Genomic DNA, 109,443 nt, shown 5'->3' with positions numbered 1-109,443 from the left:
AACTCCCACAAGAGGGTAACAGTGGCACAACAAACAGCATCCCACCAACACCACAATGTCCCTTCTGGCACAAACTGAAAGCGACATCACCACAGCCGTGAGGCCGTAGAGTCTCAGGTGAATGGTTGTTTTGCACTGATGCAGTGATATCGCTTCTGGGTTCATGTCAGAAGTGACATCACAGCATCTGGGGGACATCAGTTCTCCCCCGTTTGCTCCCATTTCTCCCCAGAGCAGCACTAGGAGCAGCAGAGCCCAGGAAGTGGGAGACCAGGCAAGCCAATCGACACTGCTGCAGTCACACATGCTTCCCAAAGCACTTCTCCTGGGACAGGGGACTGTCATGAACCCAGCTACAGACATCTCACCAGAAAAAGAGGCTGAAGAATCAGATGAGGAGATTCAGTGCCTTTATTGTTATAAGTTGCAAAGTCGTGTCCGACCCATCGCAACCCCATGGACAATGATCCTCCAGGCCTTCCTGTCCTCTACCATTCCCCGGAGTCCATTTAAGTTTGCACCAACTGCTTCAGTGACTCCATCCAGCCACCTCATTCTCTGTCGTCCCCTTCTTCTTTTGCCCTCGATCGCTCCCAGCATTAGGCTCTTCTCCAGGGAGGTGGCCAAAATATTTGAGTTTCATCTTCAGGATCTGGCCTTCTAAGGAGCAATCCGGGATCTCCTCTAGGACTGACCGGTTTGTTCGCCTTGCAGTCCAAGGGACTCGCAAGAGTCTTCTCTAGCACCAGAATTCAAAAGCCTCAATTCTTTGACGCTTGGCCTTCCTTATGGTCAGTACCTTATAGTGCCACAAATGAAAACTATTGAGATACCTCCAAAGGTCCCTTTTGATGTGCAGGAAGAGCCACCGGAGTCTGTGTCAGTCTTCTCACCCTAGAATACAGCCCCACCTTCTAACAAGGACTTGGATCCTGAATTCTAGACACTAGTGCCTACTGCTGCACAAATCGTCTCTTTCCAGGAATCCCTTCCTGTTTTGGGAGAACTCACCATCATAGCCAAGCACATCATCTTTAAGCACTAGTAGCCTGTTCTTGGATGGGCAGGTCATACAGATCATCTTCTGCCTTTGCTGGAACAATATCTATAATGCAACCCTGATGGCTCCAGTGTCAGTCACCTGGCACCTGGTGCTCAACCTCGAGGAGGGAAGGACCCTCAGGAACAGCATGAGGAGCAAGTTGGGGCTTTGCAGGGAATGGGGGGAAATATGGAAAATCTTCCCTCTTTTGGAAACCTGCTGCTGGATCGAACTTATCATATGCAGTATTACTTTGACAGAACAAGCCTACATCGTCAGGGAAAACATCTACAACAACAAGCAGACCTGTCCTTTGAGGGATCACATTCAAAGCAGCTTAGAATCATAGAATCATAGAGTTGGAAGAGACCTCATGGGTCATCTAGTCCAACCCCTCACACCATGCAGGACATCCACAACCCCATCACTCATCCACTGTAACCTGCCACCCCCTTGAGCCTTCACAGAATCAGCCTCTCTGTCAGATGGCTATCCAGCCTCTGTTTAAAAATTTCCAAAGATGGTGAGCCCACCACCTCCCGAGGAAGCCTGTTCCACTGGGAAACTGCTCTAACTGTCAGGAACTTCTTCTGGATGTTGAGACGGAATTTCTTTTGAATTTCATCCCATTCGTTCTGGTCTGTCCCTCTGGGGCAAGAGAGAACAATTCTGCTCCATCCTCCATATGACACCCTTTTAAATACTTGAAGATGGTTATCAGATCCCCTCTCAGGCGTCTCCTCTCTAGGCTAAACAGAACAAGCTCCCCCAACCTTTCTTCATACGTCTTGGTCTCCAAAGCCCTCACCATCTTTGTTGCCCTCCTCTGGACACCCTCCAGTTTACTACATCCCTCTTCAACTGGGGTGCCCAAAACTGAACACAGTACTCCACGTGAGGCCAAACCAGAGCAGAGTAAAGCAGTACCATCACCTCCCTGTTCTGGACACGATACTCCATTTGATACAGCCCCAAATCCCATTTGCCTTTTTAGCTACTGAGTCACACTGTTGACTCATGTTCAATGTGTGGTCCACTAAGACTCCTAGATCCTTTTCACACTTGCTACTGCCAAGTCAAGTCTCCCTCATCTTATATTGGCGTATTTGGTTTTTCCTACCTAAATGCAGAACTTTACATTTGTCCCTATTGAACTTCATTTTATTCAGTTTAGCCCACTTCTCGAGCCTTGTCCATTACGCAGTCCAAAAGAATGTTACTTCACAAATAAGATGACTGAGATAGAAGCCATAAAAAGAATGACTTATAAATTCCTAACTAGTAGCACATGCATGAATAAAAGCCATTCTCTGGGCATGAGGTTTCAGTGCCTTCATTTTTGCCCTCAACTATCATTGCCAAACTTTGATCTTATGGACCTTTGGCAGGTAGAACTAGTTCAGGACGTGCCTAATTTCCACAACTCATTGCTGGTTGAATGAGTCCTCTAGGAAGCGCAACTGGTGATCCTTCCATGTGCCATTCTCTGTCAGAACAGGTCATGTGAATACACAGACTATGTGTGACTGGCCAATTATTTGTTTGCATAAGCCTGACTACCAAGGAATGTTAATGATGTGGTGGATTTGATCATCTCATCAGTTTCTTTTCTACACATTGAGGTTGGCTGTAAAGGTTTTCTTACCTGAGACCAGACTGTACTGGAGCTCTCGTGATCTTTGGCAACAGCAACAGAAAGATATGTCGCCCAGAGGATAAGACGGGCACAGAGCTGAGCACTGGAGGCTCTCCTTTGACAGGTCCATTGCTTCAGTCGCTCCAACAACCCACTCTGTGAAGTGAAGGCTTAGCAATTCCACTTGTACCGTTTGACCTACCTGCCTGTTTCATCAGGAACAATCACTCACTCCTTTAAATAATACATTACGTCACATTGTCCAATGGACAGCTATGCATCTAATAAAGCACAAACAATGATGTAAACTGCCCCAGATCATCCCTTCCTCTCTCTCTCTTAAGAAATATGCAGTAAATAAGCACCTGACTCATTCTTCTGTCAGGGAGACTCTGCAGCATGCTAACATGCTCATGCTATAACCTGAAGTCACTTCCGAGAGTTAGGCAAAGACAGTGAGCATTTGCACACAGCATGCAAGGTTTTACACAAAGTAGCATGCATTTTTTGCAAGCAGAATTTGTCTTGCTAATTCGTGGGCTTTGCTGCATGTATCCCAGCTGTAGCAGTTAGCATGCCAGAATAATGTCTGGGGGACCCGAGTTCAGCTCTCTTTCTACCATAAAGCTTTCCAATCCATGCTGCGAATGCTGGCAGGGGCTCCTTGGAATTGTAGTCCATGGACATCTGGAGGGCTGCAGTTTGACTACCCCTGAGTCAGCCTATCGCAGGAGTCCCTGGAACCTGAGAAGAGCTCCTAAAAGGGTCGTGGCCAAAAAAGGGCTGAGAATGGTGGTACTAGACTACCAAGAAATGTATTTTAAAGAAAGACTTTGTCTATTAAATTCTTGGTGGGTGTTCAATCTGCCCGTTTTTCAGACGAGAAGCGGATGCATCATGTCAGCAAAAGCTGACACAATGCCTGTCACCTAAACATCAGTTGCAGCTTCTAAAGTGAATGGGGATGAATGGAGTAGGAAATACAAGACATTATTTCAAAGCATTTCTCAACCATAAGAGAAGTTCCAATGGTCTGACGCAAACAGTAAGGTCTAGGCTACAAGTGAACATTTTGCATTGCAAAAAGATCTGAGCCACTGCCCAGTGATTTTCCTTCCTCGATAATAAGGGAAATTGTAGTATTTCAGTGCTGGGGGGTTGTTTCTTGGGGTCATTTGTGTTTACTGCTTGCTGGGGGGGGGTTATTGGGGAGGGAGTTTTACAAATTCAGTAGCAAACCCCATGGGCCAGTCAATGACTCCCTGCTGTTCATTCATCCTCTCAATAAACTGGACCTCATAGTGAAAGCCAAAGTTTTCCACCTGGATCTAATGTTATTTTCAATGCAAGCCCTCTAGAAGGAAATAAACCCATCCCAGGTGTACCAGCTGCACCTGTCAATCCGGCACACAACGCAATATCCGCTGGAGACTTTTCAGCTGTCATTGTGACTCTGCCTTATCTCGCCCCATCCCCCAGTATGCCCAACACCCGGTGAAATGTCATTTCTCTCTCTTTCTCTTTCTTACCAGATGGAAGTGAACTTGTGAGCCTGCCATGGGGGCTGACAGACATACGCTGAAGGGCTGTCAAGGACCCTCTGAAAAATCACTAGGCAGCCCTGTGTCAGATTTCGGGGTGTAACACTGCAGCTTTCTGTCTGCTCAGCAGCCAGCTCTAAATGGAGCCTTTGATGGGAAGCCAGAGAGCTGTCGTCAAGGGGTTGGCCTCCAAGGCTAGACTCTGTAGGTATAAACACCTGGAAAGCATGAGCCAAGCAACAGAGAATAGCAGCAGTATTGTAAAGCTGAATCTTCAGCCTGAGGCCAAGTCAGCTTTCCCCAAGTCAGCTTTCCCCATCTACCCCAGAATGAAAGGGGGAAAGCTACGGAGACAACACATAGACAATCCCTGAAGAAGGCAGTTAGAACACTGAGGTAATCAGTCAATGGCAAACCAGTGTTCACAAAAGGAGGGTAAATATGCATAGCTATGGTATCCTAGGTCTGAAGCTAGTCAGATTACTGAGCCCAGTCTCTGTCTTAAATCAAGTCTCTCCCCACATTTAGCCACATTCAGATGACAGGTTAAAAATAGAACAGAATAAAATGTATATATCCCAGGGCCTCTTTTTTAATTGTTCAATTGTGGCATGCCATTGAATATTCTACATGGATGGCAGCTGCCTGATCTGCATTCTGTAATGGCTTTTATGTGTGCTTGTTTTACTTACTTACTTACTTATTTGTTTCACTTCTAGTTCACCTTCTTCCCTGAGACTCAGAGCAGATTACAAAACTGAGAAGAAATTATTATTAATAATATTTGGATTTATTTCCTGCCACTCCCAGGAAGCCAACCCGTGGCGGGTTACAAACAGTTACTATACATAAATTCCCAATTTAAAAAACCATTAAAATGCATAAAAATACAACCCTACATACAATTCAAACAATATTATAGATACAACAAGCAATGCAATGAAATTATGTTTCTAAGATCTAGCATTTCAGTAGTTCTTCAGTTCTCTGAAGTACTACATAAGTGCTAAATGTTTTGATAAAGTACTATATGTATGCATTACATTATGACAATGGTCCCAAGGTCTGGTTGAAGTCACAAGGTAACTGCAACCATCTAGTTGGTGCTAAAGCAGACTGGGCTTGGAAAGTGTATTGATGGGAGACAACATAGGAACCCCCTTTAGGGTTGCCAACTCCAGGTGGGGAAATTCCTGGGGATTTGGGGGTGGAGTTTCCCATCACTACTGTATGAGTCGCTTCCGGTTTCAAAGAAGATATTTTGTGTATGCAAAACATGTCCGCTTCCACCACTAAACAAACAAACAATTGTTCTTTCTTTGCCACTCACCTAAAACATTTCAGCTCTTATTCCAATTACTTCTCCTGGGCATGGTCTTGTGGGCTGCAATTGGATGAGCTTCTCAGCCTGTGAATGTTGGACCTGCTTTGTTCACCAAGCAGCTAATGGATAGTTTCAAAGGATGATGTAAAAGACCACCTAGCTGGTTCATTGAAGAGATAACTCTCTTCTCTATCTGTTATTCATTCCGAGTGACTCATTTGACCACCAGTACCCTGACATAGATCCAGTATTAGAAGAGGACACATACAAGCACCAATAATAATTCAAACATTCCAGTTCTGTTGACCAATTAGTCTGCTTCCCTGGATTTTCCCTTGAAAAGCCATGGTTTCAGAATCCTGATGGCTAGAGCTGCTACCATGGGCCACTAAACCGGGTCTTGCAACTGTGTACCACAACACTTGGCAAGCAGCATGCAGATTGAGGATATGCAGAAAAACCCATGACTTCTATTTTGTTCAGTTGATTGTTCAATTGTTTCTTTCCACATGTTTTTAGAGCTGAAAAATCATGGAGGTTTAGCAAATTGTGCAAACATCTGCATCCATATTATTTTCCACATGTAAATAGATATCCATATATTGGACACCACCACAGCTGTATACATCTACACTGGCTCTAAGAAGCACATCCTTGTAGCTGCATTAAAAATGTGAACAAATGCCACATGAAGGCCAGAAGTGCCCAGATAAGGCTTTTATTCACAGAGAGGAGGGTGTCAATATGCAGCAGAGATTTCTATGGCTTCTCCTAAAACCAGGATTCTTGCTACCTGATTTTACCAACATTTTATCTTATGATCTAAACCAAAATTATGACGAATTTAAACATGGAAATGGTACCAAATGGTGTATGCGTGAATACTTCATGGCTATTTGAGCACAAAGCATTTCTCTCACTACTTGTCTTGTGAACACAGTGCTTACTCGTTCATTCTTTCCAAAGATCTTATTTTTATTATTTCTTTTATTTCTTCCCAGTGCCAACTCAAATCAGCTCACATCACTCTCCTTGCCTCCATTTTGTTTACTCGCTCTCAGAGCACTTTTTCCATAGCCTGAACACCAGTTTTCTATTATTTGCATCTCGCAGTCTCAATCCGTCTATAATTCTTTCCCTCGGTTCTTTGCTGTATTAAATGTGTGGGCTTTCACAATGATTTTTCTCAACGTGAGTGGTTGTTGACCAGGATGAGTGCAGTTTCATGTCTCTCTCATTTTTAATCTCTTCAAGGCCCTCTGCATTACTGCTGTTTCTTCACTTGTGTTTGGAACACTCCCAATTAAGTATCGTCTGCAGATTTAATTAATGAACTGTTTACCTCCTCTTCTGGCGCACTAATGAAGAGGATTAATCACACCAGACCTAACACGGATGTTTCCCACTCCACTGGACCACCCGCCCTCCCTCTCAGCAAGTTCTTATTACAATCTTATAGCAGAGCAGAGAGCAGGAGAAAAAATACCCAAAGGTTTCTTCTCTTCTCATCCATATGCTTTTTTGTGGCCTTCCTATGACAAGTTCTCTGTCTTCATGACTGGGATTCACCTTAAACTTTTTTTTTAATGGGCGAATTAGGAAATGATATCAAATACATCACAGAAATGCATTTATACAAGGCAATTTCCAGCTAATTAACACTTTACAAAGTAATTGATACAAGTTGATTTGCTTGTTATCAAACTCGGATAATGGATAATCCACTTCTTCTTTTGTGTTCTTAGTTCCATTCCACACAATCCTTTTCAGAAATGCAAAAATAGAATTCAGCTACCTTGCCAAAATATACATCCATTTCAAGGAAGGGAAAGCTGCACATGGTTCTGTTCCAGATTTACACACACACACAGGGCACACTAAAACTGGAGATGTGTTGTTGAGAATATTCGAGTTTCAAACTATGCATATTTATATAAAGTTTCAGAATATTTAGCTGATAATTCATGAACCAGCATACCAAAAATATGGACATGCTCATATCATTTTAATAAGCAATATTTGAAATACTTGAACAGCCTGAAGGGCTGCATAAATGCTATGAATTACCAAGCATGCAAATTGATTAGATCTATTTCAATCGGTGTGAATGCAAGTTTTCACAATTCACAGATACCTGTCAGTTTGGGGATGGAACATATTTTTGAGGAGGAACTTCCAGAAAAGTGGTCTTCAAGCCCTTCCAGATGCAAGACCCACATGGGATACCATGGGACCCACTGACCTGCAAGTACATGCAGGAAGTTGGTTGACATCACAGGAAGATGACAAGAAGATGAGAAGCTAGAATAGAGGCCCCTAAAATAGCGTCCATGGATGCCACCACATCCACCAACACTGGCTGGTGCCAGTCAAAAGTTTTTAGAAAGTGGGTAGGGCCCTCAGTGGGGCATTTGCCTAGCAAGCCTTCTGACTGGCCATTGGAAATTTGAGTGACTCTACAGATTTTTTAAATGTTGCTTTGGCAAAAGCTGCCACCACAGCACAAGGCTTCTCCCTATATGATTCTACGCAAGCTACAGTGTAGAGAGCCAGTTTGATATAGTGATTAAGAGTGGCGGCTTTTCGTCTGGTGAGCTGGGTTTGATTCTGCACTTCTCCACATGCAGCCAGCTGGGTGACCCTGAGTTAGTCACAGTTCCCTCTCAGAATTCTCTCTCAGTTTCCTCTGAGCTCTCTCAGCCTCACCTACCTCAATGTCTGTTGTGGGAGAGGAAGGGAAGGTGATTGTAAACTACTTTGACACTCCTTCTTGTGGTGAAAAACCAACTCTTCTTGTTCTATGGTTGCCATTTTTTGTGTCTGGCTCCACCCCTTGGTGTGGTGATTAAAAGTGTTGGCAAGGCAGTTTTGATTCCCCACTCCTCCACATGCAGCCAGCTGGGTGACCTTGGGCTAATCATAGTCCTGATAAGAGCTGTCACAATTCCAAAGGCGCCCTCACACTGAAGAAGGCTAGGGATCCCTGACCTTCTGTGATCTCATCTCATCTTTCCATTGCTCCTGTCATCATGCATACATGCAAGACAAACAGGTGGCTCCCATGTTCTGTACTATTAGAGGGTACTCCCAAAAGAGATAGGTAGAGGATGGCAACTTGATAGGTGTTCATAAACCCAGCCGGTGGGTCTCCACAACCTTCCAGAAGCTCCCGATTGGTGTTGTAGAGTATTGCAGTGGTGGAGTGGAATTGCTATGGTACCAGGACAATATATGCAAGCTTGGTTTTTCTCTGCCCAACATATATTTTACTAATACTCAAAAATTTAAAAACTCCGCCCCCCCCCCAATGTTCTTTTCTCATATGGAACTAATTCACAAGGAAGCTAAATCTGCCCCCATAATCTTCTTCTCGATGAACAGAAACCAATAAAATATGTGAAGACTACAGAAGTAATATATTACAGAGATATACCCTTAAAATCTTGTTGGTCTCTAAGGAGCTACAGGACCTCGCATCTAAGCGTTCTACAGAGGCATGACACTTTTGAATACCAATTTTAATACATACACTTTTGTTCCATCTACTTAGTGCTTCTACTCTGAATAACACCCAAGTTATGATTCAGGGGCATAGGCAAGACATAACTGCCCTTTCCCCATTTGTAGACGAAAACCGAAAAAAGACGCAAGAATGTAACTTCCAGGCACGACAGGGCAGCAGGACTTGCTGGAGGCCATGGCACTTGGGGTGCTGACAAGTGAACTGACAAAACAAAGCAACATCCGACACCCACATGAAACCTGCCTCGCTTGCCCTCGGGCCAGCCGCAGAACAAAAGTCTGTCTCCCATTGGCCTCCCCCTTCCCTCTCTTTCTCTGTCTCATCCTTATCAGGGTTGACGATAGAATTATCTCTCCAGGCTTCTTACAAGGAGGAAGTGCCTGCAGAGAGCTCTCAACATCCAGAGGAACTCAGCAGCTTTGGTTACAATTGTTCCGCTTAAGCACCCTGTTGGTCATTAATCACACTGTTGACAGATACAGCTCCAAAGGAATGGGGCTGACGTTTCAAGATTGTCTGTCCAAGGGACAGTAGGACCAGCACATGATGCAAAAAAAAAAGAGGAGGAAGATCCAGATGTTCAAGTCCAAGTTAATCTCAAGTTTGTGGGAAGAATAAATAAAGCCACTTGAGAAGCAGAAAACTGCAGGGAATGGAGTAAACTACAACCTTGCAAAAGAAGGAAATGGAGATGATGCTAAAGGACAGATTCCTAGGACTGAGATCAAGACAACCAAAGCTGTAAGAGCCCAGGGTGCAATCAATCACATTAGGCTACAGGAATCAATATCGAAGTATCCAGGTTCCTGTTCGGGTATAGAAAAGCAGTATTAGGTTGACTCTATTGTGTACCACCATTCAGCTGATATTGAGTTATGGGATAGGAAGGAAGGAAGGAAGGAAGGAAGGAAGGAAGGAAGGAAGGAAGGAAGGAAGGAAGGAAGGAAGGAAGGAAGGAAGGAAGGAAGGAAGGAAGGAAGGAAGGACATTTTAAATACTGAATGACGATCATACAACAAAGGGGATGGATCACTTCCATACATGCACACACAAAGAAGAAAGATGCTCAATTAAGTCAGAACCACTAATGAAATTATGATGGGGGGGGGAGATAGAGAATTAATCAAATGTAATTATAACTGAACCCAGTATTACTTTATGTTTGCATTTCCCTCCAACTCAGTATAAGCTGGATGCCATCATACAAAAGTCGTCACCCCAGTATTTCCTCTCAGCTGATGTTGGAAGCTCCATGCTTCAATGGTAGCCTGCAGATTGATTGCTTTTATCAACGAGTTAGGCAAAGATGCAAAAAGATTTGTGCAAGTTGAGGAATGCAGGTTTTCTGGGTGCAGTATCTGAATTGCCTTCAGACAAGACACAACAAGATTATGAAATAGGGATCTTAGGGGGAGGGGAGAAGATAAAAACTAGAAGAGAGAAACTTTGAAGCATACAAACTTTGTAATGCAAAAAGGCAGAGTGTAGCTGGAAGTGAGCTATGAAAACATGACAATAACTCAGGAGCTGCCGAATGATTTGCAGCTCCTACCTGTCTCTGCAGCTGCAGCCCCTGTTCCTTTTCCTGCAGTACCACCTGCAGGGAAGGGCTGCAAATGGACAAGAGGTCTCTTCTTTCCACAAGTGTCTGGCCCCAGGCAGTCTATGCATAGAGGCAGCACCTTGCTTCGTGCAACAGCAGTAAGCGCTGAAGCCGTATCCAAACTGTCTGCTTCTACTTTCTGGTTGCAATTTCATTTCACTCTCTTTCCAGCGCTCCATGACCCAGGGGTCAAAGGTGTCTCCCTGATCCACTGAGTCACCCAGTCCCCCAGATCGCAATGTTAACAAATCACCATTTATCTTTGTTACTGTAGCAAGTGTCCAAGGGAAAAGAGGCCCCAAAGATCACATCTGTTGGGATAACCTATTGATTTGTGTCTCATTCCACCCAATCTCTATTTTATTCTTGTTCAAGCAGGGGTCAAGATGGGTTAAAAATAACTCTCTCCAGCTGAGGTGTGGTGGGGGTATAGCCATTTTAAAACCGGCCTTTTTCCCAGGACAGAAGATTCAGAATAGTGCCAAGGACGGGGCTTGTATAAGTTAACAACATGAATACATCACCTGTTAAGAAGTATTGTAATAAAAGATGATATGCATCTAAGGTGCTTATTAGAATTGTTTCCCTATTTCATAATGTTTTGAGATTGCAGCATAATTGGGGAGGATCTGAAAATCAGTGGAATATCCTCTGCAGAAGGTCCCAGGCTCTGTCCCCACCACCCCCAGTTACAAGGATCAGGCGACAGGTGATGGATGCAAAAGAGCCTTGAGAACCACTGCTCACCTGAGTAGAGCGTAGGCAATACTGAACTAGGTAGAGTGATGGCCTGATTCAGTATATGCGAATATAGACAAGTGGGGCAGTTTGCAGTGAATACAATAAGAGAAATAAATCTATCTCAAGGCTACTATTGATGCTGCTATTGGATCCTACACGATATTAAATAAACAAGAATGAAGAACCCTGTACTTTATTTTATTCTTTAATAATTTTAGTAGCATCAGTAGTAGCCTTGGGACAGGTTTATTCTTTCTCTTACTGATTCAGTATACCGCAGCTTCAGGTGTGTTCATGTTTTTAAGCAGAAACGGACCGTGTGGGTGTTCATGCAAGTCTCAAGAAAAGTATCAGTGTCCATTTAAAGCTATCTGAATAACATTCCCATTTTCTGAATTTTGCGCATTTGAATTAAGGAAGTTGTCACATGCTCCTTTACAACCAGAAATCAGTTGTTTCTCCTCCCAAAAGGAGGTCTAGCAAAACTATTCGGCCGCAGAATATTTCAAGAGGATATCCAGAAAGTCCCCCTGATTATGAGTCCGTGCACTGGAGCTGTTATTCATTTCAGTACAGCATGTACAAAAGAATTTCCTCATGAATTGTGCCCAAGATCTTTATAGCTGAGAAATATTAATTATTAAGAAGTGTACTCAAAGCTATAGTTTTTCTCGCAGGTTTGGATTCTTCCCAAATAGAAAGGGAGGCACACGAATACTAAATAGTGCTCTCACAAACTGCATTGTATTTATTTTCAAATTTTTAAATAGGACTCAATTATAACAAAAATAAAGGGCGAATAAAGCAGAAAGCCTGTTAAATAAAGGAGAAAGGCCAACAACAGAACACTCAAATATTCATGTAGTTTGCGTTACATACCACGTCAGCTCTGAAAATATTATTGATCAAGATATTATCAAGATATTGATAATTTTTCTTTAATTGGAAAAAAACACTACATTCTACTTCTAATATTATCACAATAAATGTAACATAGAATAGTACTGGAAGAGTCATAAAGCACATTGAATAAAATCATGAAATTTCTGAAGACTAAGTTTACTAAATATGGTCCAAAAATTTCAATAGCAAAGTGGAGTTTTCCTTCTCAAAGGGACAAAGAAAAAGACTGTAGAGGCCAAGTATAAAAACAATTGTCTCAACCCACTAGGGGCATACATGTGCAGAAAGTCTGCATGTGTGCTATATAATCAGCTTACACAGAAAGTATATTTAAAGCCCAACATATAATTGGAACCCTTGAGCAGACTTAATGGGGCAGTTTGCATTTAGCATGTGATGGTTCATATTTTAGTGTTATTTTCCTTGGCATTTGAAGTATGTTTTTTTAAAAGCACAGTATGCTTCCTGAGGGAGATGACTCCTAGTATCTGCCCAGCTTGGTCCTTCTAGTAATCAAGACAAATTAAACATAAGAACATACAAAGAACACTGCTGGATTAGATAAGTGGTTCATTTTTTAGAAGTACAGGTCAACTATCACTTGCAGTGATAAGAGAAACACTAAGCAATTATGCTCTCAAGCACCTAAAGAAACTTTGATGGGAGTCAGCGACACGGAACTTTTGTTCTTGTGGTGGACTGAGAAAGTGTTGCCACCTCTGTAGCTGGTAATGGCTGCAGCATGTTGTGTAAACAGCTGATTCATGTCAATGTTACTTTACGTAGTCCTATGTAGGAAACTTTGGCCACCTCATGAGAAGGAAGGACTCCCTGGAGAAGAGCCTAATGCTGGGAGCGATCGAGGGCAAAAGAAGAAGGGGATGGCAGAGAATGAGGTGGCTGGATGGAGTCACTGAAGCAGTGGGTGCGAACTTAAATGGACTCCGGGGAATGGTAGAGGACAGGAAGGCCTGGAGGATCATTGTCCATGGGGTCGCGATGGGTCGGTCACGACTTTGCACCTAACAACAACAACAACAAATGTAGGAAACAGAACACAGGAGGCAAACGCCCAGATGATCGTGTGAACAGGGATTCTTCTCCCACTTAGGGACAAAATAAATTCAAGAAGCGAAATTATATTCAGGAAATCAATTTAAGTGTTTATCATATCACTGCATGCAGTTTGAAGAAGCAGATACAGAAAGAGCTAACAGCACACTTTCCCAGACTGGCTTACATATGGTTCCCAGCACAAGTCATTTGCTGGGTCGGACTCTTTTACTGGTGCAGCACTGTGGCCAGACAGCACCTCCCAAATCCATTCTTTTATCTCCAAATCAGATAGATGGTATCAGTACCCCTAAAAGAGCCAGTCAAACACCCACTGAGGAGCAAGGAAACTTTTTGATCATTCCTAAAACCTCTGGACCTGACCTCAGAGAACTGACTAACAAAAGAATTAGGGCAGCTCAGAAACAAGCTTCTGGCTCTGGGAAACCAGGCACTGCAAGAGTTAAAAAGTAACAACCCTGGATGCTTATTTACAGGTTAGAGAGAAAACCCTGAGAACAGGAAGGAAGAAGCGCAGAGAGAATGCAGGACGCAAAGGAAGCCAATCCCAGCACAGCTTTCCCTCTGCACTCTCCCCCCCCCCCCCCCGCCCACCTCCCCTCCAGTGCTTCTGCGGGCGATTACTCTGAAGCACCCAGCCATACCAAAATCAATAAACAATTTCAACGCAGCCCAGGGAACTTTGCCACACTTAATAAAAGTCTCCAGTCACAGTTATGGCTTCATTTCACCTTAACGTCTTCTTTAACTGTCCCTTCTTTTCAAGATCAATTAGAGACATGTGCAAAGAGAATCAAACAAAAACAAAGCACAAGGTCAAATCAGCTGCCGAGATGTTCTGCCTTCAACAACATTGCACATCGGAGGGAAACGCTGGAATCCGGCTCCAAGGAAAGGTTGCCAGCTCTGGCTGGGGAATTCCTGGAGATCAGTAGGGGCGATGCCTAGGGAGGTCAAAGTCTGGGGAGAGGGGAGCTCAGTGGGGATGTGAAGCCATTGAGTCCACCCTAGTGAACCCCAGGTCCCACCTAGAGGCCAGCAACCCTGTACCAAAGCCCAGCTCACTCTTGGCACACAATGTGTATTGGGGGAGGGCATCTGGAGCAGAAGTACAGTGACTCGACGCAAGCAAGGATGTGCTCCAGTGCTTTTAAGGTTGTACTGAAAAGAAAATGCAGGAAAGTGCAGCCTTTGTCTCCTCTGCAGCACTTAGGCAGGGCCAGATGCACCGACCTGAATTCTACTCATTCTCCTGAGTTTGAAATTCAGTGCTAAGCATCAGTCAGAAAACTGAAGAGGCAGAGTCCAGCTAATCTGACTATAGACACCATCACACCTCAACTAGAAGAAAAGAAGAAGAGTTGGTTTACACCATCCTTTTCACTACCTGAAGGAGTCTCAAGCGGTTTACAATCTTCCTCTTCCCACAACAGACACCCTGTGATGTTGAGAGAGTTCTGACAGAACTGCTCTGTGAGAACAGCTCTAACAGGTCTGTGTCACCCAGCTGGCTGCATGTGGAGGAGCAGGGAATCAAATCTCGCTGGCCAGAGAAGAGGCTGCTGCTCTTAGCCATTACACCAAGCTGTGGCTATAGCTCCACAAATCCAGACTAAATTTGTGTCCGGGAGCAAATCAAATTTGTGATCGCTTCTTAAATCTATACCAGTTCCCTTTGAGGATGATTTGGCCAATTTCAGAGGTCAGTGTGAATCCAAATGTCTTCTCAGTAACTTTTTTTTCCCCATCTTGGTTCTGTGTGTCTTTCAAAGGAAGCAGGCACATCTGTTGCATTGTCCAGAACAGGGATTACCAACCAGGGGTCTGTGGACCCCTGGGGGTCCAGAGGAGTTCTGATGGGGGTCCACAGGTGCTCTGAAGTGGTGTGGCGTGGGGGTGTCCAGGCTGGCTTCTCAGCTCCCACTCTTCTTTTTGGCCTACATGAGGCAGAGCTGCCATACTTGTAATTAAAGACGGCGGTGGGTGGAAGCAAAAGGAGGGCTAAGGGTGCAGCTAGAGATGTCACTGCCAGGGGCACGGCAGAGGGGAGCGTACTCCTCAAAGTCAAGAGGCTGAAAAAGGTTTCAGGGGCTCCACCACAGTCAAAAGGTTGAAAAAGGCTAATCCAGAAGCTAAACATTCAAACCAGTAATGGGGGAGTGCAAAGGAGTCCAAAATCTGGTGGTTCAGATCTAGTCAGACCAAATAGGGCAGGATACAATATCTTAAACTTCTCAAAGGCTGTTAAAAAGCACAGCTAAAACTGAGTCTGCAGAGCAACTGACGGATAATGTCTGCCCATCACCATCTTACACACCCTCTCCAAATTGGTATGAGTATATACATATATAAGGGTGGGGGATAGGTCTACAGTTTTTTTTTAATCGCCTTATGTTACAGTATATAAATCAAGGTTTTGGGTGGTTTGAAACAGGATCTGAAAGGTTTTTAACACACTGACTTCTGCCATAAAAAGCATATTTCCTAAAGTAGGATATTTTCTATCCCAAGATAGATTGGAGATTTGCTTGGGGCAGTGAATAAACCCCAACCATTATGTGTGTGTTTGCATGTGGCTGTTGTAAATATATTACAAACTGACCTAGATACAGATGCTACTTGGCATTTTGGTAGCATCCTCTAAGTATTTTGCATACAGTATCTCACGGATTTGTTCAGCACCCTTACAGTGGTTTGGTAACAGGGGAGCTTTTACCAGGACAGGATCCAGTCACTGGCATCTCCATTGATAGGGTCTCAGTTAATGGGTGCTGGGAAAGGTGCTGTGAGAGATCTTTCTCTGCCTGACATTCTGGATAGTCACCGCTGGTCGAATAATAATTATAGTAATAGTAACACAATACTAAGCTAGATGGACCACTGGTCTAACTTGGCATAAGGTAATCCTGCAAGATAACTTAGTGTTACCGTTATAGTGAAAATGAAAGAATCTGGCTTACCAAATCCCACCTGCTTAATGCCTGGCTGTTTTTAGTTGATCCCGGTTTACTTCTGTTAGTGCTCTAGGGGTAGTCAAACTGCGGCCCTCCAGATGTCCATGGACTACAATTTCCAGGAGTAATTGTAGTCCATGGACATGGGAATTGTAGTCCATGGACATCTGGAGGGCCACAGTTTGACTACCCCTAAGAGATTACCCATTTCTAAGGGCCAGCCTGGCTCACTTATCTGACTCAAAAGGCTCCAAGAAGTGATCAGAATCCCCCCCCCCCCCACTTTCTACTTCCTTCACAGATACTAGATAGGGAACATGAGCAAATGTGGAGGGCAGAGCAATTCCCTGTTAGTTTTAGGCAGGGTGGCCCAATCTGAATTGGGAACTTCTTGGACTGGGTTCAGGGAGAAGCCTCCGAGAGTATGTGATCCCACAGAGTTCACCCTCCAAACCAGCCATGTCTTTCTCTGTAGCCATTTCCTCTTCATCTGTGTAGTCAGTTATAATTCTGAAAGATCTCCAGATTCCACCTGAAAGCGAGCAACCTTAACTCTAGGGATTCTGTTCCATTGAAGTCTTCAATATTCAGTGGGATATTCATACCAAACTTGAAAAGGAATCCATGTGGGAAGCCATTCATTCATCCTTGAAACTCTGGTCCTTACCCCTTGGTTCACAATTTGGTTTCTGTATATATACATAGCACCTTTCTGTGGTTCCGGAAACAGCATGGTAAATCTTCAGGCAAGTTCACACCTTGGCCGTTCTCAGTCCACACATGCATAAGGTATTTCGTAATAGGTTATGCAAACCTACACTGGCAAAGTTCTCATACTTTGATGTTCCTCTGGGAACACTGCAAATACCAATATATTCAAGAAGAAATCAGAAATGATTAGGGTGTTGAAAGACTGTCTGATTTAGTACAAGTCTTCATTAAGAGCAATAATTTCTAAATCTGCAGTATTTTAAATAATGCTGAAGGTGGATAAGAATCAGGTTTTGGCTTTACTCTTGAAATAGGAAGTATTTTAGGGATTAAGGCTGTAGGAAATTGCCTCCTCTGATATTCACTCTTGTTAGGGAGCTTGCTTAAAACAGAAGTAAAAACATGATGGAACCCAGATTATCCTGTTATTCTAGGTCAGGCCTGGTCTATTTAGTGTGAGGCTTCAGCCGATTGCTTTTAAAAAGAAAACTCCAGGTACAAAACAGTTTATTTATAGGAAACTACGATGATGCTTGCTAGCTAAGAGCTTTGCTAAGACTAATGTTTGCTGTCATGCTTTAACCTCCAAGTCCCCCCTGCTTCCCCTGCCAGTTCATTTAGGCAGAAAGATCCTGGGACAGCAACCTTCAGTTAGCTGGAGAGACACAACCACCCTTCAAGGCTGCCATCAGAGATAATGGCATCATAGCAACCAGACAGAACAGAGATTTTACCCCTCCCCCAAACTAGCTAATCCTCTGTTGTGATAATTCATATCTAAGGCATCTAAGGTAATCAACTGCACGAACAGAAAACAGAGAAAGGCAATAAATGACCAAATGGCAAAATCAGGCATGGTTTTTACAGATGCATTGGGAAAGACCTGAATATTTTGGGGATGGAGCTTGAGGAAGGTGGAGCTTGGTGAGGGGAGGGACTTCAGTGGGGTATAACAGCATACAGCCCACCTTGTAAAACAACCATTTTCTTCAGGTGAATTGATCTCTGTCACCTGGAGATAAGTTTTAAACCCAAGAGATTTACAGCTGCAACCCTAAGTATAAGTAAATGGAATCCCGAGGAAGTAATGATGAATTGTACTAGAAGAAGAAGAGCTGGTTCTTATAGGCCGATTTTCTCTACCCGAAGGATTCTCAAAGCAGCTTACAGTCACCTTCCCTTTCCTCTCCCCACAACAGAGACCCTGTGAGGTGGGTGAGGCTAAGACCGTTTATGCACTGGAGGTTTCATGCCAGGCTGCAGGCTGGAGTTTCAGTCATAGCAGGTTGCCCCACCTCTTCCTGCACCCACATGGGGGAACACTTGGCCTGGGGCACCTCATCCGCCTCCAATTTGTGCTCCTGCATGGGAGCTGGGGTCTAAGAGAGCCCTGATATTACTGCTCGGTCAGAACAGCTTTATCAGTGCCATGGTGAGCACAAAGTCACCCAGCTGGTTGCATGTGGAGAAGGAGTGGGGAATCAAACCGGGCTTTCCAGATTAGAAGTCCGCACTCCAAACCACTACACCACCAAACTAATACCTCCAAAATAAATAGTAGAAACCTAAGCCTTCTCTCTACAATACTAGTTTTGTTTGCATGGCATGTTTATTGCAGAGGAACAGTAAACACGTGATTGATATTCTCATGCAGCTGAAGGGTCACTCTGAGCCCCTCAGGATTCTTATCATTTGGCTTCATGGGTAGGCCAGGCCTTATTCAATAACTCTTTTGCCAGTAAGCCTATAAGTGCTTCACTTCTCTAATGACAGAGAATACTCCTGTGGAGAAAATGGTGGAATTAGCTTATTACCTGTGTCCAAAATAGAGAAAGCTTGTGTATATCTCCTGTCTGCTCCAGCTATGCTCTTGTTCTGACAGTTATGGGTTCTCAGGATGCCAATTTCCAGACTCCCTAAATTTTCCCCTTATGAAAGGCCCAGAAGCTCAACCTCCCACTACAATCAGGGGGAAATGAGGAGGTAGAATGGACTAGACCAGGGGTAGTCAAACTACGGCCCTCCAGATGTCCATGGACTACAATTCCCATGAGCCCATGCCAGCATTTGCCAGCACAGTTTGACTACCCCTGGACTAGACCATGTTTTGAAATGTCATTACATGCATAATTCTCTGTAAGTAGTAAACTAGCACCGCATGTGAATGTTAAAATAGCAGTTTTCTCCGTGAGGTGCTAGTTTTGTTGTCTTGTTTCTGTTGCAGGGCATTTTAACATAAGGGAATATTAGTGTGACATCCCTATATGCAGAGTGATGTGGTACAACCCAGCCTGTTGCCTGAGAAGACAACTCCTACTATATTCTGCTGTGCATAGGACCAATTTAAATATGATGCCGGTGAGGCCCACATCTTCTCTGTGCAGCTTCCCATTAGCCCAGGGTCTCATTTTAATTATGCTGCTATGGATGCTTAGTTTTCAGGGCAAGCAGATTGGGAGGAGCACTGGTGCCAGCTGTAACATCTGAGCTCAGCTTTTGTTTTCTGATCCTGTTACCAGGTATAAAGCGTGAGTGTGATATCCCAGGTGCTTGCCATTTACCCCCTGCAGACTCTTGCCCCTAGCTCAGGCTTTCTCAACATTTTTACACATTTTCAAGATTCAAGAAACCCCAGAAGTGGCGCGATCGTGCAGAATATGATTGGGAAGAATAGCTGTGTACACACCCACCTTCGGCCCTCCCCTTCCCACCCCCTCCAGGCCCACCATTGACTATTTTGGGCGGGGGGAAGGAGATCATATATGGTCATATCACCCAATAAATGTTTAACAAATTTGGAAAATATATAGAAAATTAATTAACTCCCACCCATTCGGGAAACCCTTCCAGGGCTGCCAAGAAACCCTGCCCTAGCTCCTCTTGCCTCCCGGCACTGTGGAAATGGAAGAAGAAGAGTTGGTTTTTATACCCTGCTTTTCCCTACCCAAAGGAGTCTCAAAGCAGCTTACAATCGTCTTCCCTTCCTCTCCCCACAACAGACACCCTGTGAGGTACCCTGCTGAGAGAGCTCTGAAAGAACTGGCTGGCCGAGGGTCACCCAGCTGGCTGCATGTGAAGGAGCAGGGATTCACACTGAGCTGTCCAGATTGGAGGTCGCCACCCTTAATTGCAACATCAAGCTGGTTCTCTTGGGGGACGGGAGGGAGTTGTCACTGACATGTTATGATGTTGCTTCCAGGAAAAGCCCTGAATTGACACCACTCCTCTCTAGATATCATATTATGTCTTTGGTAATTCCTAGAGTGGTGTGATGTCACTACCAGGTATTTCTCTGAGGTGATGTAACACAGGTCAGAGAGTGCCCACCACACACTTCCTGTCTTCTGCATATTTCCCCCACCACCACCCCCAACCTTCTACAAGTGGCCAGAAGGGAAAGTCAAAGGGCTTTTTTGGCATTATGACCTTGAGTAACAAGAACACTAGATGGTAGGTGAATTTCCTCCAGGCCAGGCTAGATTCTGGAGATTTTTACAGGGGGGGATCACTTGGGCATGAAGTTGGGGTCACTGTTGTTGTGTGTCCTGCATAGTACAGGGGGTTGGACTAGATGACCCCAGAGATCCCTTCCAACTAAGATTCTATGATCCAGGATCATCCAAACACGTAGCTGTTTTTTGCTTTGTTTTTTTGCTCTAGAGCTCTGACCTGCTAACGAAACATGACTAGTCACTTTGCATGACCTGCAGCTCAGTTTAAATGGGATGCTGAGCCTGTTCACGGAGAAGTGTTTTGCCTCCCCAGATCTGTATATGTACGCAGGAAGCTGCCTTATACAAAGTCAGACCATTGATGTATCAAGTTGGTATCGTCCACTTTGACTGGTAATGGGTCTCCGGAGTCTTCAGTTACATCACCTACTACTTGATCCTCATGTACAGACAGCTCTAAAGGATAGGTCTATCAGAGTCTACTAGCCCTGTGAATAAAGGAAACCTCCAAGTTCAGAGGCATCATCATCAGAAGACTACAGTCTCTATGCCCTGTTGCTGGCCCTCCAGAAGAACTTGTTGGGGACCTTGTGAATCAGAATGCTGGACTAGATGGACCACTGGGCTGATCCTTCTTATGCCGGGGATTGAAACAAGGACTTTCTACATGCAAAGCAGATCCTCTACCATCATGTCATAACCCCGCTTCAGCTGAAATTGGCCACACAGGCCAAGTCACAAAGCCTTAAGAAGTTCAAATAATATGTGGTTAGATTATAGGAGTCTTCTTGTAGTCGCTATCTGAAAAGTCTGCATCTGATTTAATAAAATGCAGACTGCTAGACATGGACTTACAAGAACTTAGCAGTAAAGCTAGAAATAGCTGCTCCCCAATGAGCTTGGGGATCTCACCAAGTTCTCAGTCCCTAGCTGCATATTTTTATCATTTAATCATCCCACAACAACATAGAGCTTTTACGCCAGTTAGAACTAATGCTCTAATTTCTGCCATGTTACATAGGAGATTTCAACAAATCCCATCTTCAGTTAGGTTTTTCCTTTGTGGACAATGCTGTGCAGAATCAATTGCATATGCTTTTTTTCATTGTCCATTTTATTTTACCATCTGAGCCAAACTTCTTAACCTGCTGCTTTGTAAAAGAGGGCAGCATTCTGATGAATTTAAGATTCGGTTTCTTTGAGATCTCAGAATCCTGTTTTAATTTCATCAAGCTTTTACAACTTGCAAGGAGGTGTCGTGAATGTACTCTATCACTCTCTATGACAGTGGTTCTCAACCTTTCTAATGCCGCAACCCTTTAATACAGTTCCTCATACTATGGGGACCCCCAGCCATAAAATTATGCAAGTGTTCTTTCACAGAAATGGTGTGAAGATCCATTGTTCATGATTATATATCAATTGGTTTTTCCCCGGGGTTTCTCAGTTCAGTTCTGCCTCTTGTCCCACCATGCCAATCTTGCTCTTTCCACTGCTCCAGAAAGACAAACACTATCTTGATCTACCCCGCAAGGCTGTTGTGTGGGTAGCGCCCCCCTGGCCAAGCTGCTTGCCCTGCCGTGACCCCTGTGAAAGGGTCATTCGACCCCCAAAGGGGTCCCGACCCCCAGGTTGAGAACCACTGCTCTATGATATCTGCTTTTGTCTACCTTGTTGGTACTGCAGGGGGACCTTCTGCATATTGCTCCCTCATAATGTACCTCGTCTATGTATGCCAGTAAAGGCTTTATTGTTATTGTTATTGGTGGTTAGATTAATTTAGAAGAATCTACCCAGGAGGAGGCAGAAAACCCAGACATTCCATCAAGAGGCAGCTTGTGGGTCAAAGCGTGCCTAGGTTTAGAAGAAACAACAGTACCCTTTAAGACAGACAGCCATTTCTACAGAACCCCCTAAATTCCCAGATTCTAATCAAGCCGGTTTTTATGCGCTTGAAGTCAAATACAGGTTATGTGAATCAAAGGGCATGTCAGCAAGACAGCAGTTTTTATGGCAAACAATAAAATGTGGCAGAGTGGCTCTTAGATTCATACACAGCCTGTTTTAGTGTTAGTTTAGCATCTCTGGCTAGATGCAAATAAATGGCAGACTGGTGGTAGCATTCTTTGGATTAAGCACCACTATGAAACTTGGAGTTGGCTTCCATGTTTACCTCTTTAAAAAGCATCACAAACATAGAAGTCTCTAATTGTCTGTAAGAAAATCTTGATGTTCAAGTCCCACCCCTCCTGACCTCAAACCTCAACTTTCCCAGGGTAGGGAAGGGACTTCAGTGGGGTAACGCGCCATAGAGTCTATTAAATCCATGGGTTCAGAGGTGGACATGAACACTGGAAGCAATTGGAGCTCTCTGTTGTGACCCCAGCATGGTACAAGAAGAACTGAACTGAACAGACCGACCTCCCAAAATATCCCAACTTATATACACAAGCAGACAGTGGATCTTTTCACCAGTGCACACGATTGGTCAGCTTCAGTTTAACTGACTGGATCAAGCAGAGGGGAGCTAGCGGCATGTTGGTCAACTACATAGTAAGCTGTGATCCTGCCTCAGACCTCAAGCTCAGACCTCTGTGGGTTTACAGGCACAACAGAGCTCACCCTCCAAAGCAGCCAGGAGAACAGTCGTAACAACGGCAGATCTTCAGGCCCCACCTGGAGGTTGGCAAACCTAGCTGCCTGTCTGCTTCTGGGCACTATTTGCTGGTTCTTTTTACACCCAAAGTACTTGATGGACCTCCCTCTCCCCTACTCTCTACCCTGCCAGCCAAGATGCTTCTCGCAAGGCCTCCTGTGTGTGGCCCGTTTTCAGAAGTGAGGTGGCAATCAACAAGAGACAGGGAGCTTTTTTTTTCAGCTGTGGCAGCTTGCCCGTAGAACACCCTTCTCCTTGACACCTGCCAGTTATCCTACTCTAGACAGAAGGCCAAAATATTTATTTTTATGTAGGCTTTTATTAGTTGCTTCATTAATTAAAGTGTTGATCTTTCAACATCATATTTATGGACTGCTTCTAGCCTGGACTTGCTTTAGGATGCTTTGGGCTGATCCTGCGTTGAGCAGGGGGTTGGACTAGATGGCCTGTATGGCCCCTTCCAACTCTATGATTCTATGACTGTTTTTTAAGATTCCTTTTAAGTTGTCCTGTGTTTGGTGCTGTTTTTCTGGATGGGTTTTTAATTTTTTAATCTTTTGTATGGCTTTATATTAAGAGCCTCTTGTGGCGCAGAGTGGTAAGGCAGCAGACGTGCAGTCTGAAAGCTTTACCCATGAGGCTGGGTGTTCAATCCCAGCAGCCGGCTCAAAGTTGACTTAGCCTTCCATCCTTCCGAGGTCAGTAAAATGAGTACCCAGCTTGCTGGGGGGTAAACGGTAATGACTGGGGAAGGCACTGGCAAGGCCACCCTGTATTGAGTCTGCCATGAAAATGCTAGAGGGCGTCACCCCAAGGGTCCGACATGACCCGGTGCTTGCACAAATTATACCTTAATCTTTACCTTTACCTTTACTTTTATGGCTTTATATACTAATCATGTTTTATTTTGTAAGCTGCCTCCCCATCCCCACTGCCCCTGCACTCCCCTGGAAAGGCACCACTGAGAACTGGGGGGGGGGCATCAAGAATGACATGGGGTATGGTGCACCTGGGGAGGGAGCAGATGAAACTGGAGAGAGGATGGAAACACATGTACACACATCCTTGGGTAAACACCAGTGTCTTTGACTCCTGCAAGGGACTTCCTGGAGCCAGCCTACGTGACGAAGACCAGCTGATCAGCCCCACCGGAGAAACGACTGAAATTTGTCCTGCCTGTTTCTTTCTATATTATTATTATTATTATTATTATTATTATTATTATTATTATTATTATTATTATTATTATTATTATTATATGGTTACTGGGAAATTGACTTTATCAGGCTCAAGACATGATTGTTCATAAGCAAGACTCATTTGGGTAGCGTACCGTGGCTCATTTCCTTGGTGGCCGTGATGAAGGCAGAAAGGCAGGGTATAAATTTTGTGAATAAATAAAACGCTATGGCGTTTTTGTCATTCTTCTTCTCCGAGTCATGTTCAGTCTTGCTCCTCTACCCAATTTCCAAGAAGAGGTTTACCTTGGCCGGGACTGCTCTCTGCAAATAAGCCGGAACGTTTTCTTGGAGAAAAGGAGAGCCGTTTTGCCAAACAACACTGTGGCGTGCATACAGAATCCCATTTCCATAAGCACCTTTGTCGTGAGTGAGGCAGCAACCTTGACCAGTCACTTTGGAGCCCAGTTATATCCATAATGATACTGTCTCCACCTTTCCCTTCCCCTTCAGCATGAAAGATGAGTGGCTGCATGGAACGAGTCCCCGAGCTGTGATGGGAATCCGTCTCGCTTGGCTGCAAAAAATATATATATCCTGGTATAGCTGTGATGAATCCTTTCATTATTCATCTGCAATTGCCCCGCTGTTACCATTGCTTTCTGCTTTCTCTGCCATTCTCTCCTTTTTTATATAAATAAAAATGGGGGGAAAGCTTAATGACAAATGCTGACAATGATTGCCTTTTAAACAGCCAGACCAGAATGGGAGGAAGAAGAGCGATTATGGAAGGGGCTGGAAACAAGGACTGGAAGGATGAGAAAAAAATAAAAACAGGGCTGGCAAAAGCCAGCCCCTAATTTCTTCCCCAAGCTACAGGAACTGGAAACAGAAAAGGGCGTTTTTCCTGGGAGCAGGATTTAGCTCAGTAACCAGTGGTGGATTTCCTCTCCACATCAGAGGCACTTGAACAAATTTACCTGCTCCATCCTGGTATTTAAACAGCAGTGACTCACACAAAAAGGGGCACCATTTCCCTAATCCTGAGAAATGTCCCACGTAGTACGAGATGGGTATCAAGCGGTGGTGGAAATTCACATGGCCCTTTACATGATGGCAGCCTTAACAATACAGCAAGAATATAAAGATCTTCCTGTTGAATTGGTCCAAGCATCTGAGATCACAAAGGAGAGAGGGCACAGATGTAAACGTACTTAACCTGCCACCACCAGGGAGGAGTCATCGCTCAGTGGCAGAGAAATCGCTTTGCATGCAGAAGGTTCCCGTTTCAATTTCTGCTTCAGAAAAGGGATCCTTTGTAGCATATATTTCTCTATTGAAAACATTTCTTCCCCATCTTCTCTCCTTGGACCCAATGAAGCAATATTGTGGAAGACGTTTCTCTGCATAACACCCTGGAGAGCTACAACCAATCTGACTAGACAACAGTGAAGCAGATGTTCCAATAGTTCAGTATAAGACAGATTCATATATATAATTGTATTTTTGTGCACTTCCTTCTTCATTCTTTACATCTCATTTGTTCATAAAGAATGAAAGCAGCAGTTCTCAGTCGGTGGTACATATACCACCTGTGTGATTATGAATCTGCTCTAGTAAGATTCATAAAGAAACCATTGACCCACTGCTGGAAGGTTACCCTGGTCAATTAAATAAAATCAAACTTGAATATCTTCTGTCTGATAAGACCATCAAACTAGGTGGCTAAATTTTGTGCCCAGGTCTGCAGATTCAAGAAAAATGTGGAATTTTGTAAGTCAAAGAAGTCACCTTACACCAGGATCAGTAGACATTTTAAAGGTTTTATATGTTTTATCTTTGTTATTTTGATTTAATTACTCAAACAGCTGATTGTCCATCAATGTTTTTTGTCCATATTTACTTTTGACTGAGACTGTCCTTTACTATACAAGATACTCTTTCTCTATAGTGTATTGTGTTTGGTCAAAGACCGCAATAAATATTTGACTTGAATTTGCTCACCTCCCTTCTCCATGTGTCCACCTGCAAGTCTTCTACCAATCTATGGCTACTAGTCATGATGCACATCTACTTCCTCCAGGATTAGAGGCACTACGCCATACCTTCTCTCTCTTGCCCGAGGTGTAGTCATCCTGCTTGTGCACTTCCTAGAGGTAGCTGGTTGGCCACTGCGTGAACAGAATGCTGAATGAGATGAGCCTTTGGTCTGATCCAGCAGGACTCATCTTATGTTCTTAACCCTACTTGCCATGGATTACCCATCTGTGACCTTTTGGCGTGCTAGTAACAACTCTGGACATTTGGTATTTTTCCTAATCCCCTATTCCCCCTGCCCATCAGCTAGTATCTCCCATGTGCCATCCCCTACTGACCTTACCTGCCAAGGATTATCCACTATGCTTCTGAAACTGGTAAGCCCACAACATTTACTGTAAATGATAAATGTACCAACAGAATGTCTGTTAACGTGGAAAAGTGGAGTTTTTGTTTCCATCAAGGTAGCATGCAGGCTTTTTAACCAGAGTGATTCACCAATGCAGGTACGCAATACATGTAAGGGTGTAATACATGAAAGGTTGAGAACCACTGATCTAGAACATCCATAGGGACAGTGGTAGAGAATCTAAACATGCTGGGGGAAGACAGGAGCAAGGCCAGTTCACCTAATCAGCCGCTTAGGAGACCAAACTGGCTGAGGCCAGTGATAGCCAAAGCCAGACGCAAAGGCACTAGTGCACTGGAGATTTCCATTCAGTCCAACTAGCCTCAGCATAAAAGGACAGTACTTGGGTTGGCAGCCTTCTTGGACTCACTACTTTATTCTAATGACCACGTTCAGGTAGAACTACTCCATAACATAACGACTGCTTTTATGTGGCTTGATCAGTTTTGGAGGCTAATTTCTTCCAAGAAGAATTGGTTCTGCCCTGGCTTTGTTTAAACCAGGGTTCTCCACTGATTTGAGTTGGATTTTTTAAATAATGGAATTAAGAAGTACACGCAGAGTGGTAATGATTTCGTAAGAGCCTTATCTGGTCTTGCCCCTCTAGGATTATGCATTTGCAAAACTTAACTACAGCTACTGCAGATGATTCTTCCATGATGCCCTCCCCCTCTCCATGAGATCTCCACCGGGCCATCCATCGCTGTGGTGGTTTGCTGGCACTCAAAGCTCCCCTTGGTACACTGGTAGATTGTGGGAGTCGGTGATTGTTTGCCACTGGGGGTATTTTTTGATGGGGTTGTATTTTATGTTTTTATTATTTGTGGCCTGCAGCAAGACAGCTGGGAGCGGTGGGGAATCAATCGAATAATAAATCAAATAAATAAATGACTATTTCTGATTGCAATGTGGATTCTCCTAGTACTACACGCACCACACTGTGTCTTGCTGTGGCTCACTTATGGGCCTTAGTGTACGTAGATCATGGTTTATCAACTTTCATTCCGTGAGCACTGCTCTCCAATGGAGGGGCACTGCACAAAGGGATTCCAAGATACAGAGCAACCTTGTTCTAGTGTTTTAGAAAGTCATTTCAACTTTGTAAAGTTACATACTAATAAGCCCTTGGTATCAAAGAAAACTCTCAGCCGGGGACTGTACACTAGAAGAAGCTGTCGTGGCAGCCAGCACTAACAGCTCTCAAATACTTGACTCCTGAGCCCCAGAACTTTCCACAAAAGGGGAAATTTGCTAGCAGGCAGTTTGTGACCAATTAACTTGTGGAACACACTTTGTAAGTTGGAATATCTATCTGCAGGAGGAATAGCCCCGGCCTCCAGACAGTAAGCCCCCATCTGTTCCACTAAATGAAGAAACATGACAAGCCTTTTACACAGCAGGCTCTCCAGGAAGTTACATTGATTATTCCAAGTTAATGCTTCCACCTTCTATCACAGGGAAATGGGGAAAGGGAATGGCAAGAGGCGGTATCCGGTGCCAAGGGGGGGAAATCCATTTGCTTAATTTGTATATCTTCACTCACAGCAAGTCCTTCCCGGAGCTGCAGTGCAAACAAAACAGGCATCAGCTAACTCGTGTCAACTTTCATCCTCAAGTCTGGCTTAGCAGGTGGCAACCACCTCTGAGCCCAAGCCCAGATTCAGTAAGCAACCTAAATTAGTTCCTATACATTTACGCCAGTGATTCGCAAACTTCAGCCCACAAAGGACCCCCTATTTTGATAAAATGTTGTTATAGATCCACAACATTCCCCTATTTTTAACATTTTCATTTATAGTTTGCCTTCCTCACTGGGAGCCAAAGTGGATTATAAATAGATTTAAAAATTCAGTCAATCAGTAAGCAAATTACTAAATTTGCTAACATCCAAATCTAACAGCAAAGATTCCTAGGAAGAAAACAACAAAAAATGCAATTCTGCTGGGGGGGGGGGGGACAGGGGACCAAAACTACACATAAACATATCTGTTTAAGGCAAGATGACAATCTAAGTAGTATGTCACATCCTGGTCTGCCAGTTTTGAAAGTGCTCACAGCAAGCTGTGTGTGCGCCATGGATGCTTCTGTCCTCAAAACCGTACAGCGAGTTACTTATCAGCTTTAAAAATAAGTTTCAACAAACTTTTTTTTTTATCTGCACAGGTCAGGACTCAGATCGTAGGTGATTCTATAGAGTTATAACTCAAGATCTTGATCCATCTCACTTTTTGACTGGAAAGGACTTTGCACTGGAAATAGCAAAGTCCTTATGTGTTAATCAGTGTCTCTGTTTCTGAACACAGCTCCAGAACGTGGATCAAAAGATCCACATAATAGGGACCATGTACAGAGAAGGCGGATTTTTGTATCAAACTTGTGGAAACCCCTAAAAAAAGTGAGGGGAACATGAACATTAAAGTGGAAAGAGATGATCTGACAATATATTGTTGCCATTATCAGGGTTGACTAGCAATCTCTGTAAGCAACATGGCTGTGTGCAGCAGGAGGACAGGAGGTTGCAATGGGGGGGGGAGCAGGGAGACTGCAGCAGCAACAGAAAAATGAGGTGGGTTAAGAAGGAGGGAATAAAAAGGAAGACACACTGACAACAAGGCAAAAGGGGTGGGAGGGAATGCCTTCTCCAAGCCTTTTGCTATACCACCTAGCCAGTGGAGTCTGGGTCTAAGATACTTTCCCCCAAAACCAACCTCCTATCTGCTAGCCTGTAGTAGCAGCTGTGGGAATGGCTCAGAGCATGGCATGCAGACAACTTTTCATTCTGTATCCTGCATGTTTGCTATCCAAGGCATTACTTTGGAAAGCTCATTCTTCAATTTCCAAATTGTTCTCTGCCACTGCTGAAAACTACTATAGCCAAAGGGTAATTAGATAAGGTGCAAATACAAAACCCCAGCAGCAGACCTGTACATAACAAACCAGAAAGGCACACAGAAAACTATTTCCCACAAAATGCTTATCAAAAAAAAATTGTGAGCTTACCCATCACTAATCTACTCACACTGACATAACCTGCTATTACACTAATGCAGCCATTCTCAAGGGGGTCATATGACTCCCTGGGAGGCCCTGGACGAGATCTAGGGAGAATATGGACCCAAGGATCCTGGAAGCTCATTAACAAAACCTCAGGCAGATTCACACACTGCAAATATCGTATATGTAGTATCCTCATTTGTTGTAGCGTAAGAACTGACTCTTACATAATCCATAGCTATACTTTCCAATATCAGTTTCAATGGGGAAAGGGTTGCTGAGGTTTTATTTGTACATCAAAAATACAAAACATCTGTTAACCTTCAACAATTTATGAAAATGGCAAAGCCATATCCCCCCCTGCCCCCCCCCCCGATTCGGAAGAGCACTGATTGATTCTTAGCATATAAAACTGTACCACTGAGCATATTTAGGGAGCTTCCTTCGAGTAAAATAGCAAATATGCCCAATGCTTCAGAAATGAGCTGTGAACTGCTATGCCATGTGCCACTTTTGCATATTATTTTTACCATCTGAAGTGGGAGGGGGGTGAAAATAGGAACAAATATTGTAGTAAACAAGAGCATATTCGTTGGATGGCAGTAAACCCAGATTTTGTTGTTATGTGCGAAGTCGTGTCCGACCCATCGCAACCCCATGGACAATGATCCTCCAGGCCTTCCTGTCCTCTACCATTCCCCGGAGTCCATTTAAGTTTGCACCTACTGCTTCAGTGACTCCATCCATCCACCTCATTCTCTGTCGTCCCCTTCTTCTTTTGCCCTCGATCGCTCCCAGCATTAGGCAATCGCTCCAGGGAGTCCTTCCTTCTCATGAGGTGGCCGAAATATTTGAGTTTCATCTTCAGGATCTGGCCTTCTAAAGAGCAGTCAGGGCTGATCTCCTCTAGGACTGACCGGTTTGTTCGCCTTGCAGTCCAAGGGACTCGCAAGAGTCTTCTCCAGCACCAGAGTTCAAAAGCCTCAATTCTTTGACGCTCGGCCTTCCTTATGGTCCAACTTTCGCAGCCATACATTGCAACTGGGAAGACCATAGCCTTGACTAAACGCACTTTTGTTGGCAGGGTGATGTCTCTGCTTTTTAGGATGCTGTCTAGATTTGCCATAGCTTTCCTCCCCAGGAGCAAGCGTCTTATAATTTCTTTGCTGCAGTCCCCATCTGCAGTGATCTTGGAGCCCAGGAAAATAAAATCTGTCACTATCTCCATTTCTTCCCCTTCTATTTGCCAGGAATTGAGAGGGCCGGATGCCATGATCTTTGTTTTCTTGATGTTGAGTTTCAAGCCAACTTTTACACTCTCCTCCTTCACCCGCATCAACAGGCTCTTTAGTTCCTCTTCACTTTCTGCCATTAGAGTGGTATCATCTGCATATCTGAGGTTGTTGATATTTCTCCCTGCAATCTTGATCCCAATTTGTGACTCCTCTAATCCCGCATTTCTCATGATGTGCTCTGCATACAAGTTAAATAGGCAAGGCGACAGTATACAGCCTTGCCGAACTCCTTTCTCAATTTTGAACCAGTCAGTGATTCCATGTTCAGTTCTCACTGTTGCTTCTTGACCTGCATATAAATTTCTCAAGAGACAAATAAGATGCTCTGGTACTCCCATCTCTTTAAGAACTTGCCACAATTTGTTGTGCTCCACACAATCAAAGGCTTTAGCATAGTCAATGAAGCAGAAGTAGATGTTCTTCTGGTACTCCCTAGCTTTCTCCATGATCCAGCGTATGTTGGCAATTTGATCTCTAGTTCCTCTGCCTCTTCGAAATCCTGCCTGTACTTCTGGAAGTTCTCGGTCCACATATTGCTGGAGCCTAGCTTGTAGGATTTTGAGCATAACTTTGCTAGCATGAGAAATTAGTGCAATGGTGCGGTAGTTTGAACATTCTTTGGCATTGCCCTTCTTTGGGATTGGAATGTAAACTGACCTTTTCCAATCCTGTGGCCATTGTTGAGTTTTCCAAATTTGCTGGCATATTGAGTGTAGCACTTTTACTGCATCGTCCTTTAAGATTTTGAATAGTTCAACTGGAATGCTGTCACCACCACTAGCTTTATTGTTGCTCAGACTTCCTAAGGCCCATTTGACTTCACATTCCAGGATGTCTGGCTCCAGGTCAGTAACTACCCCATTGTGGTCATCAGGGATGTTAAGCTCGCTCTTGTATAGTTCTTCTGTATAATTTTGCCACCTTTGTTTAATCTCTTCTGCTTCTGTGAGGTCCCTACCATTTTGGTCCCTTATCATACCTACCTTTGCATGAAACGTTCTCTTCATATCTCCAATTTTCTTGAAAAGATCTCTGGTCCTCCCCATTCTATTGTTTTCTTCTATTTGTTTGCACTGTTCATTTAAGAAGGCATTCTTATCTCTTCTAGCTTTTCTCTGGAATTCTGCATTCAATTTGGTGTATCTTTCTCTTTCTCCCTTGCCTTTCACTTCCCTTCTCTCCTTAGCTATTTGTAAAGCTTCCTCAGACAGCCATTTTGATTTCTTGCATTTCTTTTTCTTTGGGATGGTTTTAGTTGCTACCTCTTGTACAATGTTGCGAACCTCCGTCCATAGTTCTTCAGGCACTCTGTCTATCAGATCTAATTCCTTAAATCTATTTGTCACCTCCACTGTGTATTCGTCGGGGATATGATTTAGTTCATACCTGAGTGGCCTAGTGCTTTTCCCTACTTTCTTCAATTTAAGCCTAAATTTTGCAACAAGAAGCTCATGATCTGAACCACAATCAGCTCCTGGTCTTGTTTTTATTGACTGGATAGAACTTTTCCATCTTTGGCTGCAGAGCACATAGTCAATCTGATTTCTGTGTTGACCGTCTGGTGATGTCCATGTATAGAGTCGTCTCTTGGGTTGCTGGAAAAGAGTGTTTGCTATGACCATTGTATTCTCTTGACAAAATTCTACCAGCCTGTGCCCTGCTTCATTTTGTACTCCAAGGCCAAACTTGCCTGTTATCCCAGTTATCTTTTGGCTTCCTACTTTAGCATTCCAATCCCCCATGATGATAAGCACATCGTTTTTGGGCGTTGCTTCTAGAAGGTGTTGTAGGGCTTCATAGAACTGATCAACTTCATCCTCTTCAGCAGCAGTGGTTGGGGCATAGACCTGGATCACTGTGATGTTGAATGGTTTGCCTTGGATTCGAACTGAGATCATTCTGTCATTTTGGAGATTGTATCCCAAGACTGCTTTTCTTACTCTCTTATTGATTATGAAGGCTACTCCATTTCTTCTGCGAGATTCTTGTCCACAGTAGTATACCTGATGGTTATCTGAATTAAATTCACCCATTCCTGTCCATTTTAGTTCACTGATTCCTAAAATGTCGATGTTCAGTCTTGTCATTTCTTGTTTAACCACGTTCAGCTTGCCTTGATTCATGGATCTGACGTTCCAGGTTCCTATGGAATAAAAATCTTTACAGCATCGGACTGTCTTTTCGCCACCAGTTACTTCCACAACTGAGCGTCCTTTCGGCTTTGGCCCAGCCGCTTCATTCATTCTGGCACTACTCGTACTAGCCGTCTGCTCATCCCCAGTAGCATATTGGACACCTTCCGACCTGAGGGGCTCATCTTCCAGCGTCATATCGTTATGCCTATTGGAACTGTCCATAGAGTTTTCATGGCAAAGATACTGGAGTGGTTTGCCATTTCCTTCTCCAGTGGATCACCTTTTGTCAGAGCTCTCAGCTATGACCTGTCCGTCTTGGGTGGCCCTGCACGGCATAGCTCATAGCTTCACTGAACTACGCAAGCCCCCTTGCCACAACAAGGCAGCGATCCTTGAAGGGGGAAACCCAGATTAGCCCAAGTTTATCAGAGTTTAGAACCTAACAGAGTCAGCCATGATAAGTATCTGCATGAGAGACCACTGAGAAACAGTAAGCAGCACAGGAAGGCAATGGCAAACTACCTCTGCTCATCTCTTGCCTTGAACACCCCATGGGGAAGCTTCATGGGGTCACCATAAATCTTGAGGGGAAATAAATCAATTGCAATGTGCTGGCCCTTCATTGGACAGAAGCAGTCTCCTAAAGTCCATAGTACCTACATATATCATAGTACCTACATTTAACACTCGCAACAGTGCATTATAATGAAAATTATAGTGTACTAATTGTGAACAAAATGTGTTACATTTAAACACTGAATATATCTCTGGAAATGCGTTGGCTATTTCGCAGCATAAACAGAAATTATGTAATTCCATAAGATTTTTCTTACATAAAAATCTTACATTTTGAGTGAAGAGAGCCTTAGTCTTACAAACTATTTTGCTCATTCCAAAAGTGAAAATATAGCAAAGGTAAGCTGTTGTTTTTTCCCCCAGTGCTCCCCAAAACTTCCAATTATTCTGTTGGGAAAGAAAATGGAAAAAAATCCTCAGGAAAAAAAACCTTTTCCCAAAACTTTTCCAATCTTTTCTTGTATCTTCAAGATTTATAACTAGGAAGCTCTTTTTTCAATTCCATGATATTTGGGATTTAGATAAATCTTTATTTGCTTAATCTCCACCCCAACTCCTCAAATATGGTGATAACAACTGGCTATTTTGCAAATGGACTTGCAAATATATACTTGGAAGCTGGAACATATACTAAGAATACTCTAGTCTAGTCCCTGTGTGTAACTTGAAAACACACCTGAGTTTACAGCCATGGCATAGATTACTATTTCATAGGCAGATGAAGGTGTGTTAGGCATGGTGTGAGGAGAGCTAGGTAGAGCTGAGAAGTTCTAGGGAAATTCTACAAGATGAAGAGGAGTAGGTTTTTATACCTTACTTTTCTCTACCCTAAGAAATCTCAAAGCAACTTACAAGCACATTCCTCCAGACCCAGAGGTGGTGCTTGGGCAGAAAAGAATTTGGAGAGGGAGGTCAGAGGGACTGTGATGCCATAGAGTTCAAAGCTGATACTTCCTCCAGTGAGATTGATTTCTGTAACCTGAATTGTAGTTGTCAAAGTTCTAGGAAAGTGTCAGGCTCCACCTTGAGGTTGGTAACCCTTACAAGAAGTTGAATGTCTTCTTCCCCAGTCAACAGAGGCTATGCCAGTCCATGTTCTGCATACTTCTTAAGCCCCAAAGGTATATTTTCCCATACATTGATGTCACAGTACAACTCCTTCCAGAAGATAGCATGTGAGCACAGAAATAAATAAAACAAATCCACTCCACAGTTAGCAGAAAACTTTTATTTAACATATGAAGCACGCTGCTTTCTAAACAATATTTAAAAAATAAAATTCCAGAGTCACAACACAGCATATAACACTTGCCTCAGAAGGAGACTGCAATGCTCTCAAGAGTCCACGGTCAACACTTGACTGACTTGCAAGAGGCTTGCATGTGGAGACAGGAAAAGCCTTGCAAAGATTATGAGGAGTTAAACTCTTGTGGAAGTGTTCGTTACAATTACTGGTGTGGCACAGGGTTCCTCAAACATCAGAGTTGCCCATGCGCAGAATAGCTGCCACTTTTGAGTAAAGTTCCACAACATTTACAGATAGGATCAGCTGTATGGATTTCAGAGAAGATGAGCTTAGAAATAGTTCACAAACAGGCCTAAGATCCGCAGGAGTGGCCGACTTGTACCATACTACTTCAGACTGTAAGCAGTACCTCACATAACAAGCATCCTTCCATACAGAAAGCTCCTGCATCACATAATATTAGCATGTCCAGAAGAACAATTGTGCAGCTTCTATCTGCAAGGCAAGTGTAGCAGTCTAACACAGTAATTAAACAAGAGCCTGGGAGCCTGTCAGGGACTATCACAAAAAATGCTGACAAGACAGATCTTTAACACTGTGAATTAGAAAATCTGCTTTTCTCCATGCCTTCATTAAAAAAAAAATTGTTTGTAACATCTAGTCTGAAGAAGAGGTCCAATGAGTTCAAAAGCTTGAACAATGTTTTGTGTCATTTGGGTTGGCCCTAATGAAAGGTATTAGCGTGGCTTTTGTTTCTTGTTCAGGAAGAACACCAGCCTAGTCTCTTTCTTCCTGACATGCTAGTTTTTGATGCTAAAAGAATTCTTTGTATGGAAGAGCATTCAGTCATTAGAGCTACATTCCTCCTCCTCCCCCCTTGAAGCAGCTCAATCCAGACTCAGGAATGCCCCCTCAGTGAAGGCAGAACTACATGCCTTATGATGTCATTCTGGGCGTATTTCCCCAGACAATGTAGCTTTAGCAAGAAGCAGCAGGGGCTGCACTTAAAACACCAGGGGAGGTAAAGGGGCTATTTCATTTTCTCCCTGCACCATTCTTCTTTCAAACCCCAACACCCTGAATGATGATTTTATACCTGCTGGGGAAAATATTTGGGCACCTGAATCCGCCCCCTTCCCCAGCATAAGGAAGAGCAGCGGGGGGGGGGGGGAGATTTTTGGCAGAAAAGAGTGCAAGGAGGAAACATTAAATAGCCCCTCGCCAACCTGCACCAGTCTCGATACTAAATGTCAACCACTGCAACTACGTGGTTTTATAAAAGGAAAAAACGACACATTAGACATAGTTCCAGACTGAGATCTTAACACAAGCTGCTGCCTAAATCTAAGACATAGCCCAGCCATCTGCAATCATGATATGACTATTGCAATATTACATACATATTGAAATAAACACAGTGAGGAAAAGATTGCAAATGCAAAACCCCACATTGATACCTGCAAAAAACAAAATCCTTTGAGATTACTGAGCAAGAGCACCTTGGCACCTTGACCCTTCATCTATGTGGAAATGCTTGATTTCTGCGTAAAAAAACACTTGTAGTATTTTCTTGATTTTTCTACTTGAAAGGATGAACGTCAATGAATCTTTGGAGAAAAATATATACTCAAACACTGCTAACTGGGTTTGTCCCCCAGGTAGCATGCTACGGTTTATAAAATAAATGTTTGGCAGCAGTACACATAGAAAGGGCCGGGGGGGGGGGGGCCCACAGCTAAGGTCATCTGTAGGAGGTTTGAAGGGCGCCAAGCACTGTATTCACATTACACAATCCTCATGGCTCTACGTGTAATGGGTTTCAGGTACCCCACATGTGTGCAATCCACATAGTAGTGCACTGCCTTTGGCAAACTGTTTCACAGGTAGTAGTTCACCAAGTGGATAGCTCTCACATGAAGGGTTGTCTATGTTACTGGAAAACACTGTATGCAACAACTGAAAAATGTATGCCATGGACACCAGCCCCCAGACCAGAACAACAAGAACTGAGCACCACATGGGAGCAGCCACCACATGCAGACAGATTCAAATAACCAGATTATGAGAGGAATAGTATTGTCTTGATGATTTCCTCAGATTTCTATTTCAACTTGTTGATCAGGTGGGAGGATAAAGAGAAGGTCACAGCAACAAACTGTGGGCATAGAAGAGATGTCACAAAACTGCCACAAATGAGCCACCACAAATCTGGATGTCAGCACATGCCCCCAAAATTCATTCAACTGGGCTCATATTGACTGTATGCAGATGTTACCATGCCAGATAAGTAGACAAGACGGGCAGTATTTTGGTACACAAGCTATTGGGCATCTGAAAATCCTCCATCCCGCCAACATGGCATTTAAATCAAGGCAAAAAAAAAAAACCCTCCACATTTGTGCAGAAATTTTTCACTCTGCTCCAGGAAGCTCTGCACATATAGCAACCTTCTACATCAATGATCAATGCAGATACATAACTGTATGTGCACTTTCATGCGCTTCTCAGTATTTATCCAGGATCCACTGAAATGGCTGTGCATTTTGCTTTGATGTTGACAAAGATCTGCACCTGCATTTCAGGCTACTCGTTGCTAGTGACTGGTGTGGGATTTCAGCCCGGGAATAGGAGTTAAAGCCAGTTTACATTCTCAGTCTGAAATGATGCCTTTGAAAATACTTTTAGCAATATATGTGATTACGTTCAGGTAATTACAGGATTTCTTCCAGTCAAAACACATGGTATAAAAGTAATAAGCAAAAGGAATATTGAAGTGCATATAATGTAGCTGAGAAAAATCTATACTACTCACAAGGGCACCATTTCTCAGCCGCTATATACAGGGTCCCAGGATCTCCACATTTCTGCCAATACAGACACGGTTTTACAAAACTGGCTATTGCCATCCGCGTCCTCTTAATGACTTTCCTGACTCAACCACATTATCCCTACCCTACTGCTGTCTTGGAAAATAAAAAGGAGTTTTAAAGAAATTGCTTTCAAAACTTCAGTCAAAACAAAATAAGTCTGGACAACCTGTGTTACTTATATCCCAGTCACAAAACTGTGGTCTTCTGTTAAAGACATGTTCTTTTGTGGCAGAATCTGAATTTTAATGTGCGCAAAGTTCACAGGATCTTGCTAAGAAGATTCAGACGCCAAACAAACCTTCATTCGATTTGAAAACTGGACTTGCTGTAGGCCTAGTGATATCAACAGAAATATTGGACATGCTTATGAACAAATCTTTGAAAAGGAAGGGAAACTTTCAAAGAGAAGCTGTAGAGTTATACATTTGTGCCTTTTCCCAGATTCCTTAAAGCAATGTGAAAAGGTTTGTTTCGTATTTTATAGACACCATAAAGAGAAATGCGACTGTTCATCAAAATAAACAACTAGCAAAGCTGCAACTCAGTACCACTTATTAAGCTGATTGACGGGGAGTTTGTCATATGCATCCCTTTGTGCCTACAGCGGATTTCGTACCTACAAAGTAAATTAAAGGAAGAATAATGAACACGTCTCTGGTTACTACCCATTATGCGGCACAGGAGTGCTCAGTGCCATCCACAGCACAGGAAAGGTTGCTCTCGTTCATTCCATGAGGCCTTGCACAGGAGGTTGTCCAGGCAGGAAAGAGGGGACTGTAACCAAAGTGACTAACCTGGGAGCAACCCAAGGGTAGCTCTTCAAGTTCCCTTATAAATCTTCACACAGAACCTAAATAAGTCCTGGACATGCACCCCCAGCAGAGATTTAAGGGACTTTCCACATCAATTTTAAAGCCATTGAAAGCACGGAAAATGTTTACATAATAAAGAATTTATGTCAGGATAGAAGACTGGTGTTAATGGCTCAGGCACAGGCAAGGCATCACTAATGTAACAATACTATTAAGGCATAAGTGAGCTACAATATTTGATAACATGAGTATATCACATGTGATAAAATCCATCATTATAATTGATTGTGGCTTATAGGTTGCCACTGTGACATTTTTTTTACAGTCAATACATTTTCTTATGCCCGTATCATGTTGTCTATTTGTGGGTGTCGTGTTACGGGCCAAAGAAATCAAAACAGCTTTGAAGCAACTCAAACACATTAAGCTGTCATCCACATCTAAGCGGCTTCAATTCGTTTCCCATAATGGGGGCTTCATACAAGGAGCAGTTCAGGTCTGTGGTTCCATTTGCTCCAGCTTTACGCCCTTAAGGTACAAAGGCCGGCCACAGCGGCTAACTGGATGCGGGAATAGATGGACCTTTGGTCTGATCAGCAGGGCTCTCTTCTTCCCTTCTCAGCTGCATACAGCTAATGGGATCCAATCAAAGATCTAATGGTTAACGGCCTACCATTCATCCAGGCACATTTTATGGAACGAAAACCCGAGGGAGGGTTCAAACAGGCCATTCGAGAAGGAAGAGCACTCTGTCATTACTAAGATACAAAGATAGCACATTGCAACAAGATTGGGGGGGGGGGAGGTTCTGGGTATGTAGCTGTCAAGGTTCCTAAAACTCTTTTGAAACTTTGTCCACATGTACTGAAGAATGGGTAGCAATAAAAAGGAAGGCTGCTCATGAAACAGAATAGGCACCACTTCCTAAACCTGTCGATGCAATGCTACTAGAAATGCAGAAGAAAACACAGCAGATCCTTCCCCACGTAGTACTGTCCAGGGAAGACATTATACTGCAGGAAACATCTTAGTTTGAAGAGGATCAATTAAGTGATCCTGCCTGTACAAACGCTGCTTTGAAGCAAGATATTTAAAAGGCTATTTATTAGAACTACAACATGTGGACTTCAGATTAATACCTCAGCAGAGCCTTTGCAGTTCATCTCATTGTCATTCGCTTTAAGGAGTATATATTGCAGAGCTTCCCACATCACGCGACGACCCCGTTTGTGCATTTATGGTTCCTCTGACTTGTGCATCATGAAACACGGGAAAACAAGGCCAACGGGAAAGGAATCCTAGTTAAAATCCATGATTAGGATGGTCCAGTCACACCAGAGGAAAAATCTAGACAGGTAATTGTATATACAGAAAGCCAACAGTCACTCCGGTGGTGGGGGCGGGGGGGGGGCAAAGCCTTGAAATGTGGACCAACAAGTAGCCTTTGAGAATGTTCCCAATGCAAGATTTTGAGCCACCTTGTTCAGATAACGTGCTTTCTCCTCTCCGAACCTCTGTTCTAATCAAAGGTCTCTGCTGGCCTATTTTCAGCTCTTATGCTTGTCAATGACACAGGCTCTACCCCACCCCACCCACCCCCACAAAGCACCACAATTAGAATCTCCCCAGCAGAACACAGAACTCTCTAGAACAGATAATTCAAGAGATTAAGAATTTTGCAGCAAACATCTGAAATATCCAGTAATATTTTATGCACACCTCCAGCTGCTGCTGACAGGTGTTGGGGTTGGAGATTAGTGTGCACTACAGTTAGAAGTCAATTGAAACTGTAGTAGTCTAGCACAAACTGTCACGGGCATAATGGGGGCTGGGTGGTGGCTCTGTAGCACGGTTGGTCCCGCTGGGGGTGATGTGGCACTGCCACGGACAGGTCAACCATCTCCCAACTGCACTCCCAATGCACAGCTTGAAGATCCATGCCTCAGTAGGAGCTGCAGGGCTGACAGAGAAAGTGGATGCAGTACTCCTGGAGGAACTTGGGAGGCAACCTGGGGAAGTTCTAGTGCATGTGGCTAACAGAGGCAATCAGCTGGCATTTGCCACTTCCTCCAATTGTGATCTCATGCCATCCATTCATAAGAAATGATGATACTGTGAACACATCAGATCCGGTGTTACCAATACTTCTTACAGAGCTCTGTCACTTCACACTGTCATGTAGGCAAATAATCATAGTGTTAAAGGAGGCGTTACGATAAATGCTGACTCAGAAACAGGAGGAACACTGAAAATGGGGAAACCCCAGTCATCACTTAAGAGTCTTAGACGTTTTTAAAACATGATTTGAACAACATGTGAGGGCAAACAAATCATTTTCACAGGGGGGAACATTACATTCTAGCATCAAAGAGATGGCTACTGCCAATCAAGGCAGCTGACAAAGATACTGACATACTCTGAAGTCCAACAAGCAGAGACCCAGCTGGTTCTTCAAAGGAAGAGCTGCCTTCATCTCGCTGCAATCAAGACCTTTCTCCTATGGCATTACAAAACAGCTGTCTGCGGTAGTCATGGTACTTTCCTCCAATGAAAGGACTCTGGTCTGTCCAGTCAGTTCTGGTGTCTCTGGAAGTGTGTCACTGGTGGACCAGGGTCCGATGTGTCTATGTGGATGGATAATGCTGCTGGAACATCACAACAAGGAGAGAAGACAGAAGTATCATGAACAGCAATATCACAGGGGGAAAAAATAACTAAAATTCTGCATGCTTGGATTTCATTTCCCAAGCCCGTCCCTGCCATTTTTGCTTATCCCATTTATTTACATGCAGTCAGGGTTACTGTCTTCCAGACAGCTAGAATAGCAACAATAATTGAACAGAGCAGAACTTGTTTTATTTTTATTTTTAAAGGGCCATCCTGAAAGCTGGTCTCTGCTGACAGATGATCTGCTTCCTAGCCTGTGTTTTTGGTGGGAGGAATAACATGAGTGAAAGGGCTCTGCTCAGTATCTTACAAGCATGCTGAATGCACTGTCTTTTTTCTTCAGACCACGGGATGCAGAGGGAAAACATATGCACACATACAATGCCAGATTATTGCAGGATATAAGTGGAACACCAAAAGCCAGATTTAGAAAGATTCCTGGTCCCTTGTCAACATATCCAGGGTTGTGCTTATACAACCCTCAATGAAAAATCAAAATTCTGAGCCAAAGGAACCAAAATTCTGACTAGGCATGTCAAAATCAGCATCTATTTGCTTCTCTGATTCACTTCATTCTGCTCCAAAGATTGTGAAGAGGATGCAATTCCCACCTCCACCGGCAAATAATGAAAGAGAAGTAGAGAAGACAATGAAGTCTGGGGGAAGACATGAGATGCAAGCATGGAGGAGGAGCAAGGTGCGAAGTAGAGCACCCACATTTCAACTCCCATCTACAGTTTGCACAGGAAGTAAGAAGAAATAGCTCCTGTTTCTTGTCAAAAAGTGAAGTGACTATAGCAGAAAGGTGGTGTCCAATCTCAGCAACAGACTATCCTGTGCAAAAATAGAGGAATGCAGCAAGCACTGGGCAAAGGGAGCTGCAAGCAGCCCACTAAACACACATATACCTTTTGCACCTGCCTACGGCATAGGAAAAGGATGAGAGGAGAATTAGTAACACATTTTCCTTGAGTCACTGAGACAGTGTCAGAAAGAACCAGGCAAAAAGACCAGGCCAGAACATGCTGCCTAGCAGTCCAGCTGTGAGGCCCCCAAATCTCTCTCACACACAGCATGGGCCAATATGAACGCCATGCCAATAGGGTCTGAATGCCACCCAGCTTCATAAAAGATGAGAGGTGACAATATGAAACTGAATTCTCAGTAAAACAGCTAGATTCAAGTCCAGTAGCCCCTTACAGACCAACCAGATTTTCAGTGTATAAGCTTTTGAGTCAGTGCTCCTTTCACTGACTAATGCTTATATCTCCCCCCACTGCCAAAAATTTTTTTGTTGGTCTCTGAGTTGCAAAAGGATTTCAGGTCTCACAAAACACTTTCATGCAAGCCATAACTCAGCACCACCACATGGGAATCTGCCCCAGAGAAAATGCAAGTAAAAAAAAAACCAAGGAGGAAAGGCAGTAGCCCCAAGGAGGAAAGGCAGAAGACACGATTTGGAAGTGAGTTCTCAAGCAACCAAAAGGGCCGCAGGGTCGCTCCTTCGCTTCCGGCATTAAATGCAAGCCTGCCTCTTCAGGAGCCTGACCACCACCATCTGAATTCAGTCAAATTCAACAAAACTTTCTGCAGGTGGGAAGGGGGAGGGGCCTATGACAGAGGAAGATTTGTGGCTGCATGTTTAAGGAAGAAGCTAAATTCATCACAATGACAGGGGAGAGTGTTGGCAGAGATTTGAGCTATTTATTCTTTTAGGAGAATCCTATAAAGAATGACACGAGGAAGCCTCTATCTGCAGTCTTGTTCATCACGTTGGTGAGGAGTCCGATAACAGATGTATGCAGTAGCGTGATTTAGTGCTGGGAGCTGGCCCCTGATGTGTATTAATACAGCGGCAAAGCGGAACGAGCCTCTCTTCATCACTCATCTCTATAAAAGAGGTGGAATCCGAGACGGCCCGATGTTAGGCAGAGCAAGCCCATTTGTTCTGCTGACTGATGGAGCCAGCTCAGGCTGTGTCCTTCACCTCCGTGGGGCACCCGGGTTGCATAAAAAGAGTTCACTGAAGCAGGACCTTGGTCAACTCGCAAGAGGCAAGCCGTTGGGCTCAGCCACGGATGTATTTGGGAAGAAAAGTCTTGCCTGAAAGGGATAGGGCTTGAGGCCACAGACTCCCTAATCTCCAGCCTGGGCCTGAGTGACGATTTGCTCCTCTCTTTCATTAAATCCCCCAGAGGGAGCTGTGCCCACAGGGAAGGAAAACAGAGGCCCACAAGCTATCCCAAGATAGGAAACATCCAAGTTTGTAAGGATGGAAAAGTGTGTATGTGTGTGTGTGTGTGTGGGGGGGAGAATCCAGTGACAAGGGCTGTGAGTGTCCCATTCATCACAAAAAAATCAGACTTATTACATCTACCGTGCGATCTCCCCATGGGGACTTGCAGCAGGATGCTAGCTGCAAAGTCCCGCAGAAGAACTCAACAGCATGCAAATATTTGGACCAGTCAAAAGCAGTTTGTGGTGCTTCTGCTAAGCCCAATGTAAGATATCACGGACTACCAGCTCCCTTCCTGGGGAAGGGAAGGGCCAGCAGCTATCAGATATTAAGACTGCATCTTAAGCCAGTTACGAATTTGGAAGAATATGGGGTGATTTATCTGCATCAGCTGAAATTTACTGGGAGCGCTGATAGAAAACACTGCAAGACATTGGGCAAGCCACATGTAACCCCATGTCATTTCTCAAAGCATTTTATTTCCAGGTTTCTTAGCACAAAAGAAATCTCCCTATGATAATTCTTATGTTAATTTAGACAAACATATCCCGATATTCTTCTAGTTCCTCTCATTGTCTTCTAAGGCTAACCCCCACTCCCTCACCTGGGGCTGGGCTGGAAAGGGAGGGCGTGGCCATTACTGGTTTTCGCTTCCTCTTGATATCCCTTGAGCATGGAGGTCCCAGATGGATATTAGTCTGCCTGAAAAGGAGGAAATAAACCTTATTGATTAAAATATTAAGGCAATAAACACCAGGCTGATGGTCCCTTTACAAAGAAAACGAGCAGCCTTTAATGATCTTTTACCAAATTCATTTAACGCACTAATTTCTCTAATGAAAAGGCCACAAGAGAGGATCAACACTTAGCAGTTCAAATATTACTCAGCAGTCACCCACCCAACTTATCTGAAAACAAAACAATATTAAGAATCAGCTGGAAATAGCTTATGGAACATTTTTTAATGTTCAGACAACTGTGAAGAAACAGAAAAATCGTGTGCCATCACCAAAAGAAAACAGAGGCTGGTACCAAGCGAAGAATATTTAAGTCCATCAATTTCAGTTCCTTTAACCCTGTGCTGGATGATGCCCTTGTCTTCAAATATTGAGCTAAATGTCCTTGCAAGTGCACAAACACAGCCAAACAGTAGTCAATTGGTTTCACAACTGCCTCCTTCTACTCTATGCAGATTTAAATTCCATAGTGCAAATACATAGGGGCTCTATGACTAAAGGTTTTGGATTAGAGCATCAAGGTGCAATTTAGTCCCGAGACAACATTTTAACTGTTATAGCAACTAATTAACATGCATTCAGAGAAGTTACTATTAGTCAATCTACATATTCTTGGTCCTTTTTGGTCCTGATGGCATCACATTCAGTCTGAAATGCTTATTTCATTTACTTCATTTGTATGGGGTTCACATCTTTCTTCACTCCTCTGATTTATTCTTTGAAACAACCCTGAGAAGTGGGTTAAGCTGAAAGAGTGTTGACTGGCCTGAAGAGGCTGAAAGAGGCAGTGGTGCGCCCATTGCTGAAAAAACCATCTCTGGATCTGTGAAAACCCATCAACTACCGACCCATCTCACACCTAGCATTTCTGGGGGGAAAGGTGGAAAGTGACGAGGTCAAAGTACACACAAACACAAACAAATTGTTGCTATGTATACAAAATTTTAGCAACCATTAACATAACCTGAATGGACTGAACTGTGAACTATCCTCCTCATCCCCAAATCCAATACTGTTAAAATCCCACATAAAGCAAAGGCAATGAAACCAGAGTTGTTGTGCCAGACACCTATTTTCCAAATTCCTACTGTAAATATGGTTTACTGGTGGCAAGGATGGGGCATTATCCTGCCCACAATACTTCTGTAAAATATAAACATCTGGCTCCCACACTTAACAAACAATACTGTTTTACAACAAAATGCAGGAGAACCTGGGAGAGCCCCATACCATTCTCAACAAGATAAAGGATATCTGAGCTAAAGAAATAAGTGCCAGAATGTTTTTTCCAGAAGTAAGATCTAGTAAGGCATCAGCTGATGCTAATACAGGCACAGTGGGTCATTAATCCCTATAACATACCTTTCATTCAAGTTTATCTTTTATTGATTATCTTCCCTCTTGTTAATAAATCAGGAGCTAATTGATCTCTCATTGGTTTTGTCCAGCCTGGTGGTAAAAGTGTCCATTTCATGCTCAGCCTGTGACGCTTGCCTAACTGCTCCTCTACCTCTCATCCTGAGAAAGCGATGCAGCGAGGAAGCCTACCTATAGAGCCATCAAAACATGTGCTTTAGTCCTTATGTAACGGCTCTAGATGAGCCTCTCCCCTACGAAGTGGGTAAATACAGAGCAGAGTTTTTGAAATGGGACTCCAGCTTCCACAATTATTCGTTTGTTTGTTTATATTTGGATCTGTTGTCTGCCTTCTCTCTGTGGACTCAGGGCAGATTACATCAAGATAAAATTCCATCAATAAAAGTTTAAGTTCTTGACAAATTCAGATTCAGAAGACCTTTATTTGCATACAAAAAGAAAACAGAGAAAGGGCATCACAAAGCGTTGACTGTACAATTATGAGACCTCATAGCCAGCTGCAGAAAATTTGGCAACCAATTCAATTACTAGAGAGTTTTTGTTTCCTAGTAAGAAAATGATCTCAGCCTCCTCATCAGATCCATGTTGCTTAGCAAGGAGTGAGTTGATCAGCTGCCCACGAATAACGGTGTAAAGTTGGGCAATAGAAAACAACATTGTAATATGGTTTCAACACAGCCAAAATCACAGGGACATCTTTCAGTATAAAATCAATTATTAAAACATTTAAAAAGATTAAATCCTCAGCATGCCCATTTTCTCTTTCATGGGAAAAGGTAGAGGAGGGTCATATAAAGCCCTTTAGTTAGAGTAGTGTTTTGGTGGATTTCCAGCAGAGAGGTCAGCAATTTCAGATGTTATTTCAGGCCTCGGCCATAGGCCTGGCGGAAGAGCCCAATCTTGCCAGTCCTGTGGAAAAGATTAAGGTCCCACAGGGCTCTGATCTCATTCGAAAGAGTGTTCTACCACCAGTAACCATAGTAACCATCCGACTCCAAAGAACTTCAGCTCCAGTTGCCCAGGTCTTTTAAAGTTCTTCTAAGAATGTGTAAAAAGGTAATAATGCTAAAGTGTCTCTGTCTCTACTTACTCTCTACCAAGTTACAACAGAATCCTGTAAGAGTTTTTACCAGCACAAAATGCCAGAACTGTACAACAAGATACAGTTTCTGCAAGCCAGTGCCAAGAAACCCCTGAAACATTTTTCAGACTTTGAGAAACCTCAGAAGTGGCACAATGGTTGGGAAGCATAGCTGTGTACACACCAACCCAGGGCCCCTCCACTTCCCACCCCCTCAGGCCCATCACTGGTCATTTGGGGAGGAGTGGGTGGGTTGACATCACCATATATGGTCATATCACCTGATAAGAAGTTTTAAAAAATATATTAAATATCAATTAACTCCCACTCAATCTGGAAACCCCTCCAGGGCTGTCTAGAATCAAAAGGGTTTTTAAAGAAAGCCTGAGCTATCATCACCATTTTGGGAGGCTCACATCCTTCTGCACACCTTGCTGAAGAAAAACTAGCATGCTTCTCACCTAGCAGATGCTCTTCAATGGCTAGTTGCAGGACCACTCTCCAAGTGACTTCCTTGAAAGCAGTGATTTTGCTTTCATTAACAGAATATGAAAAAGACTTACGCAATGCCCCCAACCTGAATGATATCCTTTCCCCATCATTGCTCAAAATACTAGGAATATCTCAAAGGTGTCTGGGCATGCTCGCAAGATGTGTGCCCTGCTCCCATATTGTGAACCAGCTACTCAAGCCAGGGTTTTGAGGAATACGCAAAACCAACTCCCATGCTCTATTAACCCTACCTCAAGGGTAGAGAATTTTTTCAGTCTATAAAAATTTCTTTCTATGTTCTAGGAAAGAGCAAAATTGTTCTGCTTATGAACTTCCAGCTTCATCCCATTTAGGTCTGCAGAACAGTTAGCCGGTTGTAAAAGATTACTTCCCCAAATGCATACAATGAAAAATTGGAATTAGACAGTACAGTCAAACAAGTGTTCTAAAAAAGCTAGCAATGAATGAGTGTCATATGAAGCTTTAATTTCAGGACCAAAAGGGGACGCAGCTGAGAAAGACACTGGAGTATCAAACTTAGAAATATCATGAGCAACATTTTCTACATCCTTAACACGCCCGCGGCGCCACGGGCGCCGCGGACTAAATAATTCGCTAAGCCCTCAGGCGGAGGGCTTTGTCCGTGATGAGGAAGGGGCCGGATTGGCCCCTTCCTCCTGACAGACCATCGGCTGGGCCAATTCCTAACCTGCTGAAGGAAGCAACTGCAGTTGCTTCCTTGAGGGCGGCCTGATGCGTCGGGAGGCGCAAAGCGCCTCTGACGCGTCAGGCCGCCGGCAAGGGAGCCCCTGGCAGCCGCGTGCCTCTCGCCGCTTCAGCCCGCCCGCAAAGGGAACCCCTGGCAGCCGCGCGGAGCGCGGCTGCCGGGAGCTCCCTGCCCAACGGCCTGATGCTGCGAGAGGCGCGAAGCGCCTCTCGCAGCATCAGCCCACTGACAAACGGAGTCCCGGCAGCCGCACTCCGCGCGAACGCCGGGGGCTCCGTGGTCTAGCGCCCGCTGCATTTAGCTGCAGCGGGCTTGATTGCTAGTACTTGAATATTAGCCCCCTGCAGCAAGCCCATATTCTACCAAAGCAGGACAATTTATCTTAGAATACCTCTCCACCCAGGTTTTCAAAGTGAAGTATGTGGACTATGCTAATATAAGTTACTACAAGTGTTTCTTACTCTACTTCCTACCAAATACAGAATTTTGCCTCATGTAGTTATGTAGTTCTCAAGTTAGCTGCTGCTGTTGTTAAGTATAACAGCAACAGCAAATACAGACTACATAAAAGGTACTTTTTCTAAGCCTTGACGTTATTTCTGATGGCTTCAAAGGTCAAAATTAATACCAAGAATAGAGATCCTCCTCCCCTTTGAAACAACCCCAGCCAGCTGGGCACCCAAATCTGATCTACACATCACAAGTAGAAATCTCTGCAAGGTGTACATACAATCGCCTAATTGAACACAGTGTCTGTGCATGCAAGAATTAACTCATGGTGTAATGAATGGCTAAAACTGCCTAAGTACTAAAATACAAACAAGTAATTTTTTTTCAATTTTTAAATTACACCAGCTTGGTGTAGCGATTAGGAGTGCGGACGTCTAATCTGGCAAGCCAGGTTTGATTCTGCACCCCCCCCCCCCCACATACACACACACAACCAGCTGGGTGACCTTGGGCTGGCCACAGCACTGATAAAGCTATTCTGACCAAGCAGTAATATCAGGGCTCTCTCAGCCTCACCAACCTCACAGGGTGTCTGTTGTGGGGAAAGGAAAGGGAAGGCGACTGTAAGGAGCTTTGAGACTCCTTCGGGTACAGAAAAGTGGCATATAAGAACCCACTCTTCTTCTTAAAATCCTGCCTCATTTTATAACAGACTAGCAGTTGGATTGACCTATCCAGAGCTTAGCCTGAGAGTGACAGTTCTCATGAATTTACCACAATCAGTGACATGTTTCTTATAATCCAATAGCACACAGAACCACTGCCATGCACATCTGTATAGGCAACTATACAGATGGGCCAGATGAACTGCATCCAATGGTACTAAAAGAACTTGCAGATGTAATTTCTCAGCCTCTGCCATTATTTTTGACAATTCTTGGAGAACAGGTGAGGTGCCAGAAGACTGGATGTGGGCAAATATTGTTCCCATCTTCAAGGGGAAAAAGGAGGTTCTGGGTAACCACTAACCCATCAGCTTGGCACCTACAGCTGGCATCATTTTAGAGCAATCTTTGAGCAGCTAGAGTGCCTGACTGTTATTACTAAGAGTCAGCATGACTTTCTCAAGAACAAGTCATGTCAGACTAATTTTATCTCTTTTTTTGAGAAAGTTACTACCTTGCTAGATCAGGGGAATTCTACAGGCATAGTTTACCTTGATTTCAGTAAGGCTTTTGATAAGGTTCCACATGAAACTCTTATTGACAAGTTGGTAAGATGTGGTATGGATCTTATTACTGTTAGATAGATCGAGAACTGGTTGACAGTTCTGCAGACCTTAATGACACCCAAAGGGTACTTGTAAATGGTTTGTCATCTTCTTGGAGAGGAGTGACAAGTGGACGGCCTCAGGGATCTGTTCTGGGCCCTGTGTTGTTCAACATATTTATAAATTATTTGGATGGAGAAATAGAAGGGGTGCTTATTAAATTTGCAAATGACACTAAACTGGGAGGAGTGGCAAACACACCAAAAGACAGAATCAGAATACAAGATTATCTTTGACAGGCTAGAGAACTGGGTTAAAATGAATAAAATGAATTTCAATAGTGATAATTATAAAGTTCTTCATTTAGGTAGGAAAAATCAAATACATCACTATAGGATGGGTGAGACTTGTCTAGGCAGCAGTATGTGTGAAAAGGATCTGGGGGTCTTAGTAGACCATACACTGAACATGAGTCAGTAGTATGACTCAGTGGCTAAACAGGCAAATGGGAATTGGGGCTGTATTAAAAGAAGTATAGTATCCCGATCACTTGAGGTGTTACCACTTTACTCTGCTGTGGTAAGACCTCACTTGGAGTACTGTTTTCAGTTTTGGGCACCACAACTGAAGAAAGATGTAGAGAAACTGAAGCGTGTCCAGAGAAGGGCTACCAAGATGGTTGAAGGAACGTGGTATGTTTAACCTGGAGAGGAGAAGACTAAGAGGGGATATAATAACCATCTTCAAATACTTGAAGGGCTGTCATATAGAAGAGGGAGCAGAGTTGTTTTCTGTTGCCCCATTGGTTTGGACCAGAACCAGTGGGTTGAAATTAATTCAAAAGAATTTTCAGCCAAACAGCTGGAAGAAGTTCCTAACAGACAGGTTCCTCAGTGAAACAGGCTTCCTTGGGAGATGGTGAGGTCTCCTTCTTTGAAAGTTTCAAAGCAAAGGTTAGACAGTCATCTGACAGTTTTTAAGCAAAGGCTAGACAGACATCGAAAATGCTGATTTTATGAACTTAGGCAGATTGTGAGGGGGGGGGCAGGAAAGGATGTGCCAGTGTTTGTCTCTTGTGGACCTTCCTTGCATATCCAGGGAATTGCCAGACACCACTGTGGGATGGGTGAATTTCCTCCAGGCCAGGCTGGATTCTGGAGATTTTTGGTGGAAGGATCGCATGGGCAAGGAGTTGGGGTCACTGTGGGTGGGGAGGTAATTGTGACTTCCTGAACTGTGCAGGGGGTTGGACTAGATGATCCTGGAGGTCCCATCCAATTCTATGATTTCTGTAATGCTGAGCCTTAACTACACCACTGTCTGCACCAGTGATAAGTATCTCTTCTCAACAATCCTTGGCTATGTTCTAAGAAGCAGCACACTACCAACCGATACACAGAAGAGTTCAGAACTGATTTCTTGTTTTCTTCTTTTTTTTAAAAAAAAGTTGCATTGTCAAACAGAAGCCATAACAGACAAGGCATGATTATTAGCTGCTTTGTGTTCTTAAAGAGCAGCAATTACAGGCATGTGAAAAGAAGGGAAGCAATCCCTGAGAAGCTCTTCCTTGCATGCCTCCCGAGAGGCAGCAGGCCATTAAAATTCCATGATGAAGAATCAAAACAGCCTGGGAACAGCCAGGAGGCAATACAGCAAATTAATACACCAACCATCCCCGGGGAGGACAGCAAAAAAAGAGGATTCTTCACTTTGCAAAATAAAATTATACTACTAATGATAACAGAGTCACCAAACCACCCACCCACACAGACACACCACTTCTAATGATGGGGTGTGGAAATCCCAGAGCTGCCTAATGCTTTCAGAGAAGTCCCCCCACTTCACAGACAGAATTGCTAGAAAGGGAGTCTTGGAATATTACAATTTATGCAGCCTTTCAACTGTGCCTTCCAAGGAACACTCCTCACAGAGCCTTCTCCTTGACACCGCAAAGCCCACCTTGCACACCCACGGCTCTGCAACTCAGCAATCTGGCTGGCGGCTCTGTTTAAATGAAGCACTGGCTTACAAGCCAGTAACTACGCTGTCAAGTGAATGGCACCAGAAATCACTGGGGAGGCAAAGAAAACATGAGTTAAGGCAGAAAGGTGGAAAAAAACAGAATTTGCCTAATAATAGTCTTCCCAATTGCTTAATGCATTCACGAGTGCTTTCCAAAGACATATGGCCCTTATACAAATTGTTAGTTTGAGCAGTATAGAAATAAAGAGAAGCTCTTTCCTATCTACTGGGTCCCAAAAACCTTGTGTCCCACAAAAACCCAGTAGACCTAGGCTTGTTCATAATTTACATGCTGTACTCTAGAGATTCCAAAAAGCTCTTGACTAATATCTCAAGACAGCCTTGCAGACAAAGAGTTACTAACTCAACTCAACCACCCACACATGTCAGTCAACCATATGTGGCTTAATAAAGGAACCAAATAAAAGGCCCTGCTTTAAATCTCCTGGAAGCAATTTAATCACAGTTAGGCAAGCAGGCAAGTGGCTAACTGCAAGCCTACTTGAAGTCCTATCTGGACCCCATCTAATCACGTATATGACATTATCAGCAACCTTTACTTCAGACAGTCAAAATATGCCATTTACACCTGGATCATAAAAGCAAAGCATACCCAATTCCTACTCAATGCAAGTGCAAATCTTCTTGACCCTTAAGCACAAATTCCCCCAATTAACATCCCCATTCTGGCAACTGTAGAAGAGTGAACAAACCCAGAAGGCCTCAAAGGAATCCCTTCTGGTCTCACACAGCCTTAAGATGCCATGTTGTTGTTAGTTGCACAGTCATGTCCGACCCATCGCGACCCCATGGACAATGATCCTCCAGGCCTTCCTGTCCTCTGCCATTCCCATTTAAGTTTGCACAGACTGCTTCAGTGACTCCATCCAGCCACCTCATTCTCTGTCATCCCCTTCTTCTTCTGCCCTCAATCGCTCCCAGCATTAGGCTCTTCTCCAGGTGCCATGTTTAAGATGCCATATTTAAGTAATAAAAGGATCACCCGTTATGTTTTGAAATAAAGGTCTCCCCTTTTAAGTAGTTATTTTGGCATTTTGATTAGTGCAATTTTTTCTATTCTTGAAACTAAACAGAGTGAATTATTTATATATTTGTCTCAAATGCAGCCTCTCTCAACCCTTTTACCATAGAAGAAACTCCTGAAACATTCTTCAGGCTTCAAGAAACCCCAGAAGTTATGGTAGCAGGCCACACCACCTGCCATGTCCCCGGGAGTCATATGTCATCAGAAGTGCCATCATCCAGACACACCCACTGGATGTGACATCACGGTCCATCGCCCCTGACCCTCCAAACACCAGAAACAGCCCAGCGCTCTACTCTGCTGGACTTTGAAGAGGGCTAGGGCAGGCAGCCGCTGCCCTACTGCCCCTGCCATCCACCCCCAGGGCAATTAAGTTAAAATGTCAGTACTTATCTCTGGACTCCAGTCACTACCACATGCAACCAGCCTTAGCCAGGAAGGATTTTTATGACCTGGGCCCCTCCTCTTTCCACCCCCTCCAGGCCCATTATTGGCTATTTTGGGAAGGGGTAGGTGGGTCGACATAACTATCATATCACCCAATACATTTTAAAGATTTTTTTTTAATATACAAAAAATTAACAGCCACCCAATCAGCAAAACCCTTGTGGGGCTGCCAAGGAAACCCAGGGTTTCACAAAACCCGTCGAGAAAGCCTGCTCTAATGTATAGATATGCAGTGAAAACCTTTTGTGTGCTTGTGTTATGTTACATCAAGCCACTTCCTACTTATGGTGACCTTATGAATTAATGACCTCCAAAATATTCTATCATTAACAGCTTTCCTCAGCTCTAGCAAACTGAAAGTTATGGCTTTCTTTACTGAGTCAATCCACCTCATGTTGGGTCTTAGTCTTGTCCTACTACCTTCAACTTTCCCTAGCATTACTGTCTTTTCCAGTTGAGTCTTGTCTTCTCATAACATGACCAAAGTATAACAGATTAATCATTTTACCTTCTAGGAAGAATTCAGGCTGGATTTGATCTAGAACCCACTTATTTGTCTTTTTGGCGATCCATGATATCCAACAGCTTTCTTACTGTCAGACTTTCACATCCATACATAGTAGTGGGGAATACTATATTATGAATTTTTTCTAAATTTAATTTACACACCACCCTCCCATGCTGTACAATTATCTTGTTCTTGGTCACAAGTGACATACCCTTATAGGATCTTTGCTAGTTCCTTCATGACTGCCCTTCTGAATGTCAAGTTCATTCCGATTTCTAGGTTGCAGTCTCCTTTTTGGATGATGACTGAAGCAAGGAATGGAAAATCTTTAACCATTTCAATGTCTTTATGATCAACCTTAAAATTATGTAATTCCTCATTAGTCTTCTTGTTGCTTACCTATAATCCTGCTGTGATACTTTCTCCTTTAAACTTCATCAGCAGTCATGTGAATTTTTTTTCTATTTTCTGTCAATAAATATCTCTAATTATCTCTAATTAATATTCCTTCCATCAGTTTTCACTCCACCTTCATTGAAATCAAATCCAGCTTTCCTTATGATATGTTCTGTACACAGACTGAATGGATAGCGAAATAAAATACATCCCTTTCCGAAACCTTTGTCAAATGGAAAGCATTCTATTTCTCTATAATCTGTAGAATCTTGTCTAGAGAAGATTGCACCTCAAAACAAGCAGAAGTTATAGCACACCCATTTCTTCTAAAACCATCCATAGCATTTCATGATCCATACACTCAAAAGCTTTGCTGTAATCTATAACGCTGATTCTCTTCTGAAATCCTCTAATATACTCCAGTAACCATTGTAAATTTGCAGCATGATCTCTTGCATTTCTTCCTACTCCAAATCCCGCTTGAACAGCTGGCATTTCTCTTGCCATATAAGGTGACGTCTTCATTGTAAAATTGAGCATCACATGGCTTGCATGGGCAATTAATGCAATGGTCAGATTCTATTTTTGACATCTTTTTCTCAAAATGGGAATGCAGATTGAGCATTTGCACTCTGTGGACTATTGATTTGTTTTCCATATTTGTCAGCATATTCCTGTTAAAATTTTAATGTATTCAGTTTCTTTTACCTTATATTTAATTTACACAATTTAACTGTGTTTCACCCATCATTATAAAGGTTATGGTTTTTATTTCATCCATTTATGTTGTAAATATCTGGTTGTTCTACTAATAATGTAGGTTTGCTTAGCTTGGGAAAACACATTGATCCCAAAGAAACCTCTTCAGTTACAGCGGTCATATTGAGTCAAATCAGTCTTCTGTGTTCCTAAATGCACGAAATGTCAGAAAAGGATTAAAGGGTGTATTGTATATCTGGTTGTATATCTGCCATCATTAAATATCAGAATTCAAGATACAGAAATTAAAATTAAGGGGCAACTTGGGAGAATGGAGAAAAGTGTAAAATTAATACAAATTTGTCTCATGTTAGAATCACAGAATCATAGAGTTGGAAGGGACTTCCTGGGTCATCTAGTCCACCCCCCTGCACAATGTAGGAACTCACAACTACCTGCCTACCCACAGTGACCCCAATTTCATCCCCAAGTTAACCCTCCCACAAAAATTTCCAGAATCCAGACTGGCCTGGAAGAAATTTACCTACCACCCCACAGCAGCAATTAGCAATTCCCTGGGTATGCAAGGAAGTATGTTGAATTATAGTATATTAAACTGTGTATGTTAAACTGCAGTTGCAATTTTACACAAAGACACTTGCTTACAAGGATGTTTTTCATGCTGGTAAATAAGAAATCTGTTGCATTGTTCCGCAGACCTCTGCAGCACTAGGCTTGCAACTGATATCTTTAATTTTCATATGAGGCTTCCTATGCCTCAAACAAAGAGCCTCTTGGGGCGCAGAGTAGTAAGGCAGCAGAAATGTTGTCTGAAAGCTCTGCCCATGAGGCTGGGAGTTCAATCCCAGCAGCCGGCTCAAGGTTGACTCAGCCTTCCATCCTTCTGAGGTCGGTAAAATGAGTACCCACCTTGCTGGGGGATAAACGGTAATGACTGGGGAAGGCACTGGCAAACCACCCCGTATTGAGTCTGCCATGAAAACGCTAGAGGGCATCACCCCAAGGGTCAGACATGACCCAGTGCTTGCACAGGGGATACCTTTACCTTTATGCCTCAAGAATGTACTGAAAGGATACGTATGTTCCTTGACACAACCAAAAAAATTAACTTTCTTTCAAAAATACACCTAATATGTATTTGGTGCACATTTCCCCTGCTTTTATTATATCATATTATTTATTATTACATTTTTCTACTGCCTTCTCTTGCAGCTCAGGGCAGTTTACAGCACAGATGCCAATGTACAGAAAGAAAAGATTGTTGCCACAAAAGCCGAAAGAAATGGAGACACGTTCCAGCCCAACACAGCCCCGGATTCCTCCTCCAGTCAGTTCCCCATGCCTCCAAATTCCACAAGCTTAAACAGTTCTTAGAAACACACACTTTCCCCCATAACAATTTCTCTTACCATGTAGTGTACTGAGGGACTGCATAATGCTGAGGAGGCTTGCAGTAAAACTCAGAATACATCCATTAACTTAAACAGTACAATGAAAATCAATGCCCAGTCTTATTCACTCACAGTGTGCACTGTGAGTGCACAACCACATTCACCTCAAATGCTGACATCTACTCAGGAGAGTTTACTGCTGACAATTAAATGTAGTCACCTCAGATCCCTATTCATCATATCCAGCTTCTATCTATAGGGACACTATAAAAACTTGCTGGTTGTGAGCAATAAACAGGAATAAATGTTCTTGGTATCTTGGGCAGCTGATGTGCACAACCCAGGAGGCATCCAAACTGGCATGCACCCTAACCAAGCAAAGACCAGCTGCTCTAGCCTCCATTATCCAAATATTATCTCTGTTCACATGGAGATGCTAATACAATGCACAACATATATGTTATCTGTCCTGTGACTGTTTTTCACACTAAAGAGCTGTGTCAACTTTTTGTCAACATACATGCATTCAAACAAAACAGATTACATCATGTCCTTCCCACAAATAGCAGAGTACAATGGTTACCTGGCTGTGCAGTGTGCTGGTGAGCACCGTCGGTGAGAGGCGTCAGAAAGAACATCCAAAGAGTACAGAGGAGATAGTGGATTGAACTGAAATGGCAAGAAAGTGGATCTGGTTAACAGCTAATCAAGAAACAGAATAAACAGAATTCATAGAATCATAGAATTGGAAGGGACCTCCAGGGTCATCTAGTCAACACCCCTGCAGAATGCAGGAAATTCACAACTACCTGCCCACCCATAGTGACCCTAATTCCATGCCCAGATGAGACATCATCCTGAAGTTCATGAGACTACAATATCTAACAACAGAACATTCTGCTCCCATCTCTGATCGGAAGATTTTGGATGCAACTAACTGGACTAAGGAGTAGTGCATGCATTCCGAGTAAACAGGCACAAATCTCTTTTTCAAGAAAGAATATCGCTAGAGATTTAAAGGACAGTCTGTTCTCACACACATTGTGCCGCCTAACACAGACATTATCTACCTTCTCCAGAGATCTGGCCTAACGCTCTCCACTTGAGAATCACCTACATAAATGTCACTTTGGTTCTACAGGAAAATCATTTGCAAAATATACATCCAGAGGTAATTCCTAGAAGATACGTACATAATTATAGTCTTCAGATTAAATGATATCCCAAATTTAACTTATACACATACAAACATACACACACACACATATGGGATGTGCACAAACCGGCTCATGAGCCAAAATTCACCAAGAACTTGGGTCAGTTTGAAAACCCCAAATCAATGTTCAGGGATGGTGCCTTCCCCAAACATTTAAACCTAACAGCTGAGTGTTGCAGCTAGCTGCTAGGTTTAAAGGGCAGCAAACCATTTCAATGGTCGGTTTCATTTCCCCCTGCTTTGAAGTGGGAGAAGTGAAACAGACTGGTGAAATAGTTGCCAGAAACGTAAACCTAACAGGAGGCAGATTCACCCATCAAGCTGAAATGGCTACAAGCCATTAAACTCACCATGGCTAGCCGCAGTCAGGGGAAAGGGGGAACAGGACTCATCAAACCGGCTCAGTTCAGGTAGGATCCTTTTGAGTCAGTTCAGTTCAGGAGCTGCCCAAAACTCCGAACCAAACTGGATTTTTAAAGTTCATGCCCACCCCTGATATAAAACACATACATAGATACATTCACTTCGGTGAGAGGTATTTACACACACACACATATTTGGAATATTATTTTATTTATACAAACACACACAAGATGTGTCTAGCTGTGATTACATTTTTACAGACTTGTCATTTTTTGTCTTGAGCAATCTAAACAGAAAACTATAATGTCTATAAAACCATTATCACAGCTAGACAAATAGGCAAAGGAAAATCGAAGAATTGGACAAATGTTCAAGCAGAAGAGTCCCAAAGACTTTGCACTGGAACATGTGGAATTTATTAATATTATATTTATACTTTTTTTCTGCCCGCACTTGAAGGACTCCGGATGATGGACTTCCACATGTTAAGGTCTCCGTGTATCTGCAAAGCTACCATGTCAATAAATTGAGTGATCTTAAATACTTCTCTTTGATGTGCAAGTTATGGTTGCACATTATGCAAATACAGAAATTTCTAAAAGGGGAAGGATTCATACAGTTCTTCTTGTATGGCAGCACAATGTGCCTTGCAAAATTCTGGGCTCAATTCAGTCTCTAGTCGTTCAGTTTGAGGGTTTTTGGGGTTTTTTTAAATCGAAGTGCTAGTAAAAAACACTGGGTTAAGTCTAGTCCAATATGAAGAAGACGATTTCATGGTTTATCTATTTACACTACGTTCATGGATAGCAACAAATTCTAACCTTGTTAAATCATTATGGTGAATCTCCATTTTCTTGCAGCCTTAAGGGTTATAGTAAAATCATAAGCAATTTTTATTTATTTATTTACTAGCAAGAAAGCCCATTGCAACCAGGAATGCAATGGGCCCTAGGACCCAGGGGACACCAGCAGGCACAGATCTCTCTCGCAGCAGGAGCCATAGGAGGTAATTTCGCAGGGATCTCTGTGTCTGTCTCTCAGGCATCTGAGAGCAAAGTGGCTAGCATCCAGGAAAGTTAGCCGGGAGCTGTAGGTGCAGGGCTAATCAGGATGCAGCCAGCTTTGCTGGCCGCACCCTGATTGGCCCTATTCCAGCTTGGCTACACCGGACTCGTTCCACCCCCTAAGCTGTTTCACAACTATTACGAGGAACAATGGATAAGGATATTCAGACAGGTCGTCTCGGGGAGGTTTACACCTAAAATCAATTAAATACAATATGAAAGCTCATAAAACCCTTAATTATACAAAACTAAAAATAACACCAAGAGAAAGATGATGGCAGAATTTCTACATAATTTCATGGGGGGGGGGGGGTAAAACTGAGTTATGTATATTGTAACAAAGCAGGATATAGACATAGAGTACTATTTAAAAAAAAACAGAACAATCCTTGTAGTATGTTTTTTTATATAAAGAACTACACACAGAAAGCTCTTCTAATGCAGCACTACAAGAATTAAGAGCCAACAGGTAGTCAGGAACACAAAATTAAAAAGTGTTTGTAATGAAATTCACTTTCAGCTGGACGGTTAAGCCTAACACCCTTCACTGTGATAAACCATAACATTATGTACAATAACATTATGTATGCCTGTGATAAATCATAACATTATGTACAAATAGTGAGGAAAAAATTCTTAGAAATCAAGGAATTATTTTGAGTTATTCATGGAGCTATTTTGAGCTATTCATGGAGCTATTCTTTCTCTCTATCATAGCATCTATAATAGACCCTCATGCCCACCATCTAAAACAGAACTAATGTCTGAGTTTTCTGTTAGAGGAATATCAACAGCTGTTGAGCAACAATTGCAGCATTAGTACCCACTACATGCTGTCATACAAATATCAGCCTTAAATTCTCAGACCATTGTGTAGCTTAGCACTAGTGCCAGTAAACCAAAAAGAGGCGGGACTACCAAAGAGGAATGAGCACCATTTTTAAATGAAAGAGAGATGGTTTCTCTACCCAAAGAGGGATGCACAGATAATGGTTACTGTATACTTTTGGAGCAGGCTCCTTGCAACCACAACTGGTTATCCTGGTATAGTAAGTAGAAGTCAATGAAGCATGCTTAGTGGCTCGCTCACTTGCTCTCTTAGCAGCAGTAGCCAAGCAACTTTTAGACACAGCATGACTACCACCTTCCTTTCTTCCCTGCTAAGATGCCAATATGGCTGAACTCCAGTTTACACAGCTATAAAAAGATAAAATATAAGATGGCACATACTGTGAAAAGTTACACATAATAAAACTTAATTGCTCTAATTACACAAATACTTCCACCAGAAAGCTGCCATGAAGAAGTGACCAAAGAGAACAAAATTGCAGGAGAAGACAGAGGCCTTTGTGTACTAGCTGGCACCAAAAGCTGAGGTCTACTAGAGCATGGCATCACATGGGTCTGCCTTACCTCTTGCACACAGGCTGTAACGTGGAGATTGGAGGGCAGTGTTTCATTCCTTCTAGAGAGAAAAATCAAGTGAGGAAAATATAAGGAAGCAAAGTAGAGCCATCTTACCTGGTTGCGATCCCTCATTCCCATAGACGGCAACCAGAAACTGGAGAGAGATGGCAGAAAAGATGAAATTGCAAGAAGCACAAGAAAACCAAGAATCAGAAGAGAAGGATAAACAAGACGGAAAAAGCAGATACACAGGGAAGAAAGGAAGGTTAAGCCTCTATGTCAGATAGGTGTGCTAAACACAGCTGTCAGACAAGCAGAATTAACCAAAGTACTAGTAGATGAAAAACTCAATCCAAAGGAGCATAACTATAGGAAGCCACACTGTCAACAGCCGGCTGACTGGGAAGACACTGCCATTATATTAAAGGGCAATGTCACCCATTTCTTATCCCATTTACATCTAAAGCAATACATTCAACATCCAAGAGGAGAAAGTAGTTGAGAAATGCAGAGCAATATCAAACTGGCCACTGCCTTGAATTGGCAGCATTACTACTGGCCAGCCATTTTTCTGGTTCTGATGTTTCTCTTTAACGTTTGCCCCACACTCTCTGTAATTCATAAATGTGTATGAGAATGAAGAAGATGGTTCAATTAACAGAGAGCAAGTGCAGCTGCCATTTGTTTCAGGCAACTGAACGGCAGAACAATAAAAACAACATGACCCCCACCCTGTCCCATAGAAGGTGGTTTTAATAAACCGGAAGAATTCCATTCCCAAAGAACAAAACATGGGGCAAGTCTCATTCTGGGCTATAAGCCTCCCTCCCAGCCTCTGACTTCTAGACCTTGGCAATGCTCCAATGCTTACTCTTTTTGGCATGGATCACCAATGATGTGGTTAATCCTCTCAGTGCCAATAGCACTCATGATGGTCTCCTGAAACACAAAGTGACAGGGGAAGCAAGGGAGACTGAAACTACACATAATAGGAACAGACTCTTTAAGAAAAACCCCTGCATTTGTCTTAATATAAAAAGAGGGCCTTTATGATACCTATCTATGTACACACACACGCACATCTCTCTATATCCAGTCACTTCAAGTCCCTTTTCTCCCAATCAGAGTTTGATACCCCCAAAACTTCAGGAAACCGTGGCTCCCTTCACCAGCATCCCCCTTCTGATCTTAAATTTGGGTCTCCTGCCCCTACATTATACCATATTGAAGAATAAAGGTAAAGGTATCCCCTGTACAAGCATCAAGTCATGTCTGACCCTTGGGGTAACGCTCTCTAGTATTTTCTTGGCAGACTCAATACGGGGTGGTTTGCCATTCCCTTCCCCAGTCATTACCGTTTTACCCCCCAGCAAGCTGGGTACTCATTTTACCGACCTCGGAAGATGGAAGGCTGAGTCAACCTTGAGCCGGCTGCTGGGATTGAACTCCCAGCCTCATGGTCAGAGCTTCAGACAGCATGTCGGCTGCCTTACCACCCTGTGCCACAAGAGGCTCCTTATTGAAGAATACCTGGATTTAAACAAACATACCCTCTGAGCTTCAGGCAACCCCCCCCCCTTCTAAAAACACAGACCCAAATGACATACTAATAAGATCCCGCTTTCACATTCACATTTACATGGTTCAGAATGACTTCTGAGGAGTTAACCAAAAAGGTGCATCCAGCAGCCTAGTATGAACTTAATTTCTCCCCATGCAAGGAAGAAACCAATTTAGTGGGCATGCATGCCCTGACATTACACTGAACTTTCAAATCTTTTGTCCCTGAAGCACACAATTATTTAGAAAGAGTCAAAATATTTGAAAATTATCTACTTTGCTTGCAGCCAGTGGTCCCAGTTTGATCACAAGGGACAGAATCGTGTCAGAGTCCCTTGCAATACAATTTGAAGGATCTAGATACAGACAATATGTCATGCATTCATATACATTTTAGAAGTCTTCTTAATAAATAACTGACTTAGAGAGTTAGTACTATAATGACCAAAAGCCAGCACTGTGTGTAACTTATTTCCTTTTATGGAACTCTGGAATCAGCACTTACAGGCACTAGAAAGAAGAATGGTGATCTAGCATGTGACCATGTGCACCTAATTAGCTAATTATTTCTGAAAGTGTTCACATAAACAAACCATGGAGAAAATGGACCTATGCTTATTTTGTATAATGGGAATGACACACCTCTCAACCCAGGTACAACCAAGCTTTGTGAGCCCAACCACCATTTTTCATGAGTCAGAGCAAGTGATCATTACTCTGTAATGTGTAAGGGGAGGGGAGGGTTCCACAGCTAGACATTTCATCATCATGCTACTAATAATTCAGTGCTGCCTGTCAGGGAGACTCCTATGGGAAACTGTTGATCCAGCCTGCTCCCCCCTTTCCTTGTTCATAACAACTGCAGTACATGTTACAGAGCAAAATGCTTCCAACTGGCTAGTTAAGTAGCATGGGTTGTTCACAATCTACCTTGGTGCTTCAGTCCTGCACGCCTGTTGGGATTCAGACAGGGTGGTTGAAAGTCTGCTTTAAGACAAAACAGCAATTTTGTCAAACCAAAAGCCGAGTGCCACCACAGAGAAGGCTCTCCCCCCTTATGACCACTCCAACCTTACTTCAGCAGGTGAAGGTACATGGAGAAGGGTCTGTGGCAGGTCTTAACCATTAGGCACAAACATGTGCAACCATATGTACTATTTTAAGTATCCCGGCCCCAGACCACTTAGAGCTTTAACATTACTGACCATTATCTTTGACTGTGCCTGAAGGCAAACAGCAGGTCCAGAAAATATTTTCAGGATTAGCATCATGTGTTCACTACAGCCAGATGCAGACTGAAATCCGGCTGCAGAGTTTTGTACCAAACATCTGCAAGGAAAGCTCTTCACAGACTGCACTGCAATAATCGAGTTTGGATGTGGTCACAGCATGGATATCTGTGGCCACACTGAGGGAAGCCTAAAGCCTGAGCTGGACAAAGGAGTTCTGCCCCTCCATTGCTAACTTGGGATCAAGAAGCACACCCAACCTGCAAACCTGTTTTTTTAGAGGAAAGGAAACCTCATCCAGAACAGGCAATGTCTTCACGCCTACATCAGTTTTATTACCAAATGACAGCACTTCAGCCTTGCCTGCACTGAATTTCAATCTATTTGTCCTCATCCTTGGCATCCTCATTACCACCTACAAACACCAATCCAGGACATTTTCTGCTTCACCCAGTTCAGGTGAAAAGGAGAAACAGAGTTACCAGTTATGACTTTAACCTGTAAAATGAGAGTACCTGACTCCAAACCCACAGACATTCTCTCCTAGTAGCTTCAGTTAAACATTAAATAGCATGGGGGATCAGACAGAGCACTGTGAAACACCACAGCACAAGGTCAAGCAGCTGATCCCCCAGCACCACCATCAGGTAACACTTGACAGACAGGAGCAGATCCACTCTACTGCAGTGCTTCCAATCTCTAACTCAGTCAAACCAGAAGGAATCCACGGCTGGTGGTTTCAGAGCGCACTGAGAGGTTCAGGAGAATCAACAAGGTCATGCACCATTGCCTTAGGCAAAGGTCACACGTTTCCCTACTTAGCTTCTGACATCTGATGAGATTGGGCTAGCATGAGCTAACATGAACATGTGCAACAAGATACTATTCATTAAGAGGATGTGGTGACTTTGGTGAGATTTAAAAAGGTATACAAATATACACACAGTTTACCCCATGCCTGAATTAACCAGAAATATTTATCTCCCTGGCACTGAACCGATAGAGGACTAAAACAGCTACTATCCATGCTAATCTACTATCACACAGGTTACCATGTAAAACCTGGATAGCCCAGCCTTATCTGAGTGTATCAATGGGGCTCAGCCTCATCGGATCCTAGATCTGTCACATAATCCCTAAACAATGATGGGTTGGATGTTGCAATCTACAAATGCAGAAGTCACAGATCTTTCTTCGCATTTCCCTTCTTATTGCAGCCCATTCTGACCTGACAAAGTTTATCTTCCCAGGTTTCATGGTCTAATAGCTCTGATGGTTGAGAAAGAAGAGCTAATTTCCTCCTTCCCACTTTAGACTCCTGAGACACCAGGAATATTTTTTTTTCAGGATCAGAAAGAAGGGGGTGGGGGTCGGGGGAGACCAGGAGGAATTCTCAACCACCAGTGCCAACTAATCAGGAGTTCTAACCCATAAACCCCAAACAACACACTCTCATTCCTAACCATAATTCTCCGACCTTGGGCAATACCTGTAAACCCAACAGTTTAAAAGTGAAAATTCCTAAAATGCAAGGGGAGGCTGCATACTCCTAAAACTAAATCATTTATTTTAGAAATTCAACCTCAGTGTGCTACTGTGTATGTTGTACACTCACATTTTAGGTTCTACAAATTCAGCTGTGTGCCATCGCACAGCAATGTGCTATAAATATGCTACACAAGCATCATTTAAGGTAGCTCGTGCCCAGGATCCCTGAACACCAACACTTGCATGGTTTGTAGGAGAGCACCAGCAGGGGTAAAAGATAGGCTATTTGTTACAGCAGAGAAATTATTAACTTAAAGTGCCATAATGTTTAAATTTACAGTTTATTACTGTGTAAATTACAAGCCGTACTTTGGGTAATTAGCAGCTCGCTGGCGGGGAGCTTTGAATGAAACTCATTATTTATTATTACAATTTAGAGGGAAATGGGGGAGGGGGAGTAGTGACCTCCAATGCAAATGACAAAGATCCCTTTAAGGTGATGAAGATGAATTAAACAAGTAAATATTATTCTTCCCATTTTGGTTCATTAGGAGTGCCTGAACAAAACCTAACACTCTGGGCCAATGGCCTGACAGCTCTTGCTACAAGCCCTACACTCCCCATAATTGAAGCCCTATTTCAATAGCCAAGTGAGCATGAGAGAAAGAAAAGACACAAATAATCTGTCAAAGATGGAAAGAAAAGGACAAATGTTTCACTACAAACAAGGAGAGGCATGCAGCCTAAGCCTACCTCATATGGTTGTTGTGAGCATAAACTGAAGGAGGGGGAGAACCATATGTGCAACTCTGAGCTCTTAGGAGTAGAGGCAGGGTAAAAATGCATTAAATAAAGTATAGCACTTTATTTAGAAAGCATGTTGGAGTACGTTTGATCAAATACAAACCCAAAACATACACAGCTATGAAATTTGGAGAGGGACTCAACCTTCCACATTAGCAGAGCAGCTTTAGAAATCCAAATACACACAGCACACTTATCCCCAAACCCTGCTTAGTATTTCAGAAGCAAACTTCTCAGTACTTTTGTTTTACCCTCCTACCCAAGAAGAATGTCAAGAAATGCTCAGGACACAAATCTCTTAAAGAAATGGGAGGACAGGAGCTGGCAGCCATGCCTCCTCAACACGGCAAAACCAAATTGCTTGATTTTCCTCCTAAATTAAAAACAGCCATTTTTGTTGCCACCCTGGCTGGTAACATGGCTTTCCACTTCTCAGAAGGCACGCAATTTCTCCTCCCCACAACTGACTTCATGCTTCTCTCCAGAAACAGCGTTTCCACATGCAGAATGACTGCGGTCTGCAATGTAAGACTTTCTTTTCTCCCCCTTCCAGGCCCACCAGAAATGTTGCTCCTGAGAGCTTTCTTTTTTTTTTTCCAGGTGCGGGGGAGTCTTGTTGCCTGAGGAAACACTCTGCTGGATCCAAGCCACTGGATCCTGCAACTCTACATTCTTCAGCATAACTTTATTGTCTCTTCCACTGAACTCCATGAATATTTGCAAACAGTGGAAGAGTTTTTACATGAGCCAATATATGAAGTAAAGCTTGCTACAAGAGAGAAGAAAAGCCCTTTTCACAGCAGGCTGCTCTGCACCAAACGCCAAGCTGCCAGCCTCTGAAAAGCCATACCTTGCCAACTAGCCTCCTGCGGCCCTTCCTGAGGCAACGGGAAGCAACGCTGGGAAGACGGTTCAAGCGACCATGAAACCCTGAAAAGGAAAAGAACAATGGAAGCACAAGAACAGCGAACAAAAGCACTTAAGTTAGAATGCAGAAACTAGATTGGATTCCTATTGTCATGTTTATCAATGCTATCTTACGCATCTCGGATAGATACCTTTTGCATTTTAGCTATCTTGGTGTGAGAATAACACTTACCTAAAACAATCGTATCATTTTGATTACAGGTATTATACCTGGGCAGCTACAAGACAAGACGACACTGTGGGTTACAGCACCCTCTTCTGACAAAAATCTCCTCAATTCATAGCAAACATTTACCTCCAAGATAATTGCAATGGCAATAATGTACCTTGCTTCTAAAATACAATTCAACCGAAAGTCTCCCCAAGACCATTGTTACTAACTCACACATATAGGTTTTAAAAAAAAACTTTCACCTATTAAGAAACGAAACTTTTGAACTCCACGAACAGTCCTCCTCGCAGCCATAAGCAACACACCTCTTGTAGCAGGTCGAGAAGGCAGAAGGAATGTTGGATCGGAAACTTTTTCAAGGCTAGAATCCATCCGCTCAACATCCGATCGGTGGTCAGCTCCCCACTTGGGCAGAAGGTTCGGTACAGTAAACCCTGAGACACATTCTCCCTCGTAGAACCAGTCACTCTGCTCATCATCTCCTAAGAGAAGCACAAAGCTGCCCATCAAATCAATCAAATACACTAATATATCATCCCACCATTCCTCCCACACATGTGAAGGTCAACGTAATGAAAGTCAATGCAATCACCAAAATTTACTTTAAGGACAGAAGATTCCTAAGTAGAAGCATCATGTTTGCTCATGTGCCTGTAAGGGTGAAATAACTTTCTATTAGATGGTTTAGTTTTCCACTTGTTCATCTAAATCATCTAATAGCAAATTGCCTAATAGCAAATTGACAGATAAAAATGTGCTTTGGGTATTTTTAGAATTGCAACAAAAATAAAAATTAGCCACGAAATATCCTTAGATAAATATCCTAGATAACACTTCTTATAAATCACTGCATTTTATTTTTTCCAGACAATTTCTTCCATCAGTGTTAGCTGTTAGAGGTGGAAGCAGTCTTCATAAAGAGTAAATAACTGTACTTGCTGACTTTTTCAAAAAACAAAGCTAGAGGTAATAAAGTAGCAGAATAAACTTCAAAAGACTGATTTTTAAAAATCTGTATAGCAAAATTTTCATCAAACAGCAGGTATTGCAGCAAGGACAAAATATTTGTGCCAGAGTTCACTTATTAGCAAAAACACTCATGGCACTTGAATGATAAAGAAGAAACAGACTAAGCCTCTCAAGAACCAGGAAGGAGTGAGCAGGGGAATTCACAGAACACTCATAGTAACTAGCTGAAAGAACATTTTCCCAGATACAAGAGATTAAGGAGTGCTGCAACCCAATAAACAGAAGCATTTCCTTTAAGCATCTTTTTGCAACAACAAAATAGTTAACATCTGAGTCTAACCTCTGCATGCAAAAACAGGAAGGTACCAACGTTTTCTTCTTAAAATAGTAACTAATTTATGTTATCCAATATCTTGTGGATCTCACAGTGCCTTTCAAATCAATCAGTTTGAACTCACATAATATTAATAGAACTGATTTCAAATCACATGTTTAGAATGTTTCCTTTAGGTCCAAATAATTAGGAAAAAACGGCTATGCAAAGGTATTAAATTGATCTCAAGGAACTGCAACAGATTTTCTTTAAAAGAGCAAAGATATCTGAAACCACCTCACTAACTTCTCTTAAGTTCTAAACATTTCAGGTCTTCAGTAAGAATTTTTTTGAATGAGTAGTCACCAAGTGACATCAGTGACCAGACCAGATGCCCTCTTACCTGCTGGCGCCTTCCATTTTATCATTTACAAATGAATGAATTGGACTACAAGTCTATGGTTACCTTGACGGCCTTCGTCATTCGTGAACAGGCCAGGGTCACTGCTACTGCACACACTGCTGGTTTCACTGCAACGAGAATTAAAGCATATATGCATCTGTAATAAGATGTCTGTTTTGCATAAACCATTCCCTTCAAATATTCTCAAACACTTTCTACAGAGCATACAATAACAACTTGGCTATATTCTTCTCTTCAAGGCCTTGAGGCAGGATGTCCAGACCCACTTTAAGAACCTGCCTATAAAGATCATAGATGGGAAGGGGGGCTATTAAGAAATACAGTGATCATCAAACAGGAATTTGGGGGAGATACCAGGGTTAATGTGTTTGCAGATGATGCAGCACTCGGAATGAAAATAAAAAACAAAGCAAGCATGTGCTCCATTTGTCATCAACAGCAGTGACAAGAAACAGAATGTCAATATGCAGCAATGCTACCTAGTTATTTGTATTGTTTTTGTCCAGTTCCATGTAAACCGCCCTGAGCCTCAGGGAAGGGCGGTATATAAATATTAAAAAATAAAATAAATAGTTCTGTTTTCTTTTCTACCACAACTATATGACGACTGCATTATGTCCATCTTCGGAAAGACAAGGAAAAATATAGCAAAAGATTACACATGCCATCCATCAGCAGCAGCTGCCAAGTACATTAAAGCTTTCAACCCGATCACTGCAATTCGATCAAGAAATAGCCCTCTTCTGATTACCAAATATCCAAAGCAACTAGCATAGAAATTTCTGAATTGGCCAAAGAACTGGTTTCAAAATATGTTTGTAGAATCTTTAAAAAAAACAAAAAACAAATTTTTGTTATATGTAATCAAATTCTAAGGCGTTCAGGGAGAAAAGACAGCCACCTCACCTCTAAAAAAAAAACCCAGAACAAATTCATAAAGCACTGTTTATCTTTTCCCCCTCCAAGCATTACAAGTATCAACATGAAAGTATTTCTGTAGTGACTTTGCATTCTGCAACTGTGAAACAAGGAACTAATAGAGGATGTGATTAAAGAAAAGTAATCGTAAGGAGACACATGTATGCTTTCCCTAAGCAGTGCTGAAAATTTGTTAGCGGACAGTTTACAAAGAGAATGAACGTAACTGATTGGGTGCCTGTCATGAGCAATGACTGATGGCATAAGATATATTTAATGTGCAGCAGGAACAAAGGTACTGATCAACTTCAGTTGATCCTTAAGCAGATCTACACAAAATAACTCCCATATTATTAACTGGAGAGCCAGCTTGGTGTAGCGGTTAGGAGTCGGGTTTGATTCCATGCTCCCCCACATGCAACCAGCGGGGTGACCTTGGGCTCACTACTGCACTGATAAAGCTGTTCTGACCAAGCAGTAATATCAGGGCTCTCTCAGCCTCACCCGCCTCACAGGGTGTCTGTTGGGGGGAGAGGAAAGGGGAATGTAAGCCACTTTGAGACTCCTTCGGGTAGAGAAAAGCAGAATATAAGAACCAACTCTTCTTTTCTTTTTATCCGCACGTTTTTGAAGTGTTTTTAGGACTGCCCCATTAACCACTGCTGCTGGTGAAAAGCGCATTTTAACTAACAGCCAATGTGTGTGAACTCCCCCCCCCAAAAAAGGCAAGTGAACCCAATTTGCTAAAACAGGACTTAATTAAACTTAATTTTATTGTGCATGTATAAAACCTTATGATGGAAAGATGGTCATACAGGGTAACTACTTTTCAATTACTGTCCTACCCACACAAGCCTCTCTAGAAACTCCAATTTAGCCACAATCAGCCTTTTGTAGATAACTGTGGCTGCTAACTGTCCTACTTGGGATTACTTTACTTAAATCTTTATGAATGAGAGTTTCAGGGGATCAGGAAAATCATTTTTTGTAAATAGCATAAGCAAGTTTGAGAAGTTCATCAAGTAAAGCAGAGGGGGGGGGAACCCGGGCTCAAATCCTTGCTCGCTGGTTATCAGGCAAGTGGCTAAATATTATCTCTAAGTGACCCAGGAGAACCTGGTGTTAACTGGGATTTTGGGGGGTTTTTAATCTAACTAATGGCTAGGTAAGGTCAGACAGAAAGCAAAAAACCCTTACTTTCAAAACTACCACTCAGCCACAAAGATAATGGGGTGGCCTTAAGAGAGTTACTGTCCCCCTGCATCACTTTTTTCAGAATTTATCTTGAAGAGTAAAACAGTTATACCAACAAACCAAGTTATACCAGAATATAGCTTTAATAACATTTTCTTGATGGCACTTCTTGCTTTCCCTGCAGAAAACCAGCTTTCTGTGAAGCACTTAGCATACAATCCAGAGGGAAATATACCACTGGAACAGTCTTTTAAATGTGGGGCCAATAATCAATAAAGCAGTACAAAATTGCCTTGTGATTTGCAGATGGTGCTCTAGACTTCCTCTCCTGTCCAAGGAGAAGCAGTGAATGTTGGTGAGAGAGCAGCTTTGTTTGCCCATGCCCCCTAAGCCCCTTCTCCACCTTCCCTAAGGCACTGAGAGGCTTGGGCAGGGACTGAAGTTCAAACCCCACAATGCCTGTTAATCAAACCAACTTGCTTATGGCTGAAAGCTGTTAACTTTTAAGACTTAATGATATTTTAACAACTCATGTCAGTCAGTCAAATTTATTGCGTATAGCCAAAGGCTGTTGCAAAGATACAAACAATCATCTCAACAACTAAGCTGCAGGAACAAGATACAATATAAAATCACTATTATTGGTTACAAAGAATTTAACAAAGTATAATAAAACAAAATCTTGCAAACTTATTCCTAATCTTCATTGCAGCTAAGGCAAATAAAGGAACACTATGAGTTGTACAAGAGTCCAAAGCTGACCAGTCATGTAACATCTTGGGTTGAATCCTACCAGCTTTTCTGCTGTCACAAGATGGAGAAGGAGGAGGTTCTTTCAACTCCAAAATACCCCTGTGCTAAGGATCATGAATCCATATGGATGAAGCCCACTTGGGTGGAGGGCTTCAGTCAGGAGGTGAACTGGGCAAGATCACCTCTCTCACCCTCCTGCACCAGTAGAAAAGTTGCTAAGATCCTACACTTTCTGTTACCAAAGCATGGAAATTTGTCTTCCTGTTGCTCTGATGCTTTTCAGGGCTTTGCCTCCCTGCTATAACATAGCAAGATGGCAAGTACCTAAATATATCTTGCCTTAGCACCAAAAAGTTCTAGTAAGCACAGTGACCTCTGCAACGTATTTTAAGGTTCCTCTGGGCAGTCTCTTTACAGATGGTGTTGGAAGCCCCATTATAAATGACTCCAGCAATCACCTCCATGTCAACTTGGGTGTCCATTTTATAATACCCTCAGGAAACGCAAGCATTAAATTGCACACATAAACAGAAACATGCTATTTGACGCCAGTTTAGAGCCACAGCAGGTTGTTAAGGCATGTTTCTATGCAGCCCCAGAAAGCCACAGTACAGAGCAAATCAGGCAATCATACTGGATAAGACAAAGCTGGAGAGATGTTCTAGTCAAGACCTATTTATCGGGACTGGCTGTCAGGTATCAATAGTAATATGGTCTTTTCTTTTACAGTTCATAAGAAGTTGCATCTCTAGAAGGACTATTGCCTTCCCCAAGTCCCCAAGGCCAGGTAGCAGAACAAGACACCAGAGGGCCCTTCATTTGTTTCATATATCTCAAACTACAACACTGGCATCTTGAAGACCAACAAAGTTCTATTCATGATCTAAGCTCTCATATGCAAACACACTTCTTGCATACAAAAGCATATACCGTGAATAAAACTTTGTTGGTCTTAAAAGGTGCCACTGAACTCAAACTTTGTTCTGCTGCTTCAGACCCAACTGAATCTACAGCAGGTCTTGTAATTACAGTGCCAGGCTAAAGGTTCATGCAAAGGAACCTCATTCTACATACTGCACACCCACATGGAAAAGCACTCGCCTTTAAACGGGCCTTTCGGTACAGTAAGCACTGATTAATGACCTCCACTTACAATGGAGGCTACTTACCTTAACCACAAAATAATGAATGCTATTGATCCGACAAGCTACTGCTATGGAGTGTTATTGATCGCCCAATCTTTGGTTAAAATGGCCCTCATTTAGCAATTGCACTGTTGCAAGCACCTGGAGCAAAACATGCCTATAATTAAATAGTTTGAAAGAGTTAAAGTGAGAGGTGATGGACAGATCTCAGCTCTCCTCCATTTAGTCCTACTCCTGAGCTATTGTTTGTGTCAGGAAAGATATTGATTTTCTATAAAAATAAGAAAACAAGAGGCACAGAGGGGGTGCAGAAGGTCAGGCTGGGCTGAAAGAGGAGGGGGAAGCCGAACACTCTGTCTCTGTCATTTGCTTTCTATGAGAGGGGAATTTTCTCTTTCCTGGGAAGCAACCTCTAATACATTAGCTCAGTCAGCCTCTTGACGGCCACTTCAAGCTATCACCAAACACTCCGGCTCATCAAAAGGGAAAACAAGTGAGCCACTAAGAGGAGTAAACATGTGTGGTCTGATAGCTCAGCATTCAACAAGCTGCACAGCACCTCATCTTGGAAATTCAGTTTATTTTGGCTGAAACCAAGTTATAAGACAAAATCTAGAGCAGGTTATAATTAGCAGCTACATTAAGAACAAAAGAGATTAATCAACAATTATTATTTTGCTGTTACCTACAGTATGACTTTGTCAGCCTTACACATTGCAGATTAACCTAAATGCTTAAGCTAACATAGAACCATCAATCCCTACTCCCCAAGAGAAACGTCATTATAATTTCAGTTTTTTTACACTGTGGATGCATTTGTGTTTGTATATATAAATTAAAAACTATTTTAATGTTTTGACTGGTAACCACCTAAAGGTGGAAAGGAGGGAGAGTGGTGCAGAAAGGTGGCAAAAAAACATGATTTAAATAAAATAAATAAATGGACATCAGTTTAAATCAATATCAGACACACAGTTCTTAAAAGACTGGCTCCATTCTCAGACTAATAAAGTGTTCTTTATTACTACAAGAAGGCTACGTTAGGTGAACAGATATTATAGAACAAATGTAGCAATCTAAGCTATATTTGTTCACATAAAGAATTGTTGTCAAGATATTTGTTTACAATGCCTACATCCCATCTTTCTCCTTGACAAGGGGCATCAAGACGACTGCCAAATTATTATTTAGTGTTGAAAATCTATTGACTCAATAAAGAGTAAGACATTGACCAGACAGCAGAAGCCACATGCACAACAGAGATTCTGAAGCTTTATAAATGATATTCTAATATTGGGCACAAGCAGAACCCTCAATACACAGCAATTCATCTACTATTCTACAGTGCAGCCACCACAACCTAGAAGCTTCTAGATCTTACAGCAATCCTAACACTCAAGTCATCAGGGCACATGTAAAAGTGCCTCCTTGGAAGATCTTAATACATGAAATGCAAGCTACTGAAGAATGTTCTGTACTATATTCCTTGTATCTGAGGTTCAGATCATACAATGCTTTATAGATTTGCTGGGATTTTAAAACTATCTTCTAGATAAATTCCTCAAAAGGTTGTGCTCTTACTCAAGCTAAACCATAACAAGTTCATCCACATACAGTCAACTCTTACTTCTTTGAGTAAAACTCCCTTATCTCTTGCTTAACACCAAATACCTTTGTTTTAAATGTATAAAATGGAATGATATAAGCCACTTTGGGTCCCTCTTGGGGAGAAAGGCAGAGTATAACTGAATTAAATAAAATAATTTCTGCATACCCCTACAATAATAATAATTTTATTTTTGCATTCCGCCTGTCCATGTTTGTCTCAGGGTAGATCACATGAGATTTTTTTAAACAATATCAAACAAATAAATTACATCTACAACATAGGTAAAGGTATCCCCTGTGCAAGCACCGAGTCATGTCTGACCCTTGGGGTGACACCCTCTAGCGTTTTCATGGCAGACTCAATACGGGGCCTGCCCCAGTCATTACCGTTTACCCCCCAGAAAGCAAGCTGGGTACTCATTTTACCGACCTCAGAAGGATGGAAGGCTGAGTCAACCTTGAGCTGGCTGCTGGGCCTGAACTCCCAGCCTCATGGGCAGAGCTTTCAGATTGCACATCTGCTGCCTTACCACTCTGCGCCACAAGAGGCTCATACAACATAGTCAGATATTAAATCAAAATTATAAATTTAGGTTTTAAAATCATTTAAAAGCTGCCTCCTGTGTACAAACTAGAATCTTACAGAGAGGGACTGGTCCATACATAAAGGGTTTCTGGATGAGATAGCAGGGAATTGCCAGCATCTTCCTGATGTTATTTCCTGATGTTATTTCCTTAGGCCTGACAGTCTTATAGAGGTCCAGTCCTGATCCTACTAGGTATAGTGTTCTACCATGTCAGGGCCAGGGCTGAAAAGGCTTTTGCTCTAGTTGATGTCAGTTTTACCCCTTTGGGGCCAGGGGTCCTGAACAAGTTTTGATCACTTGATCTCAATGCTCTTTGGGGGGAATAGCAGGAGAGGTGATCCCATAGATACAAGGGCCCCAAATTGATTAGGGTTCTGAAAGTAAGAATTAGCACCTTGAACCTGATCTGGTCTCCAATCTGGAGAGCCAGTGCAAATGGGAGATCACAGGGGTAATATGTGCTCTCCACTGGGCCCCAGTAAGGACCCAGGTTGCCGCATTGTGGACCAGCTAGCATTTCTGGAGCAACCTCAAGGGCAGCCCGTTGTACAGTGAGTTACAGAAGTCTAGACTGCAGGTGACTGTTGGATGCATCATGATGGCTAGGTCAGGTAAAGTGCAAGTTGACATGCCTGGTGGAGGGTATAAAACATCTGGGAGTGACATTTGTGACTTAGCCTCCATAGAAAAGCGTCCAGATTCACACTCAGGCTTGACAGTGGTCAAAGGTATCAATTGGAGCCCATCAAGATCTGGGACTTGCACACCAGAGGACCTCTGTCTTAGCTGGATTAAACTTCAGCCAACTTTGCTTGAGTCAGTCCACCACAGCCTCCAGACATCTGGCCAAAGAATCTGGGAGTATGGAGGATGGCCATTCATCAACACAAATAGCTTTGAATCATCAAAATTATGACAACCCAGCCCAAATCTCTAAACCATCTGGGCAAGGGGCACATGTAGATGATAAATAACATTGGGGAGAGAACAGCTCCCTGCAGGCCTTGCATACCAGGGCCTGCCACTGGGAGGTTATCTTCCCTAGTGTCACCCACTGTCCCCAACATTGGAGAAAATACTATAGCCATTTAAAGGCTATAGTCAACTACTAACTATGGCAAAAGCAATGTACAGGGTTCTTTTTCATACTAGCTATTCTCAAATATCTAAAAAATAACTCATAGTCAGAAAGAGGGGGAAATACACATAATATGTAGAAATAAGGACTATGGCTCAGTAGCAGAGCATCCACTTTGCATGCAGGAGTCTCCAGATTCAGCCCCTGGCATGTCTACTAAGAGAGATCATGTAACAGGTGATGTGGAAGACCTCTGCCTGAGTCCCTGGAGAGTTCCTGACAACCAGGACAGCCATGAACTTGAACAGTGTACTACTGTGAGGTTTAAATACTTTATTGTGCTTTTGTCTGTCATTTCTAATGAACTTCAGAAACCAGTGAGAGAAAACAGTTTCATATAGAACACCAGTCTGCCATGTGTTTCCTGTAAAAACGAGTGCCAAGAATACATACCAATTATGGACTAAGTGTTGCCTTAAGAAACTCAAGGTCAAGTTCCATCACTAACAAATAAATGGACTCTTAAGTCGAAGCTACTTAAAAGAGAGATCTTTCAGTGGCAAGCAATGATTTTAAAAGTATTCAACAAAGCCAAAGACAGGTAAGGAAAGGCCTGAGGATCTCACCATTCAGACATATTTTCATCAGAACCCTGTTTCTGTTCATCCGCTTCACATTCCATTCTCTCATTCCTTCCCCCCTTGCTGAGGAAGGCCCTGGTCTCTGCTGATTCACAGAGCCCTCGGCTGGATGATGTCCAGGGAGCATTTTCCTTCCACCGAGACAGGCGCTGTTTCTTAGCTGACTTGAACCTGCAGCCCTTTTCATAACTCCATTCTGACACTCTAAGTTTCTGCTGGAGGCTGGCAGCCACCTCTGAAGTTACACGCTTAACTTTTCGACGACGTCTGAGTGGTCGGCAAGGTGCATTCTCAGTGAATGAGTCTGACTCATGCCAGGAGTGCTGCTTACTCCTGAGAGTTCCACTGAGCGCTGGATGACGTCTGACTCCTGTCATGTCATCTGAGTCACTAAAGTTGGCAGTCAGCACTTCCCGGCAGTCCTCTACAGCTTCATCCAGGCTGGATTCAGAGGCCCCGCTGTAACAACAAGCATGCTCTGCCTGATGTGTAAGGTCTGAGCGCCGTTTGCGGCCTCGCCTCTTGCGAAGTTGCCGTCGTTGCTGCCTTGGACTCAGAGTCATTTCTTCCCACAACTCATCCAGCTTGTTCTGTTCGGATGTCTGCTCTAAGGCGGAGGCCAAATCATGCACCAGCTCATCCATGGGCAATATCTAGCAAACATTAAAATAAACAATTACAACCTGTATTGTCAAAGGCTTTCACAGCTGGAGTCTAGTGGTTGTTGTGGGATTTCCTGGCTGCATGGCTGTGGTCCAGTAGTTTTAGTCATTGACATTTTGCCAGTAATTGTGGAGAGCATCTTCAGAGACGAAATAAATAAAGTGCCCCAGCAACTGTTCACACACTCCACATTTTGGCACACGGTGTCCTATCATGTCCTGCTTCTGAAGCCACAATTACTGGTGAAACATCAGGGACTAAAGCTATCAGACTATGGTCAGACTCACAACAACCAATTAGAGCCTGTCTTGAGCCAGTCTTGGTAAAGCCATACCTTCAATCTGTCCAAGGTAAAGCCATACCTTCAATCTGTTCAAAAGGTCTACTGTATTTTTTTTCCCATTATACTACCTATTTCCACATGGACAAAAATAACAACCATCACTTTCCCAGATATATTAAGAAAAAAAATTTATCACATACTCTCAAAGCGCATTCTGACTTAGCAGGCCAAGAAGGAAGGAAAGAGATGTGCAAATAGACAACGTGAATCATAACCCAAACCAGCAGAGCTTAATCTTCAAAAGGTCTGGAGCATCTGGCCAGGGACTCCCCTGGCTCTTCTAGAACCCAACCTCACTTCACAGAGCGGCTTTCAGGACAGAATTAAGAAACCATGGCCTCCTTGGGCGAAAGGAGAAGTTTAAAAACCAGCAACAAGCAAAACCGGACGTGCCTCACCGGGCAGTGGTTTGGCCTCTAGAGCCGCTCCCACCACCATAGCCCACGTTGCAACGTACCCAGCCCTCTTCTCGGCAAGTTACTGGAGCGAAGAGGAGTTTTAAATGACAGTCAGCGCCATCCTAAGCACGCCTACTCAAAAGCCCTTCCCACTTTGTCCAATGGCGCTTACTCCCAGGTAAGTGGAGGTTCGGGGCGCCAGACCCTAGACTCGGGCCCGCAATGGCCCTTCCACGTTATCCCGCAGAGTTCCCCGACCGCACCGACCAGGGCAACTCGCTTCTCACCCCCACCCCGTCCCCGGCCGGACCCTCACCCCCACCCACACACCCCCCCACCCCTCGGGCCCTCACCCCCACCCCACCCCGGGCCAGATCCTCGGAGTGCGGCGGGGGCTGCCCCGACATTCCCACCCCTCCTGCCGGCGACCCCCGCGGGCTCTTTGCCCCCCGGCGGCGGCGACCCACTCACCCGTCTCCCCCGCTCAGGCCTCAGGCAGCCCCTCCGCCGCAGCGTCCTAGGCCTCTCCAGCTCGGCGCGGACTCGGTCCCTCCGCGGCACTTCCGGTCCTGGCAGGGCGAGGGGGGCACTTCCTCCCCGCCCGGGCCCGCCCACTCGCCGCCTCCTCCTCCTTCGCCTCCGGCTGCCGCCGCCGCTGCCGCCTCGAGTGCGGTGCCGGGCTGGGTGGCTCCGAGCAGGCTTCGTGTCTCCAGCGGCGCTGGCGGTGGCTGCAGCAGCCCTCGTAGCGACCGGGCCTCCCACCCAGAGGGACGGCGCCCTCGGTGTGTGGCTGCAAGATTCAACAGGAGGCCGGGAGCCCCTTAAAGAGGTCCGGTGCTGCTGGAGCCCTGTTGAACCGCCCGTAGAAGCAAATCCCATTGACCTGCAGGGGGCTTGCTCCGAAGTCAACGCGCGCTGGATGGGGCGGTGTACGATTAGGTCGATTAGGGAGGTCTCAAGAGGGGAGCCTTGTTGTTTTCTCTACAATGGTCTCTTCATGTTCGGACCACAGTGGCCCAAGGACAAAAGGGCATATTTGGGTCTTCCGCTGTGAAGGTCACGTAGAAACTTATGCTAGAGTACATCCTGTTCGTCCCGCGGATGCCTCTGAACTCCTGTTTTATTTTGGTCACGCACGTCTGTCCCTACAACGCTCGGTAGGGGTGACCAATTGTGCCCTTGTTGCTGAGGTTTCAAAAGGGGTGCAAGGTGCTGTAGGACTCGTGCTTTCGTAGCTACATAGGTTCCTCCCATCATAGGCTCGCTCTGGCCAGTGGCTTGCTCTTACATGGTCTATTAGTTCCGCTCTTGTTCAGTGGTACACCAAATAAGCAATATAGCTCTATGGTAAGCCCAGTGCAAAAAGTTCAAAATAAATCCTCTAGGATGACCTAATTGTTTTGTGTCTCATTGTCAGAGGAAGACAACTTCATGTTCTATTCCATGCTGTCCTGTTTTTGCATTCTTACTTATTGTTATTTATTCACAATTGTATTCCGCACTGTCTTGACCAAAGGCAAGCCATTTGCAAGAATTAGAGAAAAATTAGTATAATAAAAAATCACATAATCTTACAACATGGTGGGAACAGTAAAATTAACCTTTGAAGTTTAGAATGTCAAATCTTTCCCAAATTAATAAATCCTGGGAATATTTTTAGTTAATGCAGAACACAGGATAATTTATGGACCGTTCCCATGAACTTGCTTAGAGAACAGGGAAGAAGTGTTTCATGCAGTAGCCATTGTAACTGTTTAAACGGATTGATGCTGTTCTTCTAATCTGCAGAACACTCAACGACACGAAGTGTTTCACTTCACATGCACAAAAATATTTTTTAAGTTGGTAACAAAATGGCTGTATGACCCCTTTTCAAAGAAAGTATGGAACACATGGGACAGATCCAGTTTTTTTTAAATACCTCCCAAAAATAACCTTATTCAAAAGTCAGCACATTAGTTGGGTATTCAGCTCACCAGGAAACAGCAGCAACCCCAAGGTACATAAAACAGCCACCTCTGCTGCTTACTTGAAAGGCCCTTGTTGGGATTGCCAGGAATTGGCTGTGACTCAATGGTACTTTACACACACACTGCCCAATCTCATCTGAGCTGGCAAGCCCAAATAGGGTTGACCATGGTCAGTGCTTGAATGGGAGACCATCTAGAACAACTGAGATTGCTAAGCGGAGGGAGGCAATGACAGACCACCTCTGCTCATTTCTTGTCTGGGAAACCCCATGAGATGGAACTTTGTAGGGTTGCCAAGTCCTCCAGAAAAACATTAAGATAGTAGGACCAGAAATTGCTCAAGGTCTCTGGATCCAAAGAAGTAAACCTGGCCTTGACCTGGGCCAGGGTGTTTTCAGCCTTGGCCCTGGACTGATAGAACACTTTGTCTAGTGAGACCAGGGCCCTCCAGGATTTAAAGCAATTCCGAAGGGCCTGCTGTCCCACCAAGCCAATGGTTGAGGCTAGGAAGCGAGTATCATCAGAATACCTCCCTACCTGGAAGCCGCCTGAAGACACCCACCCAAGTGCTGAACAAAAAAACCCCCAGAAGGTTTTTAAACTATGAACAGCCAACCTTTAGTCCTAATTAACTCATCTTAAAACCTAATTAATTGGATAAGGAATTTTTATTGTTCATAATTTATTGATTAAATGTTTATTCTGTTTGATTTTGTTGTTACCTGCCCTGAGCCTGTAGGGAAGGGTGGGCTATAAAAATAAAGTTGTTAATGTTGTTATTATTGACAGCACACTGTACCTTATTGAAATAGTCAAGAGCCCCCCAACATAGTTAAGCAGCACCCTTCCTGGGCTTCAGGAACTGCAAAGGCCAGTATAGTCAGGCTTTGGGTTCGCCCCATTTGGTCTGTATAGGATATCTGTAGTGCCCTAAAAGTCTGCTTATGCTGCTGTGATAAACATCTGCCTTAAACATCCGCATATGCTGCAGGGCCAGTTTTTCCCCTGGCATATCTACGTGTTGGAAACTACCCCGAGACAGCTTGCTGGGAAAATCAGTGTTTTAAATCCCAAAATAAATAAATACAATAATAAATATCTTGTATTATTGTCAAGAATGTCTAGAAACCATTTTGAGTCTGGAAATCATGTCAAGTAACTTAACCCTCAACGCTATCCATCAGTTCACTTTTCTGATTTACTGGTCTGTATCAGCCATTCTCAATTGGGGCCCTCTGAGGGGCCCTTAAACATTTGAAGAGGGCCACAGTCTGAAAAATATGAGAAGGGGAGCTCGAAAGGTTCAGCGGGGGTCCTGGTAACCACTGAAGAATTATCCTTTTGTCACATATGACATCATTAATTGCTAGAAAGTTCGACCTTCGTCAAGGGAAAGAAAAAGAAATCATGTCATTTGTTCCTTGGTGTGTACTTGAATTAATACATTCAAGGGAAAAAATGAACTCACATGCTTCTATTCTAGAAATCTGTTTCGCATATACATATATAAGGCAAGCTGTGTCAAGTATAATTAGTTCATTTTTAGGTTAGTTCATTGCACAAGCTCCAAATTTAAGGATCACATTAGGCCTGATGGACATTTACATTTTAATTTCATAGAGTCTTTTTAAAAAATCCAACATGTCGGAAGTCTTCACATTTTCTTGGTGTTCAATAGTAGATGATTTTCTGTCTATCAGTATTATGTTGCATTCTTGTTTGATGGCAGGTGCTGGAACCTGAGAAGCAATGATAAAAGGGCCCTGGCCAAAAAAAGGTTGAGAATGGCTAGTCTATACAGTGTCTTACCACAGGTTGTTTATAAGGTTCTTATGGAAATGCCAAACAAGTAGTCTCTGACTCTCCAGACTTTGTGCAAATGAAAGTAACCTTTCTCCACACTGAAGTTCTGACATTCTTCTGTTGATTTCTTTAAGATTTGTGCCTTGGTAGATATTTTGATAGAAGTCTCTATTTCTGGAACCCTGTAGTTACTGCATGTGCAATGCAACAAGTTGTTTTTGTTTTGGGGGTTTATTAAAGCCTTAGTCTCAGTCACCATATTTTTCTTTGACATCAGCAGATCTTCTTCCAAGTAAGGCCACAGCTTAAGGTGAAAGCAAACATGGCATTAAATAAAGAGAGTAGTATCAGATATTCCCGAAATGTATTCTGAGTGAGGCTTCCTTTGAGGATGATTCAGAAACTTTTGTTGGTTCAAAATGTGGGTGCAAGGCTTCTTACCCAAGCATGCCAGAACAGTCACATCCAGTGCTGCATCAGTTGTACTGGCTTCCGGTTTGTTTCCAGGTTCAATTCAAGGTGCTAGTTGCAACCTATAAAGCCATCAAAGTATTGGTTTCAGACTGCCAGAAGGATTGGCTCTACCCATATCAACCTGTCCAGGCTCTGAGATCCATGCATGGTGCCCTCCTGCATGAGCCTACTTTAATTGAAGTTACATTGGCCAGATTCATCAGAGGCCTTTTTGGCTGCTCCTCCCAGACTGGAATTTCCTCCTGCCGGAGAGGAAATTGGTGCCATCCCAAAGACCTTTCCAGCAGACATAAAGGCGTTTTTCTGGAAGGTGTTTGCACTGAACTCACATTAGAAATGACATTGGTTGACATCCGCCTGATTTTAGATGATTATATGAATTGTATAGGAAATTGTTTTATATTGTCACTTTTTTTTTAGTGGCCTTGAGGATTCTTTGGGTGGAACAGTGGCTTATAAATGTTCTAAGTAAAGAAAACATCCCTCAGCCACAGTGTGACGCGAGGTGAACAGTCAAAATGACTGACAAGCATTTTTATGTATTTAACACTGATTCCAATTATATAACTGTACTCCTCTCTCCCAAGCTGAGATGTCTGCATTTTTTTAATGTTTAAAAGACCGCATGAACATTCATGGACCTATGTATTTGGCATTCAGTTTTATGCAAGACTTGTTTAAAAGTGCAACAGTTCTTCGGTGAGGAAGAGGCCTCTTGGTGACATCGTGGGATGTGTAGGAGACAATCAGTGCTTCTACGTGAACAAACCTTTAGAAAGGAAGAGAGGTAATCTGGACGGAATGGGCTAAAAGCATTTCAGTAGCACTGTTCCAGCAATATCATTCATCCAACTGCCACAATTTTGTTTACTGGTTCTATGTACACCGCCTAGAGACGTCACAGTGAGGTGTGGTATATTAAAAAAAATGTTTATTCTAAAGTGCTACTTGTACCTCTGGTGCCAACTGCTTTACCTTTATTATTTCTCATCCATCCTTCCAGCCCGAAACCCTTTGTGATTTTCCCTGTTTCATTTATACTTGGAGGTCCCTTTGATCTGTTCCCTCCAGATCATCAGCACATTAAATAATGCTAAGCATTATGCTTCATTGTTCTGCATTATTGCCCACAATTCAGCACTTTCCTGTTTAGCATTCTGTTTTGTTTATGATCCTTCTGTTTGTTTTAATCCATATGACAGTGACAAGCCAATATCAATTCATTTTTTCAAGTAACCTTTTATGAGGCCTTGCATCAAATGCTTTACTGAATTCCAGATATATTACATATGTGGCATTCTCTTCCTCTGCTAATTTTGTGGCTTCAATCAGAGAAAGTAATCAGGTTGGTCTAAGTTGTTTTGTTGTTCATAAATCCAGGCTGCGGGTTATAGCTCACGCTTCTGGTAATCACTTTCTTTTAAACAGTCAGACATATTCTGAATATTTAATTATTTGTTGAAGGTATCGGATCTTAATACATATTTGTTTCATTTTATATAATCAGATTTACATACAGATAAATAGGTATGCAAATACACAAAGATGTACAGGAATGCACATGAGCCTAACTAGATAGCAATTGTTAGAATTACATTTTAAAAAACACCAGCATTAGATTTCATAGCCTTGCTTCCATTTCCGTAATGTTTCAGACACGATGCGAAACAATATGTTAGCAAACCCCCTCATAAAGTCAAAATTAATATTGAAAACAACATTTGAATTCAGGACAAATCCAGTTAAGTGTCAGTTCTAGTTCTCCTTGCATTTAGGAAACTTGTGTACAAAGATTGCAAAGGCATTGTCAGATAGTCTTTGTTAAAAAGTGTCTTTGAAATTTATGAATGGCTTCAAGCATAGCAATTTATATGCTGAAGTTATTCACAGCCCAGTACTAATGTCCGCTGTGTCAGCAAACAAGGTATAAGATGAAAAGTACTTGTGGCTATGCCAGGGTTCCTTTGCAAATTGTAACATACAGGAATATAATTCCAACATTGCAGAGAGGCACTTTAGAGGAACCATGGTCCCAGTTATATGGGGAAAGCCTTATTTATAAAAAGAGGTGCCAGAACCCAAAATGCTTGCAAACCATGTCCTGTTTTTTGAAGCCTTGCTCCCTAAACACAAATATGTGAGGAGGAAGGGAATTGACAGTGCAATCCTAAATTAATGGGGTTCAGAAATGCGTAACTCTACTTGCACAGCACCTGTGTGACTCATAATTGAGGGACAGAAAGTCAAAGACACTGATGTCCAGACTGCTGCTTTGTGCATTAAAACAAAAAAATCTAGCTACTGTATGCTGGAGGCATGTAGCATAGGTAGCTGTGCTAATCTGTAGCACCAAAATAAAATAAGTCCAGCAACACCTTACTAACAAAACGTCTTCCACCATAATATTTTATTTATGCCAGCAGAAGATGGTTTTCACTGGTGAAGCCAAAAACTATCACAGACTTTCTAATACCTTCAGCTATCCTCATTTGGACCAGAATGGGCCACAATCCTACATCATACTGTGAGAAAGGCTAAGAGACATAGCATCACTTAAAGAACATGCCCTCAGGTTCTAGCCCCAAGCACTAACTTCAGGAACAGATTCCTAGACCTAACAATGACAAATCCAGGACTAAATTTAGCACTAAAGCAAATGTTCAGAGTTTTCCCCCCCTGGCTGTAAATTGACCTGGCCACATAAATCAACTGGGATGGATTTGTTAAATTTCCCTGGGTGAAGACTGACCTTTAGGACAGGTAGATCCTATTATATAGACTTGTATATCCCTCCCTGTAGAAAAGGAATGAGCTATCTGAAAAATGTGCCAACAACTGATGACTTCTTACTTTTTAATTTGTCATTTAATTCTGGAACTGATTTTTATTTCTTTTTTACTCTTAGACACACTTGTCCAGATGCAGTTCCAAGAAAAAATTGATTTTGATCTTTATTTTCTGGTAATAGTTTTTGTAATGAAAACCAAAGCTTTCCACCTCTCTGTGATTTTTAAAAATAATGTAAAAATGGACATGTTATTTTTTTCCTTTGGCCATGTATTTCCCCCTTTTTTATCAAACTTATCGGCCAACTTTTTAAAATCTATGTCATCTCTCGTATACTGTGCATTATCTCCTCCTGTATAATTCACTCATTGTTAATAATGTTTCCTTGGTTTTCATTTATAAATATTTTAGTATATTTTGATGCTTCCATTAAAAAAAAATGGTTCATTAATCATTGTGAGGATTATTTGCTTTGAGGATACTGAGAATTTCAAACTTTATCCCCAAAGGGTGAATTGCTCTAAATAATATATACTTCTGTACCTAGAGAGCCAGTTTAGTGTAGTGGTTAGGAGTGTGGACTTCTAATCTGGTGAACCAGGTTCGATTCTGCGCTCCCCCACATGCAACCAGCTGGGTGACCTTGGGCTGGTCAAAGCACTGATAAAACTGTTCTGACTGAGCAGTGATATCAGGGCTCTCTCAGCCTCACCCACCTCACAGGGTGTCTGTTGTGGGGAGAGGAAAGGGAAGGTGACTGTAAGCCGCTTTGAGACTCCTGCAGGTAGAGAGAAGAAGAAGAGTTGGTTCTTATATGCTGCATGAATCTTCTAGATTCAAGTTCAGTGGCACCTTAGAGACCAGCAAGAGAGCCAGCTTGGTGTAGTGGTGAAAAGCGGTGGCTTCTAATCTGGAGAACCGGGTTTGATTCCCCACTTCTCCACTTGCAGCCGGCTGGGTGTCCTTGGGCTAGTCACAGTCCAGTTAGATCTGTTCTACCCGAGCAGTTTCTCTCAGAGCTCTTTCAGCCCCACCCACACAGGGTGTCTGTTGTGGGGAGAGGAAGGGAAAGTGATTATAAACCGCTTTGGGCACTGAAAAGCAGGATATAAAAAGCAACTCTTCATCTTCATTTGGACCTGAATCTAGCTGTTCTATTGCAGACTGACACAGCTACTTTCTCAGACTTCAGCTCCTGTTGCCTTTTCATTAGAAATCAATTCAAATACTCTTCTATAGCCTTAAAAAAATTAAACAGTATAAAAATCATATTGGAAGGAATCATGTAGTCCATCTAGTTCATCACCCTGATGAATGTAGGGTCAGCCTAAACCTGTGGTGGCCAAACTGTTGCTCTCGAAATGTCCATGGACTACAATTACCATGAGCCCCTGCCAACATGTGCAACAACTGATTATTGTATTAATGATGGAGGCTGTGCATTATGTTCCTGACTGTCCCGGTGCTAATGGAAAACAGGCAAGGGAAATGAGGTTGTTATTTGGGAAATACTTTAAGGAAATACTAGAACAAAATTTGAATCCAGCGACACCAACAAAGTTTTATTCAAAGTATAACCTTTTGTGTGATGTGCACTTCTTCAGATGTAATGAAATGGAAATTACCAGTCCATACGCATAGGTAGGGGGTGAGCAGTAAACTAGCATACAGCATAATGAAGATATTTAATAGTTCATGTGGTTACTACTTGTTTGGGTTTAATTCCAGGGAGAAACATAGCGAAGGAAATAAATATGTCAAAATCGGAGGCAGATTGTGCACAATTCCTTTATAGTGGGATGCTGAGAGTAATTAACTGAGACTCTGCCATTATGCTGCATTCATATGATGGAAATAGTGTAAAAGTGTTAATGTTTTAAGCATGTTTGTATTCTGAGTAAAAATTAATATTGTTAATTGGGTTTGACTGTGTCCTTTACAAAGTTTATATCTCTTCCTGGCATTACTCTTTATGGCACACACGACAAAGTGACATTCATGACAGATGTGCTCCTTGTAACAAATGAGGGCAATACTTCAGGTCCAGACATTATTAGTCAAATGCCTGACCTGTGATGAAGCAACAGGAGCAAAATAAAAACAACTATGGGACGAGGAGGAGGAACTGTAAGTCAAGAGGATAGGAAATGAGAGAAAGGAATGGGACTGAAGTGCACATTCCTAACCTAAAGAAAACTAATATTCCTAACCTAAAGTAAACTAAAGTAATAGAGTACTTTGTACTTGTGTGAGGATGGATGTTTCAGATTAAAAGATGATCCTAGCCTCTTTACTGAATCACTGCTCCCAGGTATACTTCATGCATCCAACAAGAGAGTGAGTCATGAAAACTTACACCACAATATATGTGTTAGTCTTTAAGGTCCAATACAACTGTTATTTAGGTTTCCCAGAAGTAAATAAGGAAACTATTCTAACAGCTTGAGAAAGGCCTTTTCTTGCAAGCCAGATTTGGCATGATTTTTTTTACCTTACCCCTGTTTTTTTTTTTTTTTAATTGCTACAGTTGCTTCCTCCAGATCTTTGCAGGTCCACCAATCACATCTCAGCCTGCTTCCATGTTTACAATGCATGTGAAGCTGCAAAATTCTAAGTGCTAGGTTTATAAGCAGCACAAGTTGGGTGCTCTGCTCTATATGCAGATTTTTAAAAAAGATTTGAAGACAATTTCTTACCAATCATCCCTCCTGAGTCAGAGTGTATGAATCAAACCGGGAGACTATACTGGCATGAACTTGTAGAGACAGAGAAGACTTAGGGCTATTCCACACATCAAAAAAAAGTGTTACGCCAGCGCCATGGTGTAACACTATAAAAAAATTGCACCTCCAGCCATTCCTGGCTCTCTTGCTCTCCTCTGCCACCTTCTTGCTCTTCTTAGCACTCCACACACCTGCTTGAAATGGCAGAGGAGAGGAATGTGCTATACACGCTACTCTCCTCTGCCTGTCAATCAAGCCAGGCAGCCAATCACCTTTCTCCATGGCTTAAAGGGCCCGCGACATATGCATCTAATCATAGATGCATAGTACTGATTTTACTGTAACTCCCTTTGGATTTATGAGCCTTTAAGCTTTAATAATCTTGTTCCTGATTATTGGGGGGGGGGGGGTAGAGAGACATGCTTTGTGTGTTAACTGGTGGGGAAAAATTTTATTTGCTTTGCCTGCATGATTCATTGCTCCGGGCAGTTTGCTTTCCCCTCCCCCAAAAAAGCCCCGTTCCTGGGAGAAGGAAGAGGGAAGCGGGTGTGAAGGTGGGCACTACAGGCGGAGATAGCGCTACTTTCCCTCCACACATTTCCTTCACGTGTGGCTTGCTGGTTGATGTTCTTTGCTCACACTACATATTTTGGGAGATCCACTTTATGCAATTCCCCAAGTAGCGCTTTAAAATGGGGGATGTTGCTTGAGGTTTGCTGCTGGGACACTGGATGTTGACAACATTGTGAAAAACTCATACAAGAGTATAAGAAGGACGGTCTAATAATTAAACTAAACAGAGAGAAACAGACCTATCCAATGGCAATACAATAAATATATTCATAAAAGAAAGAAAAGTGTCTTTTTTTGTAGTTTTCCTTATCTCTTTATTCTATAGGACTTCTGTCAAAACGGAATCCAGGTAATATCCATTTTCAATAAGATTCTTTTATCAGTGACATAAGTATTATAAGTATTTAAACCTTATATATAATAATAATAATATAATACTGGCCACCGGCTCACATAGGTATGGGGATACACGTTGACAATACAGACCGGTATCCCCATACCTATAGGAGCCTGTGGCCAGTATTATATTATTATATATAAGGTTTAAATTCTCAATACTCATAAAATTGATAAAAATACTGAAGACTCAGAGGACTTGTCACTGATGAAAGAATCTCACTGAAAACGGATATTACCTGGATAGGTCTGTTTCTCTCTGTTTGACACCGTGCAAAACACCAAAAATATGGCAGCAGCGAGAGGTAAGCATTTCACTAAATTTTCTGGGTGCAGAATGGTCCTTATTGACCATTCTAATAACTTTGTCAAAAGGACCAGCCTTTATTGGCAGGACACATGTACACATAAAGCCAGCTTATACCGAATCAGTCCATAAAGATCAATATTGTCTAGTCAGACAGGTAGCAGCTCTCCAGGGTCTTGGGTAGAGGTCTTTCACATCCCCTACTTCCTCATCTTTTTTTACTGGACATGGTGAGGATTGAAACTAGGACCTTTTGTATGCCAAGCAGATGTTCTACCACTGAGCCACAGCCCCTACAGGTGGGAAAGAAACTATTGCAACAACCCCCGATGCTTTCCAGCTAAACCTTTCAGGGGTTAAAAAGAAAGATAGGAGGGACAAGAGACAAAGAGAGGAATAAAGTTAAAAAAAATATATGCCATGAAGCTTCTTGCAGCAAAATGCAGAGAAAGTCATTTCCAACTTCTTTCATCTCAGAGATGAAGCCACTAAATAAAAGGGCAGTGCAGAACACAAGGGCTTTTAATCTGTCTCATCTCCTTCATAATAACTGCAAATTTTCTCTGGGCTCCTGGGAGTGAGCCTCTTTCCTCTGTCTTTGCCTTATCTCCCCCCTCCATATTTCACAGCCGGCTCAGCTCCCCTCACTCTGCTGCCCCCGGCCTAGTCTCTGCGAGGCCTGTGGGAGCCGCCAGCTCCTAGGGCCTTATTGTTCCCGGCTTGGGAGGAAGCTCAGAGAGGGAATTGAAGGCAAGTCAAAGGGAAACGGCATCATTGCTGCTTCATTAATGGGAGCCTTTCAGCGGCAAACATATCAGAGAGAGGTCTTTTCAGAGGCAGTAATTAGCAATTTGGAGCCTTCCCCCCTCAGGAGATGCAGCTGTGATCTAACGAGCAGGAGCAGCACTCGCCTCCTTTTACACTCCATATTTATTGTTTTTCATTTTCTCCATCTTCCTCCCATTGTCCAGACTCCTCCTCGTTACCAGATAAGGCCCTTTTATTAATCGCTCCTTTTTAATTCTTCATTAATGATAATAACTTTCTCTGGCGCACGGAGAGGAGTTAATCTTTCCTGGGTATTGAGAAGGACAGAGCTGAAAGAGAGGGAGAGAGAGAAGGAAGGAGTGGACAAAGCAACAATTGCATTTCTGGTTGCTTCCTCACCAACCTAAAGAAGTTTCCAAAAGTCTTTGGACACTGAATGGCAAAGTGGCCTGTCAAAAACTTGTAGCTAGACTGTCCAGCAAAATTTTTAGTTTGATGGACCATGCTAGAGCCTTGAAGTGGATGGTCAACACAGTCCCTCAGCAGAAAGGGGGCATTCGAAGGAAGAAATGTTTGGGGAAATTCATCAATAAAGGTACTCTGACAACTCATCAGAACATTTTGGATCAAGATAGGTAGCCATGTCAGTCTGTCTAGCAGTAGAAAAGAGCAAGGATCCAGTAGTACCTTACAGACTAACAAAATTTGTGGCAGGATATGAGCTTTTGTGAGCCACCTGCCACAAATAGTCAGCACTACAACTCTGGCCTATTCCCACATATATATAGATAGATAGATACTGACCATCTCAGGCATTGCAAGCTATGACAAGTAGTCGCTTTTCTTCTCATGGCTTCAATGGAAGCACAACACATAGGCATGATCCAATAAGCTGGCTGTTTGCGCCTTGCAATATTTTCCTTTTAAAGCTCTGGGCTTAGAGTGTTCTTGTAATCAGGCTCGGATGGTGCTTGCCAGCGTGTAGTAGTAGTTAAAGAGTGGCAGCCTCTAATATGGAGAACCGAGTTTAATTGCCCACTTTTCTACATGCAGCCAGCTGGGTGACTTTGGGCTTGTCACAGTTCTCTTAGAGCTGCTCTCAGACCAATTCTCTTCCAGCTTATTCAGCCCCACCTCACAGGGTGTCTGTTATGGGGAAAGGAAGGGAAAGGTGTTTGTAATCCATTTTAGGACTCCTTCAAGTAGTGAAAAGTGGGGTATAAAAACCAGCTCTTCTTTGCATCCTGGCCTCCTTCCAATCAGAAGTAGCACCCAACATTCCTGAGGCTACTTAAAACTAGATGTGGGGCCCAGCTGCCCTTTGAAACAAATCCTGCTAGCTCTCTCTGTCTCTTTCCTGTTCCTCAAGCAGGAGGCAGGAAGGCATATTTACTAATTTCAAGTATATGCCTGTATGTTTGTGTTCATCTATTGTATACGATGGTTCCTTGGCCACGATTACAGCAGAGCCCCATGTAGGCAATAGAGAGCTCTCTGGCAAAGAAGACGCAGTAGCTGAGCAGCAGCAGGAAGGAACTGCTGTGGGAGGGGAAGAGAGCCGTTTGACAATCTCTTTCGAATTATAAACATATCCTCTTTAAATACATTTCTAAGGATAACATTTGTATTACGGCGTCCTGTGGTTGCTGATAGGGCCCTGCTTATCGCCTTGGTCTCTCCTCTTTTCTCTGGGCCCTGCTGGGAAAGGTTCCTATCTGGATCTGAGCTGGCAATCCTCCACCAGGCAATTGTTTCAGTCCCGGGGAAAAATTAATTTCTGCCTATCATTAATTGAGAGAATTGTGCGGAAGGCTGGGAGGGGGCTGGAAAGGGAGGGAGATCGTGTTATTAACAGTGTCCCTTTCATAACCAAATACCCTGATTTCCATCAGCAAGATGAGACTCATTACAGCAGGAAGGTGATTAGAGAACTTGGGAAGAGCTACCGGGCTGAGCAGCGGAGAGGCAAAGAAGGAATTTGGGATGGACGGCCCATTCCGGCCATTCCACTTCAGGCTAGCTACCTTCTCTCTCTTGCCCAAGTCCAGCTGACCCCTAGGGAGTCCCTGTCCATACTTTCAGTACAGAGGATGAAGTGGAATGGTGCCACTGGGAAGGCAGAAAGAATGCTTGTGAAGCCTGCACATTCATGGCCCCTGAGAGCAGCAGGAATAAGCACAAAGATGTATGTGTGGGGGAGGGAGGGCCAAAGTGGAAAGCAGAAACATCCAGGGGAGCTTGCATCACAGGTTAGGCGGTTTGTGAATCTAGCAGTGCCATCTACACAGAGCTGCACCCTTCCAAATCAGCCGAAGCTTGGGATGGCACTGTAACAAACCAAGCCCTACATTAAACTCAGGTTGAGAGATGACAGAGGAGCAATGCTGTCCCAGTCTGCTTCCAGAGACCTACAGTGCAGTGCAGAGTTGTTTCACAGCAAATGATCAGTGGTCAGGCTTGACACTGCCAGTATCCAGGCCCGACCATTCTCTTCCTTCCCGTTGAGATATTTTGGTGCCAGCCTGCCACAAAGGGACGGATGTGCCTGAGCGCTACCTCTGAGAGATTTCACAACTGTCGCTTAAAAATCATCCTTGGTGTGCACCTATGAAAGAAATGTTTAAGTAGTGCATATCCAAAAACTAGTAGTATTAAAATTATTGTTATTGATATAAAACTACTGATGTATTTGTACAGTTGGAGCATGGCCAGTTTCCTTGTCCTAGTGCCCCAGAAGTGGCCCCTCACACCCCTCCCCTGGGCCACTAGGATTTCTGCAGTTTTGAAAAGCACTAGAATTTCATTATAACAATATACTGTTGTAACAATAGGTGTGGCTGAATCCCCAGCTTTCATTTTTAAAAGGTATCTTCTCTTGTGAAGATATACTTTCTTCCTTACGACTCTGCAAAGCAAGGTGCTAGAGACTTACTTTTCATTTAAAAAATTAAAGCCAATAATTCGGAGAAACCACTACACCAGTTGTTACAATGTTATATTGATATAATTGCTACAATGCTATATTGATATAACAATTTCCTAGTGCCCCATTAAAAAAAACTCTTGATGGTGGCAGGGAGAGAAGATAGTGGCTGCCATGTAGGCTGGAAAATACAAATCTCACTACCTACACAGCAGCCATACAGGCTTTGCTGTGATCTTTTCCAAGACTTGTCAGCAAAACAGGTGTGGGAAAGATCGAAGAAATGCTGGGGAAACCCCCAGAGGTGCATGAATGTACCACACTGCTATGGGAAAGCAACAGCAATAACACTAATTCCCCAAAGCATTGAACTCTGGACACATAACCTGTGGAGAAACGGCCTGTGTGATGGTGGAGGTGGGCAGTGCAAATAATAAAGAATTTACAAACAATCTGAATGTCATCAACCACAACCTGATGATTGGATTTCCACTGAGTGAACTTGTGGGAACAGCATCTGGATAGGGAAGTGAAAGTGTACCATCTCCCATATTAGTTTGAGAAGGCATGATGACATTTAAAGTGGAGAAAACACAATTTTTGAATGGCTATGTGGATTAATTGAAGTTATGGAACAGTGAATTCCTGAGTGATCATTAAACTGCTTAAGATGCACAGGTGAACTGAGCCTAAATCAACCTTATTCCAACAAATTAAACCATATGCTATAATTCTGCTATAAAAATATTCCTTTCTCTTTACTCAGTTGAACAAATTTTTCACCCCATTAGAGTCATAAATGCCTGTGTTTTTATATATTCATATTGTGCAATCATAATCAATAGAGTTCCTGGTGGGTAGCCATCTTAGTCTGTAAAAGTAGCAAATTTGAGTTCACAGCACCTTAAAGATCTCTTTTTTTCAAATACAAATATTAAAGCATTACACTGTTGTTATTTTCTACAGTTTTCTTGCAACCACAGTGGCATTTACTATCACATACAGGAATGTTTGAAGTTAAAATGTCAAAAAATGTCAAAAAATGTCAAAAAAAATCTTATCATTTACTGGTAAATCTTAACCAAGTGCTTTGAATAAATAGCCAAAATTCATTCTCATTAACAGGTAAAGACCAATGCTGGCTTAAAGGTTCAAAGCCAGTGGACATACAGTCATTTCTGACATTCACTGATGCCTCTCAATCAATTATTTAATTATTTTATTTATTTATATTTGGATTTATCCCACACCACTCCTGAAACCAGTCCAGCTTGTGGCAGTTTACAATAAAATAATAAAATTCCATAAAACAAGAATGACAATAGTCTTCGATAGCAGATTAAATAATCTATATCCTTCTCACTACCCATTTTACCCTCAGTTTTTTCTATAATTTACTGTCTGTTGACCAGGAATTTTCACATACCAGACAGCTGTACTGGCAAGATCCACATAAGTCCCAGCAGAAGTCACAAACTTGCAGGAAAGCTGTGAATATGCTTCTGCCTTTCATTATGTGAGAAAACGACATTTGTTGCCATAGTTAGTGCCACACAGAAAAGCTCCCCATCTTATTATCTCCTCTATTTCTTGCATAAGATTAAAATAGTGAGGGCCAAGTAAATATTAATGGCTACTCTATTTATTAGACTCACAGTGTATTACTGAGCAAGTTTATTCGGAAATGTCCCATTTTATTCAATGAGCACTCCCAGGAAAGCATTCTTAGGAGGATACAATTACATTCCACTTTTCTTCCGTCATGAAAGTCAAAGTGATATACGGAATTCCTAAGAGGTTGCTTAGCTTCTGTACAAGCTTATGTAACAGATGCCATTCAACTAAATCCATGACTGTCTAGTATACAGTAAAAGAGCTATTTTTCTGTACCCCACTTTTTACTACCGAAAAGAATCTCAAAGCGTACAATCTCCTACCCTTCCTCTCCACAAAACAGATACCCTGCGAGGTAGGTGCGGCTGAGAGAGTTCTAAGAAACCTAAGAAACCCAAGGTCACCCAGCTGGCTACACGTGGAGGAGTGGGGAATCAAAACTGGTTCTCCAGATTAGAGGCCGCCAACCACTATACCAAACTGGTTCTTGGTACACATGGATTCAGACCTTCCCCGACTTCTTAACTCAGTACCAAATCACCCAGATTATTGTCCCTTGTATAAGCACTATAGAAATAAATTGGAGTGACACAAACCATTTATTTGTGCCAGTGGGCCAGTTTTGTTGCCTTAATGGCACCCAAATTTTGGTTCTTTACCTTACTTCAGGATTGAGCCAATTCGGTATTTAGTTCCTATTCCTTTTGCAGTTTTGGTTCTAATCTGGGGTCTAGAAAACAACACTGCAGAGGAAGGCAGAAGTTTAGGAGAGGCAGCAGATTCACTACTAATGGCATAGAATAGCACCAGAAAAAAATAAATAATATGTTGTTATTTTGTTGTTGTTAGGTGAGAAGTCGTGTCCGACCCATTGCGACCCTATGGACAATGATCCTCCAGGCCTTCCTGTCCTCTACCATTCCTCAGAGTCCATTTAAGTTTGCACCGACTGCTTCAGTGACTCCATCAACTGACCTCATTCTCTGTCATCCCCTTCTTCTTTTGTCCTCAATCCCTCGCAGCATTAGGCTCTTCTCCAGGGATGATTATAAATAATATAAACATTATTTATTTATAAATAACTTTTATTATTACATTCATATACCTCTCTGCAAACAGACTGAAAACAAGATTGCTGTTTGGGAGAATAAAGAAGGAAGAATATGAAGCTGAAGACCTAAATCACAACACAGTTAGTGGGACTAAATGGACTTAAATCCTAGTTCCTATTTCATATTTTTTTGGTATTTATATTCCACCCTCTTCTCCAATGAGGACCCAAAGAAGATTACATTGCTTTCTTCCATTTTATCTTCACAATTACACCATGAAATAGTTTAGGCTGGAAGTGAACTGATCATCCCGGGGGTCTTGCTAAGATTAAAGATCCTACCCTTACAGACCCCTTATTTACCCTCCACCCAAGGTTCTGGTGTGAAGGCATTTTCCTGACCCAATGGCAGGACAGATGCAGGCACCAGCAAAGTCCCAAAGACAGTGGGAAAGATAGTCATTCCCCCAGTTTAAACATGGGGCCTCTCCATAAAACTCCAGGTTGGCTAGCTACATTCACACCTATGCTAATCAAGCAGCAATGGATGAAATGCTCATACAGAATCAAAGACCACAGTGATATGCAGCCAGGACAAGAAACAACCAGTGGCAAGACAGCTCAAGCAATACAGGCAATACATAGTAAAAGCATAAAATGTCGTTTTGACATCAGGGCCCTGTGTGGAGAAACAGCAGGGGCTGGACCGTGGCATCGTGCTACACGCTGACATCATATCCAGGCCAAAACCAGAGCACAAAGTCAGAGGATGCCTAGAACAGGGGTCCCTAATGTGATGTCCAGACCGTTTCTGCATTGGGAACTTCACTGCTTTGGCTCCCGTGCGGGAGCACAAATCTGGGGTAGGCAAGATATACTGGGCCAAGTGCTACTCTATGCGGGAGCAGGAAGAGGCAAGGCAACCTGCCCCAGCTCAAACTCCAGCCTGCAGCCCAGCACAAAGCCTCTGGTGCAGAAACAAGGGTACCAGGGCTCCCATCAGGAGTGGATGTCAGATCTTAAAACCTGATTAACTATGCCAATTAAAATAACATTGTTTTGGTGGGAGTCATCACCATGTTTTATTCTCACCCCTCTTTCCCTGTATATTTTTATATCACCTCTGAGCATTTGAGCTTCCTCTGTGTCTGTGTGTGTGTCTAAATCCAGGTTTTTGCCTGGATGTGACTTCAGCATGTAGCACAATATCAAACCTACCCCTTATCCCATACATAAAGGACCTAGGGATATCAGGGAGAAAGCTCACCCCTATCTGCCTCCCATCAGGACCCCAGGAACCCTACAGCCCTCTTTGCCTGCTCCAAACTATTTTTTTCTCCTATATGTACACTCTTCTGCCTCACCTGTGCCCCAAACTCTGGCAGATCCTTGAAGAAGAGAATGAGACTGAGGAGTTGCGTTACCAGCTCTGGTTGGGAAACACTAGGAGATTTCTTTTTTTTTGGGGGGGGGGTGGAACCCAAGGAAGGGGAGTTGGGGAGGGGAACTGGTCTGTGTTAGCTGGAGATCATCATTTATAAGAAGAAGAGATCATTTATAAGAAGAAGAATTGGTTCTTATGACACTTTTCTCTACACAAAGGAGTCTCAAAGCGGCTTACAATCCCCTTCCCTTTCCTCTCCCCACAACAGACACCCTGTGAGGTAGGTGAGGCTGAGAGAGCCCTAACCAAGCAGAACAGCTTTATTAGTGCTGTGACAAGCCGAAGGTCACCCAGCTATCTAGCCACCACCTGGAGGTTGGCAGCACTATTGAAGAGTCCTCTTCCAACACCTATCTTACATTAAGGAAACATCTACAGCCATTAAGAAACATTAAGATTCTTTTGTCAGAGGCCCTGGATCCAGTGATAGGCCAGTTCACCGTACTAAGTAATCTCACAGGAAAATCAAATGCTAAGAAACTTATTTGTAAAATATAAAAAATGAAGACTCTGAAAAGGGGCTCAAATATCCTTACGGATAGGCCCTTCTTTGCAAAGGAGGTTGAGAGTAAATGGTGTTGAGAGTTTGCTTGTCTGACTACTGTGCTATGAATGGATCTGTCACTATGGTTTTGCCTAAAGTTATGTCCAATGGGAGTTGCGGATTTAACAAAAGAACTTGAATGTTCCTTTGATGGGTGTATATGTTTCCTGAATAGGCAATTTATCTGCAGGGACTGCAATCAAAGACCCGTGCTCTGCAGGGTATGTTTGTGTGAAAGAGAAAGAAACAGCAGTGGACACTCTTTGAACAGTCAGAACCGAAAAGGCAGCTAGACTAAGAGTTTGAGACTTTTTAGCTGGAGTTAGCTGGAAATTGCTGCAGCCCTCATGGTGATGGTGGAGAAATGTTCAAGTTGTTCCCTGGGGATCCGTTTCTTGCTCTAGAAGTAACTATTTATCTCCACTAGTGCTGCACTTGTAAAGTAAGGGAACGTACAAAGACATCTTAAGTTATCACTGCTTCCATAAGTCAAGGAATAGAAACCTCATTACATATTCTCTAGAAGGGAGATTTACCTCTTGGAAGTAGGGATGCCCTGAACTTCACAGTGGACAGGCTCATCAAGTAAACATACAATCTTCAACAGCTGCAATCACTCATGAGCTGAGCCTCAGGTCTCCTCACCCTGCCACTGCCAAAGCTGAACAACTGCTACAGTTTTGTGGCTGTATAGTCACTGTGGTGATTTTGTTTCACTTTTCCTGCCATGCAAGCTGCCTTTTGCATCTGTAGAAAAGGTGAACTCGATCCTCCCTCCAGGTGATGAACTGTTGGGTCAGGTCAGTAAATGACATGGGCAGTTTTCACAATGGCAGCAGTGGGGTACCACAGGGCTCAGTACTGGTCCGATGCTCTTTAACTCGTTCATTGATGATATGGAGTTGGGAGTAAGCAGTGAAGTGGCTACATTTGCAGATGACACTAAGTTGTTCAGGGTGTTGAGAACCAGGGAGGATTGTGAGAAGCTCCAGAGGGATCTGTCGAGGCTGGGCACATGGGAGCCAACATGGCAAATGAGGTTCCATGTGGGCAAGTGCAAAGTAATGCATCTTGGAACCAAAAATATATGTATAGATATGCACTGATGGGGTACGAACTGGCAGTATCTGATGGGAAGGAGGAGTTGTGGTAGATAACTCACTGAGCACGTCAACTCAGTTGACCCCCAAATCTTAAAAAAGAGATATTATAGCACTGAAAAAAGTGCAGGAAAGGGCACTGAGGGGGTGGAATACCTTCCCTATGAAGAAAATTAAAGAGGGCTCTTTAGCTTACAGAAATGACGATTTGGGAGTAACATGAAAGAGGTTTACAAAATTATGCATGCCATAGAGAAGGAAGAAAAATAAGTCCCTTTCACAATACATGGGCACTCAATGAAATTAATGAGCAGTAAACTTAGAACAGATAAAAGTACTTCTTCACCCAAAGAGTAATTAACATGTGGAATTCACAGCCACATGGAATAGCTCCTGGAGTTCTGGCCCCACTGGTGGATCTCCAGATGACACCTGGTTTTTTCCTACTACATGACACAGTGTTGGACTGGAAGGGCCATGGGTCTGATCCAATTATGTCAAGGAGGGGGAAACTGGGACTTCTCTTAGGCTGAAAGAACACACATGTATGAAATACTGCCAGTTGCACTGCAATGTACTGGCTCAGTCCATCACGATACATTAGTATAACACAACAACCAGACTTACACCACTTGCAAACAGCAAAACAGCTGAACGGAAATGGGTCTCCCTGGCTATAACTAGCAAGCAGGATGTAAGATGAATGAACAGGTATTTGGACATACCTACTTAGAAAGCATGGATTTGCATAATGATAGGAAATAGTCAAAATTAAAGGATTTAAAATATTAAAAACAAATATGTATTATTGTTAGGCTCTGCTTTTCAGCCAAGCACAGCAATTTACAACAATTAAAACCTATCAAGATGCAATATATCGGGGATACATAGGTGGGTATGTATGTGTGCATACAGGGTGACCTGTTGTGCCCTGAGCAGTTGATGATAGAGGTCAGGTTCCCAGCTCGTCCACCCAAAGGGATAGGCAGAGGAAGCAGCAGGTTAAAGAATCCATCTCTATGCTATGTGAGGATTTAAGAATAAACCCCTAATTATGCTAGTATTTCTAGTCCCTGAGCAGTTTTTAAACCACTAGGACTACAGCGTCACCTTGCTCCTGTCATTTTGCATCACCACAGTGCAAAAAACACCCTGTCCCCCTAAAGATAAGGCAGATGGACATAATAGCAGCCTTGATACAAGAATCCTCTTCTGCACCAGAATTTTTTGGGGAAGGGAGGGTGAGAAGTTACAAAGGTATCTAAGCTTTATCTTTGTGTATAGTACAAAAAACTTTGTATTTATTTGAGCAGGCAAAGTGTGGATTTTTTGTTATTTTTACCAGCTGATAAGGGGTATAGTCCAAAACCAGCTGAAGCTCTCCAAGCAGCTTTGGACCAATCACTTTCTCTCAGCCTAATTTACCTCACAGGGTTGTCGTAAGGATAAAACGGAAGAGAGAGAAACCATTTTAGCTGCTCTAGAAAGGGTGGAATAAAAAATGTGCCAGATATTTTTAGATCCTGTTGTAATCCAAGGGACAAGAAGTTCCGTTCTGAACATATTTATGTGGCAGCAAAGTCATGCTAATGTCAATGGCACTTTGTGTTACGCATATTTTGGACTGGAACCTGGAGTGCTCAACAATATACTTGGGTTCTGTTGAATTCAACAGCAGTTAAATGCATTTGACATTTTCTCAATTGTGCTCATTATTACAAGCCCAAGATTAAATGATGACATATAGCCATTTACAGCCAGCTTTCTCCAAAATAGTATTAATATATCTTCCTTTTATAACTCAAAAATGGACTAAAATGTGTATTTAAAAAAAACTAGCCTCTAAAATATTAGTAAACAGCACTAATGTGAATAATTGATTAATATCTACAGCAGAGTGAGGGGATTACCAAATTTAGTCATAATTCAGTGCAAACACAACACAACATCTAAGAACAAATTGAACAGCAATTCCTTCTGTTGCATTCATCACCTTCTGGGGCTCTTCTAGCATCAGAGTTGCATTCATTTTCAGCATCTACAGGCTTTCTACAGGTTTTTTGAAACCCTGGGGTTTCTTGGAGGCCCTGGAAGGGTTGCCTGAATGGGTGAGAGTTCATTCATTTTTAAATTGTTAAACATTGATCAGGTGATATGACCACATATGGTCATGTTGACTCACCCCCCCCCAAAAAAAATAGCCAGTGATGGGCCTGGAGGGGTGGGAAGGGGAGGGGCCTTGGGTGAGCCTGTACACTGCTGGGCTTCCCAACCATATTCTGCACAATCATGCCACTTCTGTGCTTTCTTGAAGCCTGAAGAATGTTTCAGAGGTTTCTCAACAATAAAAACGTTGAGAAAGGGTGATGTAGTCTAGTTGAGGAGAAAAAGAATTTGGGCAATGGACTGTGGGGAGGTAAACTAAAGGAAAGTTCAAGTTCCAGCACCTGCCCCCTCCCCCCTGTGATGTAGGGATTAGAACCCACACATTAAAGTGAGAATGGTCCATGAACAGGCAACAAACAGCAGCCCACATCTCATCTGGAACTCTGGCAACTGAACAAGGAAAAGACAGAACAAAGTTGGAGTCCAATGACACCTTTAAGACCAAGGAAGTTTCATTCAAGGTAGAGGTCGTGGTGTGCGGGCATGCTTCCTCAGATTCACTGTATTCATAATGTGCCCACGAAAACTTCTACCTTGAACAAATCTTTGTTGGTCTTCAAGGTGCTGCTGGACTCCCAACTTTGTTCTGCTGCTTCAAAGCAGCACGGCTACCCCCTCCCCCCCAATATATCTGCAAGGAAAACAAATTTCACATGACAACGAACTAGGCGGACTTCTTGTGACTAATTTAAATGAGCAGCCGTGTTGGTCTGAAGTAGCACAATAAAATCAGAGTCGAGTAGCACCTTTAAGACCAACAAAGAACAAATAAATCTTCGTTGGTCTTAAAGGTGCTACTGGACTCTGATTTTCTTGCGACTAAGTAGGCCTTGCAGAGTCTTGAGCTCTCACTGTTCAAGACCCCGGCCAGAACCCCAGGCTCGGCCTTTGCATTCTTGGAATCCCTCAGGGAAACCTTCCGTGGCAAGAAGGCAGGAGGCCGCAGCGGCGGAGGAAGACGAGCCGCGGTGCGCGGGAGAAATAGGCAAGAAGGCTCCGGGAGGCGCGCAAATGAGACAGAGATGGAAATACCGCGCGGCAGAGGAAGCGCCGGAGACGGGCGGGGGCCAGGTCCGAGGCGCTCGGTTCGCGGGTTCAGAGCAATCTCCATTCTCCGCAGCGCTCTCTGCTTAAAAAAAATAAATAAAAAAGGAATGATGGAGAAGGGGAGAGAGTCAGACAAGTTTAATGATGTGTGTTCAAAGCTCAGATTGGAAAAATGACAGAGAAAAGCAGCCTGTTTCGGCTCTAATAAATTGTTCTTTGCTGTAAGAGGCGCCTGTCGCGGCATTAATACAGGCCCCTAATACACGGGTCAGGGTTAAGTAATTTTCTCCGGCAACTTAAGCGAATAATGAAGCTGGCAGCGGCTGGTGGTGCGGTGGGAGAGATGGCCCGGGCCGCCGGCACTTTGTCTTCATTTATTATGCCAGCTCTCATGATTTGGGTACTGGCTGCGGCGACGGGAAGCCTCCACCGAGGAGATATCGCTTCATTTCGGCAAGGTAATGAAAGCCGAGATGGGGGGAGGATAAACCAATTTGCTGCCTGACACGGGAAGGAGTGATTTGCGAACCGGCAGGGGGAGGGGCGGGGGCGGCCGAGGGCGAGGAGGCGCCGGGGGGGGGGGAGGGGGGACGCGAGCAGGCCCTTCCCCAAACAATGGCTCCAGGGCCGAGCGCCAGGTGGGCGCAGGAGGAGAGGCAGGCCTCCGTTGGACTCCGCGCCCGGCTTCTTCTGGCTTCCTTACCCGCGAGCAGTAGAAAGGACAGTGCTTCTAAGCACATGCAGAGTGCACCCCCTTCTCCTCCTCCCACATTACCCAGTTATGGCAAGTTGGCAACCCCGGCATTCATAGTAGAGTCGCTGCAGAATTTCAGCCTGGGTGGTCGGGGTTAGGCAGAAGTACCTCTTTTATCAACAAGTATTTCTTATTTATTTAAGGCATATTTATGCCGCCTTTCCAACGTATCCGGGTCAGTGGGGAACACAGTGAAAAATTTAAACATTTAAGCAATTAAAAATATAGTTAAAGTTATAACCTAATTTGTGATGAAGGTTTCTCCCCTGCCAGGTTTGCACTGTTTTTTGTTTATTTCTGTTGATTCTTTCCTTCTGTTACACCAATAAAAGGCTTTGTTGTTGTTGTTGTTGTTGTTGTGTAACATAATTCAATTAAAAACACATAAACAGACAATACTATAAGAAGGGCCAATTACTGTTATTGGAGTATGCCAGTACTGTCCTCTTCAGTACCATCCTTGGTGGTTTCCCATCTGAATTCCAGCCATGTTTAACTTCCGAAATCTGATGAGTCTGGCCTAAACCATGCCCTTGTCTCTCCCAAACTACAGTTTAGGGCAGGGATTCCCAATTGGGAGCTCCAGAGGGGGTCTGCAGCCTTTCCCTTCCTACTTTAATGGACAAGCTTAGGGAATTGGCTGCTTCCACCCAGAGGGCTCAGTGGTTAGGCTGTGGGAGTAAAAATCAAAGTGGGGAAAGTTGGTCGTGTTGTGGTATGGAAGGCCTGAACTGTCTTCTGCTATTATTTCAAGCCAATGTGAAGCATGTCTGCTGTAGTAGTAGTAAAGAAGAAGAAGAGTTGGTTCTTATATGCCACTTTTCCCTACCCGAAGGAGGCTCAAAGCGGCTTACAGTCACCTTCCTATTCCTCTCCCCACAACAGACACTCTGTGGGGTAGGTGAGGCTGAGAGAGCTCTGATATTCCTGCCCGGTCAGAACAGTTTTATCAGTGCCGTGGCGAGCCCAAGGTCACCCTTGGGTGGTTGCATGTGGGGGTGCGCAGAATCAAACCCGGCATGCCAGATTAGAAGTCCGCACTTCTAACCGCTACACCAAACTCGTGTAGTTGAGGGGGAGCGAAAGGAGGGGAAAAGGTATGGGTGGTGATGTCACTTCCAGTGACATGTCACTTCCTGGGGGCATGACAGGGAGGCGTGACCAGCTGACATCCCTTCCAGCAGTCCTCAAAGCTTTAAAATTTACCTCAGGGGCTCCTCCAGCATCAAAGGGTTGAAAAAGGCTGGTTTAGGGCCTCAGATTATGAGAGACCTCTAGATACATTAAAATGACTACCATTTTTTTTTATTGGCAGTGCTGTAAAAGGTAAAGGTAAAGGTATCCCCTGTGCAAGCACCGAGTCATGTCTGACCCTTGGGGTGACGCCCTCCAGCGTTTTCATGGCAGACTCAATACGGGGTGGTTTGCCAGTGCCTTCCCCAGTCATTACCGTTTACCCCCCAGCAAGCTGGGTGATCCTCTTAAACTTGACATAGTTTGGGGCCTCAGCATGTCCTAATCCAGCCCTGAGGAAGTCTGGAGAAGGAAACAGATCAAAGTGTTCAAAGAAAGCAAAAAGGTATTGGGAAATATTTTATCCTATCTGAAAAAGAATAGAAATCAAAATGGGAAGAATGTTTTTTTTTAATTTAGTAATTGTTTAGTTGATTTTTATAGCCCACTTCTCAGTATCCAAAGGAGTCTCAAAGTGGCTTCCAGTTGTTTTCCCTTCCTTTCTCCTCCACAGACACGTTGTGAGGTAGGTGGGGCAGAGAGAGCTCTGAGAAACTGCTCTGTGAGAACATCTCTAACAGGACTGTGACTAAACCAAGGTCACCCATCTGGCTGCATGTGAAGGGGTGGAGAATCCAACCCAGCTCTCCAGATTAGAGGCTGCTGCCCTTATCCACTATACCAAGCTTGAGAGATGGAAGGTTCACCCACATCAGGAGAAGAGTTTAAGGCGAAAATGAGAGTTAAAAATGCAATCACTAATTTTATTTATTTACAAAAGTTATATCCTGCCTTTTATGCTCAATAAGGGCAGTTTAAATGATGCTAGCTGTACTGTGGGCATGACCTCCTTCTGTATCAGGATATTTACCATCTAATGTGCTCGACTTGATCCCCTGGGTTTCAAACTTGGGATTTAATTAAATGCTCAATGTAAATACATGTAATGAAAGACAAAGTTTGAGTCCAGTGGCACTTTTAAGACCGGTAAAGTTTTATCCAGGGTATAAGCTTTCATGTGAATGCCCACTTCTTCAGATACCTGTAATGAAGCAGGTTTCAGTAAAAGAGAAAAGCACCTGTGGTGGGTTGGGATGTAGGGTGGTGAAGTGCAGAAGACAAGTGCTGAGCTCTACCCCCAGCCATTTCTCAGTTTGAACTCTCTCCCACCCCAAGCCCCTTCAAAAGGTATTTATGCATTAGAAATTATATTGGGGGGGGGGAGTTTTGGGCAACTTGAAGTGGGGGAATGAAAGTAGGGAAGGTGTTCATACTTACACAGCCACATATCTGCAGATTATCTTTCCTTCTGGGGCTGTTAAGATTTTGCTGCCCCTCCCCCCCCCCAAAAAAAAATTACTGTAGCACAGGAAGCATGGTTTCAGTTAGCAAAATCAAGAGAGTATTGAAAGGTTAATCCATTTGTTCCCCCCTGCATTAGATGACTGATACTAACTTGCTGGAAATAGCAACTGTTTAACACTATGCCTTTTCTCTATAAAAGTACTAGATTTAATCCCACAATCTATAGTGTCCTCTCCCCTTCCTGTCTTGACTGAAAGTTAAACCAGGTGACAAGGAATCATAGAGTTGGAAAGTATCTCCAGGGTCATCTAGTCCAACCCCCTGCAGAATACAGGAAATTCACAACAATATGGACTTCAGGTCCATCCATTATCTTGGTTCAGATATAATGTTGGTGCCAGGTAATGGGACCTTCAAGGAGCCTCAGCCGTACAAGCTCCTTCCATTCCTTATGCTTATATGTTGCCATCTAATTTGTTCCTTTTTATTTATAGGCTAGATATTTATAGGCTAGATATCAGGAAAAAATTTTCACAGTCAGAGTAGTTCAGCAGTGGAATAGGCTGCCTAAGGAGGTGGTGAGCTCCCCCTCACTGGCAGTCTTCAAGCAAAGGTTGGATACACTGCTGCTGCTGTAGAAGAACTAGGTTTCAGCCCAGCAGCCAACTTAGAAACCAACAAGGTTTTCAGGGTATAGGCTTTCAAAACTCTCCTTTCATCAGATACAAGTTTGGAATAATCCATCTTCCTACAAACAGAGATGTTTGAACATCTGCCAGTTCAGTTAACATTCTGGTCACCTGCCACAAACAGGACGCTGATTTTCTTGATGGACTCTTCATCTGTTCATCAGCCTGACAGTTCATCAGGTTGCATCACCATATTGCCTTGTAACAATGATACAGGCTTTTGGCACACTAGTATACTCACAAAGCCCAACTGAGTTCTGCTGGCTTCTTCTTCTTCTTCACTTATCATATCCCATCCTTCTCCCCAATGGGGACCAAAAGTGGCTTATATTGATCTCCTATCCTCTATTCATCACAACAAACCCCATGAGGTAGGTTAGGCTGAGAGAGTGTAGCTCGTCCTGCAGTCACTCAGAAACCTGCTGTGCCAGAATGGGGATTTGAACCTGGGTCTCCCAGATCTAGCCACTGCACCAAACTGGCTTTCATCCTTACTGTGCCATTCCTCTGCTGTTTGCATAGACAATTAAAACAGCCATTTGTCATACAAATCAATCATAAATAAATGCTGTCTAAAAAAAAATCTACCATTTAGTGTTCAACTAAGTAGGGCTAAGTGATGTTAATCGCTACCAGTTTGTTTGGACAGTATTTTCATACATAGCAGATTTAGGGGGGGATGATGCAAACCTATTTGATAGACATTCGAGTCACTTAGTGTTGAGCTAAACAGACCTGATGATTGGTTCGCATCTGATCATTGCACCTAAACATGGCAAGTTAAGCTGTTAAACAAGTTTGCTGTGAAATTTCAGCAGCTCTTTATAGAACCTCCATGAGAATACATATACCTCTGTCCTACCTGCTGCACAATATATTAATATCCAAACCTAGAGATGTCATAATTAGCTCCCCAAGCATGAAATCACATACATCATTCAGAGAAAACCACGTATGATTATTTTCAGAAGTTGCTACATCTTAGGCCATCTCAACAATTCTATAAGCTGGACGACTATTGTTATAACAATTAAATGAACCCATGTGTTAAGTGTGCACATCACAAGCACAAATTCCATAGTTTTAAAGTGTGGGTATTGCTTACATAGCTATAGTTAACCCAAAATTGAGTCCAATAGCACCTTTAAGACCAACAAAGATTTATTCAAAGCGTGAGCTTTCGCGTGCATGCACTCTTCGTTGCTATTCGACTCAATTTTTGTTTTGCTACTTCAGACCACTTGAATATATAAAAATAAGCACAATAAAAGCTATTAAAACATACTGCTTTTTGCAATTCTATTTTGTAATACATGGCAGTGGGATTTGTCTGGGAAAGTGTGTCTTTGTTTGCTAGCTTCTCATTATGCATACATGTTATCTAGGCTGCATAAACTTTTTGCAGAAGTTCCTAAAGGCTTCTGCAGGAGTGTGAGGTCTTATTTACAAAGTGTGATTAAAAGCCAACTGAGCAACATCTGTATTCCTAGTTTCCCTGTAACGTGCTGCCCTAAGAAGCTGTGTAAAACCCAAATGAGGGTCAAAGTCCCCTTACCAAATGTCCACTTCTGTTAAAGATTTCCAATAAGGATCAAGTATTGGAGGCTTAGCACTGCCGTCTCTGGAGAAGCAGGCCAATTTCACACTAATCTTTCCCATGAAGGGAAAGAGCATCGGAAGCGAGAATTACATCAAAGAGAAGTTAATGCCGAGAAGCGGAGGACATAAAAAGGAGCTGTTTTCAGTTTCAAATGAATGAACACAGCTGGATTAAGAGATCAGGCTGTTCAAAGCTTGTAACAGCGGCTTTGGTACCAAGATTTAACCAGTAGGGAGCGTCATGATCTGGGGGTGCTTTTTAAAAGGGAGAGGATTTGAATTGTGGGAATTTGGGGAAGGGATAGTTATTTTTCAATGTGGCATTGATTTATCTCTTCTAATAAATAACAACCGCTTCAGTAGGAGCACAGTTCATACAGGATGACATGGCAGAAGCTTAAGTCTTTTTAGGAACAGCTGTCTTCATTCATGGTCCCCACTCAACAACAGACTCATCTGATCCAGTTCTCATCTTCGTAGAACCATTTAGGATTCTCCTAATACTCTTCAGTCACTGGAGGCAAGGACTCTGGTGTTTTCTCTTTAAGAAGTTATGGGCATGTAGAGATGTTCGCTTTACAGAGACTTTAAGATGTTGTAGTAGAACTGTCGTTGCTCATAATGCATGCAATCACTCTGTCATCAGAGTTAGGATATTTATATAATGCTTCAAACACACCGAACCCTGTTGTAACATGTGGGCCAAGAGAAGGGTTGCCAGCCTCCAGATGGGACCTGGGGATTCCCTGGGATTACAGCTCATCTCCAAACTACACTGAAGTCCAGACTCCATACCCAAATCTCCAGGAGTTTCCCAATCTGGATCTTATCCTTCATCCCCTCCCAATAGCTAGGGGGGCAAGACCTGGCAACCCTAACACACACACATGCACACAGAGAATGAATGAATGAATGAATGAATGAATGAATGAATGAATGAATGAATGAATGAATGAATGAATGAATGTAATGTATGATGTAAGTACAAATCTTGACTTCAGATCTTTGGAATCAGTGACAGCCAACTACCATGTCAGTGCTGAAAATCCAGATGGTGCCTCCTGGTGGCAAGTAATATGTTAATTTGCTGATTTTGTGCTCACTGACCTATTGGCTGCCTTGCTTCAGCCTGCCTAGTCATTTGGTCCGCCTTGCCTGAAAAAGCACAGTTTATATTCTTGGCAATACAAAGTATGAACTTTGAGGGAGGAGGGCAAGTGGCAAACCACGTGTGCCTCAGGAAGGAAGGCATGTCGCTGTTGTCCTATGTTAAGCGGTGCTGAAGTGCGTGCCATCACTCCCCCCTCTGGGAAGCTGACAGGTGTAAATCCCAGGATGAATGAAGGCGCTGGGCCCTATAAAGCTGGTGTCTTTCCACGCATCTCTGCTCTGATTGACTTGTCGTCTTTCTGAGGCTGACTATCAGTTCCTCTCGGCCTCCAATTCCAGGTGTGATTTAGTTTAGAGATGAGAGGTGACAGTTAACATTGGTACTCGTCAGAGTACATCAGACGCAGTCACGCTGCCTTCCCCTCACCCATGCACTCACACACACCCTCCTTCACAATCTTGCCCCCTCCCCACTCAGTGGCTCCCACTTCTGTCAATTGTTCTCATTCTCCCTGCCTGTTCTTATCCAATCCCTTTTTTCGATGCCATGTCTCACCCCACCCCCATCCCTGATTTCCATTTCCAGGGGCTGTTGTCAACCATTTTCCTCTCTTCTGGCCTCTGGCATTTCTCTCTTCTTTCTCTTTCATCCAGTTGTTTATATATTTACACCAGTCAGCCTTGCTTCTCAAAACATTAAGAATAACCACTTTAACTATGTATTTTCTCTTCCAGAGTTAAGCCAAACATTCCTGATAAATATTTTGATAGTACAAATCTTTATGTGTTCTAGAATAATTTATTAGCTGTTTGTTTTATGCCAAAATGTCAAGTTCTGTTGTGTTTTGTATTGAATAGGGAAGTCTTCAAGTGATTTAAAAGAATGAGTTCGGGGTGGCCTCGTTGTGGTATCGTTATTGCTCAGAAAATTTGAAGTCAGAAATGCATATTTAATGTGTCATGGCTCGGTCACATGACATTATGTTTTACCTTGATTGGATCAGTGTAATTTTAGCAATTGGTTTTCAGTGCCAAAATGAATTCCTGTAATATAAACACCTTGTTTGGTGAAGTCTTATTTATATATTTACTTATTTTCTTATTATTTAATATTTATTAATTATATTTATATACTTCCCTTCCCTAAGGCTCAGGGCAGTTCACATAGAACGTAAACAAGAACAATACATCAAACTCATGATGAATGAAGATTACAGCAATAGTAGTAATAATAACAATAAACAGAGAAATAACAGTCTAATAGGGTAAACAGTTTAACAGGTCCATAGTTGGTCAGAACTGTCATATGGGTACAAGAGCTGGAAGTTTGGGAGTCCAGTTGATGTTGTTCAGTTATGGTTGACCTCAAACAAATGCCTGGCAGAGGAGCTCCCTTTTGCACGCCCTGTGGAACTGTTTTAGTTCCATTAGGGCCCTGATCTCCTCTGGGAGCCCATTCCACCAGGTGGGGGCTAGGACAGAGATGGCTCTGGCCCTGGTTGAGGCCAAGCAGGCCTCCTT

The 109,443-nt window shown here is 43.0% G+C and overlaps 1 protein-coding gene across 5 annotated transcripts; it reads right to left on the bottom strand.

Annotated features, from left to right (window-relative positions):
- Window positions 1-34,997: 34,997 nt before the first annotated feature.
- GPATCH2L (G-patch domain containing 2 like) lies at window positions 34,998-78,172 on the bottom strand. Of its 5 annotated transcripts, none has more exons than XM_077323298.1 (10): window positions 78,014-78,172; window positions 76,124-76,791; window positions 68,257-68,321; window positions 66,814-66,990; window positions 66,260-66,339; window positions 61,200-61,267; window positions 60,443-60,482; window positions 56,862-56,947; window positions 44,220-44,317; window positions 34,998-41,357 (listed from the first exon to the last, which is right to left on the bottom strand). In XM_077323298.1, exons 2-10 carry the CDS (start codon window positions 76,780-76,782, stop codon window positions 41,284-41,286), a joined length of 1,347 nt encoding a protein of 448 aa, XP_077179413.1. In that variant the 5' UTR covers window positions 76,783-76,791; window positions 78,014-78,172; the 3' UTR covers window positions 34,998-41,283. The 5 variants fall into 5 exon arrangements, with proteins under 5 accessions (XP_077179413.1, XP_077179410.1, XP_077179412.1 ...); XM_077323295.1 differs by lacking the exon at window positions 60,443-60,482 and adding an exon at window positions 60,335-60,386; XM_077323297.1 differs by lacking the exon at window positions 60,443-60,482 and adding an exon at window positions 60,335-60,386 and having other exon boundaries at window positions 34,998-41,354.
- Window positions 78,173-109,443: the final 31,271 nt, after the last annotated feature.

The sequence above is a fragment of the Paroedura picta genome, chromosome 2 (assembly GCF_049243985.1).
Source record: "Paroedura picta isolate Pp20150507F chromosome 2, Ppicta_v3.0, whole genome shotgun sequence".
Taxonomy (NCBI): domain Eukaryota; kingdom Metazoa; phylum Chordata; class Lepidosauria; order Squamata; family Gekkonidae; genus Paroedura; species Paroedura picta.
The sequence above is the reverse complement of the archived record's forward strand: the minus strand, read 5'-3'. Positions and strand labels throughout refer to the sequence as shown.

What these genes read in the sequence shown, in the direction of transcription:
- GPATCH2L (XM_077323295.1), bottom strand. Translation starts at nt 76,782, where the DNA reads ATGGATGAGCTGGTGCATGATTTGGCCTCCGCCTTAGAGCAGACATCC. An exon ending in GGTGATCCATGCCAAAAAGA is followed by an intron (nt 60,387 to 61,199) that starts GTAAGCATTGGA and finishes TTTTCTCTCTAG; the next exon opens with AAGGAATGAAACACTGCCCT. An exon ending in CCAGCACACTGCACAGCCAG is followed by an intron (nt 44,318 to 56,861) that starts GTAACCATTGTA and finishes CCTCCTTTTCAG; the next exon opens with GCAGACTAATATCCATCTGG.